We start from the raw sequence: 144,179 nt of genomic DNA on the forward strand, positions 1-144,179 counted from the left end.
TATGAACATTAGAGATTATATGGACCCAGTTTAGAGGTGAAATACTGCTCCCTATTTCTCTGGAGCAGGTGGCTCAGAATTACACACTGAACCTTTAAGATGTTGTGCATTAAATCTCCCTCAGAGAAAATAAGGAATAGGTTAATGAAGGATGAAGACCTAAAGTGCACTGGATATTCACTAGTAAATCTAAGAAGTATGACTATTCTGTTACAAAAGATCTCAACTAAAGGTTCATACGGACTTTGCATGCTGCTTCAACAAAATATGGTGAAAATATTTTCACTTGTGTGGAGTTTGACTAGAGTGACTGATCCCCAATCCGTGCGTCTGTGTTTTCAATCATATCATACAGACCAAGTAGTCTGTCTCTCAGGATCACCAAACACACATTTGCAGACTGGTTATTCCTCTCCTAACTGGAATAAGGCCTTTTTGGACAGTTTGAATTATGTGCGGTGACATGATTTTGTGAGTTAAGACTCTGGGTTTTTTGTCAAGGCCAGATGACATACAACAAAGTGAGCCAGCTTTAGGGTGTGTGTGCTCCAGATTGGAGAGCTTGTAAAAAGAACTCGCCTGGAGGTATTCGTCCCTCTCCAAAAATACAGTATCAGAGGCTTAAGTACAAGGCTAGCTGAAGAGCATTCCTGCTCATCTTAAATGACCTCACTGTGAGGAGAGAAGGGAGGGGAAGTGTAATCGATAAATCTCATATTCTACTTCTCCAATGCTGGGAACAGTTAGAGAAGCACAACATGCAGATACTCTAATGATCTATCCTGGGATTTCCACCAGCTTTATTCTCAGTCAGCAGTCTTCCACATCCATGTTGATATTGACCATATACTGTCCAGCCTGATACATGTGTCTGATGGCGCCTTGAGGTTAGCACATGACTTTTCAAGAGATTTAAGAGATTTCAATCTAAATATTGACCCACATAGTAATTAAGAATCTGAGAACATGTGGCAATACTTAAATATAATCTATTTCAGGACACAACCTGGATAACTCTTCCACTATACTCAAGACTAGAGTCAGAATCGTTTCCTTAAACCAGGAGTGGAAAAGGAGGGAAGGAATAACATGTGATTTACAAGGGACCATCAAAATGATCCAATTAGGGATGTTATTAAATAACTGTTTAATCATTAAGGATATTGACAGATTAATGCTATCAGTTAAACAGTAAAAAAAATAAAAAATAAAATAAAGACTCTTGTCACTCAAAGTAGAACAACTAGTCCACCTTAAAGGTCAGTCCACATTAAGTGAGCCTGAGCCGGAGTTGTTGCTGACTCTGCAGCTAACCTCCTTCACTTAAATCAGCAGGTGGAGCTTGGATTGGGTCTTGAGGAGTTGTAGCATTTATTCACTGACAAATACACTGAACACACACACAGCACTGCTACACACAGCTATAACGATACTGCTGACTTCATACTCACCGGCTCACACGGTGGAAACTCAAACAGACACACAGCAGCTAAACTCAGGGATGTGATGGAGACTCAACGTTGGTGGGAAAGTGGTTGCTAGTGGACTGGGCACTCAGTTTCCTGTGTTGTGCACACACTGCAGCTGCTGGTAAATGATTGATTCAACATGTTTGTGCATCAGTTAAAACTCAAAGTTGTTAAGGTTTTTGGGGGGCTTTTTGCCTTTCATGGTAGAACAGCCGTGGAGAAACTCTTACTAGTCCTTTTTTTCACTTTGCCAACAGTTTGTGCTATGACATTAACAAAAACCACAGGACCTCCTATCCCAGCCCTGTGCCTGGCTGACCGGTCGTACCACCTTCGCTGTGTTTGAGACTGGAGGAAGTTTTCCCTGGCTATGGCTGTGGTGGTCTTCATCAGCTGCAGGACACAGGAGATGATGTTCATGTCACGTGCCTTTCCAGACTCCTCCAACGATTGACGCAGCACATCTGACCTGCAAAAAACAGTCTCACGCTACACAAGATCCAACTCCCGCTTTACACAGATGACCTGGTTCTGCTGTCTCCTACAAAACAGGGCTTACAGCAGTACCTGGTTCTGCTGGAGTAGTACTGCCAGACCTGGGCCCTGGCGGTAAACATGAAAAAGACGAAGACAATGATTTTTTTTAAAAAGATCTCAGATCTCAGATAAATAATAATAATAATAATAATAATAATAATAATAATAATAATAATAATAATAATAATAATAATAAGCTTTATTTGTATAGCACCTTTCATACAAGAATTGCAGCCCAAAGTGCTTCACATCAAACAGTACAAGTACAAGGACAGAATAAGAGCATTTACAGTACAATAATCACAGTGTTGATATAAATGAGTCTGAAGTACCTTTATAAAAATAGCAGAATTAAAATAGTATAAAATATCAGATAAAATATCAGATAAAATAGCAGAATTAAAATAATATAATATAGCAGAATTAAAATTGTAAAAAAGATAGCTGAATTAAAATAGCAGAATTAAAATAGTATAAAATAACATTGGAGATCATGCCTATTTTCCGTATCTGTGCCGTACTTAACAACCCTACTGCCGGGAAATCACATTCATCACACCATTCTTGTAAATGTTTTAAACTGTCAGAGCCATATTTTGAAAGCATGAGATCAACAATGGGCCCCTGTGGCCCTTCAACTGGTTTACTCCCTTCGGTTAAAGCCAGTTTTTCTCCAATACACATTTATCTGAGAAACTTCCTCTTTTTCCCGTTGTATTTGATCTCAGGTTTTTCAAAAATACACACCATGTGATTCATCTCAGTTACCTTTACACATTCAATGTTAAACCAGGCATGGCAAAAATGTATGAAATCATTTAAATTAGTTTAAAGTGGCACCATTAAAAGGCTAAAGTAAAAATATATGTTTTTTGTTTACTTTTGAAGATATTGAGCGAGCTTCCCTCCCTAATGTCTACAGGTAAAGTATTACATAGCGTTGGTGCATAATTGATAAAGGCTGCATCCCCAATTTTCTTTTGGATGTTTCTGGGAACATTTAATAAACCAGTAGTGGATGATCGCAATGTTCTTGGGGGCACATAGTTTATTAGAGATTTGGCAGTGTAACTTGGTGCGGTTCCGTTTAGGGCTTTGTATACAAGAAGGAGGACCTTAAAATCAATTCTAAAAGTTACTGGAAGCCAGTGTAGAGCAGCTAACACTGGACTGATGTGGTCTCTCCTCTTGGTTCTAGTCAGCAGCCTCGCTGCAGCGTTTTGGAATGAGCTGAAGTCTCTCCGTTGTTTTTTTTGGGAGGCCGGTAAAGAGTGCATTACAGTAATCGAGTCGGCTTGGAGCATGGATAAAAGCATGGATTAGTTTTTCAGCATCCTTTTGATTTATAAATTGTCTGATTTTAGCTATATTTCTAAGGTGGAAGAATTATGTTTTTGTCACCTTGTTTATGTGGGATTTAAAGCTTAGATTTGAGTCTATGATAACACCAAGACTTGTAACTTCAGGTTTAATCAAAGGAGTAAGTTTCCCCATGTTATTCAGCATCATCTCTCTTTTTGTTACAGGACCTACTAGTAGGATTTCAGTTTTGTTCTCATTTAATTTTAAGAAATTATTGCTCATCCATTTATTTATTGCTGACAGACAGGTGGTGATGGAGTTAATAGCTGTAGTATCATTTGGTTCAGCAGAGATGTACAGTTGTGTGTCATGCGCGTAGCTATGGAAGCACACATTGTGTTCTCTAATGATGTCCCCCAGTGGTAGCATGTATAGGGAGAACAGTAATGGACCGAGGCAGCTCCCTTGTGGAACTCCAAAGTGGGCATCATGCTTATCTGACACATGATCTCCAAGCCTGAAAAAAAACTTTCTCCCTTTGATATATGTTCTGAACCAGTAATTGGTCAGCGTATTACTGTCTAGGTTAGGTTTCTTTAGCAACGGTTTTATAACGGCTGTTTTGAAGATGTCTGGGAAGATGCCCGTTAGAAGAGACGTGTTTATAATATGTAGGACGTGACTTGAAATGCTGTTGAATATCCGCTTAAAGAATGCTGTAGGTATCGGGTCAACACAAGAGGTGGAGGAGTTACATTCCATCACAGTTTTACGAAGCTCAGTTCATGTGATGCAGGTGAATGTTCCCATGGTTACATCACAATGTTTGCAGATGTTCTCTGTGTCTGCATCATAAGTGATGCTGGCTCTGATTGAAGTTATTTTATTATTGAGGAATAATGCGAGTTCTTCACACTTTGATGCAGTGGACTGCGGAGGGGTGGGGGCAGTGTTCAGTAGTTGGTTAATAGGCGAGAAAAGTATTCTAGAATTTCCAACATTCTCTGTGATAATCTTAGAAAAGTAATCCTTTCTGGATTCATGGATTCTTTGTAGATATCATAGTTAACTGTGAGCTTAGTTTTCCTCCATCTTCGTTCAGCTGCTCTACAAGTCCTCTTAGTCTGAGTAACATTGCTGTTGTTTAACCATGGGGAGATTCTGTCAGTGGATTTCTTTTTTACCTTTAATGGAGCAACAATATCCAGGGTAGATGACAAGGTGTTGTTTAGATTTTCAACCATGAGATTTAAGGAGCAGTCTGAGCATGGCTCACATGATCTGATGATGTTAGAGAATGTTTCCTCTGCTGTGTCATCTAGTATTCTTTTTTTGACCACTGTCTCTCTTTTGGTCTTTGTTAAGAGTAGGTTAGCATCAAAAAACACACAGTGATGGTCAGATATTGGTAATTCGATTACTGAGACCTTATCTATGTCCAGCCTTGTCGTTATCACTAAGTCTAGCGTGTTACCATGCTGATGAGTGGGTTCACTGATATTTTGTTTTAGATCGTAGCTGTCTAGTAACTTTTCAAGTTCAATAGTCTTGGGATCATTCTTCTTATTTAGGTGAATATTTAGGTCTCCATGCAGGATTATTCTTTCACATCTAGTGATGCTGAGTGAAATCAGCTCTGAGAATTCCTCTAGAAATAGTGCTGAATATTTTGGTGGCCTGTACAATGTGATGATGAGCAAAGATAATTCTGCTTTGAGCTCAATAGCAAGATATTCAAATGATGTAAATTCACCCAGGTCAATGTCATTACATACAAGCGGCAATCCCTCCACCTAAAGACATATAACTTCACATTAGGAGCTCACAAATTAGACAACTGTACACTTTACAATTACTAAGGATTAAAACAGAGAGCACAGAACATTCTATTCAATAAAAAGTCAAATTTGAAATTATGCATTTAAAGTCCTGCAAAAGCAACTTGCAGGCGCACAAACAACATCTGCAGAGCTGAATTACATCACAAACTTGTCCACGGTATACTATCAGGGCTCAAGCCTTGCCGCGCCCCCCCTGCAATAGCTCTGCGCCCGCCCCCCACTTTGGGAACCACTGCCTTAACTTAATCAACCCTTAAGAGATGTATGGTCAGAAAACAGTTGGATGGATCAGGTAGGTACTTCAAAGGATGAAGCATGGCCTATTACTGACACATAGCATTACTCTAAGACTATAAGACAATCAGATATACACAAATAACTTATTCCAGCTTTCTGCACCATTATTACCTTTCAAGACTTCCTGTGTTCCCAGTAGACTTAAAGAAGATTCACTTATAAGCAGCCGGCTGTAAATTCATCTGAATTTCACAATACTCTTAAACTCAATGGCAGACGTTGGGGGACGGGGGCCAGAGGATTGGGTTGCATACCCCTCACCCCATTGGCTTGACCTCTGGAGGACAAAGAAAACACATGACTTCACTCTCCAGAGCCACGCTCAAACACTTATCTTATCATTAGCAACTTCTGCTGAATCCAGTGGGAACAATTATAGGCAAAGTAAAGCACAACTGAAGCCTCGACCACTGGATGCTGTTACAGAGTTACTGAGAGTGGAAATGCAGTTTGGATATGCTCAGTGGTGGTGGTGGTGGTGGGGGGGGGGGGGTGATTAATGGTGGCAATTAAACAGATAAAGAGAAGCGGACACCGAATGAATCTATCAGCCTTTAGTCAAGAGTGCAGAAGGAGGCTCTGAAACTGGTCCCAGTGCCCGACGCTCCTAATGTGAAAGCATAAATCACAAAGCTAGGCTTTAGTCCTGTTGAACTCTATTCAGCACTAATGGCCAACGCAGAACGCCATCAGACCTCCACAATTAGCTTAGCCGATGGGAGATACAAATCTGCAATAATGCCATATGTTGACTTAATTGAGCCTGATGAGAACTCAATTTGTAAAGAAAGATCTGTTAAATGGCTGACAATACATACATGATATCATGGAAAAGCACACAATAGATTCAGTGTTCACTGGATTTGTCACTAGCAATAACTCAGTGGCAGCAGGAAAAAAACTGAGCCATATCAGTCTTCAGGGAGGATTAACACTTTCCCCTGGGGCTCGATGCAATGGGAAAATATCCCAACATTAAAAGGACTGTGTCTCAGATAGACATCAGTCATCATGTTGGTCTGCTGCACGTGATCTCTTTCCCAGACAGACTCTGGGCCAGCTACAGGTCACCACACATGGCCTCCGGTGGAGGAAGCAAGATGCCAGAAGTTACCTCAGCTCCTTCTCAATCACTCATCAGGTCCTCAACGTAATTCAACAGTGATGTCATCTACACAGCTACTGGAGTTTACACTTATTACATACACAGTCATATTGTACTCACAGAACATCCAGGCTACTCGTCTTTCTTTTGTTACTCAATGATTTCCATTACACAATAAATATAATTCATTTCATGCTTTATATTCACATTTATACAGCTTCCCACTACAACCTTCTACTCATGGCGCCTAGGGGCAACAGGTAGTGTAGACTAGAGAAGATTAAGTGTTTTCCTAAATGATTGTTCCCTATATTATTGTGCCCCACATATATGTAAACCATTGGTATATCTTATATCAGTATTGGTATCGGTACGCCACAATTGACCGATGTTCCCTTAACCCTTTTTAATGTGGACATAACAATCGTCTATTGCTACCTCATATGTGGCATATGAGGTAGCAATAGACGATTGTTATGTCCACATTGCAGCCTGTAACAAAATAAGGCTGCAGTTTCATAATCAAAGAATACATTTATTATTCAGAGCACTCATAAAAGAGCGTAGCACTATCAGAGCGATAAATATGTTTTGAATTCATGAACGATTCTCTGTCAAAATCATCAGAGGGAGGCTGTAGAAACAGCTGTTGCAGCATGTCATGTGTGGCACACGTCCACGGTTCAACAACAACGTGTTACTGTCTGAACAAGCTGCATCAATATTGTAAATTAGTGTCGCAAGCTGAAAGAATGCTACTTCTGAAGTTCTGTCCTGTGCTGTGTGCCTCGGGCTAACTACGGCTGGCAGGCAGCTGAGCCAGCAGGAGTTTTGTATTCCTGTGTCTACAGTGAAGTAAGATGGCTCTGCGGTAATATATTTAACTGTAACCAGAGAACCGCCGTCTTTTTGGCTCACAAGTATTTTGTAAATCCACAGATACTTTCAGTGGTGACTATGTTTGGATTGTGGTTGTGTGTTCGTGTATGCATTTAATTTGTTCATTCTAAATTCTACATTCACATAATTAATTGTGCTTGTCATATAACGCTTAGTAGCATGCACTTCAAATATGTAAAGTAAGCATATTAACCAAGGATCATTGAATCTCTCTTTTCTGTAAATAGCATAATAATGTTATCTTCTGCGGCCGTTAAACAAAGTTGGTGAAATATTAGCCTTCCCAATCCTCAGCCTCACCCACAGCCTAGCAGTTGAGGGTTAACTTACTTGCTCAAAGGCACCTAAACAGTATTTGTTGAGGAAACAGAAGTCACTACTCTCTTCCCCCATCCATATTTTCCAGTAGGTTTTAGGAGCCTGAAGATTCGCCTACGCAAACCCTCCAGTCTGCCTTTTCATGCCTCCCCACTGAACTGCATACCTCTCTTTGGACAGTTTATTATTATGACTACCCCCCTCACTTCATTTGCAGTGGTGACCTTTGAATGAATGTTTGAATAGATCTCAAAAGGGGCATTGTGTACTCTGTTGTTTCAAAGTTCATGGTAAAAGGCTCCCGTATCAAATGTAACGTCTAGAAAACTGTCTCTCTGAAAGCGTTTAATACAGAGACCCCCAGCAGGGCGGAGCCGGAGGATCCTTGTGCAGCCGGCAGCCAGAGTCTCGGGCCTTTAAAGGATAGAAGATCTCAGAGAACAGAGAGCCTTTGTGCTCAGGCCTCACCGCTGACCTCTTGGTTCTGTGGTGTGCCGCAGAAATGCAGGAAATCATTTAGCATTAACATGAAGTGAGTTCAGCCCCACTGCCACTCACTGCATGTTTATGGAGAGCAATGTGCCATGTCACCACTTTTTAGTTCCACTGTTACCATAAATCATCCATGGACCAATATTTATCTCATCTCTAAAGTTGTCTACATTAAAGCCTATAACGGTGCTGCTGGACTGATGGAGCAAATGTTAGACATTTTCTGCCAATAGCTCCATGTTTTCCATCAGCTGATGTATTCAGAGTTTTTATCCAGTTATAAAGCAGTGTTAGTAGGTTTATGGTTTTTACTTATTTTTAATATCTGTTACTTAATTAGTCTCTCTTTCAAACTCTCAAACCAGAGCTGGTGATTGTTGGACGGTGGAAAGACTAACAAAGATGTTTTGGATTACTTTTATTTAGTTTTCGTGCAGTTTGAATGAAGTGTGTTTCACAATGATCAGACTGCAGTCTTTTGGCTTTGAGGTTTGTTTTGTACATTAATAAATTATGATAATTATCAAAATCTGTTGATTTTATTTATTATTTATTATATATTTCTTTCAATCACATCACATAGCATCACGCAGGAAAAGGGACAAAAATGAGTACATTTCCCCAGGTGTCATGTTTCCATCTCTGCCGATCGGAGTTGGAGCCGAAAAATACAGAGACTACTGCAGAGCCATTTGTCCCGGGAATGAATGCTGATTGTAACCTTTTCCACTGAAGACAAAAGCCAGATGCTAGGGGGTTTATCCAGGGAGAAGGAGGTTTTTGTAAGCTGGAAAAACAGAAATGCTTTTAGGCAATGCTGAAACTGATTTCCATTAAAAAGCGAATTAAATTATTTTATGTAGATCGGAGCTCCTTTAGGCAAGATAAACCACCGAACTGTAGGGAAGATGGATTTATATCTTTAAATAAAGAGTTTATATTATACAAATAGCAGGTGGTGAGAACTGTTTTCATGTAGTTGTAATTAAAGCTGCTATAGTCAGATGAAATCAGTGTGTGCTGCTCCACTCTCAGCGCTCTCATCACTTCTAGCTGCAGCAGGCAGCTGTGTTCAGCAAAAAGCTCTTAAAACGCCATCTACTAAAAAACGACATTTAACTCAGTCCCCTCCCCAAATTCAGTATTAATGCATCACATTAAAGATCCTATCATTTCAGTTCACATTGTGCTTTAGTGGGGCATACAATATTAACAAGCACATTTTAAATGCATCAAATTTCCACACCTTGACCCTGGTGCCTTGTGGCCTGGAGGCTCTGGGGGCCCTCGGGCCCTTTCCTGCCTTGCCTGCTTGGTAATGCAGCCTTGCTGTTATGTGTCTCTGCCGTCACCGTATTGTGTTGTGTTTCTCCTCTCCACCACCGGTGTCGGCCAGTGTCAGGGCCCCTTCTATGGCTCCCCAGGGGATCTCTGGAATGACTGCAATTTACAGGCTCTCACCCCTATAAATTGATTTCACTGATGGGGTCAATGTCAAAGATCTTTTAATTATTGAAATAAACATCTGTGGTGTCTTCCCTGATTGAAATGTTTCTCGGCTAAATGCCATTAGCCTATGTTGCAACGACTTTACAGCAGCAATAAAAAGCATCCGGAGGGGCCGCTCTTACAAAACTGAAACACAGCAGCAGAGTTCAATGGTGGACTCCCTGAATCTGTGCCAGTAAGTTGTTCAACACAACTTCAAATTCATCCGTCTGTTCATCAGTCATGCAGGAAGCCAATGTGGTGCTGCTGTTGCTTTGACTACTGGAGCTGTCAGTATTTGTTTAGTCAGGTGAGTTGCTATGGCCACGGATCTCCCAAATTAATTTTCTGACAGGACTCGTACACACAGTTTGTGTAAATAGCAAAAGGTTTAAAAGTCAATCCTGTCACCACAAGGTCAGAGGTCTGGCAATAGTTACATGTACATCAACAGCCATGCTATGTAAATAAAGCACCTTCTTCTTAACCTCTTGTGAGTCCTCTTCAACATTTCTGTTTTGCAACTTAATGGTCATGTTGAGATGCCTCCATTCCATGAAAACACCCACCTTTCAAACAGCTGTCGATGGAAATAATAACTATTATTATCATTTCTGCCACATAGTTGTACCGTGTAAACCATCAGGAAGATCCAGGTGCTCGTGGTGCACCAGTCTTTGAACGTGAATGATCAAAGCCTCAGGGGAGGGACACAAATGCTCGGACACTTTTCTGCACAAAGACTGGATGTTTGGTCCTCAACATGATCAGAAACAGTAGCTGTGACATTTAGGGGTAAAAGGTCGTTATGTAGTGTCGGCTTGTCTAATGAATGGCTAGTTTAAGCTGGAAGGCCACAGCTCTTTAGTGAAGGTGTTGGAGTCAGGACACTGATTTAGAGGCAGGGCGTTGAAAGTGAACCAGCCTTTCAAATACAGCTCTTGAGTCTGTCATTCACTTTCTTCCACTATATAACACAGCATGTAACCTGTCTCTAAGCATCTGTCAGGAGAACCCTACACAAAATGTTATTATTATCTTTATTTATTTATTCTGAAGGGAGTAGAGACTTTTTGGGAGAGTAAAAGAGGACATTTTATTATTTCTCAACCCAGATTTTTATTTTATTTCAGCTATAAAGATTTTTTATATTTTTTTTATATTATCAAACAAGTGTCTTTCATGTGCGCCACATGATACGACATTCATACAAGTAGGCCGATTTCTGTTTATTTACTGTAAAATAAAATATTTAAAAGCACACGTAGCATCAACACAATTATCACAATAAAAACAGTGAAACATAAGATAATTTATCAGGTATGGAGATAACAGCCTCATACCTTTTTGAAGGATAATGTAGCATATGGCTTTACTTCCACTTGACACCCGTTAGTGTGCCCTGCACTCTTATGGCACCTCCGGGTCAAAAGTGATTAAGTTATTACCTCAGTAAAGATTTTAATAAAATGTTTATGGTCTCAAAACGCTAGTTTCAAGTCTTCTTCATACAGCATGATGTTCATTTTGTAAATGATGGTCCCATTTAGAGTAAAATAGACGATAAAGCAGGGTATGCTTTAGAGCGGGGCTGACTTGTGTTTGACAAGTCGCTACCAGAGTGTTTTTGTCTTAGAACCTAAACCCTTTCACAGCGAGATTTCAGTTAATAAAAGTTAATTGTAACATTTTGGCTTTCGGTTGTACTTTGATCCACCCTCTCGTGTCACTCTGGTTCCAAAATGCCAAACGCGAGGATTCAAAACAGCCTTCCACAAACCAATGAGTAACATCACAGTATACATCCGCTTCTTATACATTGTCTATGAACTCGAAAACTAGAACTACCCAAAATACCCGACACATTTAGAGGCCCAGACCACATACACAACACTCAAACCTCTGGCACCTTAAGTCGCTCACAACTGTAACAAGGTTGTTTTTCTTCAGTTAAATAGCCATCAGTAGAAGGAATGTGTGTGTTGCATCTGCAGCCTCCAGTGTGTTTTTATGCAAGGTTAACACAGCAGGTACCTTCCTTAATTATTTTAACCAGGATGTAACTGACTGAGCATTCTACATGTTTAGACACTCATGGTTTGAAATGTAAGAATGGTAATTTCATCAGTGTGCACAGGGTTTCTTAAATGCACAGCAATCTGAACACACACACTTTATTATCTATTGGTCGGCTGCAGATCGTTATCGACCGAGTCTGCAATCCCTGATAATGCTACATTGTGAAAAACAAATCCATGTAGAAATCAGCAGGATTATAGCTAGTTAAGGTTAGCTGTTAGCTGTTAGCTAACGTTAAGGTAACATATTTAAATCTCTCCGGTCATAATGTCCGGTAAAATAATTCCATTTATGCACAATTAGGATTTTATTCAAAAAGGCTCAAATTAAATTTCTACATATCGTTCTATTTAAAAAATGAAATAAGCATATTGGTTGTATAGAGACGGGGTCCGTGTTTGAGTATGGTTCTGGATCGTGGAGTATTCATAAAAACAACACCTCAATATACTGGTTAACAAAACTGGCTGCAGAAGTCTACTGTGGGACTACATTGCCAACAGAACCGACGCTGATGGCAAACCTACTGACATAATGACATAACAACTGTAACGTTATGCAAAAGGTGTTGTAAAACAATTTCATGCAAAGGGAGGAAATACTTGAAACCTCGCCAACCACCTCAGTGACAGACACCAAGATCGCTCCAAGGAGTACAAAACACGACAGGTTAGCGAACAAGCTAGCTGGTTAGTAGGATTGGGCGACATGTTAACATTTTCCAACCGGCCACCATCAGCCCAACAAACGGCAGAGAGAGGGTTTTTTCTTTAAGTGAAACATAAGGTTCATCTTCCCTCCCCATCCCAATCAATGTCATATCCCTAAATAAATGCAATTCCATGAAAATGCAGTGACAGCCTGAATGGGAGTAAAGCCCGGTAAAAGAAGTCTTGCCTCAAGAAAGACATGCATCTCAATTTTATATATAATAGGTTACTCACATCTGCAGGATCTTAAACACACAGCCGCGCCACTGGGGGGCTACAGTTTGAAGGCAGAGTCTAAATTAAATGACTTAAGCCACTTAATGTGATTCACATCCTTCTACATTACATCCAACAGGCAGTCATCTCACAACAGCAACATCTGTGAAGCAGTCCGCTCAGAGCTAAGCTGGGCTCATAAATTAAGGGTTGAGGACAGAATGTGTGATAGACTAACGAGAACCATACAGGGGTTTTCTTCTCCCATTACTTTTTTTTGTTTTGCTCCACAAATGTCACTCAGTGAGGAAAACTCTTCACCTCATGCTACTGCAGTGCTATCAGTGAGAGCATGAAGCCTCCAAAGAAAATAGTAGCCGTTGACAAGAAAAACACGGCCCCCGACGAGAGCACGGTGCTTCGGAGGATACGTCTTCCAGCAATGAAAATAAAGCCTCCTGTAAGACCATCTAGAGGCACACAGACCCAAACCACAAGGAGATCTGAAAGGGATGAATGTTCTGATGGTTATGAAAGAAGGCTTTATAAGAACATCGTCACCAGCACACAGACCATGAACGTACTGTATCTGTGGAACAGTAATGTGGTTCAGAATGAACAGCCTTTGTCTTTAAAGCACAGAGGACCTGGGTTCAATCAGTAGCAGTTAAGCAGTGCCCGTTCAGAATGTGCTCTTGCTGCTGCTTCTTGGGTTTCAAAGTGAGTCTATGCACGTGTTGATGTTAGCAACGCTACCGTGTACGTATCGTGACTGCAAAAAGCTGCAATGAAAATTTTATGGCCATAACAAAGTCAAAGCCCCATTAAATGTGCATGCCCAGGTTTGATGAACGCTTTGGAGGAAAGTCGAAGTTCAGACTGGCCGACACCATAGACCTATTTAACTTTAATGTTCAGGGGGCCACATTTTCAGAAAGCTAAGGGCGCAGGGGCCGGACATGGACCTGAAGCTATTATTCTTATCCTTAATCTTTCTAACACATTTCCTGCATTTATACACCAACTAACCTTGTGGTTTAACTCAAGAAACAGCCACATTCTGTTAATAACAATTCTGTCAGTATCACATAGTGATAATAGCTGCACCAATCAGTATTTTTACATTAAGTAGTAAATGGACTGCACTTATACAGTGCTTTTCCCAATCTTTGCGATCACTCAAAGCGTTTCACAACATGTCAGTATTCACCATACAAGAGGCTCCATACAAGGTGCACATCAGCTCGTCAGTAGAAATAACCATTCACACATACTCACACACCGTTGGAGCAATTTGGGGTTCAGTATCTTGCCCAAGGCCACTTCTACATGCTGACTGCAGGGGCTGGGGATCGAACCACCGACCCTTCGACCCACTGGACTCCACCTCCTGAGCCACAGCCGCCCAATTTACCCTGAATGTTTTATTGCTGCATGCTATACTAATAAAAAACAATGTTCTCTATGGGTCAGATTTGACTCTTTTTTTATTCATTTATGATTTGGTTTGATGAGATTGTTAATAGCAAGGTAAATACGGCCTGTGGACAACAAGCCATCATGTAGCGAGCTACAGAGACAGAAATATTAATTATTTCAGATATAGGAGTGGAAGGAGAGTCTATAGGACTCACACACAGTTAGTAGTTAAAACAACTGCAGCAGAATCTCCTGAGGACTTTGGCACACATTTTATACAAATGTTTATTTGTGTGTGGGCTCTCTCTTGAAGACCAGCTGCTCCAGCTGCGTCGTATGTGCATAGCGCAGTCAATGAAGACGTTCCTCAATACTGAGAGGGAATATTGCACGGGATGATTATGGCAGCTTCTTCTGTGGCCCCATGGGGCAAACAATTAATCCCACAGAAGCATAAAATTTTAGAAACAACCATTTTAAATCTTGTGCATTTTCTCTCATTCGGTTTCACTTCACTTATCTGTGTATAAAGTATTTTGCTGGTGCTCACCCTTTTTGTTTTACAATTCATCAATCTTTGTTTTAAATGTCTTGAATGGCATTGACCTAAATGTTAAGCCTGCCAAAATAAATGTGGAGCTTTGGACTGTCAGAGGTGTCATTGTGAGTGAAAAGCTTACATCCTGCTTCATTTTGAATCTACAGTTGTTCACTTCCTCTGCAGTGAGGGGCTGGAAAGCTCTTTGGCACAACTTTAGATTCTCTGTCGCTTTTCACAAAAAAGAAAAAAAGGGCCTTTACAAATGCTCTATTCATTTTTTTTGGTGTTGCAAACCATACCTGGAACTTTTCTTTGTGCAAATAGGCAGGCGCTGTTTTTCAAATCCTGCCCTCAGTGTTAGCACATGGCCATCATTTGAAAGTTTTATTAAAGGAGACTTTGAATTTATCCTGAAGATGCATCTATGTATGCAGTTATTCATATAAATGTGCAGGAAATGATAACCCTACCAGGCATATTCTGAAGAAGAAGAGGAAGTGCAAAATGCACAAATAATGATTGTGAATATATGAACTTGCCTGTTATCTTTTATGGAAATGTTTCATTTTTAGGACTCTTGAGTTCTGTGCTTTGGAAAAATAGAAACAATTGAACATGTATTATAATAAGATAAAAGGGTTCTAACTTCAAATAGTTACTATGTCTTTTATCTATTAAATAGTATATTGAATAAACGACATTCAGTATATTGATATTGCCAACATGACTGTAAGAGAAATGTCTTAGAATCTTTCTTCTTGCATGTTTCAATATATCCCTTGATTAATGGAACGATGAATGATCTGTGTGGGTTGGGTGTTTTCAGTAGATATAAGTGTATTTTCCCTCTACTTTTAGTTTCTTTATGCACATATTCTATGTCCTACTTTGGACTCATAAGTAAAAGTTTAGGACCATTAGCACTATTCTTCTAAAAATGACATTCTTCATTCATAGTATGAATACTGTGGAAGAATATATATAATATAATAATACTTGTCCCATCACGTATTTTCATTTAGATAATAACCTTCTGTTTGCTTCATTCAAGACTAATCCCCATTTTAAAGAACTCTCTAACCACAAATCAGAAACATCCGACCCTCCATTTATTTGAATTCTTCCGTCTCAGTTTCCTGACGTAAAGAAAACAGATTGTCTTTTCCGCTCATACTGTGCTCACATTTTTGCATTTATAACAAAATACTGTAAGTTGCAGGCTATCAGTACCAACAGTCTGGAGGACGTTCCTTTTTATAAATGAAAAATTGCTTGTACCCAGCATCTTCAGACAGCTGCTGTATCATCCCATTTCCCGAGAGATAGGACGCCTCTATCAAACTGTAACCAACGTCTACCTCTATAAACTCTTCTCCCATCACAAGCCTGGAGAGACAATGAGTTGTGGAAAGGCCCATTACCTCCTAGATTCTGTACAGTCGTGGAGCCTGGGCGGACTTTTGATAGCTGTGTTCTCTGGGGAGTCACAGATATTTCACACTCCCATGCACCCAAACATGAGAATGGCTTCCATTTTGAGGTGATCACATGCAGACTGTATATGACGCAGGACATTGACATATGAAGTTTTGGTGGACGCTTTTATCTAAAGTAGCTTACAGCATCATGAGTGCATGTATTGTTTCGACAGGGTGGCCCTAATGGTAAAGTCTGGTCTTGGTAGAGCCATGCTGCACCACACTGAGCCACAGAAGAATGCCCGTAGCCAAGAGGGGAATAAGATCTGATAGTTCTCACAACGTGTGGGTGTCATGGAGATATGAGGTAAACCTAAATAAATACAGCATGTTTGTCTCTGACATCCTGCATCCAGATGTTTGACAAACGCTTGTCCGTACACTGTTTATGGAAAAACTCATTCACAAGGGAACGTAGGAAGTTTTCTGCACATTGCTGATGGTGTTGCCATGGCACCAGGAGCAGACGGTTTAGCTAAGCAGATTTTTGAGGTGTGGAAGTCCGACCTCCCGTCATGTGTAGTTTGTTCCATTCCCACTGCGTGCATCTGTTTCAAAGTGTGTGTCTGTGTGTGTTTGCAAGGACTAATGAAGGACATTATGAGAATGTGTGTTTTCACCACATCAGCAGGGGGAAGCAGAACCATGAGATGTGTGGAAGTGAGCTCAAGCCCCCAGAATGTGCGTTACGCTGTTAAAACACCACATGAAAGGGGCTCCTCTGGGTTTTGTGGGAGTCCATGATTTTTTCCCCACTGCAGGAGTTTTCCAGCCAGGGGCCCCATGTTAATCACACTGAGTGATACATGAACATGACTACTGTTCATTTACCTGTGTGCTGAGTGACGTACTTCTGAAGACGTCACGATGACCACATCCAAAAACAGTTTCTGTAATTGAGTGTGAGGTGAGGATGACAATGATGTATGAACTTTGGCACGTTGACCTGATGTGCCTGTGGAGAGTCAGAGCTAGAATGAAGTGAATATTCACAACTTTTCCATCTTAGAAGGGGAAAAAACATGTTACGGTTCAGATAAAAGTAAGAGGGAGTGATCAGAAGCAGCCTTGCCGCTCAGTCGGTAGCTCTTTACCGTAATGATGAACAACACAGCAGGTAAAACTCTGAGAGCCCCTCGCCATCTCCTGAATACCATCCACTGTTTTCCACTGAGTAGTAAAACAGCTGCCGGCCCAAAGACAGACAGAGTAGTAAGTCTTTTACTTCACTAAAAGCAATAACAATAAGTGATTTTCTGATGCAGAGTGATCTAAGACAAACATAAAAGTGAGTGCAGTTTATCTCTGCCAAGAAAGTTACCTTTATTATAAACTTGCTTGGTACATATTTCATAGTAGGTCCATTTATCATTATTGCTGGTGCTAGAATAAAGCTGTTTTCTAGTAATAATGATACTATTTATTCCCCTTTTCTTGATTTTCTTCCAGAGGAGCTAGATTTGAGGTGTTGAAAGGAAAGAGAAGTGGTCTCCTGAAGTGGTTTAATGGCACCAGACTCCAGGGTTAGCCCGTCACCAGCTGTTTGTCCAGCTCCTAATATTCACATAACATCCGTGGATGGAAACTTAATTCCTTTGCATTTTCTTTCGCCATTGTTCTGGAAATGTGTTTAAAAATCAGCGCTAAATTTGGATGTCAGAAGGCGTGAAAATATGTTTACTAACATGTAGCTCATTTGATTTCAGAAGATGGATGACACAGCAGAGGCAATATAATTCCAGTTGGTGCTAATATACTGATGTTCAGGTCGAGACAACATCACATTAAAACTTGGCTTGATTTGGTTAAAAAGCTACACTTTAGACATGTATGTTTCTTATAACCATTGTTCCAAACATATCTTGCTCTCAATGACTAGCTCAGTTACACCTAGCTAAAGGCCCTGTCACACAGTTCCATATGGCAGAAACCTATGCTGACGCATATGAAAATAATCATATACAACGTATATGAATGTATACAGAGCCTATCGATAGCGTATCACGTACTTATCCAAAACGTATCAGAGCGTACGGCCAACGTATTCGACGAATGCCAACAGATGCATAACGTATTCCTAGCGTATTCCTTCGCCGTATGGCAGAAACATATGTCGGTGTATACGGAATATCGGCAGTACGCTGGTGTACGTTGTTGAACGCTGAGGCCGTGAAACGTTTTTGAACATGCACAAAAAAACGTTTCTGCCATACGGAACTGTGTGACAGGGCCTTAAAGCTAATGCAGCATAATACAACAGGCCTGCAATACATCCTGAAGGTTATAGTGTTATACTGAGAGCGCACAATGTGTATCTCTAACTATTGAAGTACAAAGCGCAGCCAAGAAACATTCTGAATTCAAAACCCTGTTGAGTAAAAGTAACAATAATACTAAACAAAGTGTACAAAGAAGCAAGAGTTGTGGCATCTTGCTGGAACTCTTCCCGCAGAGTAAATGAACTCAGCAGGGAGATTCCTCAGTGGCCACCCATTGTTCACCTCTGAGAGAAGAATGGCTGCTTGTGTATCTAACAGAGGAAACACAAACGCTGGGCTCAGAGACAAATGTGGTCTGGAAATGATAGACCCTGAGGGTGAGGGGAAGTGGTTAAAATGATAAGGATGAAGGCTGTTACCCACAATGCCTGCTGGGTTATGGTGGCCATGCTGAGGAGGTGACAGGAGGGAGAGCAGGATGTGTCACGGTGCATCACTATGGACGTTTATATTGGACTTTAATATTTGTAACCCACAGAAGACAGTCCTTAAATGTGTACAAATATTTCACTATCCACAAACATGTATTTCTTTATTTGTGTTGTATAAAGTCATATCTACAAAAACATTACTCTGTAAACATGTATTTAAATTTCACACACACACGTAGGTTTACATGTAAGTGATATTTATTTGTGGATCCATTTGTAAATTACTTTGTACATTACATCTCTGAGGCTATAAATAAACTGTGTAGTGTTTGTTTTCATAATGGACATTTGTGTTGCGATATTTAACAAACCATCTGTAAAGAAAAGCGTCTTGTCTCCAGCGAGCTCCCAGCGAGCTCCCAGCGAGCTCCCAGTGGGGTCTGTGAACGTGACTCGCCGTCTGACTAGGAAGCTCCCTGGAGGCCCAGGCTCTACTGCTGGGCCCGCTGAAAGGTAGGGAGCACGGGAGAACTAGAAACCCTCCAGCGGCATGGTGTCCGTGTTGGCTTCCTGTCTGTAGGAGGAACCACTGCTGCCTGGAGTGAGTCTCTCCACTTCCAGCAGGAAGTCCGAGTACAGGTGAAAGACGTTTCGGTCCATTGGTTTGTGACAACGTGAGCTGGTTGGATCACAGCTAAGACAAAGAATATAGAAGCACCAATGTAAGTTAATGTTAGCGTTTAGCAAACGACCATCGCCTAGGTCTTTCCGCGAGTCTCTGCCCGCCACTTCAACACCTTCTGGTGTAGCTAGTAACTGCATCTCACATTTGTACATTTCTTCTACAGATCTGCTGCGTATGAATTCTGCAAACAAACAGGAGGGAAGTCACAAATGTCACATGGCCCACAAACCGACAGGAAGTGATCAAAAGCAAATTGATCTGTATTTTTGTGGCTATGACTTTACACAACACAAATAAAGAAACACATGTTTGTGAATTGTAAAGTATTTGTGGATCAGGATACACATTATGGATCGTCTTCCCCGGGTGACAAGGCCAATGAAATTGATAACCGATAATAATCCATTAGAAGAACAACATTTATGGTGATCATACATGAAGAAGGATATAGTTTATGAAAATAAATCTATAGTATCATTGCTCATATTTGAGTAAGTGTTTCAGTGAAAACTGAGGCAAGCCTGCCCTCTGCTGAACAACATGATGCAATCCTCTTCCTGACACTCAACACAGAGGCACATCATAAAGATGTTTGCAGGAATTGGGATTTTCCTATCAGTTCAACAAATCAGTCCATTAAACTTTACCGTCTGCCTTCAGTCTTCTCCACTAACTTGGGATTTTGTTCCAACCTGTTTGATCTGAACACTCACGTCTCTTGCCTGGTTTGAATTCTTCACTTGAGTGAGTATAAAACTATTGCTGATGATGGCAGAAACAATGAAAATAAGAACTAAATGGTAATAAACCAGAATTATTCTTAAAATAACAGTAAAATAAAGTACTGCAGCAATGCATTTAAAGGATGATTATATAATTGATATTTTTCTTGAAAAGACCCAAACGACTGTATCCTCGTGCTGTCTAAGCCTGACATGTTCCTTCATTACCATGAACACACACTGCACTTTAATTTCACTCAACACACTCCACACACACACCGTCCTGCTGCCCCAAATACTAGAGCACCAAATGTGAATTAATCCGCTGCTGAAAATATTCCCCAACAAACGCAGTATTTCCTCCTGTTTGAGTGATGTTTAATAAACAGTGACCAGCTGTCCAAGGTGTTATTTAGTCTTTCTTTTTTTAAGGAAGATTGTTTGCTCATTTTTTGCTTATCAATGCTCCGCTCACTGCATCCATAACATATTCCCAGGCAATTCTTGCCCTTGAGCAATTCTTTCACACTAACACTGATAAATGAATGACAGCCCTCAGACTAGACTGCTATAGGGATTTACAGTTAAGCATGTCCCACAATTCCTCTGGGTGTATAGTGGAAATTCTTCCTCTTGGATATCTCCTGTGCTAATCCACATATTAGAGCACATATCCCGGCTCAGCTCGCACAGTCATTAAGATTCTAATCGCATGCACTGTGCGATTACATGGGTAATGGTTAGTGATGCTCCAGCCCACGAGGAACATACCGACACTGCTGGTTATGACGCATTGGACTCCTGGTCTTAACCGCACAACATTACAGTACTCAGTATTATCTCAGCAATGTCAAAGTCAAGACCGAGTCGAGACAAAAAATATTAGAAGTTTGAGGACATTATATATTGGCAGGAATAATTCAAGTTGTTTTTTTAGCACGCTTGCGACACAGCTGTAGGAATGACGGTTGGTTGCTCGGTCCTCCACTCGTTCCAGACTGAAATGTCTCCACAACTGTTGAATGGATTGTGATGAAATAGGGTTCATCATTCATGTTCCTCTCAGGGTGAGTCCTAATCACTTAGATGATCCTCTGACTTATATATAGTGCCACCATCAGGCCAACATTTCAAGTTGTCCAATATTTGTTTTGTTTTTTTGTTTTTTAACCATATACCTCCAACATTAACTACTTTCCCATCAGCCTCAGTGGACTCTGGTTGTGGCTGAGCAGAAGCTCACAGAGCTGCTAGCATGGCTGATGTCTCGTTAGGTGAAGAATAATAGGAGTCAACACAGACACAGACACAAGAACAAGGCCATTCTAAAACCTAGGCTGGGTTGCACCAACACAGATTAATTTAATCTTTTAAAGGTTTAAAATGAGAAAATACGGATTTAAATTGAAGCAGAGCTCTATGGCACAGTTAAACATCTCTGTTTAGCTAATCCAAGTGTATTGATGTAAACAACAATTAAATAAAGTTGAAACAATATGAAGATGATTGCTTACCAAAATGAAATATAATATATATATATTAAATGAATAAATACATTTGCATGTTGTCAGGACCTAGTAATTAAACTATAAAAGAGGGGGGTGTTAACTTTGGTCTATTCTATATTTTGACAAAATGTTACATTATTTGCGAGCTAGCAATAAAGTCAGTTAGTTAGCCTAATGTTACTCCTGACGCCTCGGCAGAGAAGCTTTAATGTCTTCATTAGATGATGCAGCAGAGACATAAACCTGGGTTGAGTCTGTCCCTTAACTTGATTATTTTGCTCAATCCATCTCAAAAAGGTTGCATTTTAAAAGTCAAACCTCCCTAAGGGTAAGTTTAAAGTTAAAACTGGATCACAATTTAAATTGGAGTTTGAAGTTTTGGTGTAACAGAATTCAATTAAATCTAGAAAACCAAAAACTAAATTGACGTTTAAAGAGAGGTTCAAATTTAATATTTCTTAATTTGAAGCTAGTTTTAAAGTTTGGTGCAACATTTTAATTTAAACCCTGATTTAATAAGTTTTAAACATGAATTATTGTTGGTGTAACACAGCCTAAGGATAGTCTGGAAACTGGGAAATACTTGATACAAACTAGCTCATGTGACGTTGTGTGAACACTTCTGCTTCGTACGGACGAACTCACAGGCAGGTCAGAAAGACTTCATGGTGTTAGACTCGTAACGTGATGGAAGACGCTGTGTGACGAATGAAAAGAGACCTTGAGAGAGAGGTTCAAATCCTGCCTTACTTCCACACCTCAGCAGGAGTGGACATGTGTGTCCAATTATATGTTTTGGAAGGTCGAGTGGAATTCTGCCTTTGGAAAGGTGCGGTGAGACGGGGTTTCAGGTGTTCTAATCCCATTGACAATTTTTCTCAGTGATGCAGAGGTATAATTCAGAAGTAAGCTACTTTAAATACCAAGTACAATAAAAACACAGCCACATTGGTATCTGGTGAAGAAGGATCTCTATTCCAGAACTCCACTTAATCCACTTTTTAGCAACTGTGCCTATTTTCCCTTGAAGTGGAGCCTGAGAAGCCCTTTCTTTCATTTCTCTTTCCAGCATGCATAGTTAAAGGCAGCACATTAACCTGGACCAGGGCAGATCTCCCAAAGATCCGTCTGCATGGACAACCATAGCCTCATTCATAGAAATGGCAGGTAATGTTTCTTCAAGGTTAAGACGAACTCAACGTATTCCCAAGTGCCTGTCACTGCTCATTTCCTCCCCTGTCCCAACAGTGCTGGCTGCTCCACATGACCTCTGTCTTTGAAGCTACGCATTCAATACCGCTTCCAGCCTGCCCAAGAAGAAACAGAAATGGCTACTTCCTGCTAAACTACTAAATGAGCACAATCTTTTCTGTGGAGAAAGTTTTACGACCCTAAACCTGCTTTTATTTCTTTAAGATATTGGCATGCAGCAACAATAAGTTTTAAAACATAGAGAACATCCAAATATATAAACTATTCAACATATTTCTTAACGGACATCATCCTTCATGCTCACTGCCACAGGATGATTTACTGCCTGATGTTCCATTAATCCTGCAGGAGACAGTCTGTCAGTGGGACAGATGTGTGGGAAACTTTAGGAGTTCCAGACGACTGAGAAGCACAGCTAGCAGGATGACGTGATGAAGAGACAGGGATGCATGTCAATTACTAACTGATGTTACACCAACAATAGCTTCTTTGTATGTGAATACGTCTGTTACTATTTCTGCTTTTCCATTGAGTGATCAGCAGTAAAACTAACTATTCTATAGTACTATACTACTATATACTGTATGTATATGTACTATATACATCCCATGTGTTTAACGTGACTAACCCTAACCCTAACCCTTACAATTAGAGAAGCTTGAAAAGGTCCTGAGCTGTTGAGGACTTTACGTCTTGGTGTATCTAAAGAACACCGTCCACTGTTACCAACACAAGCCTCCACGATAAGGACAGCGGTCTAGTTCAGAGTGGATAACAAATCAACTGAACAAAAGTGTGTCGAGTCAAACCCTGAAGCTGTCTGTGAAGAGGTTGAATTCTTTTTAAGTGTGCAATACTGTAAGAGTGACGGAAAGCAACTAAGCACATTTATTCAACAGCTTTGGCTACTTGTTACTTTTAATATTAATATTTTCATTAAAACAATTAAATATGACCAGCTTATAAAATACAATCCATTCAGAATTCCCTCTTAATGTAATATAAGACAGACTTTGTTTACATGTGTTATCTGAGAATCTGGTCAGTCTCGCTTTAATAATGAAGAAGGGCTTGTGTGCTTTAATTGATCCACACCCAGGTGTTACTAAAGACCTTTAGAACGGGAGTGTGCCAGGAGCCTAAACCCAAAGCATTCAGCCTGTTTTACTGTGACATGTCAAAATGTTCTGACTGACATGCAGTTGTGTCTTTGCCTTTGCATTGTGCGCCCCCTTGTGGTAAACTTGTGTTAATCAATGCTAAAATGAGCTGGAAGTAGTTTCCCACTTTACAAACTTGATAAACATTGCACTTCTTTGCATAGAGGGAATCTTAAAACCTTTAATAAAACTAAACTAAATACAAATATGGAACAAATTTCCGGTAGTACAAAGAGTTCACGAACACACGAGTTACGATCACACAGCGTAGCAGAGAGAACAACAAGCAGATTGCAGTTTGATGTCATTGCTACAGATGAAAGCTCTTCATCTTAATCTCAACATGGGCCATACACAGAGAAATAGATATGTAAAGAAAAGGTTTCAGTCTGACTGAAATACATACATCACATTGACATATTGTTTATTCTGTTGCAAGAACAGTGAGGCAGTGTGGCATTTCCTACGAGTCAATATCGCTGATACAGCATAACATCAACCGCTCAGATGAGATATGGCTCCCCGGCTGGAGTCTGGAGAAGGTTCATCACGCGTTTGTATGCCTTTAGATGACATTTAGCAGATGGAAATTAAATCTGAAGCCCTTTTGTTATAGTCACCAGCTATGAATAAGAAAGCAGTCCCAGCCCACATCAGGGAACACATTTTACAAGAAAGAGAAAGAGAAACATCCGCACAGTGCTGCTCGGCTGCAGCACACAGCGCCCAACACATGTAGCAGCTCATTTATTGGAGAGCACAGTCGAACATGCACAATGCATTCTCCATAATGTTGACAACATCTTGTTAAGAGGAAAGAAAGGAGGACACATCAGCATGAGGTCAGACGCCATCTTTTTACAAACTCACCAAACATGCTTTTAAACCGTCTCAACACACAGGAGAGCTTACTTCTTCAATAAATACAATCTATATATATATTACTCAGATATGTTTCACTTATTCACAGCAACACATGCCTCAAACTCAACGCGTGTACTAAAAAGATATCACACTATGACAGTATGCTGTATATACCATCATAAAATCACAATATGCATTTGTTCCTGCTGAAACGTCTCATGCACAGAGAGCCTCAGGTATTTGTTGAGACTGAGGTTTAAAAGCCTGGCGGATGTGTTTGGATGAAGATGCTGATCATATTCTGACCTCAGTGATTCTATAAAGGAAAACTGGAACATTCACTACATTCTTAGTCACATAGATTTCATCACATCGATGGGTTCACAAAAGGTGCTTCATAAAGGGATAACAATGAAAATACAAATTAAAGATACACTGTACAAAATCACACGTTTCACATTTTGGTAAGTTTAAACTCACAGGAAAGCACATGGAACATAAAAAGGTACAGGCACTTCTTTTTCTGTAAAAAGTAGGTCAGCTCATATCTGTACGGAAAGCCAAAAATAGGAAAATATTACAATAATATCAAGCACTTCCTCTCTTAATAGCTTCCATCCTGAAGCCTTCACACGTCAGCCACAGGATACACACATGGAAATATAAGTCAGTGTCTTCACAGAGGCAGAGCATCCTTTCTGCATTCACTAATGTTACACACGGCTGACACACTCCAATGATGCACTTATATTCAAATGTGAAAGCTGAAATGTAATCACTTAGTCAGAATGTATTTGGATGTTTGTGGTTATAGAGAGAAACACATGATCTGCCTCAGGCTTCAGTGCATGTCACAACACCTGAGCCCTGAAGGGTTCACGAGAGGAGGACAGACAAATACCCAGCAAATGATCCGCCATCAACATTAATGTACAGCCCCATGCTCTGTGTGTACATTACCAACACGATTAGGCAACAATAGAACTGTAGAAAACTAATTGATCCTTTGTGAAGACACAGGACATATTTGTATACCTCTCATGAAGGTACATATGTACAAAATCACTGCACAAGTATATCCAATAATAAACTGCTACAATGAAACTAATTACATCCTTAAAATGGTCAAATAAAAGTGTTAATATGCAGACAAAAAATATTGCAAAAAACCTAAGTTTAATATCAAAAGATATTTACTGGGTCTGTCACACCTTGTATGCAAATATACGTTTTATTTTTAATAAAATATGACTTATTTCATCAGCTTGACGACCATCGCTGCCCATCACACTGCCTCAGGATGGTCTCCCTCTGCACGCGCACGCGCACGCACACACACACACACACACACACACACACACACACACACACACACACACACAGCGAGGTAAGTAACAGCAGACTGTGTGCAGATGACCGATACACTGAAGGCTACACGGCCGTCACTCTGTTATTAGAACTCCACGTTGTAAATGCAAAAGACACATCAAGCAGAACGGTGAGCACATCTTTCGCTGCCCGTGCAGGCTCTTTAATCTACAAAGCAACTCTGTCACTGCTCTCAGCCTCATTGTTTTCAGTTCTTCATTTCAAAACTAAATTTGGAAATGTATTGGGGTTTGAAATGTCAAACTTTAGCAATACAAAAATACAAAACCCAGGTGGAAATCAGAGAACAAAGATACCGTTTGCATCATTCTGTAGTTCAACTGCTGCTCCGTCAGTGTTTTATATCAACAGTGGGCTGAAGGCCTGCATGCAGCGAGACAGGAGTCTCTCACAGTGACAGACCCACAGAGAGCTCTGCAGCTCCTTCAGCTCCTTGTTCCGATCACTCTCATCCAGCTTGTTGTTAAAGCCGCCTGCAGGCGTTTGCAGTGAGGACGCTCTGATAAGCCAATTGTACACCACTACCTACACACAGATCAGATTAGAGACTAGCTGATGTCCATGGTGGATCATCTACCAAGCTCAAGAGCCAGGTGTGTCCCTCAGGAGCTGCTGGAGCTAAAAAGGAGACAATGTTGAACTTTCATTCATGAGGATGACAGAGACACAACTCACTAAAACAGGAAAACATGTCACCTTCACTTGTGGTTGAGGGAAGCCTGAGTGGCCAAAAAAGATGAATGCAGCATGGATTATTTGGATTTGAGTTATGCTAGTGATGCTAGATACTAGTTAAGGCCCAGTTACTTTGGAACATAACTAGCAACTAGCAGCAATAACTGTTTGGACCGTATGTACCTGCAGCAAGAAACAACAATGTGAATGGACATAAAATCCATGTAAAAATCCTGTAATGTACATGAAGCCGCAGGACTTCACACGCATTACATGGGACACAATGGAAAGCTTGTATCTGTTGGAGGGTCTTCTGCAGGGTGGGACATGAACACCTGTCACCAGACAGATACTGTGTTCCAGTCACTTTGGTACGTAATCAATGTTTAGTCAAATAAAACTAAGTTACAGAGTGTTATGAAGAGCCACTGGCCAAAATAAAGTCAGCTTCCTGCTCAGGTCTTGTGTTTTCCCTCCAACGAGCCACATCCAAACCAACAGAACTAGACAAATGCCAGTTACTGCTGACGGTAACTGGCATTTAGTCGACGGTTAGTCGTGACAAAAAGCCCATGTCCTTTATCTAGAGCCCAGTGAGGTCTACGATGGCCTTGATGAAGATGGTATCGTCGCGTATGTAAGAGTTCTTAGAGTCCAGCTTGGAGAGTGGACAGAAGAGCGGGCAGCCGCTGGCGATGTTCATGTCGCTGACGGGCCTCTGGAAGGACGAGGAGGAGATGTCGGGCCGGAAGGCGTCGATAATGTGCTCCCTGTTGTTCTGGTCGAGCAGCATGAGGGTGACCTGTACACACGGGGGAGCCTTACATTTCCAGCACAATATGAGGAACAGTGTATTCAATGCTGAGTCACAGAAATAGTGTTATTTTACATTTATTTTTGTGTACAGCAGGTTACACAATGAGGTCATTAGTGAGCTGTAGAGGAGCATGTTCAGCTTTAGTGTGTGTGTGTGTGTGTGTGTGTGTGTGTGTGTGTGTGTGTGTGTGTGTGTGTGTGTGTGTGTGTGTGTGTGTGTGTACGCAGAGGTGGAAGAAGTACTCAGATCTATTACTTCAGTAAAAGTACTAATACCACAGTGTAGAAATACTCAGCAAAAGTCCTGCATTCAAATATTTACTTCAGTAAAAGTACAAAAGTATTGACATCAAAATATACTTAAAGTACCAAAAGTAAAATAATAATATATGTTTATATCTTATTGTATTATAATTATTGATGCATTAATGTGCTCATCACTTTAATGGTGCAGCTGGTAAAAGTATAGCAGAATACTGCTGGGGAAGTATTATCTATAATAATACATTATCATTTATCAGTTGATTATATTTAGAATTATGAATCTCAATCTGCAAAGTAACTAGTAACTAAAGTCACCATGTAGTGGAGTGTTTAACTAAATACTATACTCAGCTAATAATAATAATAATAATTACCAGTGTCCGGTGGCATTTTTCTTGTCTGATTAAATTTGTGATACCTTCTGGTTGAAAGGCCACTTGAGGAGTGCGTCGCTGTGTCCCCTCATCACCACGAAGAAGAGAGACAGGTGTGTGCCGCGGCCCGTCCCGTCACCGTTCAGGTAGATCCTCAGGCACATCTTGTAGCCGTATTTACTGGTATAAAAAGCTGGAAAACACAATTACACATTCTTCACTGCGACACGTGGACAGCCTTAATCACACCTATACCTCCTCATTGTGAGGATTAGAGCTCAGATGATTACCAGGGGAGAACATGGCAGGCGCGCGGCCGGCCACGGCGTCCTGCCTCTTCTTGGTGAAGTCCGAGATCTTCCACACAAAGATGCCGTCGTATGTGGCAGCAGACATCTCCCTCATTTTCCCCTCCATCTCCACGATGGACAGGTCCCTCAGACTCACCGTCCTCTCCAGCTGACGGACCTGCAGCACAGGAACACATCGACCATCTTTGAGGATTCACTGAGACCAAAACCCCTGCTCCCTGGAGAGTGTGTGAAGGTGTAAAACAGCTGATAAAGCTTTTAGCAATGATTCTACTCCACAGGTATAATGTAGGTCCATATAGAAGCATAGTGCAATCGTTTACCATCACGGACCCTCTTAGAGAAAAAGCATGATGGAAATAGAAGCACACTGAACTTCATTGCCCCTTTGACTGATGCAGGGATCTGTACATAACGATTAGAACAAGTGACCAAGTTTAAATTCTCTTTTCAGTTCTGCTGCCATGACAACCGAATATCCCTTCAGTACGTTAACTTAATCCAGTTGGACTGCAGACGTCACCTTGTTGTTGAGGATCTCAATCTTGTCCTGGTCCAGTCGGTGTTGGCGGTTGTAGGCCTCCATGGTGGTGCAGGAGCGCTGCATCTCTCGGTTGAGGACGCAGACGATGTTCTCAAACGTGCTCACTTTGAGCTCCAGCTCCTGGCAGCGGCGGCTCAGCTCAGCCACCTTGGTCTTTTCGCTCTGCAGCTGCAGCTCTAGCGCAGCGCCAACGCCGCTGGGCAGCGGGGTGAAGGAGGTGGCCAGGGTCGGGGCGCATGCACCCTGCACGGAAGCCGCAGCCCCTCCCCCACCCAGCTGGTTCATCTTGACCTCCAGCTCCCTGAGGGACTGGTGCAGCTCCTGCAGCTTGTGGCTGGCTGCCTCCAGGCTCTGGGGCTGCAGGCTCTCCAGGCTCACCTTTATGCCCATGATGAAATGCAGGAGCAGGTTGAGATGTTCATACGAACACTGCCGCTCATGGTCATGGATCTTCTCCCTCTCCACCTCCACTCAAAGAAAGACACAAGCAGAAACACATTCAGAGCACAGACCACAGGCCTCGTCCATCACAAGCAAACAAAACAGACATTTTAAATGTGTGAAATATGCCACAGAAGAAGAAAAGAGTAAAAGCATATCGCAAAGAAATAATGGAGCTAATAATGCAAATATACGCTATACAAAGTATTCATCAATGCAATTTTTCACATTTGACACGGAACAACTGAAAAAATGCTCTGAGAGCAAAGTGAGTACAAGTACTTATTCTCTCACACTCACACACACACACACACACACACACACACACACACACACACACACACTCACACACACAGTAATAACTGTTGAATGATGTAATACCTTTGCAAACTAAAGAAAATGACTGTTGTTTCATTAACTTGATGCTAATCGATTAGCCTTAAGTTAAATCATTGATCTGAAAATGTATTTTATAAATGCTTTCTGTCTACTGAGGGGCAGAGTGATGAATTCTGAAGTTATTACATGATCCAGTAGTTGATACATTAGCCATTTTTACACGTATAGCAAATTATGACAAAAATGTCTACTTACAGACGTATCGCAGCCAACAACATGAAATCTGCATGGAGCTTTAAATTTACTGCAGAACTTAATATGGTCCACATACTGCAAAACAAAAAAATGAAAGAAGCTAATGATCTATAGAAAGCGTTGCAGATTTTGATCCCTAGCTAAATGGTAATGAGACCAATCCAACAGAATTATGAGAAATCATTTGAAAAGAAAGATCTGGGATACCTTTTCTCTCGGGATCTTTTTCTTTGCACAACCTTCACAAATCATCGGGTACTTTGGACAGATTTCATCATGAGCCTAAAACAATATGCAAAGTTAGTTCACAATAAGAGAAATATCTCATCCTCGTGCAGTTAGACGTCAATAATTTAATTGAACAATAATATGTTTATGTAGAACGTTTGCACAAACATGTTGTGACTTTTTGTATCTGTGTTCATCTGTTTGTGAAGGCACAAAGGAGAGTGTCAGAGTCTTAGCCATGCCCAAAGAGGGTACAACATGTTGAATAGATTGTGAAACTCCTTTTTGGGGAGTGCCAGCTCTAACTTACTACAAGTAAATAGGTTAGTAAGATTGTGTTTAAATAGCACCTTTTAAATCAAAGTTACAAAGAGCTTCACAGGGAAAACATACATATACAGTTAGAAACAGAGGACACATATAAATGACTATACAGTCTATACAGGGAAGGCAAGAGGTGGGTCGTGAGAAGTTTTTTGAGGTGGTATAAGGATGTAAGAGGTCGGAGATGTATGGAGGGGCAGGGCCATGTAGTTGTGTCTGTACTTTGACCTTTTGCTTGGCCTCCCTGTTACACTGGGCATCCTGCTTTTGCTTTGCTTTGTCTGTCAACTTTAAACTCTGTCTTTAAAAAGGTGCTATATAAATAAAGTTATTATTAATATTCTTCTTCTTCAACAAACCCTAAAGGCAGGAAGTCCCCTTGGTCATTCACCAGGATTTAGTGGATCATTTACAACAACATAATGAAATACGACTAAATAGGGCTGCAGGTGTCGTGTCAGGATGATCAGATGGGAGATGAAATTAAACGCTCAGTGTTCAGTGCTCAGAGGCCTGACCTTGATGTTCTTTAGCAGGAAGGGCTCTTTGCAGTATTTACAGTTGAGCGTCCTCTCTGGACATTCTCTCTCGTTGTGCCGCTCCTGCTCATTGGCTCTCATCAGCTCTTTGCAGGAGGGGCACAGGATGATCATGAAGTCACAGTTGTCCTCATGACTGGCCTGTGGGTGATCAACAAAGAAAACCTCCACATGTTTTATAATCTTCACTTATTGTGTGATGAACTTGCTGATGGAGGTGTATGTACATATCTGACAACAAGTGAGGCGATGATTCAGGCTCTAAATGACTTTTGATTTCATTAATGCTCACACGATGGACAGCTGACTGCCAGTCTGTGTTTTTAATGTACTCTGTGTAGTTTTTCACCACTAGTGCTGCTGCAATGTTTTCTGAGCACAGTTACAGCACTTGTGTTTTTCATTTGGACGGAGGGAGGCATGCGTCTATACTCCAGATTGTTTTCTTTAACATCCCGTAAACACGTGTTAAAATGTCAACTGTTGTTGAATGTTATACATGTCCGAAAGATTTCAGTCATGGTGATTTCGGCGACACAATTTAATACTACAGCAAACACTGTTTAAGCTTTGTGAAAAATACAAGAGAAGAGCAGCTGGTCAGTGTGTTTACAGCGCAGCCACATGAACTCACATTGTTTTACGCAGGAATCAATAATTGTTCCTTTTCCATCATGCAATGAGCCACCATGATGTGAGGAGTAGTTGCAGGGCTGCAGTTGCATAATCAAAAAGACCGATCGTGTCTTTTCCTATCCACTTTTCCTTGACCTCCATGAAAAACGTCATGAGGTCAAGGAAAGATGTGAAGGAGAATTCATAAGGACGTAGGAAAAGACAATCGCGGTGCTCAGAGAACCACTGCACTGGCCGCATATGTTTTTTTAGCAACTTTATTTACAACACATAGAAAATGAGTGCAGTGACAAACTCAATGCTGTACAATTCAAGTAATCTTTTTAATTAAACAGCGACGGCAGGTGTTAGTGATTAGTGCGTTGCTTTAAATGTTGCTGCAACAAGGAATTGTGGGACGGCATTATCTCCTTTCCTTTAGTTAAGGATGGTCCTGTGTACCACATGCTAAAGGAGATAAGAAAGGAAGCATTGAAGCAGCTTTCCTTAGCATTTAGAGAAATCTAAGCTCTTATCATGGCTGACACATGGTGGAGGATGAAACCTGACGCCATCTTCTCTTGGCAGACAGCTGCAGTCATAAGAAAGGTGTGAGCATCTAGATGCATCTAACAGTAAACTTCAACATGTTGGAAATGCTCATATTGTGTACCGGCTGCTCTCACACGCAAATTGTTACAGGAAATCTGTCTTCTGGCTTGTTGAACGTCATGTTGTAAATGTAGAACTTCTATCAGCATGTGATCAGTGGCAGAGACATTCTGCATTATAGGGTTTAGAAATGGACATTTGACTGGGAGCGGGGGTCTGTGTCTCTGCCTGCTTTACCTCAAACTCTTTGATAGTTCCCGTCCACGTGCATCCTTCGTTGGGACAGACAGCTGCCAAGGCCTCCACTTCTCTCCGAGCTGCGTTGTCAGGGAAGGCCTGCGTGGAGAAGCAGAGGTTGTTGTTGTTGGTTTGAGTCTTCTGTTACAGTCTGAGGGCTCGTGTTACAAACGCTCTGCATCACTTTCCCGACGAGCTCACTTTTCTCTCCTGGCTCTAATTCCTCCAGCACATATGGTCATTCTCGGGACACACAGCGATAGCTGCACCATCTACTGTCTACCCTGCTGAGAAAGAATTTTATCAAGTTTCTATTTAGTTGGCTCTACTATGGACCCCATCCCCTCCAGCTTTGTCAAGGCCTGCCTTCCTGCTCTCTCTCCACTTATCACTGCAACAATAAACTCCTCCCTGTCTACTGGCATTGTCCCACCATCCATCCCTTAAAGCAGGGGTGGGGAACCATGTTCCTATCAAGGGCCATTTTATTTTTTACAACATCCTTCGAGGGCCATACTAATTATTGAACTCATAACGACACAGCCCATTCATTTCACCTTTCTTTTATGCTGTGCAAAAAAGAAACTTTTTTATCCATGTATCTTTCTGTTTTATCAGAAATCCTTTATTAGTCCCACAACGGGGAAATGTATCTTGTCACAGCAAAAGAACATATGAAGTAAAAAGGCAGTAAACAATAATTAAATAGAATAAAAAATAATATAAGTACCAAGTGGTTGATAGAAAATAAAGTGAGTATTGTACATGGCAGTGATAATTGCACAGCAGTGGTGGAACAGTCTGATCTTGGTGTGGTGGTCTACCGATCTATCTTTCCATGTTTGTATGTTCCGCTCTGCAGAGAGCTGCTTGTTGGGACAAACTCCACCGAAGAGCGTTAACTTTATCCAAACGCACTCGTCCTTTCAGCTTGTGCAGTTCGGCATGTTGCGTGCTGTAATTGTCATCACCGCAAGCACGTCCTCACAAACTAGGCACACTTTTACTTCCACAAATAATCATTCGTCCATTTCTCCTGGAAAATGCGACATTCCGCATCCAGCTTTCTGTTTTACACTCGCCACGCTGCGTTCACTGATGTCAATGACAGTCTTGTTTAATATTGAAGTTTTTTGACATGACGTGACCACGTGATGACACGTTCCGCTCATGTTGTGTTCAAGGATCCTGACCTTGGCCAGGAAAAACAGTCAGTCACCCCGATTTATTCTATTGCCGTCTAGATTTTTTATTTGTTTTTCTAGTGGATTTTTTTGTGTGCGTTTATGAATTACCTGGAGGGCCGGATCAAATGGTCTCACGGGTCGTATACAGCCCGGAGGCCGGAGGTTCCCCACCCCTGCCTTAAAATCTCTGCTGTCACCCCTATTCAGAAAAATCCTGGACTCATCCCTGATACCCCAAACAACCTCGGACCAATCTCCATCCTACCTTTTCTGTCCAAAGTTCTGGAAGGCGCTGTAGCCTCTCAACTTAAACATCACCTCTCTGCCAACAACCTGTATGAAACATTCCAGTCCGGATTCCGCTCCAACCACAGCACTGAAACTGCACTCCTCAAAATCACCAACGACCTTCGCCTCTCCTCTGACGCTGGTAACCTCAACATTCTCGTCCTCCTCGACCTCAGCGCCGCCTTTGACACCATCAATCACTCCATCCTCCTCACCCGACATGAAACTACCTTCAACATCACCACCACTGCCCTCTCTTGGTTCAAATTCTACCTCTCTGACAGGCACCAGTTCATCTCCATTAATAACTGCAAATCCCCTACCGCTCCCCTCCCCCAAGGTGTCCCCCAAGGATCAGTTCTCGGCCCCCTCCTCTTCATCCTGTACCTGTTCGTCCTTGGTCAAATAATCCGCAGTCATGGTCTCCAATTCCACTGCTTTGCTGATGATATCCAGCTCCTCATCTCCACCAAGTCTATCTCCACCGCTACCTACTGTATCCTGACAAACTGCATCTCTGAAATAAAATCCTGCCTTCAAATCAATTTTCTAAAACTAAACTGTGAAAAATCCGAAATCATCATCATTGGACCAAATCCACCCACAACCTCAACATCCACGTTTCCTCAGTTTCCACCTCCCCTCACATCCGGAATCTTGCCATCATCTTTGATCAAACCCTCTCCTTCCACCAACACACACACCCTCCGCTCTGCTGCTGCTAACCTCCTGTCCCCCCCCATCCGGACCAAGCTCAGATCCTGGGGGGACAGGGCCTTCTCCATCGCTGCTCCACCCTCTGGAACTCTCTACCTCAAACCCTCAGAGACTCCTCCTCACTCTCCAGATTCAAATCATCAGTTAAGACTCACCTGTTCAACACTGCCTTCAGCCACTGACCGTCTCGTCTGCTTATCCTCCCTTTTTTTTTGTCTGTCAAGCGTCTTTGAGTTACTAGAAAAGCGCTATACAAGTCTAATGTATTATTATTATTATTATTATTATTATTATTATTATTATTATTATTATTATTATACTCTAGCACATTGGAAAACAAACCATGACTATGACGTTACAGCGCTGACTCCACAGGGTTTTTACATCCACAAAATGTTGGCTCTCATCACCTGCAACCTATTGTTACCGTAAGGTAACAAGATGCAATGTAGTGTAAAAAAAAATGTACATACACCGCCTTGCTTGAGAATGGAGGTGGGTTCCTCAAACAAGTCTTCTTTGATGCAAGCACTGCATTTCTGTGGTCCAGAACTTGAAGGGAGGAAAAGCAAACATCACATTAGTAACTACCATCTTCACCGTGTCAGACAATATAGATGCTGTAGAATACCATCACCGCTATCTAAAGTCTGTGTCCACTCTTGACCCTGGGATCAGTGATTATGATGGCAAAATCACAACTCAAGGTTTCCCTAATGCTCTAGAAGTGAACGCCCGAACAAAACCTGTCACGGCTCCTTTAGCTGACGAAGACCGTGAGATGAAGGCTCCAATAAAGCTGATAAGTGGACCTTGAGCACATATAGAGCTCAACACATTAGTTGATTAAGTGATTTGTTGATCGACAACAACTATTTTGATAAACAGTTTTTCTGCGCTAGTCAACTAGTCATTTTAATATAAAAAGTTTGGCTTTAGTAAACAGTGATTTTTTACATTTTAGACAAAACAATTATAACCGTTCATTAAAAGAAACATTGGCATATTGATCAGTAATGAAAATAATCATTAGCTGCAGCCCTTCACACATACTATTGTCTACGTTGTCATTTTATTGAAGGTATTTATAGAGGTACCTAAACTTCATTCAAATATACAGTTAAGCAACAAGTTGCCGTATTGTTTATATTTACACACACACACACACACACACACACACACACACACACACACACACACACAGGAAACCAGACTACTGTAAACATTTTTAATAAAGACACAAATAACATGTTTGTATCTGTAACCTGGTCTCTTACCCCTGGTTGGTCAGTAATCAGTTATCTTACTGCATAAACAGATGAGGGGCCCCTATCCACCCCCACCCCATCACAGTACACAGGTGTAGGAGGCAGCCACCACTGTGCGGGCATATTACAACCTGGTGGCAACTAATAGGAATATGGACTATGTAAGCATAATATAAACTAACATAATAAATGTTTAGATTTCAACAGAGGGGCTCTCTACAAGGTGGTAAGATCATAATGCAGGACTTACTTTCGTATTTATATTGGATATAGAGAGTATAGAGAGTCAACACAACTAGATTTACAAGAAGAAGAAGAAGAAGAAGAAGAAGAAGAAGAAGAAGAAGCCTGATTTCAGTTCAGTTCATTTATTTATTTCGTTTGCTGTATGTATTCACTGTAGTCACACACTGTGCTACACTGACACTCATCCCCAATAGTAATTAAATAGAGTCACAAATTGATTTTTGTAACACCAGTTAAAAAAAACTAGTGGAAAGTAGGCTACACGCATTAGGCTATTGGATAGATATTGTCAGGTCACGTTATCTACCATATGGTGTCATAAAGGTCATCCGAAACTCCAATCAGAAAATGTCCAGTTTAATGTTGGCTCGTTTATCGACAAAGATACAAACGGATTGGAATATATTGTAAACGTGATAACATTTTCCGAACCTTCTAGTAAATTCCGCCGACACATGAACCTGATATTAGTTTAACACAATACAAATGTCGAAGAGTTGTCAAGTTCAACTCTTCGACATTTCCACTGCTTGCTCGGGCCAGCCACAACAGAGGTTAGCGGGACGAGACTATGAGGACACTGGCCAACACGTCACACAAACTGAGATTATATTGGGATCAAGGGGTGGTTGGTAAATTGCATGTACGCCGAATTATGCAGTGGGTCTTTGCAATGTATATATTGTTACTTGTCTTTGTAGTCGTATGTAGCGTTACCTATAACAATAAGAGTCTGTATTCAATTGAAGGATATTTGAAGGAGGGTTGGTGACCAGCTCTGATTGCTCATATGGGCTACACATCTAGCTAGCTCCCTAGCACTGACACTACTCACCTCACAATTTTGTTGAAACAGAACGAACAAAAGCGGTGACCACATTGAGCTTGCAGGGGCCTTCTCAAGATTTTCTGGCACGAATTGCACAAATGCTTGTCTTCCAGGTTGTTGGCCAGAATTTTCTTAGGGAAGCCCGGTTTGTTGCCTTCCAGGGAAGATGGTGGAGACGGCTCTTGTGCAGCCATTATTCCCCTTGAACAATATCGAGATACTCAGCGGGGTGTGTTCAAGACAGCAAACACAGCTACATTTAATTTTTAAAATAATCGCCAGCAACGACCCATTTCTCTTTGACAACTTATTACAATGTGTATAACGTTAAGAACGCATAACGATATCGGATCTTCATATGCATTGACAAAGAGACTAGGCGTTTTCATGTGATAAATGTGACAGATGCTGAGGATGCTATGTTCCGTTGTAAATTACTACGTCTACCGCTAGGCGACGCAAGCCCGAGAGAAGAGCATCGTCCAGGCGAGTCCCATCAGGAAGCAGGCTGCGCTGCGCTGGATCATTGGACCAGCAGAGCAGCGCTGCCGCAACCAGCTACATTTAGCCAGGGTAACCTCGGAAGTGTTGTCATTTTGTCTTCAAACTAAAAGCAAGTTATTTGTATTCGTCAGTTTTAGTATATGCAAAATCATAATGTGGGATCTTCAAATTCTAAAGATGTCTGAAACCCAATGCTATAGATTGGTATTGCAGACAAATATGTATGGCCCATATTATAATCAGTCAACAGACCAGTTTCATCTAGTAGTAAAAGTTGAGTGTGAGAATGACAGTGACTTGTGTTCTCCCTCAGTATGGATACTGGATTGGCTACAGTGGATATGTGTAAGAAGACCTTGAGTAGCTCCAGCTGTTGCAGTACAGCAGTGTTACTCATTGCGCGGCTCGCCAAGCTTTAATTGGTGGCAGTGGACTAAATAAAGGGGTGATAGATATGATTATGGAGTCAATACAGATATTTCATAAAAACACTAAAAACAAGCAGGGCTATTACATATAACCCACTAAAACACTGAAAGTGTCTGCTCTATTAGCCTACAAATAATAGATAATAATAATTGATAAAAGATGCAAATATAGACCAGAAACAAGATATTTAAACTTGCTCGGCCGACACTGACTCACTGCGGAGCTGCCAGTTCTGGCGGTCTATCAGCACTACAATGGTGAATGTGCTTTTGGACGGGTAGATACATGGTGGGCTAGTATAGAAATAAATAAACTTAAACTCATTAAAAATATGTTAACATAAGCATGCTTATGAATATGGACATTTGTTAAAAAAAAAAAATCATTTATATCGCTCAATTTGAATATTTAAATTGGAGGATACTACGACCAACCTGGCACTTCATACTTCATATAGTTAGTTTGGCTCCGGTCGACTCGTTTCACCATTTCATGCTAGTTAGCGCGTCTTTCTACAGACGTCAAATGGATTGATTTCTTATTAAAAAGTTGCACACCAGTTAGACAGAAACAAAGTGTGACAAACGAGGAAAATTAAGATTTGTCTTTGGAGCATCAAACCACAACGGAGTCGAGAGGAAGATGCTGGAGATGTGGTTTGTGGACAGACAACAGCTGCTCCGTTAAAAAAGAAAGGCACGAGCCATACAAGACGAGCATAGGACATTTCAAGACAAGTGGACAGGAATGTGTATTTGTCCTCCACGAGTCGAACCCTTCGTGCTTAATATGCAAACAAACCCGCTCTGGTTTCAAGAGAAGTCATTTGGAGCTGCATTTATAAACTATGCATCCAAAATTCAATGAAATTTACGCACCTGGAAGAGAAATTAGTTTTTTTTTTAAATAGAGCAGCTTTCTTCTGTTTCTGGACAACAAAGGCTCATATACAGGACAACTAACACCGCTGAACGATTAATTGAGGCATCTTTTGAGATCGCATGGATTTTGGCTCGGGCAAAAAAAACATTCTCAGACTCAAACATTGTGAAAGACTGCTTTTTGGCTTCAGTAGAAATATTTTTTGCAGAGTTTGACAAGATAATCCTGCTTTTATTGAATGCGTTAGTTGGCTGCATTACATATTGTATGTTCTGGGTGGGATGACAGATTAATAAACAGACATGCTTGTTATGACTGGATGTAGCTTTTCATACTTTGCGGTAAAAGTGGCTCTCCTATTGACTTTGTCCTATCAATGTGGCTCTCACGTAAAAAATAGTGAAGACTCAGCTGTAGACTATTTTGAGGAGTTTCTACTGAAATTATGTTAATAATTAATGAAAGGGACAGCCATCACTTGTTTACATGTATTACACTTACTGTATTTAAATTAACGCTACTTGTATTTATATGTTTCTACTACATTGCATCACATTACATTACAGTTCATTTAAAGCAACTTACAATAAGTGCAAACAATCATGAGGATACAACTCCGAACAGCAAGAATCTTGGAAGTACATAAGCTTCAAATAGGTACAATCCTTTAGAACAATAACTTCAAATAAACTAAACAAAAGTGGAACATACAGAAACAATAGAAGAATTCAACTACTAGAAACAAATAAGCCAAACCAATGGCTTATACTGTTGCAGTACATGTTTGTTATTGAACTATATGATTGCACTTCATCCTGTAACTTGTTATGTACCTGTGTTTGAATCAAATCAAATCAAATTTATTTGTATAACCCAATATCACAAATTCTACATTTGTCTCAGTGTGCTTTACAGACTGTACAGGTTACGACACCCTCTGTCCTTAGACCCTCGCATCGCACAAGGAAAAACTTCCTAAAAGAAACCCCATAATTAAAGGGGGAAAAATGGAAGAGACCTCAAGGAGAGCAACTGAGGAGGGATCCCTCTCCCAGGATGGACAGACGTGCAATAGATGCCGTGTGTACAGGATAAACAACATAGTACAAATACAACATTTGACAGAAATGATGTGTTGAAAAAGAGAAAGTATGGATGAATCCAGGAAAATGTCAAAAAGGCTTCCCGGTGTCCAGTAGGACCAGGGCAGCAGGCGCAGCCACGATTCATGATCCTGACGTAAACTTTATCAGTGGCAACCTGCCACATGAAAAACGCAGAAACTCCGGGGATGATGCCCCGGATGGTGAGTTAGTAACACACATTTACATAAATGCATACAGATAGAGAGGGAGAAGAAGAGAGGGAGGGGAGGAGAGAGGAAGAGAAGGAGGAGTGTAGGGAGGTGTCCCCCATCAGTCTAAGCCTATAGCAGCATAACTAGGGGCTGACAAGGCAAACCTGAGCCAGCCCTAACTATAAGCTTTATCAAAAAGGAAAGTATTTAGCCTGCTCTTAAATATGGAGAGGGTGTCTGCCTCCCGAACACAAACTGGAAGCTGGATCCACTGGAGATGAGCTTGATAGCTGAAGGCTCTGGCTCCCATTGTACTCTTAGAGACTCTAGGAACTACAAGTAACCCTGCAGTCTGGGAGCGCAATGCTCTAGTTGGTTTATAAGGTACTATGAGATCTTTAAGATATGCTGGAGCCTGACCATTAATTGCTTTGTAAGTCAGGAGAAGGATTTGAATTATATTCTGTATTTTACCGAGAGCCAGTGCAGAGCAGCTAATACAGGAGTATTATGATCCCGTTTCCTTGTTCTTGTCAATACACGTGCCGCTGCATTTTGGATCAACTGAAGAGTCTTAAGCGACTTTTTGGGACAACCTGATAACAATGAGTTGCAGTAATCCAGCCTTGAAGTAACAAATGCATGGACTAGTTTGTCTGCATCATTTTGAGACAGGATGCGTCTTATTTTTGCAATGTTATGTAGATGAAAGAAGGCAGTCGTTGAGATTTGTTTTATGTGGGAGTTAAAAGACAGATCCTGATCAAAGATGATGCCAAGATTCCTTACAGTGGTGCTGGAGGCCAAAGCCATCCAGAGCTTTTATGTCATTAGAAAATGCGTTTCTGAGGCGTTTAGGGCCAAGTATAATAACTTCAGTTTTGTCTGTGTTTAACATCAAAAAGTTGCTAGACATCCAAGTTTTTATGTCCTTAAGACATGCTTGAAGTTTAGCCAATTGATTGGTTTCGTCTGGTTTAATTGATAGATATAATTGGGTATCATCCGCAAAGCAATGAACGTTTTTAGAGTGGTTCCTTATAATATTGCCCAAAGGAAGCATATATAAGGTGAATAGAATAGGTCCAAGTACAGAACCCTGCGGAACTCCAAGACTGACTTTTGCTGTCAAGGAGGATTTATCGTTAACACATACAAATTGAGATCGCTCAGATAAATAGGACTTGAACCAGTTTAGTGCGGTTCCTTTTATGCCAACACAATGTTCCAGTCTCTGTAGTAGAATGTCATGATCAACAGTGTCGAAAGCAGCACTGAGGTCTAACAAGACAAGAACAGAGACGAGTCCTTTGTCTGATGCCAATAGAAGGTCATTGGTAACTTTCACCAGTGCCGTCTCTGTGCTATGATGAACTCTAAATCCAGATTGAAAAACCTCAAATAAACTATTATTATGTAAAAAATCACACAACTGTTTTGCAACTGCTTTCTCAAGGATCTTAGCGAGAAAGGGAAGGTTAGATATCGGCCTATTGTTGGCTAAAACCTCTGGATCAAGACTTTTTAAGAAGTGGTTTTATTACAGCTACTTTAAAGGATTTTGGTACGTAGCCAGATAATAGAGACAGGTTGATCATATTTAATAACGAGGTGTTAATTAAGGGTAACACTTCTTTAAACAGTTTAGTTGGAATCGGGTCTAAAAGACAGGTTGATGGCTTAGACGATGAGATTGTTGAAGTTAGTTGGTTAAGGTTGATTGGAGTAAAACTGTCTAGATATATTTCAGGAGTTACAGATGTTTTTGAAATTCCGGAAGTTGAAGTTAAGTCATTACCAATCGAGGTCAGGAGGAGATTAATTTTGTCTCTAATAATGATAATTTTATCGTTAAAGAAGCTCATGAAGTCGTCACTGGTGAGCGATATAGGAATAGAAGGCTCTGTAGAGCTGTGGCTCTCTGTCAGCCTGGCTACAGTGCTGAAAAGAAACCTGGGGTTGTTCCTTTTTTCTTTTATTAAGGAAGAGTAATAAGCTGCTCTGGCATTACGGAGAGCCTTCTTATACGTTTTAAGATGATCTAACCAGACTAAACGAGATTCTTCCAATTTAGTGGAACGCCATTTACTTTCAAGATTTCTCGACTTTTGTTTTAGTTTGCGGATTTGTAAATTAAGCCATGGAGCTTTCTTTTTCTGTTTTATGATCTTCTTTAAAGGAGCGACAGAGTCGAGTGTTATTCGCAGTGAGGCTGCAGCGCTATCAACAAGTTGATCCATTTGGGAGGGACTAAAGTTAGCATTGGAGTCCTCCGTTCTATTGATATTGAGTCCTGGTATTGAATTAAGTGCTGATGGAATCACTTCCTTTTAGTCACAGCACTTTCAGATAGACATCGAGCGTAGGATATTTTGCCTACTGGTTTGTAGTCCAGTAACAGGACTTCAAAAGTTATTTAAATATGGTCTGATAAAAGAGGATTATGTGGACACACTGATAAACTTTCAATTTCAACACCAGAACAAAGTCCAGAGTGTGGTTTAAACAGTGAGTTGGTTCATGTACATTTTGGCTGAACCCAATTGAATCTAATATTGAGATAAATGCATTATTAAGGCTGTCACTATCAACATCCACATGAATATTAAAGTCACCTACAATAATTACTTTATCTGTTTTAAGGACTAAACTTGATAAAAATTCTGAGAATTCAGATAGAAATTCAGAATACGGAGCAGGAGGGCGGTACACAGTAACAAATAAAACTGGCTTTATTGTTTTCCATGTTGGGTTTGAGAGCGTAAGAACAAGGCTTTCAAAAGAGTTATAGTTTAGTTTTGGTTTAGGATTGATCAAGAGGTTTGAGTCAAATATGGCCGCAACTCCACCTCCTCGGCCAGTGCCTTGGGGAATGTCAGTATTAATATGACCAGGTGGAGTGGATTCATTTAGACTGACATATTCTTCATGTCTCAGCCAGGTTTCAGTGAGACAAAATAAATAAATCTTATTATCTGATATTAAATAATTTACCAATCCAGCTTTCGTTGATAAAGATCTGATGTTTAAGAGCCCACATTTAATTTTTCGATTTAGTTGCACATTTGCAGCGGTGGTGTTTATTTTAATTAGGTTTTCATGTATAACTCCTCTTCTGTTAACCATAGATTTGATTAATTTCAGTGGTCGTGGGGCAGACACAGTCACTATGGGGATTTGAGTGGGTGACTGCCCAGAAAGAAGCACAGAGAAGTGTGTAAGACTGCAACTCTGTCTCCTGGTCTCAACTCTGGGTTGTCATGGATTAGGTCCACTCATAAACTTTGTAATATTATTGGATATGAGATCTGCTCCATCCAAAGTAGGATGAATGCCGTCACTCCTAATCAGACCAGGTCTTCCCCAGAAAGTCCGCCAATTGTCTACGAAGCCCACATCATTATCTGGAAACTACCATGAGAGCCAGCGACGGAATGATGACATGCGGCTAAACATGTCATCATTCAAAAGATTTGGCAGAGAAAACTACAGAGTCCGACATTGTTTTGTTTTGACGCAATCGCGTGTCATTACCGCCGACGTGAATAACAATCTTACTGTATTTACGCTTAGCCTTAGCCAGCAGTTTCAAATGTGCTTCTATGTCGCCCGCTCTGGCCCCAGGAATGCACGTGACTGTCGTCGCTGGTGTCTCAAAATGAACGCATCTTAAAATTGAGCTACCGATAACCAGAGTTGGCTTCTCAGCTGGTGTGTCACTGAGTGGGGACAACCCGTTAGAAACAGCAAGCGGTTGGTGGTGAACCTTGGGCTTCTGATAACACTTCTTTCGGACAGTCACCCAGTCTCCCAGCTGCTCGGGCCCCGCCGGGGGACAGCTAACAGGAGATACCCCTGGTCGGCCCGCACCGGCTATAGCGGGCTTGCTAACAGCAACAGTTTCTAAACGCTGACTAACCATGGTGTGGAGCTGCTCATCTATCCCTCTACAACTTGCCTCCAACCCTGCATATAAACTAAATTTAATACACGTACCATTATCACTAAAGGAGGCAGAGCAATAGCTAAACATGAAACACACCGAGCAGAAGAGAGCATAACAGGAAGAGGGAGATGCCATCGCTAGCTGCCGAGCTACAGCAGCTAACGTTAGCAGAGCCGAAAGGAGCGTAAAGAATTGAGGATTTAGCGAGAGTCGCTAAGAGAAGGAGGATAAGGAGAGAGTTGTAAGTGCTTAGGAAGTACAAGTATATGTTTAGATAGATGACAGGTAATTAGCCGATGTGATCAAGAATATAACAACATTAACTGGGTCAAGCTGGAGCTGCCGAAGTATGCTACCAGCAACACAGAAACATTAACAACCGGAAATGACGCGCTTACCGTAAACACAGGAAGTACAGCCTCGACATCTTGTTGTTTGTACATTACATTTTACATTACAGTTCATTTAGCTGACGCTTTTGTCCAAAGCGACGTACAAAAAGTGCAAACAATCATGGAGATACAACTCCGAACAGCAAGAATCTTGTAAGTACAATAGCTTCAAATAGGTGCAATCGTATAAGTAAACACTGTCTTCAAATAGCTAGTTTGAAGTGCAACAACATAAGTGCAACATACAGAAACAATAGAATACAAATTCAACTATTTAGCTATAAATAAGCCAAACCAATACAAGTGCAACATACAAAGTACAGTTATTTAGTTTTCTTCATTCGCCGAGGTGCAGTTGAAACAGGTGAGTTTTCAGTCTGCGCCGGAAGGTGTGAAGACTGTCTGCTGTTCTCACATCAATGGGGAGGTCGTTCCACCATTTTGGAGCCAGGATAGCAAACAGTCGGGTTTTGTCAGTCCTGTGAGGAGGGAGTTGCAGTAGTCAAGGTGGGAGATGACAAGAGCCTGAACAAGAACCTGCGTCGCCTTCTGAGTCAGTAGGGGAAGTGTCCTCCTGATGTTGTACAGAGTGCATCTGCAGGAGCGGGTTGTTGCAGTGATGTTGGGACCGAAGGACAGTTGGTTGTCCAGCGTCACACCCAGATTCCTTGCAGTCAGAGTCGGGGAAACAACAGAGGTGCCGATGTTAATGGTAAGGTCTTGGATGGGAGAGCCTTTACCTGGAAGGAAAAGGAGCTTGGTCTTGTCAAGGTTGAGTTTCAAGTGATATGCGGCCATCCACCGAGAGATATCAGCCAGACAAGCCGAGATCCGTGCCTCCACCTGGGTTTCAGATCTGGGAAAAGACAGAGTCAGTTGAGTGTCATCTGCATAGCTGTGGTAGGAGAAACCATGAGAGTGAATGACAGAGCCAATTGAGTTGGTGTACAGTGAAAAGAGGAGAGGGCCCAGGACAGAGCCCTGAGGTACACCGGTGGTGAGTTGACAGGGGTACGACAGAGACCCTCTCCAAGTTACCCTGTAGGTGCGATCCTTTAGATAGGATTCAAGCAGGGAGAGAGCAGAGCCTGAGACTCCCAGTTCTTGGAGGGTGTGGAGGAGGATCTGGTGGTTCACTGTGTCAAATGCAGCAGAAAAGTCCAGAAGGATGACAACAGAGGAGAGGGAGGCTGCTCTAGCAGCGTGGAGTTCCTCAGTGACAGTGAGGAGGGCCCGCCTTGAAACCAGATTGGTGCGGATCAAGAAGGTTGTTCTGGTGAAGGTAAGACAAGAGTTGATTAAAGACTGCACAATCAAGTGTTTTGGAAAGAAAAGAAAGAAGAGAGACAGGTCTGTAGTTGTTGACTTCAGAAGGATCGTCGAGTGAGGGTTTCTTTAAGAGAGGGTTCACTCTTGCCTCCTTAAGATTGTTAGGAAAGCAACCAGATGTTAAGGAGGTGTTGATGAGATGGGTGAGAAAAGGAAGGAGGTCAGGAGCAATAGACTGGAGAAGGTGAGAGGGGATAGGGTCCAGAGGGCAGGTGGTAGGACGGGCAGAGGTAATGAGAGATAGAACTTCATTTGAAGAGAGAGTGGAGAAAGAAGTAAGAGTGGGGGGAAGTGATGTGGATGGTGAACAAATAATGTTAGTCGGCAAGTCAGAAAATAAAGAGCGTATGTCATCTATCTTTTTTACAAAGTAGTTGACAAAGTGGGATGGTAGGAGGGAAGAAGGAGGTGGGGGACTGGGAGGGTTGAGGAGGTGGAGAAGATAGAGAAAAGTTTTTTGGGATTGGAGAAAGAGGATTGAATTTTTTGTTGGAAGAAAGTGCTTTTCACTTATGAAATTGTACCTTATGTTCATTATTTTGTTTTGCACCGGGACCAGGGAAATCCAATGTTGTTTCTCTATCTACTGTACTGCATTGTATATAGATGGACGACAATAACATCTCTATTATCTATTCATTCAAATTTAACAAAAAGACACATTTTGCATTTACTGCTAGTGATATTTATCACTGCAGATGCCTTTGCTATTATGTGCTATTATTATGTTCAGATATCTCCCTCTGAGCTTTTTGCTGCACCTCCAATTCCATTTCCTCTTGAGTGCTTTTATGATTTATCATCCATGTTGGTGTAACAATAGCTGAGGTTCAACGTTTTGATGAAGACTGTATATAAGGGACAGCGCCAGAATAACTACTGAAGGGACCTTGTGGTAAAATTGCTTTCTCAAATGGTGCTTCCAAGGCCAAGAATGAACTTCTCGTTTGTCAAATGTCATTTAACAAGGCTCTCATTGCACAAATGACAATACAAAAACACAAGCTTTATTTTGGAATTGGTAACGGAAGTTGTCCGTGTGTGTCTCGTGCTTAACTGTGTAGCTGCTCTCTTTGCAAAGGAATGTCGCTGCTGCTATATATCAGCTGGGATGGAGGACTGACAGATGTTTGACCCAAAGATGTGTGGACGGCAATGTCTTATCTTATTAAATAACCGTGAGTATTTGTAGCTGATAGCACCTGAAACAAGACATTCAGTCTATCTGCCGTTTCATGTCACAGAAAGCGGAACAGCTAAGCTAGCTACTATCGGCTGGTTAGCTAGCTAAAACAGAGCCAGAGGATAACATTGCCTTCCAGCCAGGGTGGGTAACAGACCTCCCCGCTGTTTCAACGTCGACATACCATTTAGTATTTGGCTTTAACATTTTTAGCACAATTGCTTCAACATGTCGATAAAGCCCTTACTTAAGCGCTAACAGCCTGGGCAGCTATTGCTAGCTGGATAACGTTAAAGGGAAAATTCACCCACAAAAGAATTGAGTGACTGTGTTATTACGTGCAGTAACTTATTGCATTGCTTCACTTTGAATTTGACCTGAACATAGACACCCACTGCACTGAGGCTGATCCTGATAGTGAATAATGTAATAGCTCCTGGGACTATGTGACACCAGCCATTAGGATTTAATAGGGACACGGAGCAGTTGTAAGGCCTCAGGTATCACTAATATTTTATAATAAACTAGTCGTTGTGGCTCTAAACATCAATATAGACATTTAAACTTACTGATAATAACACTTTTCAATCTTGTTTTACAAATTGAGGCACAGACATGTCATTTCACATTTTTGGATGGATTTGTAAACACTGGCACGACTTTGGAAACCAGTGAAAAATATATATTTTTTATCATACAGCAGATGGAATATTGTTTCAACCAGATGGTCCAAGAGTGATTGAGGTTTCTGGAAATATATTCAGAATCAGACGATCTTCTGGGTTTTTCAGTGATCTTCGTGTAATTATTTTTGTAGAAATATGGATGCTTAGCTCTTGGACTAGAATGTCCTCACAAATCATGAGTCCTAATGTTGTTTTTTCCATCTAAGGGAAATGGTTGTCTGTGTTTCTTGATATTTATCAACCTAAAAACCTGAACATCATATGTACGAGTGCATCTCCTTCTGGCTGCACATTTCTTTCACACCTTTTGATGAAGACATGATTTTGTATTGGCTTTTGTGTTTGACAAACCTGCCTTTGTTTTCATGCTGAAAGGGAATGTCTGTTAATTCCAAACCATAACTCCTGCATTCCTCTGCTTTTTTCTTTAGATGATGCACAAAACAACATAGTAGTTACCTCCACTTCTGACTGGCGACCAAGAACATCCAGTCAGATTTAAGAGAACCGCTGCTAACTTCAGAGTCAATATTTAGTCCTTTGGCATCATATCTGCTTGTAAGCATGGGCCTGTAACTTCCTCAGCCCTGTTACACTTTTCCTTGAGTTGTTGAGTGACAAATTGTCAAGGGACTTCCACTGTACTATCGCGTGTTACTGTACGAGCTTGTGAAGCCTCGTCAAGATGTTTTCAGCGCTTAAGAAGCTGGTTGGATCCGAGCCAGGGCAGCTCAGGGACAAGCACATTCCAGCTGGCCTCCAGTCCATGAACCAAAGTTTGCAGAGACGTTTTGCCAAAGGGGTCCAGTATAATAGTAAGTAATGCAGCCCATCATGTAACAAGGCTTCTGCAGTCAAATAACTGTGTCCTATTTATTAAATAATATGTTTCTTCTTAGTAAAGTTAATGAACAAGTTTTCTGATACAAACTTCATGTACAATCTCTTTCCCACTCAAGTGAAAATAGTCATCCGGGGAGATAGAAACACTGGAAAGAGTACTTTATGGCATCGACTGCAGGGCAAGAAGTTTGTGGAGGAGTACCTACCCACTCAGGAGATCCAAGCCACAAGTATCCATTGGAATTACAAAAGTAAGTCATTGAAACTCATGTTATCTCTGAAGATTACTACTGATTTTATTTGATCACCACTGCATTGGTTAATTTTTCTATTTTGGGGAATATTTGACATCTGCTGTTTGTGCCTCGGTGATTTATTTCAGTGGCTCCATATCAAGGTAAAAATTTGGATCTAGCTTCAGCTAACCCAGTTTTAGAGTATGTATCCTGTATTTTTGTGTTAGACATTCCATACCAACCTTTTCCACCACTACTTCTTCTAGTGTTTGCAGTTATTGGATCCGTATTAGACTCTCTTCACAGCCTGCACATTTAAAGTGTTTTCCTCTGTGGCCCAACAACATGAATATTGAAAAGACCCTTTCTGTTTCTCTCAGCTACTGATGATGTGGTCAAGGTAGAGGTGTGGGACGTGGTAGACAAAGGTAAGTGTTGACACACAGGCCCGTTAAAGAAGCAGACTTTCCACTGAGGCTAACCTCACTCTAAGAAGTTACACTTCTTTCTATCTTCTGCTGTCAATATTTCATGACATCAAATAGACGCACGGTCGCGTGTTTGTTTTTCTGTCCTCAGTGTTGATGTTGTCTTTTTTGCACCTCTCTTGCACTCATCTCAGGCCAAAAATATCCTCTTCCTGAAGGTGTAGGTGAGCGCCACGATAGTGTGTAGACATTGAACTCGCTTGTGTGCTGTGGGTTTGTCCCGCCTCGTTCCACTCTTATCTGAATGTCAATATTCTCAAGGTTTGGCTATTCCCAGGTTTGCTGCGTGGCTACATTTCTGAGTTTGGCTGAGTTTTCTGCTAAGTATAGCTAGAGCCTGAGTATCTGCATCAGTAGTGTGTATTTAAAGGATAGCCTAATCCTAATGTATGTTCTAATGCGGCTGCAAGATGCTTTTCCATAAGAAAAGCGGCTGTGCTGCTCTGCTTGTTTTACTCACCATAATCTAACATAAAGCAAACAACTAACCTGTGGGTTGGGACGTGTTTTCTTTTCAGCTCATCTAAACTTAACACTTATGATTCCTTGTTCTTCCAGGCAAAGGCAAAAGGCGCGGAGAGAATTTGAAAATGGAGAATGAGCCCCAAGAGGTGATTATCACATGACTGTCATGTGTTTGGGAAACATTTATAGTATGTGGGTCAGCGATGGAGTAGGCCAGAGTAGGAGGTATTGTTCTCCTGTATCATGTGATTAATCCATGTGTTTAATGTGTGTGTTGTAGTCAGATGAGGTGGCCCTGGATGCAGAGTTCCTGGATGTGTACAAGAACTGTAATGGGATCATCATGATGTTTGACATTACCAAGCAGTGGTAAGAGTCACATGTCTCATCTAATGCTACAATATACATGGACAGATTATGTTTCAGCTGAGAGCGTGCACTGCTCGATTTTGTTCAGCTTCAAAGACAAAAACTTTCAAACACATTTCCGTGTGGCTATTTCAGGCATCATATCTGAGGGGATAGATAGAGATCTTTTTTTATTAATATTCACATGTCACGAGGGACAGGAGGCACCCATAGGTATTTAAATGTTGTTGTTGTGCCATGGTGAACTGATTGGGACTCATTTCTCTTGTAAAGCACTTTGTATAACTGTTAAGAAAAGTGCTTTGTAATATAAATTAAATATATTTATTGTTTTGTAGTTCAGCACGTGTGTGTGTGTGTGTGTGTGTGTGTTGTGAACTTTCTAGCCTTGAGACCCGTAAAGTCCACCATTTATTTTAAGATCACAACCGCAGCAGGGAATGAAGATATAATCGTATTATGTTTGAACATCTGCACAAAATGTGTAACTGGACTTCTGACATGACTCATTGAAACTGAAGTTTGATTAAAAAAAAATCAAGTAGCTTCATGTTGACATGTGCAGATTTAAACAAACATTAGAGAGAAACCTATTAGATTTAAAGATTGGGATAGTTGGTGATTTCATTATGGGATTGAATGATGTTCTTCCAGTGTATCGTCTCTATAAAGTACCAGGTGTATCAATTTGGTTGTTTTCATTTCTCGCCTGATGAAGATCATGTGAGGTCGAAACTGGGATCTCCTGAGGAGTGTCTGACACCTCAGTAACATGTCAGTAACATGTCCATTGCATATTGCATACAGCATATTGATGGTTTTTTCCCCCTTTAATGCAGCTCTGTACAACTGATGTCTTGGATCAGTTCCACTGAACTGAGCCTTCACTAATTCAGTCTTTTGAAATTTCTTCACCCAAACATCAATGTTTTGATGTGATTTTGTCTATTGCAGGACTTTTAATTACATCCTGAGGGAGCTGCCTAAAGTGCCCACCCATGTGCCGGTGTGTGTGTTGGGGAACCACAGGGACATGGGCGAGCATCGCGTCATCCTCCCAGATGATATCAGAGACCTGATTGCTGGACTCAACAGGTAGATATCAGCGCTTCGCTAAATGGAAGTGATGAGCAGATGAAACCTTCTGAAGCTTCGAGCTTTCTTTCCATTTGTGTCGAAAAAGATTCAAAGCTTCGAGCTTCGAGCTTCAAACGCAGTGAACACAGTGCCACCTGGTGGCTTATGAAGTATAGCAGCCTTTTAAGACCGGAGCTATATCGCTACAACACCTCTGAATTTAATAGTTTTAGTCTCATGTGAGAAATATGAGAGAAAAAGTTCATCAACCCTGCATGTTATTATTTACTCTGTTATACTTTTGTTCAGAAGTGCTGCATTAAATGTAAATGGTATTGAGTAATATGTTACAGTAAAATTATTAATATATTGTCCAAAAAGCCTACATATTAAAAAGATTTGCTGACACAAAATATAAATGTACCGATTACAAAGTTAAACTGTAAAGCTGTTGTTGTTCACTCCCTCAGATTAATAATTATAGATGTTTCTCTGTCAGATGACAGAAAGTCCCTTTTTTAAATTAAAGAAACATCTATCTCTATCTATCTATCTCTATCAAGTGGACACAAACATTACTCCTAATGAATGCTGTGTCTGCTGATGGTTTGCTAAAGTTCTTCTGCCTCCAAGTGGCCAAAAAAACAATTTATACATGTTTACAATCTTAACCTTAATTTAATAAAGAGAATTACCAGGACTGCATATGTTAGAAATAGTAACGAAAAATAACTATTTGTGTTTTACAGACCAATGGGAGCATCTTACATCCACTATGCCGAGTCCTCAATGAAGAATGGATTTGGCTTGAAGTATTTGCACAGGTTTTTCAACATCCCCTTCCTGCAGCTACAGGTGGAACATGTTACTCCTCATTTGTCATTATTATCATAATTAGTTTTTGTATTAAGTGTTTCCATTCTGTACTGGTTTCTAATGATTTTATTTCATGAAGACTTAATGTGTGTGTGTGTGTGTGTGTGTGTGTGTGTGTGTGTGTGTGTGTGTGTGTGTGTGTGTGTGTGTGTGTGTGTGTGTGTGTGTGTGTGTGTGTGTGTGTGTGTGCGCGCGCACACAGAGGGAGACCCTCCTGAGGCAGCTGGAGACAAACCAACTGGACATGGATGCCACCCTGGAGGAACTCTGTGTCCAGCAGGAGACTGAAGATCAAAACTATGAGATGTACTGTCTGCTTTGTTTCTCTGTGTCAGTGTGCTGGTGTACAGAGCGTCTCCAGTGTCATGAGTAAAAGCTTTTCCTCCTGCAGGAGATATTATACTGTGTGCACCAGAAAGTGATATAATAAATATATAGTAAAGTAATATTTGCACTGAGACCCTTCGTAGTGCTGAGGTTAGGAACTATAGACTGTAGCTGTTGAATTTTACACCGATGTGTGAAATTCCCTTCCGCTAAGTTTTTATTCTTACTGTGAGAATATATACTTTTTCTTTTCCTCAAGAATTCATTATTACAGGACAAGTTGCTGTTATTGACTCTCAGCTCATTTTGTCAGTTGTCAATTTATTGCACATTTCTTGTAATAGTAATGAGTTCCTCTTGACACACAGCTTTGTGAAGGGTTTCTTTGTATCCCAGCATATGGTTATAGCACAGAACGTCATAAAGACAATTGAAATGTCAATAGTTACTTCTCCTGAATCATGAGCAGTATTTCCTCTCTACAGTCCCTGCACTGTGTTTCCAGGCTCAGATATTACTACAGGTGAACCACAGTTTATTAACCAGCTCTGTTGTGATTTCTGCAGTTTCCTGGAGAACTTGGAGTCTCGCAGTAAGGGCTTCGGCTCTCCTGGTCCAGCGAACGGTCAGAGTCCCTCCTCGGGCTCCCAGTCCCCCATCGTACCCCCCAGTGGAGCCTCTACAGGCAGCTCTAGCCCCAGCACCCCTCAGCCCCCCTTACCCTCCCAGGTGCTCCCACAGTCCCCGTCTGTGTCCGTTTCCGCCCCTCCACCTCCGTCCCCGGCTTCTCCTGCTGTTGAGTCAAAGCCATCGGCCCAGTCGCCCGAACTCCTTCAGGCCTCAGCTGCATCTGGAGCGTCGGCCACCCAGAAACGCGGCTTCATGTCTCGCTGGTTTGGTTCATCTGCTTCTGCTGAGGCTGCTGCCCCAGGTGAGTCTCTTCTACATATTACTCCAGCTGTTGTGTGCACACTGTCCGCTACCAGTGATGATACTGACATCCTCTAGTCCAGGGGGGGGGAAACATTTTTCCTATCAAGGGCCATTTTATTTTTTACAACATCCTTCGAGGGCCATACTAATTATTGAACTCATGACCTCTGTAAAAATTTAGACACAGCCCATTCATTTCACCTTTCTTATATGCTGTGCAAAAAAGCACATTTTTTATCCATGTATCTTTCTGTTTTATCAGAAAACAATCCTTTATTAGTCCCACAACGGGGAAATGTATCTTGTCACAGCAAAAGAACACATGAAGTAAACATTTTAAAAAACACAATAATTAAATAGAAATAAAAAAATAATATAATAAAAAGTGAATATTGTACATGGCAGTGATAATTGCACAGCAGTGGTGGAACAGTCTGTTCTTGGTGTGGTGGTCTACCGATCTATCTTTCCATGTTTGTATGTTCCGCTCTGCAGAGAGCTGCTTGTTGGGCCAAACTCCGCCGAAGAGCGTTAACTTTATCCAAACGCACTCGTCCTTTCAGCTCGTGCAGTTCGGCATGTTGCGTGCTGTAATTTTCATCACTGCAAGCGCGTCACAAACTAGGCACACTGGGCTTTTACTTCCACAAAGAAACAATCGTTCGTCCATTTCTCCTGGAAAGTGCGACATTCCGCATCCAGCCTTCTCTGTTTTCCACTCGCCACGCTGCGTTCACTGATGTCAAAGACTCATTTAATATTGAAGTTTTTTGACATGACGTGACCACGTGATGACACGTTCCGCTCGTGTTGTGTTCAAGGACCCTGACCTTGGCCAGGAAAAACAGTCAATCGCCCGTCTATTGCTGTCTAGATTTTGTTATTTGTTTTTCTAGTGGATTTCTTTGCATGTGTTTATGAATTACCTCGAGGGCCGGATCAAATGGTCTCGCGGGCCCCCGGAGGCCGGAGGTTCCCCACCCCTGCTCTAGTCCATGTAGGAGTTGCTACTGTACAAATCTATAGAAAGCATATCAGAAAGGTTCATGCAAAGCATGTTTACCCATGGAATAATGTGTACAGTGCTGATTAGTTGATCCCAAGCTAGAGATGAACAGCTGGTGGTGCTGACTCTCCAGTCTGGTGCCATTAAACCACAGCAGAAGAAGAGGGTGCAACGAGATGACGTGATTAAAAGAGCTCTGGTCAAACGGAGGAAAACATGATGGAAATATGACATTCATGTTGCTTTCATGTGTTTCCATCCAGCTGTTTTATGTGCATATTGAGAACGCGCGTAAAAGCAGGTGAATGGAAACTATTGTAAGTCTTTAGTCTTCAGGTAGTAGTATCCAACAGCAGCAGAATATATTGTTCTTCTCGTGTGTGATAGATTTGGAAAATAGCGCCAGTCATTGAGTGGAACCTGCTGTAAAAAGCGCGACGGCCAATAGGGAAACTCCAACACTGAAGCGAACAATGGTGTAACTTTATCTCTCACTCAGTACGCCGTGGAACAATAACCTAACAGACAAAAAGCCATCACTTCAACAGATCAATCAAGACAGCAATGTTATGTTTTCCATGTCTGAAGGTCTTCCAAAGACAACTTTGTGAAAGTTCTCACAGAACGCATCACGTTTCATGATGTGGAAGTGTGTTAGTTCTAAAAGCTTCTGTGGGATGAACATTTTCTTAAATCCACACAGCATGTTGGGATAATTATTCTGTCATTTTTTGCACATTACACTCCTTCATGACTCTGGTTAGAAAGATTGCAGCTATGAAGTTGTTGGTCATTAAAAGAGGCTTCATGGGCAGATATGTTTTATTGTCATTCTGTGAAAACAATAAATATAGCTCGACAGGGTTTCTGTAAATTGTGTACGGTAATCGTGAATAGCAAACTGTATTTATTTTTTAGCTCACCTTTTGAATGGAGTATTCAGCCATAACTGAAACATGACAAGTTAAAAGCAAGTAACTCCAAGACTCAAGAGAAATGCCGAGCTTTTAAATGACCAAAGGACTGGCGGGTGTTGTGTCGTGTGTTTTCACGCTTTCATTGTGTAATTAATAAGTGAAGGAATAGATTAGATATATTGGATGCTTGTCACATACATTTGGCTCTTGTTTCCCTCCAGACGAGCAGACTGCAGCAGTGTGTCCTGCTAAGGTTCACAGTGTGGATGATTTTGTGCCAGATGAGAGGCTGGATAAAAGCTTCCTGGAGGACAGCCTGCCCTCCAAGAACAAGAGGCCTCAGCCTGCTCCGGCAGTGGACAGCGACAGGTCAGATGTTTACTTTGTCATTGTGAGTTAGCTTGTTAATCCACATTTGACCTTTTTTTCATAAACTTTAACATTAAACTCAACATGGATGAGAAACAAAGCTTCATTCATTGTTTTCTTTTAAGAATAAATTGTGTTTACTGAAAACTTTCCTCGGCATTTAAAAAGGTGCGCATGCACATTGGAAGTCACTGAGGCTCTGGTGCTGCGTTCCCTCTCTCGGTGAGTCGAGGTAAAAACACTGTTTTCCTGTCCTGTCTCTGTCCCAGTGATGGTGAAGACAGAGGGAACCCCATGGTGTCTGCTTTCCAGGATGAGCTGGACCCTGACGACACTGAGCCCAGCCTTCCCCAACCTAAGAGCCTGCCCCTCAGTAAGGATTTCACTCTGACCAGTGACGATGAAGCCCCCACTGTCACACAGGACCTGGACCTGGACAGTGAGCCTGAGCTCAAAGCGTAAGTCCTTCCTCAGAATCACATCGACGTGCAGTATGTTGTGGTACTGAGGGGGAATAAGAGCAGGTCTGTCACAGGGAGTTAACCGACCAGGGGATTGTTATTAACTGGCAACATCTTCTAAGAACAACCACAAAGCAACTGATGATGTTGCATGTTGTTTTCTGTGCAATCCATACTTTCATATATAATTCTTAACATTTTGACAGGAAATAAAATGCAGAAAAGATCAATGGACATGCAGCGTTACACAATAGTAGCTTCCTTAGCACGCTAAGCATTTAATGCCATTAGGACCATCACCACAGAGAAGTCCAAAATAAACTGATTACACCAATATTTTAGCGCTGCATGTAAAGGGAACATTCAAAGTGTTTAATCACAATAACAGTGAGGGAATTAGGACGACATCCAACAAGAACAGATGGTGGTGGAGAGACCTGCTACGTCCCATTTAATTAGTTCCCTCCACTTCTCATGTGAAGAACACAAACTCACTTATTCCATTTGAAGGCATCTCTGATATTTCTTCCTTTGTGACTGCATTGTGCCTCCAATATGTGACCGCCAAATCACAGTTTACTGGAAACCTCAGTGTATTAGTTACAATTCAAATACATGAGCTATGAGTCACCTAGATGTAGCCAAGGAGGTTGCTGACTTCCTGTGGTTATTATGTGATTGTTTACATGGAGAAACTTGAATGATCAGCACTGCTGCAGTGACATCACAAGAGCACACAGAAAAGAGCGCTGGCTGCATCGCTTCTTCTCTAGCGGCTGATACGCTCTCTTCTTATTGGGAACAATTGGAAAAAGGACGCTGGTGTTGCTATATGGACACTCAGCTTTGAAAAGAAAATCTAGAGTGGAAGTTAGCAAGTGATGATCATGAAAAAAAGTAGTGAATGAGATGTAAAAATGTATATAATGTATATGGAATAAAATACTATTGTATTGTAAGCTAAATAAATATTCCATTTCACCCTGTTTCAGGCCTGTGATCCACATCACAAAACTCAAGGTGGCATCTAAAGCTCCAGAGGCCATCTCCCTCACTTTAACTCCAGCAGCAGAGCAGCTGCCCCGACACCAGGCCAAGAAGAAGGGAGGCACTCCCAGAGCTGAGGACTCTGACACTGACCACGAGGCTCCGGCAGCCCAGCAGATGCTCTCCTTTGTTATGGATGACCCCGACTTTGAGTCTGAAGCATTAGACACTCCAAAAGTAACAAAGGTACAGTAGAACAGATTTATCCGTTCACTTTTTACTGCAGAAAGCCTGAGCTTTTAACCTAATATATGGTTTTGAGTCAAAACCACAGCATGATACAAATCAGACATTCTGGACACGTCCCACTGTTGCATCAGAAGTCTTATTCTCGCAAGAAAATCTCAAGATTGTTCATTTGCGGCCGCCCCGTTCTTCCCAGGATATATTTCCAGTCAGAGATGAGCTTCTGTCCGACCTCTCTGATGATGACCTGCAGTTATGCAAGGTACCAGAGCCTCTAAAGCCCACTGTGATCTCCTTCAAACATAAGGACGACACCGACCTGTTTGGCCTCGGCATCCAAGAAGAGGCTCCCGCAGCCAAGGACAGCAGCGAGGAGCAGGAAGGCAAGTCATGAAATATCTGTCCATTTGTCTCATGTTTCTCTTTAGAAATCGCTGCTGCTGTTCTGATGACCTCGCATTACATCTGCTTATTTGAGTCAGCATATCTTATGTAGGTGTGGGAACCTTTGAGAATCTCACGATTTGATTTCAATTCCCATCCCTGGTGTCGTGTGTTGGTGTCAGGATTGTTGATTCAACAATAGAAAGTTGACACTCCTAAGATTCTGTTTCCTCGACTCGTTCAAATACTTGATTTGAACATATTTCAAATCTGACTGAATCGCTGCAGTCGTACATCACCATAAGACTACTGTGTGTATCTGCTCCTCTTTCAGAGAAAGAAAGCAAACACTCCTCCAAAGACAAGAAGAAAAAGAAGAAGAAGAGCAAAGAGGTGAAGTTTATGTTGTTCATGTGAAGTATGTCTAAAAGACAGTAATATCATCACAGTAAATTGTGTATTTCTGATTTTAGGAGGATGAAAAAAACAAGAAGAAACACAAACACAAGAAAAAAGACGAAGCTGCTGCAGGAGACGAGAAGGAGAAAGAGAAAAAGAAAAAGCAATCCCGGACCAAGAAAACAGAAGTGGACGAGTTGGAGGACTTTCTGGGCGGAGGAGCAGGGTCCATCAAAAGAGATGACGGAGATTATGAAGAACTATAAAAGCTCCTGTTTTCTAAGGACCAGCAGCGAGGCGCGTGGTCCTTTAAAACCCTCCTGGTTCCTTGACTTAAGAGCATAAAGCATCTCCAAGCTATACGCAATACGCAAGGCTGCCGACAACACCCAGGTACGGAGCGTTACTCTGGAATGTTCCCTCTGATCGATTCCCCATCTGCACTACTGCTGTCACTTCCATTCCAGCCAATAGGAGACGGCGAGGAGACCCACGTGTACTGTAGTGAGGCGTGACGATTGGCTCTTTGTACTTTGACATGATTGAATATGTTGGCTTAATATTTTCTGTAAATAGGTTTATCATTTAGTCTGAATTAGTTTGTGTAATATTGGAGAGCATGCTTAAAGTGACGAGTGACTCCTTCACACTCCAGTTTTACTTTCTTCCCTACGTGTCGCTTCAGTGCTTAATGGCAGGTTTAGTCTTGTGTCTCTAAACAGAAACTCTGAGGAAGAATTCAGAGTGAGTTGATTTCAGAATTTTTAGGAAACTTCCTCTTCTTCACATTTGGAGTGCGTCCACACTACGCTGGCTACATCTGAAAACATTTTTGCTTATGATTTGGCCTCCATCCACACTTAGTCTGACTTTTTAAGTGTCAATATCGCTGATCACACAATACAGAGTGTGTCATTAACATTCTGTATGTACACTACACACTCCCGCATAAGATCGTTCCAGGTCCACTGTGTTTCCAAACATGGGACAGTGAGTGGGTCCTGTGGAGTCTGCCATGTCTCTTGGCCAAGTCATAGCAATGATGTAGGATTGTTAAGACAAACGTATCGTTTATTCTGGTCCAAACGTTGTTTGTTGATGGAGTTCACAAAAAGTGTAATTTTTAAGAAATTAGCCGGCTGAGTGTGGACGTAGTTTTGTTGTGGATCTGAGCCCCATTTTATGATTTGATCCACTCTGCTGCCCTGTCAGCACAAATCAACAATTCACCTTCCTCTGCTTCCCCCTGTAGGCCACATACAAACTCTCCTCATGTTTTCTGCATTTGCCTTAATGGAGGTTACTACAAGGAATGATGTGCCGCTATCTTCATGAACCATTTCAAGTGTTCTTACTGTAAAATGTTGGAATGTTGTCCGAGCCTTTTATCGGTCCAACAGAATCGACATCATGTCTGGAGCCTGTTAGAAGATTGCCGTGAATCCAATGCTTCGGTTTGTTTTTTTGTTTTGGTTTGATCCTCCATCCTTCTAAAGGAATATTCTGGAATGTGTGACTATTTCTTTGTAAGTAACATTTCCTCGTGGTTTTATCCTTGTGTTATTTATTGCTTCTATTCTGTTTGGTCAGGATTTAGTTTGTGCAGAAACACATGCTTTTTATGGATTACAGTTCATATTTCTCACCTGTAATACAGCCTCCAATGGTTTACATGTATCTGGTGATATGAACTACGTGCAGTACAGAATCTTCCATAAATCACCCAAATGTTTCAAATCAGTGAAGCATTTCTGCATCTAAGAGAAACTGTATTTTTAGACTTGTTTACACAACTGACATATTTCATACAGTTTCCATCTCCCATGCATACGTGGTTACAAAGACATGATGTTTGATATTCCAAAGTTGAAACTATGCAGCATTGATCCTGAATACTGTGTGCTCTTTTGTTTTTGTCTTTTGTCATGTGATTGAGGATAAATGCTGAAAGCACAGTTTCAAGCAAGGCATGAGACTTCAGTGTACAGCAAGAAAAGAATGTATAAAGTATAGAAGAAAATACATATATTTGAAGAGCTTTGTTCCAAAATTGATACATACACTGTGTGGAAACAATGCCACTGAAATCCTATCAAATTATTCTGCTGTCCAAAGTAAAAACATTTCTGATGGCTAAAACTTTAGAAATGTTTCCTTTCAGGTATTTTTCCCAAATGGATGTGTGACGTTTTGGAATGAAACCCTTCATTTATTTTTCACCCCATGACATGTTCTATATTTACACTGTGTTTGAGTTTGACTATGTTTGGTTTGTCCAATAAATGCAAACTTATTTCTTCATAAAAAGCATTTCTTGTGTCTTTAAAAAAATTAAAATGGCTTTCACCCTTTGAAACAAATAGAAAAACGCACTGTGTGGATGATTGTGTGCATGATGCATCTTAATGGTGCTGGATGAAGCCAGAGCTCTGCTCACAGTGACGTCATCATGAGGCTCCTCGGCCTCCTGAACAAAGACAACACAAAGATGTTCGGTCAGTTGCACTCAAGCAATCTGTGATGTTAGAATTATATTTTAAACAAAACAAATTGTTGCATGAAAGATAAGAAGTGTTTTACCTAATAAATGTGTTTTGTTATTGCTGTGAAAGATTTGAGAGTTAAGTTAATGTCATCATGTGAATTGGTCATATTTACTATAACCTGCATTAAAGATAAATTGTGTCAGTTTAGCTCTCTAAGGCCTGTATTTTCTCCTCCTGTTTTTTGTAGTGTCCACAATGATGCTAAGGGGGAAACCATGCTGCATGTTTTGCCTGAAATTAAATGTAAATGTGTGTCTTTGTTGACTGGTGGAGTAAAGGTTGGTGAGCATGGTCAGCAGAGGCTGCAGGGGGATGGTAGAGGAACATGCATGTGATTAGAGTAGTTTGAATTAAAGATGCTCTAATAATAATTACATTTTTAATTTAATAATTTTAAACATAAAATGACTATATTGTGGAAGGTGTTGTTACTCAGGGCAAACCCACAAAGAATTATCAGCAGTGCTTCAGTTCCTCTCAGAGTGCTTTAGCCTCTTTTAGCACATGTTTTTTAAATTGAACATCTGGATTGAAGTTCTCTATCAAGGTGAATGTCTACACTCACCTACAGCATAATCCGAGCCCTGAAATTTCTTATACTCAAATTACATTTCAGATGCTTGTCTCCGTCCTAATCTTGACGAAGATTAAATAAATGTCTCCCAACACAGATTGTCATCTGTCTTCATGACTTTATCAGGTAAATAACTGCTTAAATAACGTGCCCCTTATCGTAACTCATTTTAATAATCATCTGTTGTTGTGCCAGTCTGAAGATCATACTGCTCAACACAGTCTGTCAGCAAGGCTGGAGTTTCCTTGAAAATCGGGCTTTTATTTTGAAAATATTAATAGTCAGTATCGAGAGCTCTCATTGGCTCCTTTGTCAGCCAATGAAGCAAGCTCTTGTACGCATGTCCCGCTAACTCCATGTGAGTAGTGCCACTAGCTAAAGAATCATCATGGTAAGTTTAAAGGATTTATAAGCATTAAGTATTTTAATATCTTCGTTTGAAAAGTTTCATTAGAAGTCTCGCTAACGATAGATGTAACGTGACTGATTAATGTGCGCGTGATATCCTAATTGAATGTACACATCATAGTCCTGTCCACAACTTGCACCTTTATATGTAACGTTATGTATATAGCGTTATATAGGTATGTTATATGTATAGTTACATAGCTTCAATATCTAACTTAATAGGCTAGCTATATTTCTCTCAGTATGGAAATAGCCCTTTTTAGGACTGATACCCAGAACTGCGTTTAAAAATGTAGTTAATTACATTAGCTAATCCTTATAAACCCGTATATCTCGTCAAACATGACTAATCGAGTTGTTTCCTTGATGATCAGGCCCAATACTTGTATTCGGCATTAATAACAAGTCCAGTTCGTCAAACAGCTCTTTGTTAAAATGGGTGTCAAATTGTGAAGTGGTCGCTTATCATTAAGGACATTGTTTAGCACGTGTTTATAACTGTAATAAGGTGTTTTAACGTGTAACCATGGTGTCATGTTGAAAATCATTTTTTCAATTGATTTCAGCTTTCGGAAAATACCACTATCCTAAAAGTGTTAAATGAACACAAATGACAAAATATGATTATGTAGTATATAGTTTTTGATCACATTTTTCTATCAAAAGGACATTATTGTATTTAAGGATTTGGTGTAATGTTGTTCCAGCTTCGTCGAGAGGTGAGACTGAGACGAGAGTACTTGTACAGGAAGGCACAGGAGGACAGGCTCCGAACCATTGAGGAGAAGAAACAGAAGCTGAAGGGCGCACTTGAGGGTAGGAAGGCATGATCGTGATAGTTCCATTGTTCTTGCTGCTTTGTATACATGCAAAGCACAGCAGTGTAGCAGTGCAAATGATCCCAGCACAAATCCTGGTATAACACAAGCTGTTTTTGTCCTCTGCAGAAAATCGTCTCCTTCCAACTGAAGTACGCAAAGATGCCCTGCAGCTGCAGAATCTACTGGAGTACGACGATGAAGGGGCAGAAGGCTAGTGTTATTATTTCTTCTTCTTAGCTGCAGCATCCGATCTGATGTATCAGTGTTGTCATCGGTGTATTCATTTGTATTGACTGGCGCTTTTATGTGCAGGTGTCAGCTCACACATGGATGATGAGTATAAATGGGCCGGAGTTGAAGATCCTAAAGTCATGGTCACGACATCCAGAGACCCCAGCTCCAGGCTCAAAATGTTTTCCAAGGTCAGTCTACTTTCTCTGGAATGAATTGCTCAGTTAGAACAGCAGATGGACCCTGAGGTTATATTATAACCCACTTATTTTATGGGTCTGTAATTTCATTCACTCATTCACAACCTCTTCCCATTCCTCCCTCTTTTTACTGAGGGGTGAGGGACAGGAGATGTTCAGGGGGAGATAAGAAGTCAACAGTATATTCCACATATAAGGGTTGTACATCATCTGAAAGCGGGGAACCTGAAGCTCAGCACTGTGTCAAGTTGGTCTAGTGAGTCATATATCGGAAAAAGATAAACTTAATGTTAAATTCAAATAAATTGTGTCTAAGGGCTTTATTCCACAGATTTGGTGCCAAATCTTCAGTGTTTTTGACCACTTGAGAATTCATCAAAATTGGCCATAAATCCCTGGATTAAGACACCGAGACCTTGATGAACATCATAGAACGATTCATGCTGTGATTTGGCATCAAAGACTTTTGACGTTTGGATATTTCTGTTAGAATTGCATTTTCCACAGATTGCATGACGAGCACTTGTTCTGGAAACTGCTCAGAAACCTGCTTATTGTCAATGTAACCAGGAAAGCCAAAGATCCTGTGAATGCTGTCGGTCTGTAGTTTGTGGTTGTGAAGTTTCATGAGGCTGTGATTATCTGAGAGCTCACAACAGCTCATTTTATACAGTGAGGGCACGTTTTAAACAAATGTTCTGAATACAATCAAATGTTTTCTCCACATAGACAAGAGTCTCATCTTTCCAGTCATACCCGATTTATACTGGTATCATGATTTTTTTAAATGATACCCAGTCCTTGTGTAAGAAAAGATAGCGAAGAGTAACTAATGCTGTATGTAAATTGTTCCAGGAGGTAAAGCTGATGTTTCCTGGAGCCCAGCGCATGAACAGAGGAAACCACGAGATCAATGCGCTGGTGAGCGCCTGCAAAGCCAACAACGTCACAGACCTCGTCATCGTGCATGAGACCAGAGGACAGCCAGGTACGCATGTTTACCTCAGGCTTTATGTTTGTCACATTTGATTGGTCCCTGTGGCTTTAAGCAGGTAGTTTGGTTGGATATTTGGTGTGTTTTAAATTGGAAAACTCAAACAGACTGAAAGAGTCGGTGTGCACCAGCTGCTTACAGCTGCACTGTGAATGCTAATGAAACCGTTTTGTGAACTTTAATTGAAGTGGCATCTCAAAGTTGCAGTTGGATTGGCTCCGATCATGTGACTCTGTGTATACCTTAGGCTGTTAACCATATTTTTAGACTCTGTGTATTTAAAGTTGATGTTTTAGCTAACAAATAAATAGTATTTCTGGCACTGTGGAGTACAGTATGAAACACTCATTAGAACAAATGACAGAAAACATAATTGAGCAACTAACTGATTAAATGTAATGATTAAAACTAAGGGTAAGAAAAATAGAGGTTTTAATTTGTGTCCATCTTTTTTCTGATTAACTTATTTCCAGATGGCCTAGTGGTGTGCCATTTGCCGTTTGGACCCACGGCTTACTTCACCCTGTACAGCGTAGTGATGAGGCACGATGTTCCAGACATAGGCACCATGTCCGAGGCCTACCCCCACCTAATCTTTCACAACTTCAGCTCCCGACTCGGCACCAGGGTGAGTGCTGCACCAAGCATCGTGCACATGCCATTGATATTCACCACCTGTTTTATGGCTACAACTAAAACACAACTAACGTGTCTCCACACAGGTATCCAATATCCTCAAGTATCTTTTTCCAGTGCCGAAGGAGGACAGTAGGCGTGTAATCACATTCTCCAACCAAGAGGACTTCATCTCTTTCAGGTCAGTGTCAAATGTTTGCACACCAGATGTGTACTGCTGATATAAATGTGGGATTGGCTGCGTCGATTTCGGCCGGCATTCTCCTCCCCATTCGCTATGTATTTAGCAAGAGCAAGATGATTGTGATTGGTTTAAAGAAATAGTAACAAGCCCGAGTGTTTTATGCCTATTGTGGAAGGATAATGTGTGGAGGCAGACACAGTATTGTGGAGATGTATCTGGCTATGCAAGACTCGTGTGAAAGGACTCCCTCAATGGAAATGCCGTACAAAGTTTGCCTTGTTCACGGTTAACAGTACTGAGTACGCTGTATTTTTATTACAGACATCACACCTACAAGAAAACAGACCACAAGAACATTGTGCTGACAGAAGTCGGACCCAGGTTTGAAATGAAATGTAAGTATGAGTAGAAAAGAGATTTTTCATCCAGTCCAGGGATAGATTGAGAAGCTGAGCACAGACTGGGAGCAGGAGGAAACAAACTACATGTAAATACAACAGCTGCACATGGTTAACAGGAGAATCTTTCCGTGGTTGATGGTGCTTGAAAACAACAGCAGTATCTAATACAATCCAGGAAGTGAAAGGGGGAGATGAGCTGCGTGTTTGCTGGACCCTGACCAATGAATTATCCAGGAACAATATTCCTATAATATAATATCTGTCTTATCACAGATATATATCTATATATATATATATATATATATAGATATATATCACATATATATCTGTATATGCTGATGCAGTACAGAAATGCCAAAGATATGCTTGAGGCCTTTTAGAAACGGTGACGGCGAGTGTGGTTTCTCCACCAGAGAGCAACAAGTGTATTTCATCATCACAGCCTTGATTGTATGCCAGGCTGAATACGCTCGAGACTTATCCCTGCAACAAATACACATGTACATGGATTTTGCTAAGGGACCCCAGTAAAATGTGTTGTGTTGTGTACCACTGCTCTTTTGAGTAAAATGTTAACACCGGTTCTTTTGTTCAGTGTATATGATCAAACTGGGCACCCTGGAGAACGAGAGCACGGCGGATGTGGAGTGGCGTCTTCATGCATTTACACACACAGCCAAGAAAAGGAGGTTCCTCAGTGTGCAATAAGAACTAATAATGCAAGCTGTGTCAAAAATGTTTTGCTTTTTGGACTCGTTTTATAAAATTCTTAAAATGTGGAGTTTATAAAATGACGTGAGTTTATTTTACTGGTCTTCCAAATATGACCAGAAGATTAATCTGATTTTCGAGGGTTTACTATCAAACTGCATCATGAGTCACAAGTAGATGGTTAACAAAGACCAAATGCATACTGTGCTGTATTATAGCTGTCAAATAAAATGTGTATCTTATGATCTATAATGGCTTAATTGTGTTTTTATTGCCTATAGTAGGAAAAACCACTAAGTTCTATTCATATGTAATAACACAACATATATTCAAATATACTGTGTAAGTGTATGAATAGCATTGCAAGTCTTCCTTTACATAGCTTTCACTGTGTATCTCCTTGTTTCAGTGGAAATGCTAGTGGTTCATCCTTGCTGTAAATAAACAAACAGCCTTTAATGTCAAATCTAGGCTTTGCAGCAGCACAAGTTCAGAGATAAGTACAGATACATCGAAAACTAAAAAGAAATAAATCAGAATTACAGAACTAGATCACACCAATACCAGACTGCCAGGGGCGTAAGATGGGGGAGCAAATGACCCCCACCTAGCTACTTCCTGCAACCTGGATCACGCCCATCTTCAAACCTGGAACCTGCATTTTGTCGACAGACAGACAGAAATATAAACAGAAGTACTTAAACCTCTGCTGTGGTAGCGCCTACTACAGATAATACTCATAATACCTATACAAAAGCAATTCAAGTCAAAATTACAAGGCAAGCAATATACGTACACTACACAACACCCAATGCATGTAATGCAACAGGCTACCGTCTCAAGCAAAGTGACGCTGTGGTTAGTCAGCAAAGATCTAATGCGGCTCTCCTATTTGTTTCATTTTTCAGTTCTGATTGTATTTCCCCTGACATTAACCCTTCACCCATAATAAACTAAGACCCAGCTCACCTTCCTGAGTGACTTTTTTAACACTTCAGTTACATCAACTCAAGCATGCTCCATCATAACTACATAACTTTATCTCAATAAATTAGAATATTTTGGAGTCAGTTTATTTCACTAATTCAATTCAAAAAGTGAAACTCATATATTATATGGATTCATTACACACAAAGTGAAATATGTTAAGCCTTGATGATTACGGCTTGCAGTTAATGAAAACCCAAAAATCAGTATCTCAGAAAATTAGAATGTTGTAAGAAAAGTTCAATATTGTAGACTCACGGTGTCACATTGTATCAGCTAATGAACTCAAAACACCTGCACAGGTTTCCTGAGCCTTTAAATAGTCTCAATCTGGTTCAGCAGGCTTCACAATCATGGGGAAGACTGCTGACTTGACAGTTGTCCAGAAGACAGTCTTCTTTTGAAAGCCTCAAAAGGTCATTGCTAAAGAAGCTGGCTGTTCAGAGTGCTGTATCCAAACATATCCATAGAAAGTTGAATGGAAGGAAAAAGTGTGATCGGAAAAGGTCCACAAGCAACAGGGATAACCGCAGCCTTGAGAGGATCGTCAAGAAGAGGCCATTCAAAGATTTGGGGGAGCTTCACAAGGACTGAGGCTGGAGTCAGTGAAGAGCCTCCACGCACAGACGTATCCAGGACATGGGCTACAACTGTCGCATTCCTCATGTCAAGCCACTCCTGAACCAGAGACAACATCAGAAGCATCTTACCTGGGCTAAGGAGAAGAAGAACCGGTCTATTGCTCAGTGGTCCAAAGTCCTCTTTTCAGATGAAAGTAGATTTTGCATTTCATTTGGAAATCAAAGTCCCCGAGTCTGGAGGAAGAGCGGAGAGGCACAGAATCCAAGTTGCTTGAAGTCCAGTGTGAAGTTTCCACAGTCAGTGATGATTTGGGAGCCATGTCATCTGCTGGTGTTGGTCCACTGTGTTATCTCAAGTCCAAAGTGAACGTAGCCGTCTACCAGGAAGCTTTAGAGCACTTCATGCTTCCTTCTTCTGAGAAGCTTTTTGGAGATGCTGATTTAATTTTCCAGCAGGACTTGGCACCTGCCCACACTGCCAAAAGTACTAATACCTGGTTTAATGACCATGGAATCAATGTGCTTGATTGACCTGCAAACTCGCCTGACCTGAACCCTATAGAGAATCTCTGGGGTATTGTCAAGAGGAAGACGAGAGACACGAGACCCAACAATGCAGACGAGCTGAAGGCTTCTATCGAAGCAACCTGGGCTTCCATAACCCCTCAGCAGTGCCACAGGCTGATCGCCTCCATGCCACACCGCATTGAAGCAGTCATTCATGCAAAAGGAGGCATGACCAAGTACTGAGTGCAGACACATGAACATACTTTTCAGAAGGCCGACATTTCTGTATTAAAAATCCTTTTTTTATTGGTCTTATGAAATATTCTAATTTTCTGAGGTACTGATTTTTGTGTTTTCATTAACTGTAAGCCGTAATCATCAAGATTAAAACAAATCAAGGCTTGAAATGTTTCACTTTGTGTGTAACGAATCCATATAATATATGAGTTTCACTTTTTGAATTGAATTAGTGAAATAAACTGACTTTTCCACGATATTCTAATTTATTGAGATGTACCTGTATGACTGCAGCTCTAAAATAGGAGTGTGATTGAGAGATGGAAGAAGATATTACAGACACTCACCACTGCCTAGCCAAAAACACAAGGTTGTGAAATTAGTTTAGAAAAAACATTCAAGCTTTATTCAGAGATTTGATGAGCAGGATAAACATCTCAAAAGGTTTAAACTCCCCCAGAAGTCAACACACAAGCTGTCATTTTTTTTGGACAAAATACAGAAACAAATTGCGTTCCTGAAAAAAGATAGAGAGAAATGGAGCATATCAGATACAAGTGAGATGGGACCTCAGGTTACGTGGTCTGCCCCAGGGAGAAAAACGGAGATATGAGTGAAGCCATAATTAGAATCCTTACAAAGGAGATTCCAGTTACAGCAGTCAGTGAAACTTCGTAAGACACTTTGATTTGTAGACAGGAGGAGCTGGGACTGAAGCAGTGTTAGGAGGAGTGTGATTTAGGTGTAGGCTTACTGTTTATTTGCATTTTTCAGACACACCTGTCCACTATACCCGATGGTGCATGAACACGCATAAAGTCTTCAAGAGTGAAAGTGTGGGTATTTGGACAGACCCCATTTTGATGCCTACTTTTGCATTACCTGTATGTGTGATCTACATTTCCTGAGAAATGACACCATTGGCAACATCATGATGGCAGCAATCTCACCCAAAAACTACATGCTTTGTGTGTGTGTGTGTGTGTTGTTTTTCTTTAACATTGAGTTATTACTAAAGATCTTACATTTCTTGTTCAAGATAAGGTAATCATCAATACAGTGACCTGCTTTCTTGAAATAGAAACAAAACTTTTTTGAAGGAGCACTTCCGGTGCCAGACTTATTTTTTAAATAAAGTCAGTGATCAGTAAACAAACAAACATCTGTGTGGGATTGGGGCAGAGGACAGGACAGGACAGGTGTTATGCCGAGAACTTCCTGTCGCAGTTGTGCGCGCACCCGTGAGTGTAGGCAGTTCTCAACGGGCACGCAGAAGTCTGCATAACACCGCTTCTGTCCTCTGCGCAGGCGCAAAGAGACATTTCCTGGTACGACATGTAATATAAATACGCTGGTGTCCTCCTGTTCAGTCGTCGTTAGAATACACAAAACCAATGATTCCCATATGTCCAGTAGTGTCCTTCACCTATGGTGAGTATCAATAAAGGTGTTAGTATTGTTTTACAAGCTAGAAAGATGTATGGTTAAGTAACTTAATAAATGTAGAAGCAAAATGAGTATATTTGCGATAATGGACAGTCCTTGGGCCGCTCAGCCGAGCCTGCTGCTAACTGTTAGCTTAGCATGATCCTCTATGTCTGTCCTCCGCAGTGCCCAGCCGGCTTGGTGAAGATGCCAAAATGGCTACCGGCAATTACTTTGGATTTACCCATGGCGCTGCCGCCCAGTACAGGTACAGGAACCAAAGTAATTTTCCTCTATTTGGGTTCCCACATGCTGCATATTGTTTCTTATCTCAAACGTGAGCTGCGTTAGTATGTGATGCAGCGATGTACAGCTGTATGGTGCCTACTGCTACCATTGTTCAGGCTGGGGGAGGGGGCGGTTATCTGCTGCAGCTGCATCAAACGGGAGTTCACACTGCGGTGATGGAGGAGAAGATCAGATATTATACTGGAAGTCCAGTCTCAGTATTGCATCCAAAACACAACACAGCGGTCTATAATATTATGAGGAATAAACCTGCCGAAGTTCGCCAGTGATTTTTAATCCACCACCAGGAATGTGCGCACTGACATTTGTTTTGCTGGATACAATTACATTGCGACAAATAAACCAGTGAATTTATTTGACAAGCGCACCGTAGTTTGAATGAACAAGGAAGTGTGTTATTGTAGGTGTGAACATACAGTTTATAAATAAAATAAAACAGGGTTCATATGACGTAATGTTCCACAACAGTATAATTATCCATATATCCGTTTATTTCTTACTATGTGTATGTTGTGCAACAATACACAAACGCAAATTCCTTGTATGTGAAAACCTACTTTGCAAGTGAGGTTATACTAGAAAATAACTAGCTTGAACAACATGTTGTCCGACCATGTTGGAAGGCAAAAGTGTTTAAAATTAATTTAAAACCTAAATATCATTCATTTAATTGTGGGTTACTTAATATCATTAGGCAAAGGTCTTCCTCTATCCTGTCAGTCTCTTCCCACCATCCCAGTCGGTGATTCTATTGTAGAGCTGTCACAGCTGTGTGTGTTTTGTAGAGTATTTTACAACAGGTTTTAATGTGGCTCAGCCGATCATAATTATTTTTTTTCCATTTTAAAATCACTGCCTCAATAGAAGTGACTGGCCAGCTAACCTTTGATATTTTTCTTTTGTGTTGTCCTAACAGTCAGCAGCCAGCTGCCGGGGTAGCATACACACATCCCACCACAGTGGCCAGTTACACTGTTCATCAAGCACCGGTGGCGGCACACACTGTGGCAGCGGCCTATGCTCCCTCTGCAGCCACAGTTGCTGTAGCTAGGCCTGCGCCTGTCTCTGTAGCAGCTGCTACTGCTGCAGCTTATGGAGGCTACCAGCAAACCCACGCTGCGACAGACTACGGCTACCCGCAGCGCCAACCGGAAGTCCCTCCGCCACCACCACCGGTCACCTCACAAAACTACCAGGTACATCACAAGTTTGTTTAAATTCTTTGCCCACCATAAGCTCCGGCTGCTGGCCAAACGGCCAACTACGGTACTCATTTACGTCCAGCTGGCTACTTTATTCTATCATTTAGTTTGATTCTAATAAAGTTTTGATTAACAAGATGCACTTTGCTATGAGAGAGAGAGAGAGAGAGAGAGAGAGAGAGAGAGAGAGAGAGAGAGAGAGAGAGAGAGAGAGAGAGAGAGAGAGAGAGAGAGAGAGAGAGAGAGAGAGAGAGAGAGAGAGAGAGAGAGAGAGAGAGAGAGAGAGAGAGAGAGAGAGAGAGAGAGAGAGAGAGAGAGAGAGAGAGAGAGAGAGAGAGAGAGAGAGAGAGAGAGGCTGCGTCCAGGGGAGCTGCTTTCAGCCATGCTTGTTGTTGCTGTGCATAATGACTTTTTCAATTATCTCAACAAGTCAGACTACTTGACCCAATATGATTTTCTTTTTATCATATTAAAAATGATACTGCATTTCCGTGAACGATATGATGTACCCCTAACCAATCGAACATCTCTAGAAAAAGATAGAAATGGTGTTAGCCGATTGGTTATTGCGCATGACGTACATCCACAATGTCCTGGGTTTGGTTCCTGTCGTGGGACTTTTTGTTGCATGTCATATGGTCTTTCTCTCTGCCCCTAATTCTGCACTGCCTTGTCAATTAAAGGCAAAAATGTCTTTCAAAAAAAAAAATGGCGGTCCACTTCACCTACATTTCAGTGTCCTAGCAAAGGTTCTGAATACTTTGTTTCAGTTTACTTCTTGTTAATACATTTACGTTGAGTTGTAAAATTCTGATTTGTGCTTTTTCATCATGGGGTATTGAATGTTGATTAAGGGAAAACATATTTAAAATTTAAGCAGAAGGCAGCAACATAAGGACGAAATAGAAATAAATGTAATGGTCTGAAACCTTTCTGAATGCACTGTATGTGCCCCCCCCAAAACAAAAAAAAACACTGTACCTGTTGTGTAATAGGTTGGGTAATTGTTTGGGTGGTTTAGAAACCACCAGTACTTTTTCATTTAATATTTTGTATTCACTATCTGTAAATGGACTGAAATCAAACGCTCCTTTATCCAAACCGCTCCTTTACCATCCACGCACCCTGATACATCGAGGGCAGATTGGGGTTTGCAGTCTTCAGCATGTGGACAGGGGGAACCAGGAATTGAACCGCCAACCCTGAAACTCTGTTTTCCTTTGCAGGACTCTTACTCCTATGTCCGGTCCACAGCTCCTGCTATAGCTTATGACAGTAAGCAGTACTACCAACAGGCCACTGCTACAGCGGCAGTCGCTGCTGCACAGTCACAACCCAGCGTGGCAGAGTCCTACTACCAGACAGGTATGCAAATACACACCTGATTTATTTATTTACTTGTACCCCTTTTTTAAAGCAACATATATGACACTGGTTTACTAATTGCGTGATCGACCCGAGTTGTTCCCATTCATATGGGACAGCGTGTCAGCCTGCTTCTCACCACTGGCAGAGATTCCAGTCTGTAGTGTAGTTCCATAAATTTCTGATGATCTACAGAATTATACTGAATTACAAGTTAAGTTATAGTTTCCCCCTCTGTATGCACGCTACCTCTTTCTTGAGAGCCCACTCTTGCCGACCCTAACCACCGTATCATCTGGTCTTCTTCCAGGTGTAGTTTTTTAAGTGTATTAAAATATTGTCTGTGATACAGCAGTGTTCTCCTCCTGTTGCTGTTTCTGCTCTGTGGGTGGCACATGACATGTTTTGTTGTCTTCCAAAACTATTTTTCATATGAGCTATATATCTAGGAGCTAACCCGACTAGCATGGTCTAGCTAACATACAACTGTCCCACAGCCAAAGCTGATCAGGTGGAACTCTCCAACTTAAGAATGTATGCTCCCCATGTCAAGACGTACACATAGTAACAAGTTAATTCAACAGTATCCATTCAACATTTTGCTTTACATTAACAAATGATTTTGAGAGGTATGCATAATATCCACTTTGTGTTTTCTAGCCCCCAAAGCAGGATATAGCCAGGGGGTAACATCATACACCCAGAGCCAGCAGACTCGACAGGTGACTGTGATAAAGCCAGCTGCTCCCAGTCCAGCCTCGTCCACCTTCTCCATCTACCCAGTGACCTCCACTGTCCAGCCTGTGGCCGCTGCTGCCTCTGTGGTCCCTTCTTACTCCCAAAGTCCAACCTACAGCACAAATGCTGTCACCTACTCTGGTAAGCTTTCAATGTTGTTTTAAAGCAGGGGTGGGGAACCTCCGGCCTTCGGGCCGTATGTATCCGGCCTTCGGGCCGTATGTATCCGGCCTCTGGGCCGTATGTATCCGGCCTTCGGGCCGTATGTATCCGGCCTCCGGGCCGTATGTATCCGGCCTCCGGGCCGTATGTATCCGGCCTCCGGGCCGTATGTATATGGCCGCGACACCGTATGTATATGGTCGCGACACCATTTGATCCGGCCCTCGAGGTAATTCGTAAAACGCACGCAAACAAAATCCTCTAGCAAAAAGAACTAGAAGGCAATATCTTAAAAGGGCGACTGATTGTTTTTACTGGCCAAGGTCAGGGTCCCTGAACACAACACGAGCGGAATGTGTCATCACGTGGTCGTGTCAAAAAACTTCAATTTTAAACGACTGTCATTGACATCAGTGAACGCAGCGTGACGGGTGTAAAACAGAGAAATGTGGAATGTCGCACTTTCCAGGAGAAATGGACGAACGATTATTTATATGTGGAAGAAAAAGTTCAGTGTGTCTAGTTTGTGAGGACGCGCTTGCGGTAATGAAAAATAATCTTGAGCGTCATTACTGCACGAAACATGTCGAACTGCACGAGCTGAAAGGACGAGTGCGTTTGGATAAAGTTAACGCTCTTCGGTGGAGTTTGTCCCAACAAGCAGCTCTCTGCAGAGCGGAACATACAAACATGGAAAGATAGATCGGTAGACCACCACACCAAGATCAGACTGTTCCATCACTGCTGTGCAATTATCACTGCCATGTACAATACTCACTTTATTTTCTATCAACCACTTGGTACTTATATTATTTTTTATTCTATTTAATTATTGTTTACTGCCTTTTTACTTCATATGTTCTTTTGCTGTGACAAGATACATTTCCCCGTTGTGGGACTAATAAAGGATTGTTTTCTGATAAAACAGAAAGATACATGGATAAAAAAGTTTCTTTTTTGCACAGCATAAAAGAAAGGTGAAATGAATGGGCTGTGTCGTAAAAACAATTGCAGAGGTTATGAGTTCAATAATTAGTATGGCCCTCGAGGGATGTTGTAAAAAAAAAAAAAAAAAATGGCCCTTGATAGGAACAAGGATTCCCCCCTTTAAAGAGTATAGTAAAGACATTGAAATTTGTAATTGATTGACTTTATTCATAAGGTATCACCAGTAACAACTCTAATAAGACTAATGGTGCGTTCACACTGGACGCATTGCGTTACTTGTGCGAGTTTAACCGCCGCATCATTTGTTTTCTGACGCTATACGGGCTGGGGAGGAGGCGGGGCTTACCTCCATGTAGATCCCAACAACATTTCATCAACCATGGCCAAAATAAGCACTATTGCTTATTGATGTTGTGGAAGTCCCAGATTCATCAGGAAATCAAACTCATAACATCATCTGGCGACAAACTGCATTCAGTGTCTCTAGCAAGTCATAAGTCTGAATTAATATTGTTTACTACAGTGGTATGAAATAAAATGAACAGATTTTGCTGTGATTTTTCTTGCCGTAAGCGTATCAAAGGGATGCCGAATTAACTACATAATGATACCAATTAGTGAAAAGCTTGAATTAATGTGCAGCCAGGGCTGTCAAGCAAAACATTTATTTAAATGCTTGTTTTCTGAATGGAGATCGATTCGATCAGGGCTAGGCTAAGCTAACATTGTAGCTCCGTCAACACTCAAAACAACGTCATTTGGGCATAAGTACAGCGGCAACTTTATTGTTTATACCATAGACAGTCTGGGGTTTATACATTTTTGTCCTGTCTCGGCTACTGCTCCTTCGTTTCGCTTTTAAGTGCTTTATCCTTTTCCAGGAACCTCATACTCGGGATATGAGGCAGCCGTTTACTCTGCAGCCTCCAGCTACTACCAGCAGCAGCAGCAGCAGCAGCAACAGAAGCAGGCAGTGGCAGCTGTAGCAGCAACAGCAGCATGGACAGGGAACACTTTCACCAAGAAACCCCCCTTTCAGAGTAAGCAGCTTCGGCCAAAGCAACCGCCCAAACCTCCTCAGATCCACTATTGTGATGTCTGTAAGATCAGCTGTGCTGGCCCGCAGGTGAGTTCAATATGAGTTAACATCACATTCAAATCAAGTAGGATGCATGTAATGATATAAGTTTATTTTAGGATGCAGTATTGTTGTGGGGAACCTGTCGCAGTGTCCGTCTAATCTTTTCTCATCTCCATGATGATTCACTTGAAGTGATGTACAATGCTTTGAAGTTTTTGAGAGGTGTGCTTTCAACATGTCCATGCAGACAGACTATAAAAAATGAACATACAAACTTCACGTTGCTGTGAGTAATGTATACACATATTTGCAGTCAATGTGTTGTCCTTCTAGTTGTAACTGCTGTGAAAGTAAAGAGGGCCAGAGCCAATCGGCAGGTATTGTATTAGCTATTTCTGTGACAGATGGGTGTTAGAGGGTTATATATACCCTGATCCACTACATCGGCTGTCTGTTAACACACATGAGCAAGTGAACAGTGTGAGCGCTTCAGAGTACATTTGTTAAAACAAAACATCCTTACCTTTTTTTTAGTTTCCTCAGCGTAGTTGAGAGAAATCCTTGAATGAAATAATCAATGTTTTTTTAGGTTACCAAAGTAACAAAATCATTAGTGTCCCAACAAATACTTGTCAACCAGTGTGACTAATGGCTCTGTCTTTCTCCAAACATTGAATGCATAAGACCTACAAGGAACATCTTGAAGGCCAGAAGCACAAGAAGAAGGAGGCGGCACTGAAGGTTTCCCAGAGCAGCACCAGCAGCGGTAGTGGTGGAGGGGTGTTGGCCCGCAATGCTCAAAACCAGCTCCGCTGTGAACTGTGTGATGTTTCCTGCACTGGCGCCGATGCCTATGCTGCACATATCCGTGGAGCCAAACACCAGAAGGTATGAATATGAGTGGGACTTTACATATCAGTGTTTCCTCTACCATTGTCTTGGCAGGGCGCTGCGCCACGCCAACGGAGCCCAGCGCCCTGCCTGAAATTCAAGGTGTTTTTTTTTTGTTTGTTTTTTCTCAAATAAAGAAATGAATATATTTTAATTATTCACAACTCACTTTTCACATTGACAGGTCTCTTTTATTAAATAAACTAAACGCTTATGCTATTGATCTAATTTATGTGCACGTTTCAGTTTGTACTGTCTACTTTGCGCATTCACATTCTCTCCATTTTGCGAAGGGCGGGGCTTCGCAGCTGACACACACACACGTGCGCACACACCTACAGAGCGGAAGAAAGGAGAGGGGATAACTAAATAGAAATCGTGCCGCGCACACAATCTCCCCGCGCAGAGCACGCAATCCCCCCCCGCACGGTGAGCGCCCCTCCAAAGCCATAAACCTAGGGGAAACACTGCATATCTACCCTGAATCAGTCAGCAACGAGTGGGATTAACCTTTGTTAGATGGTAGTAACCGACAGCCCTCTGATGCAGCGCCATCTCTTTGTAATTTGGTATGGAAGAGAAAATGCGTAGACACCTAGAGATCGTGCAACTCCACAGAGAAGGAGATAAAACAGACAGGAGATGAAGTGTATGAACTAGGGGCCAATAACGATAATCAATATATATTGTATAACTTTGTCTAAATGCTTTTAAGCATATGTTTAATTAAAATCCTGCAAAAGAGAACTTTACAACATTATCTATAGTATGAAAAATATAGTATGAAAAATTGCTCTTTGCATGTGAATTTTCACCCTAAATCTTGTGTGTTTTTAAAGTTACTGGTAAATGTATCAATCTTGTGCACTTTAAGAGCAAACTAGAAGAACAATGGTGACAGAGTGGTGGCTGACTCGTGTTATAATAAAACAAACCCAATTCATACATAGGTGAAGAAGCTGTATACTTTGTAAGTTAAATTGAAACCTGAGCCCTTCTGAAAAATACTCTCTTTATTTTTATTTTCTCCAGGTTGTGAAGCTTCATACCAAACTTGGTAAGCCCATTCCTTCCACTGAGCCCAGTATGGTCACTCAGACGTCGTCCTCCACCACAGCTGCTCCCAGCAAGACCAGCACAGCTACCCTGAGCACTTCCAGCAACAGCAGTTCTCTGTGTGTGGCTGCCTCCACCTCCCCTGCCACCAGCTCCAGCACCACCTACCTGAAACCTGTCAACATAGTCAGCAGTGGAATGGCAGGAGTCAAGAACCAATTGGCCAATAACCTCTCCGCTGCCAACTCTGCCTCAGCTGGGAAGAAAGTCAACACTCCCAAGATCAATTTTGTTGGTTAGTAGCACACGTGCAGGACTTGGCTTCTTTCTGTTTCACTTGATCCTTCTCATGAAATCTTGAAATATGATGAACCAATCTTTGCAGTCTTATGCTTTACTGTGTTAGCACGGCTTAAATAGTGTTGTGTTTGCTCACTGTGCAGCACAATTATCGACAGCCAAAAATCCATTACTTTATCGCTAGATGTTTTCTTTCTTCCAGCAATCCAAAACATATTCTGGGTTTCACTTTGTGAAAAGCTCCTCCTGTTTTTGCTCACTATATCACGATGTGATCCCACACATGAGGGCAGGTGTTAACCAGGTTCATAATGCTTTTGTTACAAATAAAATTAGGCTGATTTTCAGTATTTATTTAAAAGGGACCATGAACCGTCACCATTTGATGCCCCGTACCAGATTATAGCATCTGTAGACCCATGGCAAGTCAAAACAAAGAAAGCACAATTACAAACGGTACAGAGTAAAAAGTAATCTGTGATTTTGATGCTCTTTTTAAATACATATTTGTAAGTTATCTTAAAAACCAACTGCACCAGAAATATCTGTTTGATCGAGTCGAGAGCACATGACTCCCTCTGGTGCTCTTTCTAAGTACTCAAAGACACTTTACAACAGAAACATTTCGTACCAGCAACGTACATACAAAATCGTACACGCAAGATGAAAAGGCAAAACAACAAACCCAGAAGAGAGCAGATAAAACTAGCGGAGTGATGAGATGGGGAAAGGAGATCTTGAAGAGGTGTTTTAAGGGCTTGTTTGAAAGATGGTGTTTGACTGTCTGATGTAGTTGGGAAGGCACTCCAGAGGGAGGGTGCATCAACTGAGAAGGTCCTGGTGGGCTTTAGGGTATTTGCCTCTACGGACCTGAGGCGGGGGGTAATGTGGCGGAGAGATAAGGAGGGGTCAGGTTGTTTAAGGCTTTGTAGATCAATCTTGTATTTAACCGTGAGCCAGTGGAGGTTTCGAAGAACTGGTGTGATGTGGTTTTGGCGGCGGGTGGAGGTGAGCCGGGGACCAGCGGAGTTCTGGACGTTTTGCAGTTTATTTGTGATTTTATTAGGGGATTCCCCTTGCCTAAAGTTGTGGAAATGTGTCTGTAGCAGTAGTTAATTAGGGTATGCTTTGAAAAGCAATGTTTGAGATCAAACAGGAAACGCTAAATTTATTTATGTGCTCATTGATCTAAATGACAGCTTTTCTGTACATAATGCTAGAATGTGAACGTTTCAAACTTTCTACTTGCTTATTCTTTAATGGCATTTATTTAAAGTCCTTTTTAGTTTACATGTGTTTCTGTTTTAGGAAGAAAATCCTTTTTGTAAAGCCATTTAATCGAGCCTAAAAATAGAGTTATTAGTTGTTGGCTATATTACAATCTGCGCTGGTTATAATGCTCGTCATGTCCACCAGTGTTTCCCCTACCATTGTCTTGGAGGGGCGCCCCCCCTGAAATTCAAGGTGTTTTTTTACGGACCACAGAGCCCCCCCAAAGAAGTAAACCTAGGGAAAACACTGTCCACTGTATTAACCATTTTGACAACCACGTTAAGAAATCTCTCCCTCAGAATTCCTCCTCGCAGAACCACCTTACCACATGTCACATTGTCTTTTTATGTTTAATTATTATATAGAACTAGTTTAGCAGTAGCACTGTTAATGGTCTATGATTTAACAACATTGTAATCTCTCGAATGCAGGTGGAAATAAATTACAGACCACAGTGAAGATGGACGAGACCAAAGTGGAGGCTTCTAAGCCTGCAACACCTTCTCCTGGTGACTCCAAGAATGAAGTTTCCGATTCTCTGTCCGCATCGGCCTTGGCTGCGCTGCAGAGTGACGTGCAGCCTGTTGGTCATGACTATGTTGAGGAAGTAAGTTTTAACAGACTAATTAATGGGCTACAGCCAACCTACACTGACTGAGCAGAAAAGTGTTTTAAATGTTGAGTGTAATACATGGAACTCTTTTCTAGGTCCGAAATGATGAAGGCAAAGTCATCCGCTTCCATTGCAAGCTGTGTGAATGCAGTTTCAACGATCCAAATGCAAAGGAAATGCATCTTAAAGGTCGTCGGCATCGCCTGCAATACAAGGTGTGTAGCTGACTTGTCTTGCACCACTCCACAGAATATTTCTACACGCTGGTTTATTCATCCGATGTCTCGGCAGGAAATGAAGTTCTCGGGGTGCGCCCAATGTTCAGATGTAGAGCAGACACCTCCTCAAATAGGGATTCAGTCCATGCACATCTGATCTAAAAGCTTATTGGCTGATTTAAAAGAGTAGGCATATTGACTGATTCAGTGCTGGATCAAAGACATAGCCATGCTCTAATTTTATGGTTATGAATTTGGTAAAACTTCCATGTTTATTGATCTCAAAAGAGAACTTGTCCATGCTGAGAGCGAGTGGAAGAAGCTTCATGAATGAACTCTTAATGTTCTGCTCTGAGGTACGAAACCTGATTAAACTTTCTGCCAAATGTCCAGGGATGATGCTTGATCAATATTATTTAAACATGTAATATGTTTAAACCATCACTTTTCCTTTTCTTATTGATTACCCTTGTGAGAGCTGACTGCATTTCCACTTTATATCTGAATGAAGTATTCTATATTACACCCATTAAACAGCTTTTTACATGTGATGTTTTGTAGAAAAAGGTGAACCCGGATCTGCAGGTGGAGGTGAAGCCCAGCATCCGAGCCAGAAAGATTCAGGAAGAAAAGATGAGAAAGCAGATGCAGAAAGAGGAATACTGGAGAAGAAGAGAGGAGGAGGAGCGCTGGAGAATGGAGATGAGGTATGGTTATTACTTATTAATGTTTGTCGAGGGAAGATCTAGTATATCACTAATGATGTATCCACAGTCTTGGGCTGTTAACTGGGCAGATACATTGGTTATCAAAGTCTCCGTTTCTAAAAGGGTTAAGATGAACCTGTCGGCAGTCTTTCTGTACAGATGGGTAATACATTAAAACACAAACGGACAGCTTTCCTCCCGTTGCGTTTCCAAGTGGTATAATTCTTGGTGCCACTGTCGCTAAGACAACCGGATCGCTTTCCATTTCCTCAGAGCTGCCAACAACACAGGCAAACCTGCATTGTCTGTTTCTCAATTTTCATATGAACAAGATCGATCTACTTGGTTAACAACATGTCTAACTGTACCACTGGCAGCCCGGCTAAAGTTAAAGTACTACAGACCCCGATCTCAGTGCTACGATAAAGGAAAGAACTGCATCAATGATGGTGTATATGATGAATGCAGATGGGTCCATACAAGGCACGAGGCACACGGATTTGGATCACATGACACATGATCCTGCTTTAGTTGCCAGAACGCTCTGCATTATCAGCCCCTGCTGCATCTTTAACCTCTGTAGGGTCATTTACATTTACACCAGCATTTTGGATACGAGGAAGGTTTTGGGACAAAAGGCAAAATGTCTTTTAAGAATCTAAAGCAAGTCCAGTTACATTTTGACGGAACACTTGTAGATACACCATGACTGAGATGACAGTCTTAACTGACTTGCCGAATGACGCAAATGCTTTTGGAGGAATGGGGTTCATCACACTAGAATACTAGACATTTAAAACAAGTTTCAACAGTTTTTCACATTTAAAATGTGATGGAGACGAGCTGCGCTTTCATATTTCCAGGCATTATGAAGAAGACATGTACTGGAGACGTATGGAGGAGGAGCAGCACCACTGGGATGACCGTCGACGTATGCCAGACGGGGGGTATCCACAGGGGCCTCCTGGCCCTCCTGGTCTGCTTGGAGTCCGGCCTGGCATGCCTGGCCTGCAGCCTCAGGGGCCTGTGGTAAGGCTTTATCTTAGTGTCCATGTATATTCCTAGGGACCATAAGTTTGTTACACTTCACATTTCACTTTAGTAAATTATTTGGAGTTGGTAATCGTCGCCCCCCTAGTGACAAACTGTTGCTTTAATTCCTGGTTGTTGACATCTAAACACCACATCATCATTAGTTTGCATTAGCTTAGTTTGAACACACACACAGAAAGGGAAGGATATCGTAATATGTTTAACTTTTTCTTTTGCTGCAGAGAGGGTAGCCTGACTTACTTTTTATTTTTTCTTAACCAATTTTTAAATTTTATTTCAGGATTCCCTTTTGAGATTATTTAAAAATGTGTCAATAGATTAAAATAGTAGCAACAAAAGATGTTTTGCCTTATGCAGGACAACAAACCGGTTTTTATCAAGGCTTTATTTTCCATCACCATCAAACCTCCAGCAAATGTCTATTTCTGAGAAACCTAATGCATGTGAATCTTATTATGAGTACAGGCTGGTTCCTCTGGTTTTAAGTAAAACAACCTACACATAAAACAAAAGTATCAAAAGATGATAATCCATCTTAAATGAATATTGGAAACATTCTTGCTGATTTCAACCTTTGTCTTTCAGCCCCCACGTCGGCCCGATTCTTCAGATGACCGCTATGTCATGACCAAGCATGCAGCCATCTACCCCTCAGAAGATGAGCTCCAGTCTATCCAAAAGATCGTGTCAATCACAGAACGTGCCCTCAAACAGGTCTCAGACATAATTACAGACCAGGACAAGTCCAAGGATGAGGAGGAGAAGGAGAAGGAGAAGGAGGAGAAAGAACCCTCTAAAGACAGGTGTGATGTCTGTTTGTCTACTGATGTTTGTTTAAGAACACAGCAAGGCTAACATTTAACCAAGTCCTGCACAGGTCCAGCTTTGCAAACCCATGTTCAGTTGAAGCTTGTTTCCGTTGAAAGCTAACATGCTAGCTTGACAGCTGTGAGTAGTACGAACAATAGCCATGTTTGTTGTTTACGCTCATTATGACGATGTAGGTGTTTTCATACGTGGACTCATGTTTAACATCCTGCAGCAGACTCTAATGATAAACCACCATCTGCTCTAGACTCGAGCTGTATCGCAATATACCAGAGAATTTACAAATCCCGTAGGTATGATTTTTCAATACCGTCAAAAATAGACTCTTCGCTTTCTATTAAACTGATGGGCCTCCCAAGATGCATCGGGCCCGGTGGGACTAAGTTCACTTCCCAATGGGCTCAAGCATCTAAGCAGGGAATTCATTTTATTAAAAAATGTTAGCGGAATAACTGTTCGTAGGTGAGTTATGTCTGTGAATAAATGCTAACACTCCTCCAGACCCAAGCATAGTCCCACCTGCTGATCTAAAGAGAAGGGGGTTAGCCACTACTTTGGCCCAGGCTCACTTAAGGTGGACTTTCCTTTGTTAAGGTGGACCAGCTTTAATCATTTTTAGTAACAAGCCACTCCTTCGAGTTTTGTTTAGCTTTTTTCTTTTCTATTTTAACACATGCGCCGTGTATCGTATATCCTAGTGAAATATCAGGACGTCTAAGCTGCTTTTCTTCACTCTGAGCTTTTCCAGAGGTTCCAGGTTTACGCAGTAAGATCATTTGGGGCACAGCTGCTGACTACTTATGTAATATATCCAATGTACTTGTGCAGTTCCCCATCACCCAGGCTGGTGCTGGACTCTGTGAAACCTTAATTTTGCATTAATCATACAATAAATGTATCTAACGGCAGAAGTGAGTGATGGGTTGTCAGCTCGTCACCTTTCATCCAAACACAGCAATGTGCAAGAGGAAAAAGAATTAGACATTATTAGACGGCTAAATTGAAGAGCTCTAACAGTTTACTCTATAGTGTTGACAAAATGCTGTACTCTGATATGTTTCACTTCTCGGAATGATGACATTTTAAAGTTTGCCGTTTTGCTCCCCCATGTTTTCCTGTGTAACTGTCCAGAGCCCTGAAGGGAGTGATGAGGGTTGGAGTCCTGGCCAAAGGCTTGCTGCTTCGTGGGGACAAGAATGTCAACCTGGTCCTGCTCTGCTCTGAGAAGCCCACACAGAGCCTCCTCACCCGCATTGTGGAGCACCTCCCCAAACAACTAACAGTACTATCTTTACAAATATCACACCACAATCAGTTCCTCCTGTGGCCACTATAATAGGTACCTCTCTGTGCCTTTTGGTTTAGTTGTTAAGTCTTCTGTGTGGAAGAATGAGAGCACTACTCATCTAGAGATGGTTTGGGGAATGCTGGCTTGTTGGAGAAGTAGGTGATGCAACAGGCCTGAATCAAGCTGATGTTCCAACATGGATTAGAAACAAAATTACAGGAACTTGACTCCAGTATTACAAACGGTTCATACACAAGTCACTGGCTGCTCATTTAAATGCAAATGTATTGACACAACTAAAAATAGGAAGCCCTCCCTCCCTGCCACGTGACCTGGTTACATGCATAACGAGTCATGTTTCAACAGTGATTGATTCCACTGAGCAGTCCACGTGCACTAACTGTACCTATAAAAGTGGCCACGGAGTAGTATAGATGACATCAACTAAGTGTCTCGATCTGTTACTTTGAGCAATGACTAGTTGTATGTGCAAGGGACTTTGAAATAATGTTAGCGTATTTGCATCTACGCCATTTCTTTCAGATGGTAACACCAGAAAAATACGAGGTCAATGGATCCACCGAGGAAGGAGCGATCATACTGACATCCTGTACCGAGCCAAAGATGCAAGTGACGATCACCCTGACTTCACCTGTCATCAGAGAGGAAAATGGCCGGGATGGAGGTTGGGAAACCCATCGCAGCCTTTCCCATTGCACCTCCTTTCTTGTCTTTCTGCTGTCTCTCTATGAAATCAGTTTCAATATGTTTGTTGACACCCTGAAGAGCGCTGTGCTGCTGGCACTCCACAAACAGTTTTGTTGGGCTTTAAATCAGATCATCCTGTTAACTTGCTCTTCATATACGATTCATTTGGATATCAGAAATGAACGACAGGGCCACCAACCAAGGAAGCACAAGCTCATCATAGTTGCGAACTGTAGATGTGGTCTCTATACGTCAGGGTTTGTTGTGCACAGTCTATGGCCTGAACACATTTCATTTTTAATACCGCCTTTTGTTTAAACGACAAACCATTAGAATGGATTTCTTTTTTTTTTTTTTTTTTCAATAAAGATGTAGATGATCCGCTTTTACTGGCCTAAGGTGGGAGCCCATCAGAGACCCCCAACTTAGTTATTTTTCTCAATTAATGCTCGAATCATGTGGGACGAATCACTTCTAGTATTAAATGAAAACAAGATGAAAGAGGCAAGTGCCAGCAGTGTTGCTCTTAGGCTTTTTGCTCTTACCTCTCAAATGCTATCTTTATCCTCTTAAACAAAGCATGACCAGTGTTTGCATTGTGTTAAGTCTAGTTAATCCCAGGTGAGATTCTATTTTGTTTCCTGTGTTCCAGGGGATTCTGTTTCCATGTTATTGTTGCTATAATCAATGGGAGACATGCATTACAGTATCTTTTCTCCAAATTTCCTTTGAGATGAGGAGACAAAAAAGACAATTCCTTTTGAAGATGACTAAATAGACAACAGAGGAACTTCTGTCCCTCACGTTTAATTTGGAATTAATTGTGCAAAGATGTCTGAATTTTACAACCCTTTTCTCAAATCAAGATTTGGCAGAGGAAATTGGATGTTATTTTCCCACAGGAAACAAATCTTCCTTTTGTGTACTGGTGAACCGCAGTTCACCATGCTGAGGTCCCCTGTTCTGAAGTGCTCCCCTGAGTTGATTGACATCTTCCTTTTACACACATAGGACTCTAAAATGAAAGCCTAACAAGTTTTGTCATTTTGATTTCGCTGACAATGGAAAGATTAGGACAAATCATTTGAAGATGGACCGCTTATAATTTACAATCACCATATTGTTTTTGAATCTATTTAAAATAACTCTTAGGGGAGTATTGTTAAAAGTTCAGGTACAGAAGGCTATGACAGGAATCTTTGGTAAACACTGATGTGTTGGGGTCTTATTCCAGCCTCCTGATGTTAGGTATGCATGCAGTGATATCCTAACCCCTTTTGTTTGCTGGTAGTTCTCATGTTTTTTTCTCTTCTTCAGCACCCATTGCTTCCTCCTCTTTATATTCATAGAACTATTTACAAGTCCAGCACAAAGAGCCCTTTTAAAAAAACAACAAAATTCCAGTGCGTTGTCTCCCATCAGAGGTTTAGCCCAACAGCTTTCGGAAGGATTTTTGACCAAGGTTTTCTCACATCCCAAAGACGTTGCCACACCTACTATTGCCATGCCACTTTATCAGGTCGCTCCCTATTAGCCATTTTCCCTTTCTTTATCTCTGCACCAAGTTCAGACTAATGATCATGATCCATGGTGTCCCTCCTCTGTCCCAGTGCGTTAGTGAAGAATATCTAGCAAAATAAGACAGTTCCATGGTACTTACTTACCAAGGTGACTGAGCTTTTTTACACACAATTACCTGATCAAATGGATTTGGCTTCAAAACATTTGGGAGTCATGTAATTTAGCTCGATTGGGGCTTAGATATACTAAACGCATCAGTCTATTTGTGGTCTGTCGAGTCAGTAAATGAATTCCCCTAGTACAGAACATAATGACGTAACAATCTATCTCTCCACCTGTATGTTGGTTTGTGTAGTCAGATCTTTAACGTCGCTAACCGTTTTTAAAATGACAAAATCAGCAACCAATTGTCGGTTGTCATGGAAAGAGACATTGGTATGTGTGGCAATGTGTTTGTTCTTTGCCAGCCTCGCTGACCTGGTCAAACACCCATTCCTCATCACCATTTTGACACTTCAAATCCATTTTTAGATGTAACCTCGGGTATGGTGAAAGACCCAGCGGACGTCTTGGACAGGCAAAAATGCCTTGACGCTCTGGCTGCTCTGCGCCACGCTAAGTGGTTCCAGGTTCGGAACATCATTTTACTTTCTTATTGTAGCCTTATGAGATGCATTATTTCTTTGTTTATTCATTTATTTGTGTTTTACACATTTGGTTTTCATTTTATAGTAATGACGAAAAATTAAGCAAAAAACAAATAATAATATTCAAGGATGCCACATATTATAACAACAAAGATCTGGTATGTGTTGATTTTAAATCTAAGTTTATTTGAAACTGATGAAAAAACTACTCTAGCAAATAACCGGCATCCTTGTATTCTCTTTTCAATTTTCCAAATACTGCGTTATAGTTACATGTGATTCCATAAGGCTGCACAATAACTTGCACAGAGTTGTGCCATCAAGAAGTGCTTTCATGTTCAACGTTTGTATTGTTTTTATTCTATATATTTTTGTAGAATAGGGATTGAGAGAAAAAGGAACATCTGAGTAGTTTCCTGTGATTCTGCTAGCTGAGCAAAAGCACAGGCAAAGTAAAGCAGATTTCCTCGGCTCTTTCAGTCCCTATACTCTCCTTCAGGTGAACTCTTGTACTTTGAAGTACCTGTTTGTGAGATACCTGGATAAACCTGGGGTCAGGGTTTAGAAGATGACAAGTTCTCATTTCTTGTGCATCTTGCAAACTTTGAACTCCCTTACTAACTGTGAGGTACAAGACTACTGGGAATGGCAGCTGATTGCAAGCTCTTATGGCTCATACGCACTACAAACCATACTCAAGCTTCCATTATGCTCAGTAGTGTTTGGACCTCTGAGGCAGAACTGATTCACTTGTTTGGTCCATCTCTTGTCACTCCTATCACTCCGTAAACCTAACTTTATTGCATCAAAAGGCTAGAGCAAATGGACTTCAGTCCTGTGTGATCATCATCCGAATCCTGCGAGACCTCTGTCAGCGAGTTCCCACATGGTCGCCCTTCCCAGGATGGGTAAGTGTGTTACTTAAACATGCCGATAAAACATTTCGAAGCACTAAGTTGAATTGAGCTCCTATTTAATTTTTTTATATATATATATATATATATATATTTATTTATTTATTTATATATTTATATATTTATATATATTTATTTATATTTATATTTATATTTATATATATATATATTTATTTATATATATATATATATATATTTATTTATTTATTTATTTATTTATTATCGTCATCTAGCTGCCAAACACCCGTCTCGTCTGAATTTGTCAGAGTATGAAGTCAGATTCTCCTCCTGCACTAATGTTTAGGAGAACAGTACGGTTTGCATTGTGCTTGTTGAGCTTTCTCAGACTGTGATTCTGTAAACATAGAATATCAGCAGCCAAACATTTGCAAAGGCATGTCTGTATGTTAGTTATATTTCACTGCCTCTTGCACTAAATATGAGTTCTCTGTAATTATGTTGTATTCTTGACTATTGTAATGCAAGTGGAGATTGTGTGTTGCCCCTCATGTAAGCATGTTCTGGGTCCACTGTGTTCAGGCCATGGAGCTGCTCGTTGAGAAGGCCATCAGCAGCGCCTCGGCCCCGCTCAGCCCAGGCGATGCTCTGAGACGTATCTTTGAATGTATCTCTTCTGGGATTTTACTCCCTGGTAAGATGTTTACCTTCTTATGCATTGATTATTGCTAAATGGGTTAGGGTTTAGGTTTCTAGTCTTGCGACCCTCACAGCGTGGTTTGTTGTTCAGTATCTTGCAGAAGGACACGTGGATCCAACATCACATGTTGTTGTGTTTTAAGTACCAGTTTGTGTGAAAGTGATGAACTGTACATTCTCATATAGAAGCCAGTATTCAGTTAGTGGCCGGGTCTCACACCAACAAATAAGGGACAGGTAAAGGACGACTACAACATGTCTTACTGCACAATGTCACATCATTTTAGTCAATTATTAAGATAAGGCCATAAAGCTTAAAGACAAAACCTTCTATAGTTGAATATCAATTTTACTATTTACACGTATCACAGACTTCGTTTGAACATTTGGTTCTTCTGCCAATGTTGGCCATGAGAAATCATATTCTGTAAATCAAAAAGCAGATTCAGAAAACTTTCAAATATTGTTTCATTAATTATATTTTTATTTTGACGACAATTCACTAATTGCAATTCGTGTGTGTGTGTGTGTGTACGTACAGTCTCTGCATTGCTTGATCCAGGCTCCCTGTCTGTGAGCTTGTGTGTTTCTCCTCACTTACTACGGTGGCCAAATAAATAAATCAATGAATCATTACATACAAACGCTGTTGATTTAAACCAGTGTGGTTCAGTAAACTTCACTCAGACGGGTGAAGGCAGATAAGCGAGCCACTGCCCCCCCGGCTCCTGGAGAGCTGCTGCTGACAGTCGGGGTGGATTGGATGACTGAGCGCCTGTGTGCCGGTCCTGTCCCGCTCACCTCTCACACACGCGTCTCCTTCACGTCTCGCTCGCGGCTCTTTTCCAGTGCGGATTCCTGGGGATAGCAGTAAGCAGTATAATGGCAGGGAAACCCTGGGAACTTATCGGGAAGGGTTTAGTCTACATTAAATCTGAAATGGGGAATTTTAAAATGAGGTCTGTCCAAAATGGAGGCCTGGTTCTCTCCGCCACAAGGTAGATGAAAGCTACTATTTAAGAATTAGTTTGTTTTTCCTGTGCATATGCATCGTTCATACATCTGGCCCCATAACTAAATGTGACGACAATCGACCGGCGCTGAGCAGTGTTTAAAAAAAGAAAATAAAAGAAAGTGGGGGTCACCTGCTGGCCACTGTGGAGCTACACACGATGTCTCGGTCAGGCGGCCGTCCTCAACTTTGGTCCTGACTGATCTGGATCCCCTGAATGTTACAATAGGCAGTGATGTTCTCAGTGGCCACTCACTATTGGTCGGCCCACAAGGGGTGTAAAGTGTGTGTGAAGGACGGGGTCACCTGTGGAACAACAGTCTAGACTGGTGGACATTTCTTAGAGGACAAGTCCCCTTATTGTGTCCTGACTTCCATAGCTGGACGTTCACCTTATCAGCATCTTTCGCTGTCTGATTGTACACCTTCTTTATTGTCTTTATTTATGATTTAATATTGTTTTCTTCACATAATCTTTAACCAAACAGTAATATGTAATATGTGAGATGTAGATCTTTATGGACACTGTCTCGACTGGTGGGGGAAGGGCCAAATAATCCTCATGTTTACAAAGACTGGGGTCAAAGGCTCCCAAAATGATCCACAAATAGTTTAGCTTCTAAACATTAAATGGTATAAACGCAGTGACGATGTTTAATATGTACTGTACAAATAACATGTGATCCAACTTCATGACAATATCAGGCACCACGTGTGTGTTGATCACAATGTGTGACTTTTATTTCAGCTTTATCTTTACATTTGAGATGTCGTCAGGATTTGTAGACCTGCTGTATTGATCCGGAGGACACGGAGTCGTAATGAAGTGAAACTTCACTAAATGCAGTTGTATTTCTTTAACAGGTGGACCAGGGCTGGTAGATCCTTGTGAAAAGCGGCCTGTGGATACCCTCACGTCTATGGGAGAGCAGCAGAGAGAGGACATTACCTCCAGTGCCCAAGTACACACATTACATTCACTATCGAGCTGATTGAGAACTTTATAAATGATGTTTAGAACAGCTGTGATGATGAATGTCCGTGTTAGAAGTGAAGTGATTGATTGAGACTGTCTAATTAGATTTGAATAATGAATTGGCTTGATCTTCAGTGCCAGCGGAGGATGACTGTTCCTTGTAGAGATGAACCTGCTGACTGCGTTCTGTTTCTCCACAGTTTGCTCTGAGGCTTCTGGCTTTCCGTCAGATCCATAAAGTTTTGGGTATGGACCCTCTGCCACAGGTCAACCCTCGCTTCAACGTCCGCAACAGCCGCAAGCGCCGCCGTGACAACAGTGATGGGACGGACAGCTTCGAGGGTGAAGGCAAAAAGGACAAGAAAGATTATGATGGATTCTAAGCTTCTATTGTACATTTCAAAGTACTAACATGTCGTCTGTACTGGCTAAGGCCCTGTGTTGCTGTTGTTCTTTTCCTTTCTAAGCTACAGATGTATCAGTGGAGCTGCAGCCTCACTGCTCTGTACCACACACACAAGGATGTGATGTTTGTGTGCTGTTCTAGTTTAGATTCTTCAGTCCTCTGTAATATTAAGGCCGTTTTTACCTGATGTGTTGGTGACATCTGCCGCTGCTCCCCTCTGCACTGTGTCCGTTTTGATTTGAAGTGGAGATGTATGATCAACAGCACTAGCACTTAGCAATGCTAAATGTATGCCTTCATTCATCTGTATAGTTGCATTCAGAGGTGGACGGTGTTGTTACGTTGTAAAGCATTCTTTTGGCCAACTAAAAGTTTCAAAGTTTTTCTTTAGAATATGACTTACTGTGTTTTAATGCAGGTGATGTTTGATGCTGTGTCTTGTTCTGTCTCCAGCGGCTACACTGAAGTTTAAAAAGCTATGAGGCATTCCACAAAGATTCAGAAGAACTTTAACTGTTGATAGATCTTTGTTCGTAGTGAAGCTGTCGGCCCTAAATGTGGTTTTATGTCTTTTCATTCTCATATCTATGGAAGTATTTGTATAATCTTTAAATAGATAAAAAGGCTTTGGTTTGTGGAACTCATGACCATGTTCACATTGCGCACTGGCTTTGGCTTTTTAAATGTTTTCCTTGATAATAAGGAACTTTATTGGCTTGCTTGCGTTTTAACTTGGTTAGGTGCTAAATGAAGTTCATTACTGGAACTGAGAATAGAACTCCTGACGGAGTGGGGGGGGGGGGGGGGGCGCTGATGTAACCGCCCCTCAGTGTAGGTCCTGCTGTGAACGCTTGCCGTGCTCTGCATTCTGCTTTATAACCCCAGGGGCAGAATAAATACATTTCCAGATTGAAGGGTTGTGCCTTGCTTTCTCTCATCGTATCGTATCGTATCGGACTCGGATTAGCAACACAGCTACTTTACACACGACTGCTTCCTTCCTGTGGTGCTGCTCAAAGCTTTGGGTTTGGTTTATTGACGCCGGCCAGCAAAAAGAGATAACTAACTTCAAAGATGATTTGCAGGTTTGTTTCAGTTCAGGGAACAATTCAACAGTTCCCTGAACTGAACATATTATTGCACATGTGGTGGTGTCCTGAGACTTTGTCCTGTAAACTTTATGCTGCACAGAGAACAGGCAACTGAAGTATACAAAATATACACGCGTGATTATTAAAACGTTAAAAAAAATATGCTTCTCCACTATGGAGTTAAAAATGGTTATGCAAGTCTTTACCGACTAACAAATAAACAAATCCATATAACAAATTAAAAGCCCTAAATCACTACTGTATCACAAAAATGCAAAATGCCGATTTTGAAAGTTGGAAAAGCTATTAATTCCATTAAATAAGCGAAAATCAAACGCTCTGTTCTATAACCCAACTAGTCTGTAACCACTTAAAACACCATTTATTGGCTTGATTAATTAAATGCATCACAATACTGTACGCCCACAGGCTGCAAGCGCCAGCGACCACATGGTGAAGTCATTCAGTGGTGGAATAGAGGAGAATGGGAGGTTCTGATGTCTCCCAATGAGACACACACACACACACACGTCTGATGGTTTTTGTATAGACAAACCAAAACATATTAAAGTCTGCAGTTTTAGAAAATATAATTTGAGGCCCTGGTTCATTGTTTGACATGTATTCTGTATGAAGCACAGTGAGAAAAAGGGTCCCATGGTTTGTGTTGGACCACGAGGCCATCAGGACGACAGGCTTTTACTTTGATAGTTCTTTATACAGTCGGGAGTTTTATTGGCATCGACTTCAGTGCAGCGGACTTCCTTGCGATGTCAGAGTCTGGAAACATGTCCGCGACACTGCGACTGAAATCAACGCAGAAGCTGAAGGCTACATTATTTTTGCCACAAAGCATCGACATCTTTCCCTCAGCTTCGGTCACTTGGTTTATCTCCGACACAGTTCTTGTCACACATGAAGTCATTGACAGTGGATGTGTTTGTGCCTCTTGGACATGCTTGTGCTTGGACGATTGTTCATGCTGGCGAACATCTCTTATTCCGCCGTGTGCAAAGCTAACATCTGAATGGCACACTTTACAAAAAGCACGAGTTTTCCTGACTCTGCTTTTAATAAATAAGAGAAGGTCTCCTCTCATTGGTACTTACATAAAGTTTTAACTTGTTTGGCAGGTACAGCTGCGTCTCCATCTATCTCCCGTTCACTGTGACTCTCATCCATATGTTTTCGTCTTCTTCTGTGTTATTCTTCCTGTTTTCTTCTTCTGTGTGTTTACTGGCGGATAACGTTTTTCAGCTAACGTTAAACATAATACTGCCACCTGCTCTACCGGAGGCCACTTTACACTTTTTTAAATTAGGCCTATTTTTATTTTTGTTGGAAGGTTAAAAATACGGGATAATCCAGGGAAAAACGGGAGGGTTGACAGGTATCTCAACTATCAATGAAAATATTAATAATAAACTCATGTGTTATCTGACCTCAACCGAAATTCATATTTTGAAGAGATCAAAACAATGTGATCTTCGTGGCTAATAACTGAACATCCAGAATATGAAAAGAAAAGCAGCCAAAGTCCAAATCTACACCCGTTACCCAGAGTTCCCTTCTGAACTCGATCAGTGATCAGAAAAGTAAGTGTGTGTGTCATGATTGAACAATGAAACTCCGTTTATGAAATATTACCTTCAGAAATCTTTATTTGCCACTATTTCATGGAAAAATAAGTTCACAGAGAAATGTCCACACGGGGAAATAAAGAGTTAATGACTTAAAATCTCCTAAAAAGCATAAACACATTTAGGAAGACAGTTTTACATCAGCTAAATACATGTTAGCTTCCAAATGATACAAACAACAAAAGCAACACTTAAACTGACACGATGTATACGTCTGACTAAAGAATACCACATCGTTAAAAACAACACGACCGAGGACATGGACTACATCAGGGGTCGGGAACCTTTTTGGCTGGGAGAGCCATAAAAGCCGAATATTGTTTTATGTATTTCCTTGAGAGCCATATAAATTTGAATGCAACTTTATGCGTGCATTTTTTAATATAACACGTCTCCGAGTACTAATAGAGGTATCAGTGTTTCAGTGAACAGGTGCTCTTTTATTAAATAAACTAAACTGTTACGTTATTTATCTCATATATGAGCACGTTTCAGTGTTTACTGCACGGGTGTCAAACTCAAGGCAATTATATCCGGCCGCAAGTAAATATCATATATCTGTCATAACTGGCCCACCGGTTTTGGTAATTAAATCAATGCATGGCACAACCACGGGGAAAGACATTTGAGGAAGAATCTAAATGTGTAAATGAAATGAAAGTTTTTGGAAAGCAAAGGGAAACACACCACAGATCTCTGGGACGATGTGAGCGGGACTGTTTGTGCGACATAACGAAGCATCTCACTGTTAAACCTCCAGCTTCAGGGCCGTGTGATCACGGACATGTGTGATGCAGTGAGAGCGTTCTAAGCCGAGCTGCCTGTGGGAGACTCGGATGCAGAAGGAAACTTTGGTCACTACGTGTTTCCAAACACTGACAAACATCTCCACCGCTGTGTTCCCGACAGCATTCTGCTGATCAACTGAGCATTTGCAGCTCAGAAATTTAAACTGAACTGCTCAGCAATCCGTCTGCAGTTGACTTAAATATGTTCCATATCTTTTTGCACTTTATGTTTATCCTGTTCAATAAATGTGGACCGTGTTTGGCCCTCTCTGTGATTGAGTTTGACCCCCCCGGTCTACTGCTTGCTTTGTGCAGTTTCTGCTCTGCTCGGTTTCGCGAAGGGCGGGGCTCCGCCCCCTACACACACACACACACACACACACACACACACGTGTGAACACACCTTAACCTACAGCCAGAGACAAAGCGGAGGAAAGGAGAGGGGAGAACTAAAAACAAATCGGCTGCTAAATGTTTTACTTTAAAATGACACAGTGCAATTATTTATTACCTATTAATCATGTTAAAAAATGTCAGCTCAAAATTGTCTGTGAGCCATATCGCGTCATCGAAAGAGCCATAGGTTCCCGACCCCTGGACTACATCATGTCCTCTCTAATGGTTGGAACGCTCCAGTTCACAAAGTAAGTAACGCATGATATAAGATGGATCTCTACATGTGAGATGTATATAAAAACATGTTAATATTAAGACCTGAGTTCTGACAGCTGCAAGAAGCAAGAACATGTTTTGGTAATTTTAGTTTTGTAGTTTTCTTTGGTACACAAAGAACCTGTAAAATGGCTGTTTCCTTTGTAAGTACAAATCTGTTTTAAAAAAGATCAATTCATTTTATTTCACCATCTTTCTAATTGGATCTTGTGGAATGGGGCGTTGTAAAAAATTACCAAAATATAGTTGAGAGATTTGTCGCATTGCACGGTGCAAACTGGACATTTCACATTTTTACAATATAAAAATATTAATTCCCAACTTGTCAGAGCTTTGTGTTAAAAGAAATATGGCTTTTTAAGAAATCCACTGTCCATCAGTTTGTTTATGATCAAACCTGGTGTTTAACTCAACAATGTAATTGATATATATATATATATAAAATTGATGTCTGTGTAGAAAATGAGACATGGTTTAATTAAGGATACATTTGGGAATTGTAGACATAGTCGCTTCAAAGCAAGACAGTAACTCGTATCCTTTGCAGGGCTGGAGCCTTTCCCAGTGCTCCCAGTGCTAGAGGTGGGTCTATCACAGCGTACAGGAACAAGCTAAATGCTGAAACGTGGTGTAACATTTGCAGAAGCAGAGAAGATGAAGAACGTACAGCTGTGTGTCGGCCTACACCGTAGGTCTGCACACTGCAGACGCTTGCATTACAGCTAAAAGTATGAAATTATGTTTGGTTTTTTTGCATTTTCCCAGTTTTGTGACCGTTTGTGTCGCTGTCAATCATTCTACACTCTGCTGAGACGCTTGGATTTGCGAGTTGAAGTAACCTCGGTACCTCTTCTCTTCTTCTCGTCTTCAGACTCCTCTGCTGTTTCAACTTTGGCACTGCAGCGTCTGGATCTAGATGGGGTTGTGATTATTACTGAAGGGACTGACCTCCCTCTTAAAACTCTCTTTCCAGTCACTACATGCTCCACCTCTTCCTCAGACACATTCTGCTCATCTTCCTCTTCCTCTTGACTTATAGCTGCTGTCTCTACCTCTTCATCTGTATCTAATTCTAGATTGAGCTTCCCTGTCGGTTCATCTGCAGAGCTTTCAGCTTCCTTGGTGTCTTTGTCCTTATCCGATTCCTCCTGAACCTTTCGCTCCTTGTCAGTCACACCTCGCTCAGCCTCATCTTCATTTTCCCTGTAATCCACTCTTGGCCTTTTTCGTACGGATCTGCGAGGTGAATCTCCTTGGTCTTTCTGTCTTGTGGGTTTTTGTGATGGTGTAGCATCTAAAGTTTTTTTTTTGCTCCTCAGTGCTCTTGTTACAGCTGAAGCTTCTTCAACTAGAGCCTCTTCTTCAGCGGTGGCATGGTCAGATCCCACTGCTGTAGCAGCAGCAGATTCTCCTATGACTGTGGTTTCCTCTTCCTCAGCTGCATTTGTCTCTTCGACCTCAGCTGATGAAATGGCCATTTCATCCACAGCTTCCACACTGTTGTTGTCCTGTTCAGGCACTGCGGCTTCCTCCTTCACCTGCTCTGCCTCTTCCACTTCTTTGTCTTTCTCCATTTCCATACTCTTTCCTTCTTCCTTCACCTCCTCCTGCCCTGCCTCTTCTTCTTGTTCAGTCTCTTCAAGTGGAGTAGATTCTTCCTCTTTCTGACGCTGTGTGCGGGCTCTTTTGGATGTACGTGCAGGTGTGGCAGCAGCAGACTTCCTTCCCTTCCTCAGAACTCTTGTTTCTACTGCTGGTTCATCTTCTTCTGTGCTTTCCTCTGGAGTTACCTCTTCCTCTTGCTCATCATGTTGTCTTTTTGTGGTTTTGCGTCTTGTTGTGACTCTGACTGTCTTTTCACCGCTTCTCAGATCTCTCTCAATAACTGGTGCTTCCTCCTCCTCAGACACACTTTTTGCCTCGTCGTCCTCTGCTGTCAACGGCTCTTGTGATCTGTCTGCCCCTTCAGACTGTTCTCCCCCTACTGTATCTTGTATTGTAACTGCTTCCACTTTATCCTCAAACCCTTCCTCTTCCACCATCACCTTCTCCAGCTCCGTTGTTTCTATTCCCACAGGAACATTCTCCTGTGCCAATGTTTCTTCCTTCGGCTCCTCTTCTGCCTCAGCAGTCTTTTGGACAGGAAGCCCGTCCTCTGCAGCTGCCATTTCTTCCTGGGCGTCATGAGCCGGTGTCACTTGGAGATCAGAAAGCTGGGCTGCCATTTCCTCACTGTGTTGCTCCTCTGCTGAAGGTGTTGCCTCTTCTTCACTAGGTGGAGATATCCTCCCACGTCTCAGTTTTCGTGTTGTCACTGCTGGTTCTACTTCTTCACAGTTTTCTGCTTCTTGTGAATCCACTTCCTTGCTGCTTCTTTTTGTTGTGCGTTTTGGTGTAGCTGTGCTCGTTTTAGTTCTACGTCTCAGAGCTCTGGTTTCAACAACTGGTACTTCTTCCTCTTCCAAGCTCATTGCCTCATCTACCTCAGCTGGTGGAAGATTCTCTTCAGCATCGTCTCCTACTGGGATGTCTGCCTCTCTATCTGCACATATGCCACAGACTGCAGACTCTACAGGAACTGTTACTGTGACTGCATCCTTTGCCTCAACCTCCATCTCTCCCTCCACCTCCTCAGTGCCTGTTTCTGCTTCCTCCACCTCCTTTGCAATAATGTCCTCACCTAAGTTGTCTTCCTCCTGCTGCTGTTTGCTTCCACTTGTGGATTTGCAGCTTGCTTCAACTGTCTTTTCTTCTCTTGTTTCAATAACCAGTGCTTCCTCTGCTTCACCTTTTTCCTCATCCCAATCTGTAATGTTTTCCTGCTTCCATCCACCCTCCTCTTCCTGTTGCTTTTTTGGAGCAGCCCTCTCTCCATCAACTGGTGCTTCTTCTGCCTCCTTGGCACTAAGATGATGGCAGGTTGTTTTTATGTCCACTAAGATGACAGTGACGTTCTGGAGCTTGGGATTGTTTACCTGAGGCTCTTCAGCCTCACTTGGAACCTTATCAGGTACGACTGTTTCTGAAGCAGCAATCGTATCAGGCTCTTGTGTCATGTCATCTTTCACACCAGTAACACTGACTGCCTCTTCCTCCTTTTCTGCTTCCATCACTGACACAGTCTCTTCTCCATGTACTTCCTTGCTCTCCTCCACATTCACCTCAGTTGAAGGTGTAACGTCCTCTGCTGCTTCCTCTGCCTTTGGAGTAGTTTTTTCTTCCACTACAGTGGATATCTCTTCTTCTGTTTGGTTAGTCTCCTCTTGTTCCTCCATGGGTTTGTCTGTTGCTTGTTCTTCTGCTTTCTGTTCCTCAGCAGAACTTCCTGCTCCTAGGTTTGCGTCATTTGTGTGCTTTCCCTCTGGTTTCTCAAGACTTTGTTTTGTGGGTCTAGGTGAGACTTTATATCTGCCTCTAAAAGCTCTCTTATGTACAACAGGGGGCTCCTCTATCTCATCATCAGAGACATCTTGTTTATTCTGCATCTGTTCTTTCTCACATTCATCTGTTACTTTTTCATCCTCATGTTCCTTTGTCAGTGCAGTGTCTGCTGTATGTGGAAGCTCAGTGGAAGTCCCCTTCACTGCCGGGTCTTCCACCTCCGGCTGCTGTTGTTTCTCTGTCTTCTCTTCATTCGTCACCTGTTCATCTTCCAGCTGTTGCTTTTCTTCTGTCAATTCTTCTACAGCAACTTCATCCTCTTTTATGGAGGTCACTTCCTCTGGTTCTTCTCCCTCAGTTTCAGATAACTCCTCCACTACTTTAGGTGTAGAAACATCATCGACCTCTTCACATACTTTCTGGCTGCTTCGAGTATATTTGCGTTTGGTTTTGGATGCGTTCATTACAGTTCTTCCTCTCAAAATGATCCCTTGATCCTGGGCTGTAGTTTCCTTCTCTACCCTGTTATGCCGTGTAGACTTCCGTCTGGGGGTTTTACTCTGTACAGGTTCTATGGCCTTTGCAGCGGTTCCTCCTGTTTTTCCAGCTTCACCATTCTCTGATGCTGCACATGTTGATAGACTTTCCTCGTGCTGTGTAACTCTTTCTGCCAACTTTTCATCAGTGACTCCAATTTGAGTTCCCTCTCCCACTTTTTCCAGAGTTTCTGCTTCCTTGTGTACTTCTTCATAGACTACCAGAACTGTAGTGTCTTCCTTCTGACACTCTTCCTCTATTCCTGATGCCACATTCTCAACCGCTATCTGCGAGTCACAAGAGCTGTTGTTCAGATCCTGTGAGGCATCTTCTTCTTCTTGTGGCTCCTCAGTCGCAGGTGCTGATGTAACATCAGCTTCTTCGAGCTCTTGTTGATCCAACATCGTAGCTGCAGTATCAATTACATCCTGTTCTTGTTCTTCAGGAGCCACACTGAACATACCCTAAAAATAAACGTAATAAACTGAATCAAATTGCTGTACTGGTCATGTAGACAAACATGCAAGGGAGAGTTTGCATATACACACCTCAATCTGCAGCGATTCAGAGACATGCAGGTCTGTCTTCTGTTGCGAAGAAACTTGCTCCTCTCTGGGGGTTTCTGCTTCAATATCCTCAATTCTAAAGATGTTAGATATCACCTGTTATTTTCAAGCATTATATAGTGACGCCCAAAGAGCAGATTGTTGAAAATGAATCACTCGACATTGAACTCTGACAAGATGCCTTATTTCCAAAGCAGCCACAACAGATAATGAACTGTATTGCTTTCAGGAGTGAATTTGCTGCTTTCCTCTTGATTGTATTTACTAATGAGTCATTAATAAAATCATTCATCATTCAGCCTTTGTGGATTTCCATTTCAATGTATGAATCTATTTTATAGCAACACCGTTTTATTTTCAGTAACCCAAATCAGTGCTGTTCTCCTAAAGCAACATTATGTAACTATTTTATCATAAAGTCATTTCGATGCTACACTGAACTGTAATAAGGAGAATGGTGTCTGTGCACCCCACATCCACCACTTTGCACCGGTCTTACACGTGCACAAATCAAATGTTGACATTTAGTTGTCTTCAGGAAATGTCACAGTGGACCATGAATGCTCTCGGCCGACAGCAAGACTTTGGATTAGTAGCCATGTTTAGTTGAAGACTTTAGATCTCCAGCTATTTGAATGGAGAGGTCATATAATTCGAGCATCTGAAATAGGACTTCCTAATATTCATGCTGTTTTCAGGAGTGACATGGTTTAATTGACACATACCGGATTACTTTTTCTGACATGTCCTCTGCAATCTTTTGTCCTGTCATTCTTCGCTTTGAGCCACTGCTCCTACCCCGGGCTGTAAGGGGCACTTCTGTCTCTGATACAATTGGTACAATGTCCATTATTACATTAAGTGATACATACATTCAAGGCTCTCTATACGGAATTCAGAGCATATCTATGATTGAGGGATTGCTTCCAAACGGCTCTTAACATAACCGGCAGCTAGCAGCTGACATAGCTAACAGCACTAACCTGAAGGGGAACGGGGCCGTGTAGAATAGTTGTTTGCTGCTATGTTAATGCTCTGAATGCCGCATTGAGAACCTTTTATATACAATCTAAGGAAAAGTCTACAGCGTAGATGTGAACTGATGAAGTGCTCACCTTTGGTAGCGCTCAGTACTGTCACTTCCTCCTACAAATTAAAATCACAGGGATTATTTTTATTTGTAGAATTATTTGTTTCTCAAATACACATTTTTCAAATTTGAAGAAAAATTATTATGTACCACAATTTCCACTGTGCATTCCATAGATTCAGATTCTTTTATTTGAGTGCTAATTGCCTCCATCACACATCCTCTTCAGTCATTTCAGTAATCTCAAGTGATTCCTCTGTGAATGACAGACTCTTGGATACTGCTGAAAACACAGGAAGACATGCAGGATAGATTTGACAATTACAAGGTGATAAAATCTTTAGAAATATACTGATTCAAGGTGTAGCTTTATTACCACTCTGATCCATGGCCTGGATCCTGCTGGAAATATTCGTCCTCTGGTTGGGCCCACCTATGCTCTCCACCTCCCACAGCAGCTCAGTGTGTCCTGGGTACTGACACAGGTACTTCCCACACACTACAAACAAAGAGGAGTGAGGTGAAGGTGTTGTGCTTCTATGAAACACCAGCACAAACACTGCTGGCTGTAAGAAAGTAGATTCACACTGTACATATCAATAAGGTGTACTCATGTACCTCTATACATGGGTTTTGTGAGGGGGTACCTCAACCCCAGACAGTCATCTTTGAAACTGAACACAAAGTCCTCCAGCATCTGGAGGCCAAAGCCTTTCCCACGCTGACCTTTTCTAACATATATGGAGTCCATGACAGGGAGCTGATAACTTCTGGTTGAAAAAGAATTAGAAAAGCTACCTACACGGGAAACAAAAAGCATACATTGGCAGAAAGGAATGAATCAATTATCACAACTGGACTAAACCAGGTGTTGTATGGATGCAAACATATTTACTGAACAAACCGCTCACAGAGCGGTATTAGCAGTGAGAAGATCATTTAGAAGGACAGCGCGCACAGTTTAGCTCTAAAACATAGAGAAATTCTTCCTAAATAGATACCAACTGAAAGCAAACTAAAGAGTTGGGGCATATATGTGGAGATACATGCATTTAACATGTCAGACAGTACCTGAGGGTTTGACTGAGTAGAAGCCAACAGCCTCTCCATTACTCCAGAGGATTTTTGCATGGTCTTTTTCTCCATGGCAGAGGAAGGGAAGCTCCTCAGAGCTCATCTCCTTGGTTCTATAGACTACACGGTTAAGGATGTATAAAACTATTCTCTCTCCTATTGTCTCCACCTGAGGGACACACATGGAAAAATATGTTATTCTTTATAGAATAGCACCCTGCCATACCTGTTTGTAATACTGCACATCTAAACAGATGTGCAGTATTACAAACAAAACTTTGGACATTTCCTTTTAAGGTTTACTCAAACTATGTTTCTGTGTGATCATTTTAACATTAGTAAGCAGTGAAACACACAGAAGAACCAACTGTAAGCAACACAGGCTTTTTGGAGGTGATGCTCAACATGAGTATTAAAGGATAGATTAAGATTGTTTCTACTGTTCTCACAAATGATCTTAATTGAAAGTATCCATAAACGTGATTGTCAGAGCCTACTTCTGTTCATCTTTTCTCCCTCTCTCCACCTGGCATCATATTAGAAATAATAATGAGTATATTCAGTACACTGCCACATAAACCTACATGAGATTACCAGTGAGTACACCTTCGATGCAGCTTAGCACTAAAAACACTGTAACGTTGGAAGATCCCCACTTGATTTGTTAAGCATCAGACTGCTGAAGCCTCGGATTAGCTTCAGTATTGCACAGAACAAGGACCGTGGAATTTGTCCTGCGTCTCTTACATTTAAGTGGCAATAAGAAGGGATCCCTTCACATCAGCCAATACCTCTATCAATATACTTATCACATGAGTAGGCCTGCTGTGTTGAGACAGACTTAAAACAAATGTAATCCTCTTCTTTACGATCTGCAGCTTCAGGCTATTCTCACACTACGTTGAACCCAGACAAAGTTAGTCAGCACATCTCCAAAATGTTAATTAGAGCCAAATATTATCTCAACACAGCTCTAAACTGTACTTTAAACAATCTCTTTTTGGTATTTATATTTCAACTCAGGTTGACATTCTCTCTTACTTGCAATAGCATCCCCCTCCAAGTCATGGTATTATGTAATGTCACATAATGTTAAAGTGACACATAATTCAACCTTTGACATTTTTAATGTGACATCATGGTATTGCTCCAGAGTGTACAGTCTAGTGCCGTAATTCCCAAATGGTGCACACTAGTGTGCCGTGAGACAAATCCCGGTGTGCCGTGAGATTTTGAAACAATTAGGCCTATTGCATTTAACTGTACACAAGGTTTGTAATTTACTTCAGTGTTTCCTCTAGGTTAACTGCTCTGGGGGGGATGCTGCCTGGGCTGGATGAGGTCTGTGCGTGGTGCAGATTTTTTAAGATCTCTCCTTACCTTTCCTCCACTCTGTCTCTGACTGTAAGTGTGTGTGCACGCGCGTGTGTGTGTGTGTGTGGGTTCGGAAGCGGATCTCCGCCCTTCGCAAAGCAGAGTAGAGGAGAGAATGTAAATACGCAAAGCAACTGAAACGTGTACATAAATTAGATAAATAACATAAGCGTTTAGTTTATTTAATAAAAGAGCACCTGTTCAATGTGAAAAGTGAGTTGTGAATATAAAAACAAAACAAAACTTGAATTTCAGGGGGGGGGGGGGGGGGGGCGCAGCGCAGGGAAACACTGTACTTTATCGGTACTTTTTCCTACACCCTTATTTCACAATATAGAAACAATAGGTCATTCTTTGGCCATTATCATTAAAAAAAAGGAAATCTGTCAAAGCGAACTCTGTTTTAGTCATTTGCACATGGTGGGAAAATTAGAGTGTGACACATCAAAGGCTCTCTGCTAGTGTGATGGAGAATAGCTATCTTACAAGGACTAGGCTAAATAAATGTTCACAGAGTGATAACAGTGATACTATGTGTTAGAGAGGGTATTTTGTAGTGATGGCGAGATGAAGCTTCATGAAGCATTGAAGCTTTCCATCCAATTGGTTTGCTCATGGGCCGAAGCTTCATGGTGCTTCATTTGCTCTACTGCGCCATCAAGTAGAAAATAAATGTAAAACCGGCAGAGTGATTATAATGGCATGGCTTAGGTGTGTGAAGCACTCAACCACTTCAGCCAATTGTTTTGAAAATGGGTTCATTACTCGAAGCTTCTGGCGAAGTGCAAGGCTCCAGTGGATTTAAAGTATCTTTGCCCTGAAAATTCTTTGAAAATACATATAAGACTGATTATAATGTTCTATTTAAAAATAAAGATTGATGATTGTGTTATTACGTGTTTATGAGAGGAGAGTGCCTGGAAAAAAATGTGGGCTTTTTACGCCTTCAATGATGCAGTTTAAGATTGGACAGAGAGAAGGGGAATGACATGCAGCAAATAGCAGCAGGTCTGTTTTGAACCCCGGGCCACTGCAGCAAGCATTTGAATGTGGGTCGCCTGCTCCACCAGGGATGTGTAATGTACACGTTGGATGTACATAATTTTTTCAACAGATTTAGATTTGATATCTTTACTTGCTCACAAGGAAGATGATGCTGCCGTGCATAACAATTGTTTTGCTAGTTGGCTGGCTCCATAATGATCCAATACAAAGGCAATACCAACAACTCAACAGCAACAATGCATACCACGACAACAACCCACAAATACAGTGTTGATTATGAGGGGGCTCAATTGCGGTTCGCTCCCCCTTATATTTCGAATCGCACGCCAAACCCGCTCGCGAACAGGAACAGGTTCGCGAGGCTTCGAACGTCATCACATATGTCATCAACACAAGCCTTGATATGCGCTTCACAAAAATAATCTGCTGCACAATCAATGATCATTCTCCACTGACTAGTGTTAGTCAGTGGAGAATGATCATTGATTGTTCAGCAGATTTCTCTGATCAGATTGAATGAATTTGAATAGTGATAGTGATATTTCCTAGCTAGAAAACATGTCATCATACCTCCAGAGCTCCATCTCGAGCAGGGTCTGTCGTCTTGAGAATGTCGTCCACTGGCCACCACTGGTCCAGCAGGAACAGAGCCACAGCAGTGAAGGGGTCAGTGGGAGAGAAGAGAGCCAGGATCTTCTGCTTATCACTGGATCCATACAGAGGGACGAAGCCCACACTGGAAATATCTATGGTGACCTGAGAACAGACACACGTCTCAGTATACAAAATCCAATCCCAACCACAGCTCACTCCATGAGTATGATTTGAACGATATATCAATAAATAAAATGCTATTTATTGGTTGTTGTGTGCTAACTACAGTGTGTCTGCACAGTGTTGGACAGTGAGATTGACAGCATTTTGTATCAGTGAAGAGAGTGTTTCGCTCCTCTCTCACTGTAGTGTTGTGCGCTGGTTCTCGTCATGTTTCGTCATTCTTTCCTATAATTTGACTGTTCCATAGTTAGCAGAGTGCTCTCGCTCAGGCTAACAGGAGTTAGCTGATACAGTATACTGTTACTATTTTTTTTATTAGTTAGTGGAGCGCTCTCGCTCAAACTAACTGGTGCATCGGTTAAAGGAGCTAGCTGTCATCTAAACTGTGTGCCGTACAGTATCTTCTATAAATATAACTGTGTTCATAGTTTGCAGAGTGATTTCGCTCACGTTAACCCACAACTGCACCAGTGAAGAGAATGTCCTCGCTCCCCTCTTACTGCATATAGCTACTGCTTCCTGGTCTGGTTTTCTACAGTCAGCAGAGTGCTCTCGTTCAAGACTGACGTAGCAGCCCGCAGCAACTGGTGAGTTTTATCTGCCGCTGTTGCTAAGTTTAGCTCTCCTGGCTGTAACACCTGAATGGCTACTCTTCAACCAGAGGAGGGCCATGACCTTTGCCTCTCTTGCCTTGGCCTTGGCTTATGAGGGAGGACCTCTTGGAGGACCTGTACATGAATTGCACCATCATGCCTCGTGCGGTTAGAGCTGCTAGGCTTCCCGAGGTGGAGCTGATGGATGAAGCTGGCCTCCCCTTGTCTGAGCAGTTGACTCCAGGCAACCTACCCATTCTAGGTGTTTGGCCGTAAAGACTGCAGGTGCACTACCCAAGAAGAAGGCTAAATCTGACAAGCTGTCTGCTAGGGTGGATCTGCTAAGTGGTGAGCTGGCCAAGATGAAGTCACTCCTCCTGACTCTCCATTCTGGTGCTCGTACGTAGAATGCTGCTGCACCCAATCCACCCATGGCGAATTTGGTTCCAGAGGAGGATATTGCCAGCAGCTTCAGCCATTCACTTTAATGAGTATGACTAGGAGGAGCCCTTCAATGCCTCTGGAACTGGCTCCTGCTCCTGTTCTCATTCACATTGGCACTGGCTTGCCTGCATATGGAAGTACGACAGTCAGAATCTACGCCTGCTAGTGCTTTCTGCAGGAACACTCCGGCACCCACCACCTTTTCCGAGTTGCATGTGTGCTGGAGAGACAGGAGTATCTCCTCTCTTACATCTGATGGCCAAACCTTGGCAGCCATGCAGGATGCAGCAAATGTGTCCTAGACCACATGCCAGCTATTGAGCCTACCATCGCTTCCCTCATAGTTTCCCCCGATGAGGCTCTGAGGCAGAATACCAGGTGACCTCGACCTCAATGTTTTGGTCACTGATGACCTGTTTTCTAATGATACAGTGGGCTGTATGGGCTGTGGGCAGTGGGCTGCATGGGCTGTATCGGCAACTTCCTCTCACACCTCATTCTCGCCCTCTCATCTTCCCTGCAGCAGGATGCTTTTGGCGCTTCCTCCACCAGCCTCAGTGATGCTTCATTGCAGGTATTCGCCCTGATGTCAAGGGAACTTGGGCACCAGCAGCCACCTGCTCTCCCCAGTGGCCACCATGGGCCTCAGCTTACCACTGTGAGGCCGGCCCACTACCATCGTGGCCATGCTCACTTTCCCACCAGGCAACCATGGGCGTTGGGATCTAAGTGTCTAAGTGCCATCCCAGTTTCAGCCGAGCCAGGACACAGCGCTCCTTCTCACAGGGCCCAGCTGGGTCTCAAGGTGAACTTAGAGAAGAGTTTACTGGACCCCTTTTAGAGCCTATCCTTCATTGGTGTGGCTCTGGACACTGTCACTGTAAATGCCTGTCTGTCAGCTCAAGGCATGGACAACATCCTCCAACTTCTTCCCCTCTTCCGAGGAGGCAGGTCCTTAACCTACATTGTGTTTCTCCGCCTTTTGGGCAAATTGACAGCTGCCTTAATCATTCCCTTGGCCTTATTGTCACTGTGCCCCCTGCAGAGATGGCTAAACAGCCTCCACTTGGACGTCAAGTGGCACAGACACAGGAAGATCAGGTTGTCACATCAGTGTCTCTTCTCTAGTGTGAACCTAGCACTCAAGCACTTCCTACCATATCTGAGAGGGAGGCATATGTTTGTCCGGTCGGACAACACCACAACTTTTTTTGATATAAACCATCACCAAATCCGTATGGTTGCTAGAGGTGTCCCAAGCTCTTCTGACATGGGTAGCCCTTTGCCTGAGCAGCCTATGGGCAGTGTATCTACCTGGAGAGCGGAACCATGTTGCGGACTTCCTCTCCTGTCCTGTCACAGGGGAGTGGCAGCTTCATCCAGAGGTGGTGCACAGTGTCTGGGGGCTCTTCGGCAGGGCAGAGGTAGATCTTTTTGCCTCGGAGATGTCAACCCACTGTCCCCTATGGTTCTCCTTGACGGAGAGGACCAGTCTTCTGGGTCAGGAAGCTAAGGCACTGACCCTGTGGCCATGTGGCCAGAAGGTCTTCTCTATGCCTTTCAATTCCGGAACGCCCTGGCATCTCTCCGGCAGGAAGGATCTCTTCTCACAGCTGTTATGCTTGCCTCCCTTTGAACTCTTGGCACAGGCAGAGCTGAGGTGGCTGTCGGCCAAAACTGCTTTTCTCCCTGCCATCACTTTGGCAAAGCGTGTAGGCAAGCTACAGGCTTCGTCTGTGAACAATTTATGTTTGAGGTGGAACTCGGATGGCTCAGGTGTCACTTTGTGGCTAAATGCAGCATTTCTCCCTAAGGTGCTAGCACGCTCACATCTGAATCGGCCTATCCAGTTAGCACAGTTTGACCCGCCCTTTGGAGACGAGGAAGAAAACTCTTATCCCTGAGCACTTAGAGCTTATATCAAGGCTACTGCATGCATACGACAGTCTGAACAACTCTTTATCTGTTACCGTGATCCTAGTAAGGGCTGTGCTCTCTTAAAGCAGCGTCTATCCCACTGGATCGTAGATGTAATTACCCATGCATACAGGGTGATTGGCTGTTCTCTGCCGCCAAAGAGTAAAGTGCCACTCCACAAGGAGTGTCTCCACATAATGGGCAAATCTGAGAGGTGTGCCCTTAGATATGTTTTGGGGCCACATGGGCATCACGACCACATTCTACAGGTTCTATAGGGTGAATGTTGCCACCCTTCATCCATTGGGCGTGGATCTTCTACAGAATCCCTCTGCTCCACCTTTATGAGGTGGGTACTCAGGATTCCTCGCAACTCTGTTGTTACGAGTCATCCAGTGTTAAGCACTGCCTCTGGCGGTGAGTAAGGATGAAATTAAATTAAATTTACGGATGTGACTACGGTTCTTTGAATCCTGGATGACCGCCAGAGTTGTTAGTCACTCGAAATCTTGTGATCCTGCGAGTTCTGTAGGACTGAACTCATACATGAACAGGGTCATCCAAAGTCACACGTGACTTTGTTGATATAAATACTCGACCAGCGCATGTGCGAGACAGAATATATTAAGTGTTAAGAAATGGCCCTGGCGGTCATCCCGGATTCATAGAACCGTAGTTACATCCGTAACTTTTGTTTCCAAATGCAAACATTGCCAGCCATAACAGCATATTAATTGATAATGAGTAATTATATTAATATAAATCTATTTTTCATATTTTTCCACATTATACATATATCCACAATATAAATATATCCGCAAATACAATACAGTAGCAACATTCCTCTCTGATGAAATCTATCTAGGATTGTGCTTGAGACAAGCGGGCGCTTCCCCAACATTTTGAGAATGCTGCACTTGCTGACTTTCATGCATAGATGGAAGAATTGCTCAGATCTTTTACCTTAATATAGTAATAATACCATAGTGTAGAAATACTCTGTTACAAGTAAAAGTCCTGCATTCAAATATTTACTTCAGTAAAAGTACAAAAGAATTGGCATCAAAATATACTTAAAGTACCGAAAGTAAAAGTACTCATTATCCATGATAATATATGGTATATTAATTAATTTGTATAGTTATATTATTAATGCATTAATATGTTCATCACTTTCATGGTGCAGCCGGTAAAAGTGGAGCTCATTTTAATGACTTTAAATACTGCTGGGTCTATAACAATGCATCATCATTTATTAGTTGATTATATTGTATTAACAATCTGAATCTGTAAAGTAACTAGTAACTTATTTTGTCAAATAAATGTTGTGGAGTAGAAGTATAAAGTAGCCTAAAATCAAAATACTCAAGTAAAGTACCTCAAAATTATACTTAAGTAATGAACTTTTGTAAATGTACTTAATTAATGTCCACTGCTGCTTTTCTGGCCCTTAATGAGTGGACGTGTGTGGTTGACAGACAGCACTCCGGTCCAGTCAGGAGTGAGAGGTTTTACCTGGGTGGAGTCAGAGAGGCGGAGCTGCTCAGGAAAGTCCGGGTTGCTGTAGAGCAGGTTGTTCATGTAGCTGTGGGCCAACCGCTCCAGCTCCGCCTGGCTAACATCAGCCAGGAGATCCACAGGGAACTTCATAACTACACAACACACAACACACAGCAGTGATAAGAGCAGCCAGCCATTATTGTTGTCACAGAGACAACACTTCAAACTACAGCAGGAAGTTTAGGTTTTTTAACTAATCTCATTATTCAAGCAGTGAAAATGGTATTCCTTCCTTTTTATATCCCCTACAATCTAATACAGATTGAATGAAGCCTTTGAAGAAAGCCATAAAAAACATTTGTATGATCTTCAACATTATTGTGAAAGATTAAAGATGAAGAGTAAACTAGAAGAAACAATGATATCACACTAAAGGGGGGAAGTTAACAGATATATTTTAAGGATAAGGCTGGTGTTTTTACAGATTTTTATATTGTACACAAATCCCATCAAAAGACCAAAACCAACAACAACTCACAAATATGTTGTTTCATTTGGAAAATCGCAAAAGAATTTCCGATAACATCTGGTCACTGTAGTTTTTAATCAAACATTACTCAAACAGGAGGGGAGACGGCCATATTACTCTATATGACGTATTCGGTCTAGAAATGTGAACAGTGACCAAAATATAGTGGAATAACTTCTAGACGAATGATAGAAAACTGATATGGTTGAAAATGGCTGCAGTGCTACTTAAACATACCATTGCAAAAATATTTTCACAATTTGATATATCAAAACCTTTTGCCACTATTAGCTACTCCTGCATGAGAGAAGAGAACGGACACATAATCCACTTAATGTCCACATGGATTTGCATGAAAGAGACATGTTTGTCAATAACAGCAATAATAATAATATTATTATTATTAATAGGGTGCCACTCTGTAATAAGGCTCCCTTTATAAAGGGCTTGTTATAAAGTTATAACTAACGGCTTTATTAATGGTATATCAGTCATGTACAAATGGATTTTGTTCCAGATCATCTGCAGCCCTTTATTAGAAGTGAGTGATCTAACCAGTCAAGGGGAGTCTATACGAGCTCCACTACACAACATTTGTTTTGATCGGTAAATTATTTATTAACCATGAATTAAAAAAACATTACCTTATTTTTATATTTAAAATTAAATATAGCGCTAAACTAACAAATTGTCATCATCCCAAACCAGATAAAACCCCGACCCCTGCAGATGCCTCTGAACCAAGCAGTAGTCTAGGTCTGTGAGACTGATTCACTGTGTAAGTTACTTTATAAAGTTAGCTTTAGTTAGGATAAGAAGACAACTTTTATTTTCTTCTTACTATTTCTTTTGAAAATTACTTTAAAATTATTATTATTATTATTATTATTATTATTATTATTATTATTATTATTATTATTATTATTATTATTATAATAATAATTGTTGATTGATTAAGGTCACTGACAATGAATGAGCACCTGAAGTTAACCTGATATCTCAGACCAGTGGTGTTGAAGTCTGTTTCAGGCCTCTGCTGCACAATCTTAGCATTTGCCAATCAATTTGCACCAACAAGTCATTTATTGTTTTTTGTGAAATTAAATACTTCGAGCAGGGTTTAAGTAGTTGAAGGTCTAAAATCAAACCTGGGATATCTTTTGCATACATGAATAACTGAAATAGCTTGATTTGATTGTTGATAATTTAACATGAATCTGGATTCTTCAATTAATCCAAAGTGTTTTAATAAATGCAACATTTCAGATTACCAGCGGTTTGAGCCTCAGACAGCTATAATGTTCTACTACCAACCCACAAATGCTACAATGAGTAATGTGGAAAAGGCAAACACTAAACCAGTTTGACTAACTTTCCACGCCCCCCCACACACACTCTGCATTCATTAGGCAGGGTAGTGTGGAATTATATAAAACTAGCAGGAGGTTGTAGTCAGAAGCAAACAGGGTAAACAACTGCTATAGCTTCAGGGGCTGCAGGGTGGAGCTGGGGGAACGAGGCGTCAACACATGCACACACACAGGCTCCAACAGCTGCCTGCTCACACAAATGGCAGAAACACATGCATGAACACAGAGCCTTTTTCAAACCTCCCCTCCATGTTTCCTGTTCAGCATTGAACACATGTTCATTATTGTAAGACAAGCATTGCGTTGTGTATGTCAGTAGTCGCCTATATGATGGGAACTTCTATTGGATTTTGATTTACGCTGAAACATAAAGTTTTGAAGTTGTGCTCACACACACACTGCTGGTGATATTGATTTATAGTGAGCTCCCTGCAGGACCAGCATGTAAACTAACCCCACAGGGGCTGTCGATGCCTGCACATGTCTGCCAACAACATCAAAACAACCTGGAGGCAAAACCTCATCAATCTCATTCAGAGATTGGTCGATCAAATGAACTCATTGTTCCCTGTTACTCCACACCTTAGTGTCAAATGGGACTTCCATGTACAATTATAAAGTTATAAGCAACATTATATAAGTGACTTTTAATGAACGATGCAGGGACTCAACAGTAACATGCTCCTTTAACAAACACTATGGTGCTTAACTAAAAGCAGCATCCATCCCAACACATTACACATCCCACTGTACTGTCCCCTATCCCCCCAACAGCACACTCACACTATCATCATGAGCATCACCAGCCAAGCAGAAAGTGTGTGTGTGTGTGTGTGTGTGTGTGTGTGTGTGTGTGTCACTCCCTCGGGGCAGAGAGTTTGAATACCACAGACCCATTCATAAGCCGCTGTTATCTACTACAGAGAGCAGAATTAGTTTCTAAACATTTAAATGCACACTGATGTGTGAAATACAGCTGCTTGTAGCAGGTAGTTATATACATGCCGACTGCAGTCACTGTTTAGACTGTGCTACCCAATTATACAGGCCTCAAATACTGACAGTCCACTAAAGGTATACTATGCAGGACTTGCTGTTTGTAAACAGTTTAATAACCTAATCTTTCAATATTCTATCTAACCCCAAGATTACATAGACAGACTCCTGGACACACATACTGTAGCAGTTGGTGTGATCCCATCACAAGATGGTCTCTCGTTTATTTTTTTGTGATCCTCAATTTACAAAGATGCACTTAGATTGTTGCTCCTTGTACTGCTGACCACGCTGCAACCCCAACTAGACTTCCCTGAGGATTTTCAAAATACTTTAACCCGACTGCTGATAAGATCTTAAATTCATCATCATAACGTTATACTGGAAAAACAAAAATTATCCAATCCAGCCATCTGCACGTCCTCCGGGCTGTTTTAAAGGGATTCAGTTTATGTGCGTGACAGGGTCACATGTACACATCCATATCCATTATATGCTATCATAATGACACACACACACACACACACACACACACACACACACACACACACACACACACACACACACACACACACACACACACACACACACACCATCACCAGCCAAGCAGAAAGTCTAGTCTGTCTTTTGTGAGAGGGAGAAAACACACGTGGCTGCTGCTGACGGTGTGTTTGTGTGTAGAGGCTGAAAGCAGGCCAGTGCTCCCTCCCTCAGGCCAGGGAGGAGACAATACCAAGAATGCACTATAACCCGGACCCTTCCTCTTAAACAGCTTTACTCTGGGCACCACTCTCAAGTTGTTAACAAGACGAGGTGGAAACTTCATATAAGGCAGGGCCGAGTATGGTGAGAGTGTTGAATTCTGCCCAATTTGTTACAGGAATAGTCAGATGTAGCTTGTATAATGTGAATTCATTTATATTAATGGTTCATCTGCAATTTTCTGTAGTGGTGCCAGTAATATTTGTTCATTAAACTATATTTGAGTTAAGTAATTGATCCTCAGGATCGGCGTAATGGGTTAAATAACAGCCAGGTATGTATTGAGGAAGTGGTTCAGATGATTGACCGCAAATGTTTTTTTCTTCTTATATGACTTTTATTTGCTGTGGCTGCAAATATTTTGCCCGCAGATGCACGGTTGCACCTTTAAATTTTGAAAGAGCAACGGCCAATATCCATTTGTCTCCTGTGACTACATGGCTATATTAGAATAATGTGTGAATGAAGATTAACATGACGTTTTACTGTCCCTCCCATTCTGCCAACATAAGCCTCGCTAACACAAAAGTCCCAATTTTTGTTTTCGGTCTGTGTGACATGAACTTTGTCTTCTGCCCATGTCAGGTGTAGACATAGATCCAAATTTTAAAAAGAAGGTATAGATGTGCAACAACAAGGCATTAGAACAGATTGGTGTTTATGCTTCTCAAACACATCACTGACTTTAAATGGAGTGTTAAAAACAATACTCAACTCTTCACTTACATGTCAAGTGTTAAGAGGAACGTTTCCCCCTGACTGGATGTATACGGGGACATTATGCTCGGAGAGGAGGGGGAGGTTGAGGCATGCATTCATTTCAGTGATATCACAGATGAGAGGATCTAGGATCATGATTGTGACGTTTTCCAGTCTAAACTCTTTTAACTGTTTGAGTTGTATTCCAGAGAGGCTTCCTAACAGAGCAGTTTGACTTTAAGCTGTGGGTCTTTAACATCCTGGTTACAATTTAGGCTACAACTGACACTTGTACTGGGAGCTGCTTGTAAAAATAAAAGGTGGACAGAGAGAAAGGTTCGGAGTCTTTGACACACAGAGGGACAAAAAGACACAGATACTCCAAACACAAGATGTTCAGAGAATAATGTGAGCGGGCTCCACTGTGTGGCTCGTTCTTCTCTCGTGAATGTGCACAAAGCTGACTTGCATGTTACTGGCTTGGAGAAAAAGAGGCTCGTTAAAACTGAACACACGAGTCTGCAAAACAAGCTGCACGAAACCAAGTGCGCACTTTTTATTTCATCACCACGCAAAGTCTTCATGGAACAGCCCGACGACCATCTAAAACCGCGCGAAAGTAAAAATGGTACAAGGCGTTCCAAAGGACGATAGTTGGGACGTGTATGTGAGTGTGTGTGTGTGTGTGTGTGTGTGTATGTGTCTGTGTATGTGTAGGGGGTGTGTGCTCTCAGCTCTCAGTGAGTGATGAAGACTCCTCTGTGTCCCAGCAGCACAGTGGAACAAAAATAACTCTCCAGCACTTTTAAACACATGCAGCCACTAAAGTGTTCCGCTCTGCAAGTCTGTTCCAGTTTCCTTCATAACAGTGAAAACTATTAAAATGACGCTAATAATTTCACCAAGTTTGAGGTGTTACTAGTGTTCAAAACTATACAAATAAAATGAGACGGCAACAGAAGTTGTCCAGAAAAAAAAGTATAAAGTATAATTCATAGACAGCATTGTGTAAATTTATAAGGAGCCGTGGAAAGGCATTAAGCAGCAGCTTCAAGTTCGGATAGGAGAACATTTTGTTCCCGATAAAACGACATGATTGTGCTGAGCTCGTCGCCTGTAGCTGGCTCTGTGCAGCGGCAGAGCCCTCCAGTGTTGTGGCTGTGAGCACTGCGTGTACCGATAGTGTGCATTTAATACCGGCCTGCTGCTTTACACCGCAGCTGATACAGCGGCCGTCCTCGTTTCTGTCTCCTAATTCCACTTAAAGCGCACAGAGAACAACCCAGCACGCGCACACACACGCACACACAAACAGAGCTGGGCCGAGCCACGGAAAGACACACAAACTCACCTGGACTCTTCACGGGACGCTTTTCTTTCCTTTGAAACTCTCACAGTTCAGTTTAAATCCTGTAAACACGTTTATGGTTTCTTGTGTTGTGAGGTGAGTGTCGACGCTCTGCGCATGCTCGGCTCCGGCCACCAATCCCCTGCAGCAGCTTTATATAACTAAACTATAATCCAGTCTAACCCCAATAATCCCAGAATCACCCAGCAGCGACTTTAGCACAGCAGCACTGTAACGGTATACAGGAAAATAAAGATGATACATCTATAAAAAGTAAAATTACTGTCCAATCATTGGGATTTTACTTGACTCACACACACAACTCACTCGCACATTATAAATTGAACAGCAAAGAAATAACTCACACTCTTTCCATATTTCAATATGTGTTATGTAATTACTTATTATGAGTGAATTGTGAGTGAGTTGTTAGACTGTGAAGTTTCGCAGATGTTATTTGCGATGCAAAATAATTTACCTACAAACAATAATTGTATCGTAACAATGCCTGATCCCCGCAGCCATAGCCGCCTTAAACAAGAGTGTGTACTGTTGTGTGTCATTGTTTGTTGTTACTGTTCTGCTGTTCTGTGTACGGCACAAATTGTACTGTTCAAATGTCAACGATTTATGTTTCCAAATCTTTGAACTGTGTAAACTGAGTTCATATCTTTCTTTTTTAGATTCTTTCTTCTGTGAATGTTGTGTATTGTATTATACTGTATAGGCTACAGGTCTTTAACTCGTCAGTGTGAACATTAAATACATAATAATATAATAAGGCTTTCTCAAGAACTTTCTCACCTTCTCATCTAAAATTGTCATCCCTCTAAGAGAAGGAGTCATCCCGTGTGGGGTTCAGGTTCAGGTTCAGGGTTAATATAAGGACTTTCTCTGACAATAGCTGAATACATTTTAAGACTCAACAATCATATCAAGCTAACTCAGTGATCTAGGAAGAGGAAGGAGGAAATAGCAGCCTGTTGTTTTACTGCTGAAACAGAATTCAGACGCAGCTCCAGCACCATGTTTCCCTCATCGAGCCGTTGAAAACGTTCTGTCATAGTTGACTTTGATTTGATTTCCCTTTATTGTCAGATTTCTCTGAGATGTGTCTTACAAACATGATGTATAATGATAAATGTGTTGGACAATCTTAATGAGCAGAGTACTGAAAACCAAAGGAGCTGATGTCTTACTTATCTTACTTATTTATTAGATATTGATCAATGGACCATCCATTCTGCCAACCAGCCACTCTCTCTGTCTCTCTCTCTCTCTCTCTCTCTCCCTCTAAAGAGACTCACAGAGAGAGAGCGTAGAGAACAAAAAAAAACGAGAGAGAACAAAGAGAGAAAAAAGAGAGAAAAAAGAGAGAGAGAGAGAGAAGAAAGAAAGAAGCAAAAAAAGCTCGAGAGAGAGAAAAAATCGAAGATAAACTAATAGAAAGAGAGAGAGCGAGCCGAGAAGAGAGAGAGAAGAAGCAGCGGAGAGAGAAATCACGAGTAGATAGCTAGGATATATCGCGAGATATTCTTCTCTCTACTCTATCTCTCTCTCTAGCACTCTATATCTACTCGTAACTCTATAGCTCTCTCTAGCTCTGCTCTACTCTCTGCTCTCTTCGAGACTCTCTCTCTCTATCTCTCTCTCTATCTCTCTCTCTCTCTCTCTCTCTCTCTCTCTCTCTCTTCTCTCTCTCTCTCTCCTCTCTCTATCTCTCTCTCTCTCTCTCTCTCTCTCTCTCTCTCTCTCTCTCTCTCTCTCTCTCTCTCTCTCTCTCTCTCTCTCTCTCTCCGGTTCTGGGAACAGCCTGACCCGAGAAGGTACATTCTGACCTTTGTCCTAAAGATGTAGGTCCTGCCATTGTTGTAGTAAATATTCATCTAGCAAGTACTTTGTATCCAACATATATGATAATAGTGTGAACAATTTCAATGATTTATGATATTCAATACTCACAGTCTGGTTTATGAAACCTCTACAAATGTATATCTACATAGGGACGTGTGGAGGTGTAGATGTGACAGCATAGTGTATTGTAAACAAGGTTTGAAAAACACTGAGCATACAGGAAGAAAAGGCCCCCCCCAAGTTAACCCATAAAAGACAGATTTATGAGGCCTTTAGCATATCGCAAAGGAGAGAAGGGGGTCATGAGCTTGTGAAGAGGACATATGACAGACCTCACTATGCCAGATAACCTAACGATATCCCATTACGAGAGCTAGATAAGCCTTACGTTCAGGGATGTTTTGTGAATGCATAGTCCCTTGATTTATTGTCAGGAGAATAAGACGATGGTACATTAATGACCTTTTAGCCTCAGTATCGTCATAGAGGGGGGGGGGGGAGGCAGAAGAAGAAGAAGAGTACAAAACGTTAGAGTTTAGTGCTTACAGCCGGCTGTAACCTCGGGTGAGTTCTTATTTTCATGTAAGAATAGACTATTGTATCTGACTTTGTTTTTCTCCAGTGAACTTCTTTTGAATATGTTATAACTTTATGACTAAACTAGAGCAGAACTTCAACAGTTTATTGTTCGAGGGAAGAGGTCCAGACTTCACTTCTGGCGCGGAGGAAAGACCTTTTCCCCGACACCATCAGAAAGAGAGTCACATCTCCAAATATGTACAGAGACTGAGGTTTGACCATATCGACATATGTATACTCAGAATATCTATATCACCAGGTCCCGCTATAGGACTAGGTCCAAAATTCCTTAACAAAAATTCTAATAATGTTAACATCTAATGTAAGAGTGAGATTTTTAACAAAAAAGTTGTTTCATGACAACAAATCAGCCCTTCTAAAATCATGAATTGGAGATTGAATATATTTTGTAAACATTCAGTAAGGTTTAATTCTATATAGAGTATGACAGCGGAGGCCTTTACGCTGTAGGATGACAGCCGGACAGCACCATGCAGCCACACATGGTGTTGGCTTATTGCTTAAAGACTCAGTTCATCCAATCCAAACCCCCCTGTAACAGGCCTCTGATAAGACTTAGAAGATCAGGTCACTTCAAGGGGGCATTTTTACATTGTATGATAAGTATGTAATTAATTGACAATAGTGCTCTTTGAACTTTTGTCCCTTTCCTGTTTGAACATCACAACGCCCCGTGCACAAAGCCAGCTCCACAAATAATACTTTCCCCAGTTTGGTGTGGAAGAACTGGACCAACGACTTTGGGATGAAGTGGAATACATAATATTTTAGGGCAAAATATGTAATATTAATATATTCAGTGGTAAATGAATGAGAAACTTGAAGTACAATGATGTAAGTGAGATGCTTCTGTGAGATTTGAAGTTAATAATGTGAATGTCTGCAGTCCCAGTAGGTGGCACTGTCCACTCACACTTCATTCTGCTTGTGGTTCCACAACAACATGTTGCACAATAACAAATAACTAAATCCATATGATGTCCGGAGGACACAGCGATGGATGTAAATCCCTCCGGATCAAGATGTGGAGTACCAGCAACAGTCCAAAAACTTGGTTTGGAGCTCAGTATGTTTCTTAGTAGTCTTACTATATACATGGTGCAAAGCCAGACAAAGAGGGGGTCCCACACACAGCTCCCAGATCAGAGGAGGCGCCTCAAGCACATCTTTCAAGCTGAGATGGAGATGATGATTCATGCACTTATTTCATTTCACAATTAATACTAGTGTTGAAATTAGTCTTCATTTACTGAAAAAACATGCAAACCAACACTGCATATGAATATTTACTGGCATGACAATCTAACTCTGAATCATGCGTGAGGAGGTGGAGCGCAGCGACCCGCTGGAGCACCACCTCCTCCTGAATGTGGCCAAGACCAGGGAGGTGGATTTTTCTAGGGCTCCTAATATGTTCATTGTTTATTGTATGCACCAAACACAAAGGCTATTTCTTTGTAAGTGAAAACCTACTGGGTGATAAATCGGATTCTGATCCTGACATCTAAGAAATGGTCTTAAGAAAGGTCCTAAACTTTGACTTGTGGGTGAAATAAATCTTGTTTGAAAGTAAGACTTACAGGGCCCCAAAGCCTAAAAGTGCTGCATGCAGTGAAGTGTTGTAAACTCAGAATTACAATCCTGTCTCCCCAAAATGTCTTCCCTCGCACTGAATCAGCCAATGGCAGGCCTCCAACAATGATGTGCCACGGCTGCATCACAGCTTCATGCACACCATGTCATGATAAGGCAGCCCATCAATCAATATAACCAATGTTTTATATACTGAAACATGCTAGAGGAAAACATTTCACATACATGTACCGGTATATTGTTAATATCAATATAATTATATATATGCTATAATATATGCAACATTTGGGATATTATTAACAATTATCTTAAACTAATTCAAGAAGGACATAGCGAGCATTATATTATGAGTTGTATGTATGTTCCCACCCCATTTGCACACATGTGGGTTATGGATTCTTAGAAAAGTATTACTACTGCTACAACAACTAATAATAACAACTTTCTTTAACAATCCATGAATTCTTATGATTGTTATGATTTAAAGCGCACATTGTGACTTGTATCAAAAACTTGTTTATAGCCTGAGTCTCCTGCGCTACATTGTTCCCACACGGGGAATCACTCATATGTATTGTTCCTTTATGTGAGCTCCATAATTGATATCCTCACATGGACATTACACATAGTTCACTCAGGATTATTGAATATTGTGTAACATCATATCAGTTCAATACTGTAGTGAACACTTTCCAAGTACATCATAGATTAGGATATATTATGGATTATAATGGTGTAAATCTTCATTATATTGGTATTATATACTGCAGTTTTAGGATGCTACTGCTAGATTCTGGGTGAAAGGTGATAAGGTGTTAATCTTACATAGGTAATGGACTGGAAACATCATGTCATTATGTCACACCAATATTTGTAACACTTTCTATGATGCATGTATCTATAAAATATAGAACAAACCATGTTCCATAAAACAAACTTCACCAAACAGCTCATTTTATACAATAATCCCAGCATGCACTGGGCACATCATCATGTTTGAAAAGATTATTTAATCTGCGTTTTCTTGGTTCTGGCTTGAGATTTTTTGAAGAAAGCTTGCATGGAGGTGTGGGGTTTTAAGACATGGGTATTTAGGAAGCAGGGGGGTCAAATGAAAGCTGAAGTAGCATTATGGCAATAGTAGGATCCAGCAGAGAAAATACAGTAAGTTAGGACATATCAGCCTCTTCTGCTCTGAATTTGTATTTAATCTTTCTCTTTTGAGTCCTCAAACTTGGAAATCCAATTAGCTGGACTTCTATAAAGTTTGCTGGATTCACAAATGAAACAACCCTTTAAAACATTGTCTTTTAGGAGCCAGTCAGCCCCTACAAGTCAAAGGCCATGGGACTCTGTCAAAAAGGGTCTGATGTGAGACGTGATCAAACAATACTTTGTAGCAACCATTTAGATTGAAGCATGCCCCTGAAGCATACTCTGTCCCTGAAGCATACTCTGCCCCTGAAGCATACTCTGTCCCTGAAGAATACTCTGTCCCTGAAGCATACTCTGCCCCTGAAGCATATACTCTGTCCCTGAAGCATACTCTGTCCGTGAACCATACTCTGTCCCTGAAGCATACTCTGTCCCTGAAGCATACTCTGTCCCTGAAGCATACTCTGTCCCTGAAGCATACTCTGTCCTTGAATCATACTCTGTCCCCGAAGCATACTCTGTCCCTAAAGCATACTCTGCCCCTGAAGCATACTCTGTCCCTGAAGCATATACTCTGTCCCTGAAGCATACTCTGTCCCTGAAGCATACTCTGCCCCTGAAGCATACTCTGTCCCTGAAGAATACTCTGTCCCTGAAGCATACTCTGCCCCTGAAGCATATACTCTGTCCCTGAAGCATACTCTGTCCGTGAACCATACTCTGTCCCTGAAGCATACTCTGTCCCTGAAGCATACTCTGTCCCTGAAGCATACTCTGTCCTTGAATCATACTCTGTCCCCGAAGCATACTCTGTCCCTAAAGCATACTCTGCCCCTGAAGCATACTCTGTCCCTGAAGCATATACTCTGTCCCTGAAGCATACTCTGTCCCTGAAGCATACTCTGCCCCTGAAGCATACTCTGTCCGTGAACCATACTCTGTCCCTGAAACATACTCTGCCCCTGAAGCATATACTCTGTCCCTGAAGCATTCTCTGTCCCTGAAGCATACTCTGCCCCTGAAGCATGCTCAGTTCAAAGGTCTAAATATACAAAGGTTCATCCTCCGTGTACCATGAATACCACAGCAGATTTCATGTTGATCTGGAGTCATTCAGCAGTTGTAAAGTTATCTTGCTGTGAGACAAAATGTTGGATGGGTGGAGCAACCAGTCGACTGGCATTTAAATAAAGAAGTTTGCCAAGTTAACATTGGCCTCTCTTAGTGTCTGCTATGAATATTTGATTGTTTTATATTCATTATCATCATTAACTCAATCAATGTTTTTGAGGAACGCTTGTCATTTGTATCCTATAAGTCTCTTATTGCTCAGCAGCCAAGCAAGGAGTGTGTGAGAAAAGTTATCACAAACAGTAGTCTCTGTTGTTCCAGGCAATTACCTCATGTAGTGAGGTGTTGGTTGGAACCAGTGGCTGTCTGCACAGACAAGGTGGCCATTATGCTGAGAGAACTGTGCTCCATGGGCAGTTCTTTCACTGGCCATCAGTTATAAAGCTGGCTTTTCATGCTAATGAAAACATGAGGTCCATATCTGCTGGGACGATTGAGCAACAAGTGACTAGCTTGCAGTGAGTGAAAGAAAAGGAGGCCACTGCAATGTTACTGTGTGATGAGAGCCATTTTCTCAAAGTCAGCACAGTTTCTGTAGTTGACTAATATGATAGAAGAGAATTACACAGAGCGAGGTCCACGCTTGGTGTAGTTTTGAAACTGAACAGCTGTCTGGAACTCCCAAGTGTCATGTGTTTTACACTTGCATGAATATTTGTTTGCTCAGGTTGTATGCTCAAGCAGATATTTGCATTGAGGTAAGCGGGCAACAGAGAGTGAAGGAGAGAAGTGTAAGGCAGCCTGAGGCAGAACGAGAGAAAAAGAGTGGTATTAAAAGTGGAATTACTGGATGCAAGCGGCTTCCTGGGAATGAAAAACACATTTAGTTCTTCTCTGCATAATGCTAGAAGTGTTTTCTTCTAGGAAATGCAGCCAGAAAGTGAGAGAGTCCAAGACCTGCCCCACACCAAATCTGCAGGCAGTCATAAAGTTATAAAGTTATAAAGCCACTAAGACATTTAGCCAATTCATCTATCAGGTTTGTTTCTGAGCCTTATTTTAAATAAACCAAATCAAATGTATTTATTTATATAGCCCAATATCACAAATTATACATTTGTCTCAGTGTGCTTTACAGACTGTACAGGATACGACACCCTCAGTCCTTAGACCCTCGCATCGCACAAGGAAAAACTACCTAAAAGAAACCCCACAATTAAAGGGGGAAACATTGAGGGAACCTCAGGGAGAGGAACTGGGGTCCCAGGACGGACAGACGTGCAATAGATGTCGTGTGTACAGGATAAACAACATAGTACAAATACAACATTTGACAGAAATTATTTTGTGTTGGAAAAGAGAAAGTATGGATGAATCCAGAATAATGTCAAAAAGGTTTCCCGGTGTCCAGCAGGACCAGGGTAGCAGGCGCAGCCACGATTCATGATCCTGACGTAAACTTTATCAGTGGCAACCTGCCACATGAGAGACAGAAACTCCGGGGATGATGCCCTGGATGCTGAGTTAGTAACACACATTTACATAAATGCATACAGATAGATAGGGAGAAGAAGAGAGAGGGAGGGGAGGAGAGAGGAAGAGAAGGAGGAGTACAGGGAGGTCCCCCCCAGCAGTCTAAGCCTATAGCAACCTGAGCCAGCCCTAACTATAAGCTTTATCAAAAAGGAAAGTCTTTAGCCTACTCTTAAATGTGGAGAGTGTGTCTGCCTCCCGAACACAAACTGGAAGCTGGTTCTACTGGAGAGGAGCTTGATAGCTGAAGGCTCTGGCTCCCATTGTAGTCTTAGAGACTCTAGGAACTACAAGTAACCCTGCAGTCTGGGAGCGCAATGCTCTAGTTGGTTTATAAGGTACTATGAGATCTTTAAGATATGCTGGGGCCTGACCATTAATTGCTTTGTCAGGAGAAGGATTTTGAATTATATTCTGTATTTTACCGGGAGCCAGTGCAGAGCAGCTAATACAGGAGTAATATGATCCCGTTTCTTTGTTCTTGTCAATACACGTGCCGCTGCATTTTGGATCAACTGAAGAGTCTTAAGCGACTTTTTGGGACAACCTGATAACAATGAGTTGCAGTAATCCAGCCTTGAAGTAACAAATGCATGGACTAGTTTTTCTGCATCATTTTGAGACAGGATGTGTCTTAGTTTTGTAATGTTACGTAGATGAAAGAAGGCAGTCCGTTGAGATTTGTTTTATGTGGGAGTTAAAAGACAGATCCTGATCAAAGATAACGCCAAGATTCCTTACAGTGGTGCTGGAGGCCAAATTAATGCCATCCAGAGTTACTATGTCATTATAAAATGCGTTTCGGAGGCGTTTAGGGCCAAGTATAATAACTTCAGTTTTGTCCGTGTTTAACATCAAGAAGTTGCTAGACATCCAAGTTTTTATGTCCTTAAGACTTGCTTGAAGTTTAGCCAATTGATTGTTTTCGTCTGGTTTAATTGATAGATATAATTAGGTATCATCCGCATAACAATGAAAGTTTATAGAGTGGTTCCTTATAATATTTCCCAAAGGAAGCATATATAAGGTGAATAGAATCGGTACAGAGCCAGAACCCTGCGGAACTCCAAGACTGACTTTGGCTGTCAGGGAGAATTTATCGTTAACACATACAAATTGAGATCACTCAGATAAATAGGACTTGAACCAGTTTAGTGCGGTTCCTTTTATGCCAACACAATGTTCCAGTCTCTTTAGTAGAATGTCATGATCAACAGTGTCGAAAGCAGCACTGAGGTCTAACAAGACAAGAACAGAGACAAGTCCTTTGTCTGATGCCAATAGAAGGTCATTGGTAACTTTCACCAGTGCCGTCTCTGTGCTATGATGAACTCTAAATCCAGATTGAAAAACCTCAAATAAACTATTATTATGTAAAAAGTCACACAAGTGTTTTGCGACTGCTTTCTCAAGGATTTTAGCGAGAAAGGGTAAGGTTAGATATCGGCCTATAGTTGGCTAAAACCTCTGGATCAAGACTAGGCTTTTTAAGAAGTGGTTTTATTACAGCTACTTTAAAGAATTTTGGTACGTAGCCAGATAATAGAGACAGGTTGATCATATTTAATAACGAGGTGTTAATTAAGGGTAACACTTCTTTAAACAGTTTAGTTGGAATCGGGTCTAAAAGACAGGTTGATGGCTTAGACGATGAGATTGTTGAAGTTAGTTGGTTAAGGTTGATTGGAGTAAAACAGTCTAGATATATTTCAGGAGTTACAGATGTTTTTGAAGTTGAAGTTAAGTCATTACCAATTGAGGTCAGGAGGAGATTAATTTTGTCTCTAACAATTATAATTTTATCGTTAAAGAAACTCATGAAGTCGTCACTGACTGAGAGATATAGGAACAGAAGGCTCTGTAGAGCTGTGACTCTCTGTCAGCCTGGCTACAGTGCTGAAAAGAAACCTGGGGTTGTTCTTATGTTCTTCTATTAAGGAAGAGTAATAAGCTGCTCTGGCATTACGGAGAGCCTTCTTATACGTTTTAAGATGATCTAACCAGACTAAACGAGATTCTTCCAATTTAGTGGAACGCCATTTACTTTCAAGATTTCTCGACTTTTGTTTTAGTTTGTGGATTTGTAAATTAAGTCATGGAGCTTTCTTTTTCTGTTTTATGATCTTCTTTAGAGGAGCGACAGAGTCGAGTGTTATTCGCAAGATCGCCAAGCTTTAATTGGTGGCAGTGGGCTAAATAAAGGGGTGATAGATATGATTATGCAGTCGATACAGATATTTCATAAAAACACTAAAAACAAGCAGGGCTATTACATATAACCCACTAAAACACTGAAAGTGTCTGCTCTATTAGCCTACAAATAATAGATAATAATAATTGATAAAGGATGCAAATATAGACCAGAAACAAGATATTTAAACTTGCTCGGCCGACACTGACTCACTGCGGAGTTGCCCGTTCTGGCGGTCTATCAGCATGTGAATGTGCTCTTGGACGGGTAGATACATGGTGGGCTAGTATAGAAATAAATAAACTTAAGGTAATTAAAAATGTTTTTATCATAAGCATGCTTATGAATATGGACATTTGCTTATTTATATCGCTAAATTGGAGGATACTACGACCAACCTGGCACTTCATACTCACATTAGCTTGGCTCCGGTCGACTCGTTTCACCATTTCATGCTAGTTAGCGCGTCTTTCTACAGGCGTCAAATGGATTGATTTCTTATTAAAAAGTTGCACACCAGTTAGACAGAAACAAAGTGTGACAAACGAGGAAAATTAAGATTTGTCTTTGGAGCATCAAACCACAACGGAGTCGAGAGGAAGATGCTGGAGATGTGGTTTGTGGACAGACAACAGCTGCTCCGTTAAAAAAGAAAGGCACGAGCCATACAAGACGAGCATAGGACATTTCAAGACAAGTGGACAGGAATGTGTATTTGTCCTCCACGAGTCGAACCCTTCGTGCTTAATATGCAAACAAACCCGCTCTGGTTTCAAGAGAAGTCATTTGGAGCTGCATTTATAAACTATGCATCCAAAATTCAATGAAACAACGCACCTGGAAGAGAAATTAGTAAATAAAATAGAGCAGCTTTCTTCTGTTTCTGGACAACAAAGGCTCATATACAGGACAACTAACACCGCTGAACGATTAACTGAGGCAACTTTTGAGATCGCATGGATTTTGACTCGGGCAAAAAAACCTTCTCAGACTCAGATTGTGAAACACTGCTTTGTGGCTTCAGCAGAAATATTGTTTGCAGAGTTTGACAACATCATCCCAGTATTAAGCTAATCCTGCTTTTATTGAATGCGTTGGTTGGCTGCATTGCATTGTATTGTATGTTCTGGGTGAGATGACAGATTAATAAGCAGACGTGCTTTTTATGACTGGATGTAGCTTTTCATACTTTGAGGTAAAAGTGGCTCTCCTATTGACTTTGTCCTATCAATGTGGCTCTCACGTAAAAAATAGTGAAGACCACTGATTTAGACTGACATATTCTTCATGTCTCAGCCAGGTTTCAGTGAGACAAAATAAATCAATCTTATTATCTGATATTAAATCATTTACCAATCCAGCTTTCGTTGATAAAGATCTGATGTTTAAGAGCCCACATTTAATTTTTCGATTTAGTTGCACTTTTGCAGCGGTGGTGTTTATTTTAATTAGGTTTTCATGTATAACTCCTCTTCTGTTAACCATAGACTTGATTAGTTTCAGTGGTCGTGGGGCAGACACAGTCACTATGGGGATTTGAGTGGATGACTGCCCGGAAAGAAGCACAGAGAAGTGTGTAAGACTGCAAACACTTGTGACCTTTGACTATACATTCATAGTTAGATAGGGTGGATTTATTTACCACCTTACCATCCCCCTTACATCCCTGGACTCCTAATCCTGTAGGTAGGGCCGGGTTTACTCCACAGGAACAAAGACAGGTTGTTCGCCCAGAGGTACTCCTGCTCCATCGGGGTACCAGGCATCGTCCCCACAGGAACTGGCCAGGGCTGATGACAGTCTGTATTTGGATACATGCTGAGAGGCCCTTGATTGGGTCTAACAACTGTGAAGGTAGAGCTTTGTGCACTCCAAGAACACACTCTGTATACTGCCAAATATAATGGCCTCCCCATTGAAATGCATACAACTAGCTATGTATATTTTAAAGAAAGAACAACTATCCTTTTCATTGCCTGTTCACTGTTTGGAGGGTCATACCACAGTTCTCCCATAGGCTTCATTACATGCCATGCTGCAGATGTCAGTACAAAATTAAATGGTATTTATCCAGTGCATGGATTGCCAGCTGTTTGTGAAAAAGGATCAATAGTTCCTAATCAATTAGTTTGAACAGAGGGGTGTGAGAAGAGGAAGAGTTGGGGGGCGAGAAGAAGGAAGTTTATCACCACGTTGTGCGGATGATATGAGTGTTTGAAACACACTGAGCATGGAGATGAAGACCAGGTTGCTGTAGTGCTTTGAGAGGTTTCTTTTCATGTTCTTCGGAAGGTAAGGGCAGATTGGACGATATCTACTGTCCAGAGCCATCAGCCTGCCAACTGGCTGGAGTTCACTGGGCGTTTGGCCAATGATTTCATCTTTGCATAATAAACAATCTTGGGACCAGTGAGCCTAATGTAATTACCTCGAGTGGGGAAGGTTGTTCTTGATGTCTTGTGTTTTTTAAGCCAAAAACACTACAAAACAAATCCCAAATTAAATGAGAATGTCCAGAGGGTATGAAGGGGCTGGCCAAAAGTTCTGCTGAAATGGAATCATAAATTCACAGACTTGGAAGATGACACAGCAACTCTTTGGGGAAAGAGGTCTTAATGAGCCAGGGAAAGAAAAAACGGACAGCTCAGCTTGGATCCGGTCCAAAATACCAGAGCACAGAGAAAGAATGATGCTTATTGTTCATTGTATACCTGCAGATAGACACGCACGTAGGAGGGGGCACAGGTTTCTTATTCAAATTTCACCTGTCCTCTACTCTGCAGAGCAGCCATGAATTGAGTGTATTGTGAGGAGCAGGCCGGTATAGCGAGGAGGGCAGACAGGGAGGCCGCTGGTGACCAGCTGCTGCTTACAACCACTATGAAGATGCTAATGAAGCATTAAGAAGATGCACTGTGGAAGGTCAGCAGGGCTTTGTGGTGACACTTTCATTTCAGAAGAGTAGAGGGGACAGAAAACAATCAGTAAGTTGAAAAGCAGTTCTCACCATAAGATCCATTAGTAGCTTTTGTTCATAACACACAATGTTGCTCAGCAGATGGACTTTGCCCATTTTTCATGGAATTGTAGATGATTAACTGTTTCATTATTTTGAGCACTTTAAGGGCTTCTCGCCCATGACCAGTGGAAAAGCTGTTCCCTAAACAGGAAACACTTTGTGGGTGAGTCAAAGGATAACAACACTTCCAACTTGATAGTATATTGCTATTAGACCCTCATTACTGGTGAACACCCACGTCTCTGATCACGCTGTTGATCTTGTAGAAGGCCTGAGAGTCCAGACGTCATCTAAATAAAAGAAGAAATGCATATGGAGCCAGAGTGTGCAACTTTTCCTACTTTCAAACACCCATGTCTGTCAAACTCCACGACTCCACTTTGTAACACAGGCTTTCTGTTTCTGTGGACGTGACACCATGACGAGGGTTTCTTTGGTTGACTTGACAAAGCTCCTGAGTCGCACTCCTCATGGCCAGTAGACTGATCTTCATGTGGAGTGGCCCTTTAACTGTCTCTGCTACCTGTGACCCCATTTCCATTGACAAGGATACAAGGCTGGAGCCTGGAGGGATTACTGCACAATCTGAAGACTGAACAAGACATTGTGTAATGACAGTGGGCTGCACAATAACAGTGTTTGGTTCACTAAATACTAGTTAGTGAGTTATCCTGGTGAAATAAAGTCAAGTGGATTGAAGCTTCTGAAATATATTAGCTGCAGATCTACACAAAAGCCTGAATGTGTAATGTAAACGCAGTTCAGCTTAGCTCAGAGCATTTTAGCCTCTTTCAGCTCATTGTTTTGGTTTGCAGGTGTGAGGGTCTCCCAGCAGGAGAAGTAGTGCAGTTGCAGAGGGTGAAACCTTCAGAGAGATAGGGAAGAATCAGTATTGTGTTTGGGAATGGTGAAGGCTCATGTCACCAGGACAACAGAGGGGTAGTGGCACTGGACTAGACCCAGACAGGACACAGGGCCACATATGATGCTATGACACTGTCATCATCTGAGAGAAAGAGGATGACATCAACATCCAGAGTCTGGGTTTGCTGTTGACGACAGACAGGAAGAAAGTCAGGGTATGACATAAATATGTTGCTAAAACGACTCAGAAATGAATATTGTTATTCTACAATTGCATGAACAATACAAACGTTCAAGAGGTATTGACTTGCATATTTTGGTAGGACCCGACACACTATAGCCCCCAAATCTTTACCTTCACAAAATCTGATGCACCATCTGTCTGAAATGCTCCACATTGTACTGAGATTTTGTTGTTTTGTTTTGTTGTTTGTTGTAATGGGAGACGTAGTTTCTCCAGGTCTCAGTTTCTGAGAGCCAAACACACATTCACATAGCATCTCAGCGCCAGCAAAACAGAGAGGGGGACACGCCCACTTCACCACCAAGGGGACTACGGTGGAGTCAGCAGCTTCAGGTTCCTCGAGGTTCACATCAGTGAGGACCTGACCTGGACTCATCACACAAACACCGTCACAGAGCGAAACAGCTGTGTGGAGGTTCAACATGGACTCCAGGACACTCTGCAACTTCTACAGGTACACCATCCAGAGTCTCCTGAGTGGCTACATCACGGCCTTAACAGTAAGACTCTACAGACACTGCTCAGCACATCACCAGGACGGAGCTGCCGTCCATGGAGGACCTCTCCACCCAGCGGTGCAGGAAGAAGGCACACAGGATCATTAAAGACCCCCCATCACCCCAGCAACAAACTGTACCGCAGACCACCAGACTCAGGGACAGTTTTATCCCACAGACCATACGACTGTTGAACTCCTGAGCTCTGTGAAGTGTCACTGCTGACATATGTTTACAGTTCAGCTCTTTATTCCACATATCCACATATTTATATATTATTATCGTATACAGTATTTAACTCCATTGTACAGTATTTACATTTTTAAAGTCTGTTTTATCTTATTCTATTTTATATGTATATATTCTACTTATTCCTGCATTTTACTTGCACCATTATGTTTCTTGCACTATTGTATTACTTTACTTCACTTGAAGTCTTAAGTATACTGCATGTTGATGGAGGAGCCTGGGACTTAAGATTTTCATTGCCAACAACTACTCTGTAGCTTTTGTGCATCTGACCTTTGAATCCTTTGAATAACAACTAAATGGACGCAGATTATAAATGCTGAAGGCCATAATTAAGGTTGAAGTGCACACATATTTCCATCATAATAAAGTCAAATAAGGAAGAGATCTGACACATCTTCCATTATGTCCTTTAAAATCTTCCTGTGAAAGATTGCAGCCGATTAAAGACGGGAAGTGTTTACCTCCCAGTCGAGCAGAAACATGAGCAGCACATCCTCCTTTGTGCTGTAGTACCTTTGTATAAACATTTCAGCCTGTCTGAGCTCGTCAACACACTATGACTTGAATGCGGTTGATATAAAGAGCTTCAGTAGATATAAAAAGGCGCAAATAATTTGGGATACCAGGAATCTCGAAGGAATTGACCTGGCGGAGAAATTGAACACAAGACGTCTAAAGCTGCCTCTAGAATCATGTTCTCCGTCTGTAATTGTGTTAAAGAGAAACAAAAGGCCACTCTGTCCTCCCTCTTCTCCAACTTTTGTGCTTGAATTTCTTAAGACCTCCACACGCTTGTCAGTACAGCAGTCTGGCCAGGTGGGATGCTGTATTCTGACAGACTGAGTTATGGTGGCTCACACTCATTTCATATACTTTGTATCAGTCCTGTTAAGTCATCAGTATTTGGAGCCAAGTCTGGAGCCAGCCAGAGAGGGAATTAAAACAGCACTTTCGATGCACTGAGGACAAGAGGCAGTCAGAACCATAGCGTCTTATATCTACTTATATCTTATAGCCCATTACATCAGAATACTCAGCTGAAGCTACCCGGTGCACTTTTCATTTTAAACAACCAACAAATTGCACAGTATGCATCCTTAAGTCCGGACAACACGTTAAACACAAAGACTTTCTGTAATTGTGGATAAAGAAACAATAATAATTATGGAGTGGACATTCCAAATAAAGACAAGAATTTCTGTTTCTGACTAATCCAGTCAATTTAATACCTGGAAATGAAGGTATTTAATCCTATTTATGCAAAAATATAATATTGCCATAAAGTAGTCCCTCAGTATGCTTCAAACCAAGTGCTTGTCGTCTAATGGTAGAATCTTGTGGGCTGTGTCAGTCAGGGGTGGGGCCGACAGTTTTAATAACTTTCTGAAACAGACCATCCGACAAGCACGTGAGGCAGTAAAAGTCTGTTCAGAGCACAACTACAGGCCAAACAACCATCACAAGCATCATACTTTATTCAGGAATAAATACATCAGCAGAAATCACAACCTGTCATATCAATCTAAACTTTTCCAAATCAATTTCTATTTTCATGACAAAAAAACCTAGAAATCCAACTTGGTGGAGCATTTGATTTGCAGAATACATGAGGACAACATGAGTCTTTGGTATTCCTACTCTCATTATAAGAGTCGTCTCTGGGATCAACGTGGACACTTTATTTGGATATCAAGTGGCACTTGTTTTTAGGATGGCATTTCCTCAAATAACCCATTAATCTTTTAGACAAAGGCACTTTTTCATTTCCTTCTGTTACTGATTAAATGCCTCGTGTGGTAAGTGAAAGTTACAGACTGAAAATAATTAGAATGAAACAATGTGGAAAGACTCCTGCTGCGACAGGATGGCATCATGTAGAAGAGGTGGAAAAACTATTTGAATCCCTCAGCAATACCATCAGACAAATGTCATACAAGCTCAACGTTTGCAAGGAAAGCTAACAAAATGAAAGTGCCTGCATCTCAAAATTGTGCTTACCTACAAAGATTAAGTTGATTGATGTAATTTTGCAGCTTTGCCTAGTAACATAATAAATACTGGACCTACTCTCTCCTCTCCTGGTCACATTTCCTCTTTCCTTCAGTATCATGTTTGCACGTTTTGACGTTTTTCCATCAGCTTCTCCTCCAAACACTTAATCAGGATCGGGTCCACTTTGGGGTCAAATTTGTTAGCAAACCAGTGGCCATAGTTAAGGAGCCAGCGAAGTTCAGCCGCTCCGTAGATGCAAACACTCCGCATGTGTGTTCCCGTGCAGGCTGGGTAAAGTTTTCCTTCTAAATAGTTCCATTTGACTAGTCGTGTCTTACTCCTCAGATCTGTAATGTCAGCCTCTGACCTGGGAATGTGTCCAGGCACCCCCGGGACCCTGACCAGAGTGGCCCAGAAGTGTTCATCTGGTGAGTATGTGTCAGCAGACCATGCCAGAAAGTCCTTTGCCACCTGGCTGCTGATAATGTAATTCACAAAATCCCGTGACAGGACAAAATATGCACTCCCGATGAACATCTCAATACCGTGAGGAGGGACATCTTTGGGCACTGTGGTTTTGACAGGAAGACTACGGTACTCGTAAGGAACATTTTTCAGCTCATGCTGGAAGCTGAAGCGCTGTTTCTTGAGTTCACTTGGCCGGCTGGACTCCAGCATGTTACTGCCATTCAGCTGCTTCAGCTCCATTACCAGTTCATGGTTTGACTTGAGAGGAAAGTCCTGGCCACACAGGTTGATGACATACTTCCACTTGACCTCTGACCTCAGCAGGTCAGAGAGGCAGTTTAGGTCGGCATTAAGCCTGCTGATGTGGGCATATTGCACAGACTCCACTTTTGAGGCAATGAACACATTTGAAGCACACTGAGCCAGGTTTGTAATGGCCTTTATGAACGCTGGAGAGGACTTCTGATCATAGTGAATGCAGTAGATGTTATGAGGTGCATAGATCGCGTGAAGAATACGCTCCACCATGGGAGCATTCTTATGCACCACCAGGGAGTAAGCCAAAGGGAAGCTCCGCTCTGTATCCGACACTGGAGCCTCATTGTAACCCCTTGTTTTGATAAATGTTTGGCAGTCTGAGGTCAGACTCACGGTGCTATCATCATCCACGTCAACAATGATTTTCCGTTTTATCTCCAGAGCTTTGCCTATCTCCACAGGGTCCAGCTCGTAGATGGCAGTGCAGTTGATGTCATACCTTCTGGATAAGCTGACAGTGATTCCATAGGGCTCAATGTAGACGCTGTCCCTCACTGTCACCTTAATGTAGACCAGCTTGAGCAGACAGACGGCCAGCAGAGACAGAGAAAACAGGAAGCACCTGTGTCTCAATCTATGTGTGTAGTGGGCACATCTTATTTTCATTCTAGGAACAAAGGGATAAAACAGAGGTGAAAAGAAGGACTCAGGCGATATGATGGAGCTAACTACGGTACCTGACTGTGTGAGAAGCGATATGCCAGTTAAATATCTAAATCATTTCTAATAAGTGTTGCTAGCCTATTACTGTACTACCTTTTTAGATAACTTATCTTTACATGTATAATAAGGTGTATGACTTTCTTTGAGCTGATAACTAAAAGGTATCCCAAGTAAAACATCTAATTCAGTCACAGCACTGGAACTTATTTCTCTCAAATAATCCCTTTATAAACACAGCAGCTTAACATAAGACATGCAGTTGTTTTTATTCTGTTTAGGAAGCAAGTCAGATAAAGCAAACAGAATGAAATTCATTGGGTGTAGAACCTGTTGTGGTCTAAATGAGCCTACCTTGCTCTCTAAAGGTGTCTTTGAGCGGCTCTCGTGCCATGCAAACTTCTCCCGCAGTTCCACATAAGAACCTTAATATAATGAGAAACATGTCTTCAGTAAGTGTAAGGGTAAAAACAAGGAAAGGAAAACAATACTGTGATAACGCAACACAAACTGGTTAAACACATTCAATGCAACTGTCTGGAAAACCTACTGCTTTATATAAAAGGAGCGTTTCCACTCGGGAACCACATTTCTTTCTGCATTACGTACCGGACGTCTGAAACATGTCCCTTTTCTCCAAAATGAGGCACATTACTGTACAACCACTACCTATCCTGAAGCCTCTCTACACACATTACGGTTACCAACTGATGAACAGCACAGGACAGGCGAGGCAGCAGACAACTTACCACACGACACGCTCAGAGAAAGTGCCGAGAGTCCCGTCTGCTATGTCCGGGGCTCCATCGCGGACTGGAGCGACAGGGAGGAGAGGAGTGGCAGGGCAGGGGGGAGAGTCCGCCCACTGCCCGGCCACAGGCAGCACATCTCCAGCACCCGATACATTTAGCACCCACTCACTAATGATTAACCCTGTTCAGCACAACCAATGCAAAGCTTCTCATAACTCTAACACAGCTTCACATCATCAATGTATCCGTGTGTACAGCATCTCGGGGTGTGCAGGGCCTCAGCCAGGACTTCATAGCTGACACATCCCACACCTTTATTAAATAGCATCTTTATTGTTTTGGTTTATATTCAAAAGATGACGTTTTTAATGCAAATACACTTGAAGTAAACGGGGTGTTTAGGGCTACAGTGTAAACTACAACATACCATCACATTGACAAATAGAGTTTGCACTTTTTAAAGTGATATAAACAGTTACAGCATGAAAGCTGAAGTACAAACACATGGGAACAACACACCTGTGTAATACGGGAAAGATGAAGAGTTTTAAATCCCATTGGTGATCACTCAGTGGAAGTCATAATGAGTAAAGTGATAATCTCAAAACAAACAGTTATGGACAACATGTGGGGGGAGATAATTAGAATAATTGACCCCCCCAGTCATCAGACTCTTTCTTTAAGAGTTTCTCCCAGCAACAGTCCATTATAGCATTTGGCAGCAGTTCCTCATCATCCACCAGGTGGATGATCTTGATTTCCATTAGACTTCTCAGACTGGCTGCCTCTGCATAAATAGAAAGACATTTAAAACAATGCTTTACATATCAAGTCCCTTTAAAAATAAATGGACAATTCATTTTAATGAGGCTGTCTGAAAGAGTGCTGAGAGAAACGGCAGGTGGGAGATGTATGAGGCGAGTGATTAATTATTGACATAGAAAAAGCCACGCTTCAGTGGCTGTCTGCCTGCCCTCTTTACTTGTTGGAGTTGCTGTGAAGGAAATGTCAAAGGCAGGTTGTTTGTGGAAGTGAGGCTGGAATAGGCAGACACTCATACTGTCAGCAGACAGGAACAACAGACCTGTGGTCAGCACCTCCTGAGAAGAAGCAGCTCTGCAGTGTTGAACATCGTCCTCAGGAAAGGTCTGCGGTGACCCTCCTTCAGCCTCCATGTTCAATAAGTAATAAGACAAAGGTTTGTCTCTGAACGTCACCTGGGCAAACAGTGGGAGGACTTCATCACAAATATCTATTAACACCATTGACATGTCCGTTTATGAATGATGACTTATTAATGAGTGTCAAAGTATCCTGGGTGGGATATGTGAACCCTGAGGGCCGATCAAATGTCTTTCAGCAGCAACCATTTAACAGGCTTTTTTAATTTTCTCAATGGGATGGAAGATATGGAGGAGGAGTGTGTGTGCTGCTGCACAGCTCTACAGCAAACACTCAATAATTTACAGCCTAATGCTGTATCTTGCCCTGTCTCCTCAGACCCCTACTGGCAGGCAGGAAACCGCAGACATGTGAACCAACACATAAGGAAGGAAGCTGATTGTTCACAGTCATCTATAATCCCCCTGGATTCACCACAAACTGAAATTAAACTGAAAATAACTACAAATGCAGCTTTGTAGTACACCACAGTATGTACTGTACGGCCTAATTTCATTGTATTCTTGCTACCTGGGAAAGTGTTTCTGTTCACTTAGTTTATCGTGTTGCCTTTTTTCTTTGCCTTCCATAAAGCATAAAGTGTAATCACTGGTTTTGACAAGTGCTAAACAAATACATTTAATTAGATAATATTTAATATATATATAATTAATATATTATAAACTTTATTATTGATTTATGAAGTGTGTCAGTAGTAAAAGCCCACATTTATTTAGAAGGCAAATGTTCAAATCATGCAAAGATGCATAATTGTATTAAATGACCCCAAACAATGTGTAAGTCAGTCGCTCAATACTTTCTGACTCCATGTCTGTGTCGTTTATTAAATGAGATGCTCAATGATTCATCCACATTTGGTGCTTTAGAGAGAATTTGTGGCAGCAGGACGCTGTATGTGGGATTGAGTAGAAATAAAGTAGCGTGTGTGTGTTCATGGTAATGAAGGAACATGTCAGCCAGTGCAACAGAGTGGCTCATTCATGTGTTTTTAACAACAACAGAGGAAGAAGATATATCAAGCTTTGGCAGCACAGTGTGGCCCGTTGGCTGGAACCTCTGTGTGAAGTTTGCATGTTCGCTTCGTGCCAGCATGACTTTTCTCCAGTTTCCTTTAACTGTCACGATCCGTTTGTACTGTTTCCTGTTTTATCTTTGTACGGTTAACTCCCCTTATGTCGTGTTGATCTGATGGTGGGACTAGAAGGCCAGTTAGATTCACAGCAAAATGATGATCTGGCCTCTAGTTGTCAATACACGGTCTCTTGCTGTGAACCAAAGTGTTGTGCAAATTGACAGTAATTCCAGAGTTTAAAAAAGGTAGGCATCTGGGTGGCCTTGTGGTTAAGATGTATACTAAATACTATGATTGCAATGTCCCTGGGGACCTCTGTTGCATGTTTTACCCATTTTCCTGCATTTGATTAAAGGCAAAATACTGAAAGCCAAGGTGTGAATTGGTGTTTCCATGTTGTTTCAGGTACAGCCAGAAAGGCCCGGCGGTGTAATAGATCCATGAGTTCCAAGGCTTATCAGATGCCCAAAACACTGCACAGCTGTTTAGAATACAATGAGAGGGGACTTTTAACTTTTCATCCAGAAGCCCCCTGTAGCGGTCTCATAGGAATGAATGAAGAGTGCCATTGTCTGTCTGAACATGGCCGTAGGCCTTAGTGTTTGCAAGTAGCAATAAAAAGCAGAAAAACCTTTTTCTGCAGATATTCTCATGTTTTGAGTGCAGTGATAAGATTAGGGCAGCCTGGTGTCTAACCTTGTCCCAGGCGTACGTTGAGCTGACAGGGATGTTGTTACCAAGGATCGACTCCAGCCAGCACTCTGGAGTCAAGTGCATCTTGCCTTTGCTGTCCTTTATCGAGCCATCACCCAGCACACGAGCAAGGTGCCAGTGACCCTGCAGAGACAAACAGGTTGGAAACACATGTGCTGTAGCAATGTGGGATGACAGTAGACTATCATTTATTGCACTTTTAGAACAAATTGCAGAGAAAAGGTTTATCAGAGCCCTGTTTATATGTAAAAGGTAGAATGGCAGCCAGTCATTCTTTTTCGTCGCAGATGGGAGCCTGTGATGCCACAATCAAACAAATGTATGTGTCTGCGGATGAATCCTTTCATGGACTGTTCTAATAATTAAGATGTGTAGGAGTCTGTTAGTAAAAACAACATTTTCCCCACATAATAATTATTACCATGTCATTCGGAAAGATCTTCAGTTTAGTTATTCAGGTTGGTGACAATTTAGTGTTTAGTGACAACTGTGGCGAGAAAAAGCTGTTACACGTGACTAAATAGTTTTTAAGAGGAGAGCTTTGCCTGACCTTCAACAACAGCTGTAGAGCACTCCCGGATGGCAAGGCTCCCCTCTGTATGAGCTGAGAGAGATGTGTGCTGTTGTCTTCAGCTCTTGACTGTATCAGTGCTTTATTTCCTTTCCTCTTAAAGTTGATGTGTTGTAAAGTATTTCCTGGTTGTGGGGCACTGCTCTGACAGCTACTGGCTTTAATATTCAGCACATCAGTGTGTGTGGCAGTAAGTAAGGATGCAGGAAGCCGAGGCACTGTGAGGTCCTTGGCATTGTTTGGAGGTGCTGGTCTGAACAGACCGGTTGGTGTAACTGGTGGACGGCTTTCCTGTCTTTGACTGTTGTGATCACAGCTGTGTGCTTCTGTAGCTTTAGAAGCTGGAGTGGAGTAGTGATCTGGCTGCTGTCTCACTCCTGTACTGCCTTGGTGGTTGGCAGGCTGAGTGGAAAGTTTGGCCTTCATGGTTACATACACCTCTACCAAATGCATTTGCTTCTTGAGGATCTCCACCAACTTCCTCTGACGTGAAGCGAGGGAGACGAGTTGAAGTTTCAACACACGTTGTCGAAGGGAGTCGGACACACTCCTGCAGAGAATCAAACAGTTCTGCTGGTAACTACATAGTGGTGTGCTGGCTCAATGATAATAACACAATTCAGGGTGACAGTTGTGTCTTTAAAAACATGTATAAAGACTGCACACAGGGTCAGAGAAAGACAGCTTCACAGCAGTGGATAACAACAACAATGTTAAAGCATGAAACATAGAATTTCTACCTCTACTATAGAGAGATGACAGTAACAGAGACAGCTAAGACTGAGAAACAGCAAGCAGACTTTATTATCACACCAGATGGCAATAAAGGCAGCTCAAAAAACAATAAAAACACACAAACAACTGTTCGACAATATAAGTCTTTATCGTTTTATTGTGGTTTTATTGTTTTTTAAGTACAAGGATCTTGAGATAAATGTACACCCACCACTGTGAAGCGTGGGTGTTGTTTTTAACTTGGCAATCACACCCATAACCTATTCCAACATGTTACTCACCATTTGTAGAGATCTGATAATGAAGCAACTTTTTACATTTTCTTTTGGCTTTTTTTTAGATACAGCTGAAGACGGACAGGAAATGTGGAGAGTGAGTGTGAATGCACTCAAAACGTCCACATCAGTCTTAACTGTGGAACACTTGGAACTCTACACTCTGCTGTAAAGCTGCCTTTCCCACCATGTCCTCAGATCACAGTAATGACCTTTGAGATTGTGAGTATTGAGAACAGGAATGATGTCTAAAAGTACATTTAAATTTGCTTTAATCTACTAACACTCTTATTCTATATTATATAAGCTTTATAGGGAAACTGTCTAGGGAACATTTTGTACAATTACTTTTATTGTCGGAAGAAAAACAAGGTGTGTCGCTCAAGCTCCAGTTCAGATCTTCTCTAGTTTCCTCCTGCAGTCCAAACATGTGCAGGTTAGGTGAAATGGAAAGTAATTAAGTGTGGATACATTTGTCATGTTGTGTTAGCAGGTGTAGAATACGTGTTTTAGTTTACTGTGAGGTGATATGGCACACAGACTAAAGAGACGCCAGGATTATTTAGAAGGTGATGGTTTCCAATGCTTGTTTTGTTTTGAGACCTTTCTTTAGGCACGCTTCCTAAACTTTCTATTAGTTTTGCTAGTTCAAAAAAAAAGTATTTAAGTTTTCGTTTTATGTGCCCCCTCTCCTCTGCACTGTCTGTAGGTGTGTGTGTGTGTGTGTGTGTGTGTGTGTGTGTGTGTGTGTGTGTGTGTGTGTGTGTGTGTGTGTGTGTGTGTCGGCAGCGTAGACTCCGCAAAACAGAGCAGAGGAGAGAATGTGAGTGCGTAAAGTAGACAGTACACACTGAAACGTGCACATAAATGAAATCAATAACATAAGCGTTTAGCGCAGCGCCCAGACAATGGTAGGGGAAACACTGCATATCATGTACACTTAAAGTAAGTTATGTCAATTTGCCATATTCTGGAAATGAAACCATTGTGTAAAACAATATTATTTTTCTGCTGGCTCACAAAGCTTCACTTAAGTCAAGGATGAAAGAACTTCCTTAACTGACCGGTATTTTTGGGCGAGATCCTTCTCCGAATGCTGTTTGGTGAGCACGTCAATCAGCACATTCTGGATCCGTGATAGAGCAGCATGATGTCTGCCTGGAAAACAGCACAACTGCAGTACAAACACAGCATCTTTCTGCTTGGCCTCTATTTGAAACCAAGCTGAAATGTTTTCTCGTATCATCTCGTGTTCAGTCGTATTGCCAGTGATCCTATTGGTTAATTATGGTGTGTGTGTCCTTCTAACATTGGCATGTAAATGGTGTCAGTGAAGGAGTGATTTGACAGGCTGCACCGTTAGCAGCTGCTCTACCTGCATCCTCCGGACTTGTCAGAGGCCAAGTGGATATTTCTGTCTGTTTCCTGCCCATCTCCTCCAAAACCACTGCTATGGCCTCTGAATGACTCAGCTATGAAAAGATAATCAGTGAGAAATACCCGTCAAAGCTGCAAAACCAATGACTCTTTCAATAAAGGGATGCTGCATGTCTCTTAAAGAGAAGGCAAATGACTGGACTTCCGCCATAATTGGTGTACATTTAATCTAGCCTCAGTTTATACAAATGCACTTTTGAGTCTAAAGGTGTTCGAAGTGTAAAGAGCTCTCACATTTTCCGTGGTGGTGTCTTTCTTCGTTTGCTGAATGTCACCAGGCTCCCTGGCTCCGTCTCTGTCACCTGAGGCTCTTGATCGTACATGTGTCGTGTCACTGCAGCTGGGAGAGAAGCTGCTCTGGCAGGAGAGCTGTGGGTGGCACTGAGCCTCTGAAGATGTGTCACCTGAAAGAAAACTTCAGCTGAAATCACCACTGTAAGAAATCAGAAGTCTTTAGATTTGTTAAACTTGAATTAAGCAATAGATCCAGCACAATTTACACAGATCTTGAAACAAATGTAAGAGTCAACTTGTTGCCTAAAGTCCTATTCTGTAGTTAGGTGATACAACTTTAAATACACAGTTCAAACGGTTTAACCTCATTGAGAATGTGTTCACAGACCAAATTTAAGTGCACACATTGTACATTCTTTAATCCACTGAGGTGAAATCAACTGATGAGTAATTCTTAAACGGCAACATGACAAAACAAGTTTGTTGATTGCAACTTTTGTCAATGCACAACTCTGTGAATTATCACAATCATACTATCATACTGTGAATATTCAACACTCTGCCAGCCTACTAGCATCACATATTTCTTAAAGAGAAACATAAAAACTGCTAAATAAACTTGATTTAAACTTCCTACATCATTTGTCATAACACTATTGGCAAACCTGGTTTTTAATATCCAGTGTTTCCCCTACCATTGTCTTGGCGCGCAGCGTCCTGCCTGAAATTCAAGGTGTTTATTTTCTTTTTTCTCGAATTTCAAAAGAAATAATAGATTTTTTATTCACAACTCACTTTTCACATTGACAGGTCTCTTTTATTAAATAAACTAAACGCTTATGCTATTGATCTAATTAATGTGCACGTTTCAGTTTGTACTGTCTACTTTGCGCTTTCACATTCTCTCCTTCGGCTCCGTTTTGCGAAGGGCGGGGTTTCGCAGCTGACACACATACACACGCACACGCACACACACACACACACACCTACAGAGCGGAAGAAAGGAGAGGGGATAACTAAATAGAAACCGCGCCACGCACGCAATCTCCCCGCGCCATGACACCCCCCCATCGCACGGTGAGCGCCCCTCCAAAGCAGTAAACATAAGGGAAACATTGATATCTTATGAATTTTCTTGACATACAAGCTGGTGTTTGAACTCTCAGGATCTCTGCACTGCTCAAAGTAAAACACATTATTGTCCCAGACTGTTGATGTTGATGGGGTGTGCACAAACGACACACAGGCTTTCTGTATCGAATGCAGACCTCCCTGAGGCCTGAAAGGTGGTGATGTATTTCAAAGTTTTTCTGTAAAAAGGCATCAAAACAGCTCGACAAACTACTCTGCCAACATGATCCACTTCTCCTGTCAATCAGTACGCACAATACTCAACACAAAAATGCATTTGCTGAGCTGCTGTTACACTAAATAAGATATATCATACTTCCTGTATGTCAAATATAAGACTCAGATCACATTTGCTCCACAGAGACTGTGTTGAGAAGTCCAGTATCAATGTGTAAGGTGGTTACCTGGTTGTCTGTAATGTGCAGGCGCCTCATGTATAACAGAAGATACTTGGAGAAAGAGCAGCTCTTTGATATTCTCCTCCTCTGCCATGTCTAGTGCACTGAGGCCACCGGCATGCCTGTCACTGGCGTTTGACCCAAACTCGAGGAGAAGCTTCACTACCTACACAAAACACATGCATTTCAGGAAGTGGATTTTTAATATTGTACAAAAATGCTCCTGTGTTCTCTGGAGGCAGTCTTGTTGAACATCAACGTCCAACAAGGCGGATGAATGGAAGCCCTTTCATTACAAAACACACCAAGTGATTCATGTGATTAAGCGAACAGACTCAAAACCACAGAGGACGTCACGACTGACAACTATCGTGTCATGTTTAAAGTATAAAAGTTATCTTGCCCATTCCAACGCTGCTGTGGCTGATTGATGACACACACACAGTCATGGGATGTGAATGTGAATGTACTGTGAAACTGTCTACCTACGAACCATGGTGGGTACCAGCCTTACACAATATAACACATGCATCATAAGAATTGCTCTAAGCTTTCACAGTGAATTAACATGTAACATTTCACACATTCTCCATCTGTCTAAGTCATTGAATATGTTCACTGGATATCAGGCCAATTAGTAATGTCTCTGTCCTCTTAAACATCTTGAAATCATTAGTCACTACTGAAATCTAATTAGGACTCAATACAATATATTAAATGCAACCCGGTTTACATTCAGGACTTTGAAAGTCATGGATGATATCAAAGGTTATGAACAGCAGACTCATGTGTCATCTTGCTGAGAGCCCTCATTGGATGCTAAACATGCAACTAATCGTTGGCAGATTGTTAAACATGCTAATGTCCTGTCTGACCCAATCATTGCAAAGAGGAGTATTCTACAAGGCTTTGGGACCCTTGCTTTTTCTAGTTTATTTTAAAAGCATTTGTGATAAGTTGACAGACCTGTTGTATAGCATTACAGTCATATTCATGTTGTTATAAGACAATATTATGAGTTATGAAAGTTTAAAGCAACTCTCAGGATGCATTATGCATGCAATAATCATATATTCATATAGATATATATACACACAGTATGTATGTAAAAACTGTCATTTCTGTAAGAAAACACAAATCTATTACCAGTCACATTTGTTACACAAACGTTATACTGTAAAACCCAAACGACTAAAGCAAAATGATCATGTTGGATCTTCATTGCATGTCTGAACAGCTGGTAATGTCAGTATGTCTCGTCCAGACAGAACAATAGCACATCTAACCTGTCGATCCCAAAAGAAAAGAGGCAAAGATAAGGATCCGGAAAGGGGACAGTTACATTAGGGTTCATATTCTTTCACCAAGTGTCGTAGTAAATATTCATCTTTCTTTGTAAACCCCAGGGATATCTTTTTTACAAAGACAAGAGATAACACCAAGTTGCCAAAGCCTGTGAGCAACAGGACTACTCTGGAAGTGATGCCAGGACTTTGTGGAAAGGGTTACTGAAAGCTGTACTCTACATCTTAAAAGTCTCATTCAGACTTTCTACATCACCTGATAGTGTCCAGCGTGAACGGCATCATGTAGTGGCGTGACACCGTCAGAGCTTCTAGCGTTTACATTAGCTCCAGCCTTTAACAGCTCCTCAACCACCACAGCATCACCAACAGCTGAAGCCTCATGGAGAGCTGTCCAGCCTGACAATTCAGTGGGTTTCATGAGTAACACACATGTCAGAATATAGAAGTGATCAAGTGTCTAAACTGTGACAAACCTGCATAATCCTCCATGTTGACGCTGAACCCAGCTTGAATGAGCGCTCTGACTTGTTCCAGATCTTTTCTCTTGCATACTTTGTGCAGAAGAGTCTCTCCCTTTGCATTTCTCTTGTTAATATTGTTGGGGATTTTCACACAGTGTGAGACCTTTGCTGCTTTGAAGACGAATACATAAAATAAATCAAGATAAAACATGGCAAATCAGAGGGAAAAATACTTTCAATTACTGTGGTCACGTGTTATTAGGACATCTTTTATCATTATTGCTAGATGCCACATTGTTCAGTTTTACCTTGATATTAAAGGACAATACCCACACCAGCTACAGCCTGTTCACCCTGCTGCTGTCTGGCCAGCAATACAGAAGTATCTGCGAGAGAGAGACTCTCAACTCTTCCTCCATAAATAAATAAATTGAACTTTCTGTTAAGCTGGTTTTGTACATTACTATACCAAACGCTCATTCCCACTAAAACAAAAGTTTCCCATTTCCATTTATTTTAAATATTACATTAATACTACACATATTGTATATTTTTTTTATGTATATGTCTGTAGTATATACACACACACACATATATATTTATATATAT

At 41.5% G+C, this 144,179-nt stretch overlaps 7 protein-coding genes across 10 annotated transcripts; 3 read left to right on the top strand and 4 right to left on the bottom strand.

The window, feature by feature from the left end:
• Positions 1–24,290: 24,290 nt before the first annotated feature.
• Positions 24,291–37,918, bottom strand: LOC115013664 (TNF receptor-associated factor 2-like). 2 transcript variants are annotated; one of them, XM_029440115.1, is made up of 10 exons: positions 37,498–37,918; positions 35,622–35,700; positions 32,957–33,055; positions 31,472–31,633; positions 30,609–30,683; positions 30,402–30,476; positions 29,346–29,831; positions 28,802–28,979; positions 28,556–28,704; positions 24,291–27,859 (listed from the first exon to the last, which is right to left on the bottom strand). In XM_029440115.1, the coding sequence occupies exons 1-10, from the start codon at positions 37,683–37,685 to the stop codon at positions 27,641–27,643; spliced, it is 1,710 nt and encodes a 569-aa protein (XP_029295975.1). In that variant the 5' UTR covers positions 37,686–37,918; the 3' UTR covers positions 24,291–27,640. The 2 variants fall into 2 exon arrangements, with proteins under 2 accessions (XP_029295975.1, XP_029295976.1); XM_029440116.1 differs by lacking the exon at positions 30,402–30,476.
• A 9,394-nt stretch (positions 37,919–47,312) lies between these two features.
• Positions 47,313–60,832, top strand: LOC115013467 (rab-like protein 6). Of its 2 annotated transcripts, XM_029439797.1 has the most exons (17): positions 47,313–47,448; positions 48,571–48,954; positions 49,099–49,233; positions 49,599–49,646; positions 49,841–49,870; positions 50,265–50,317; positions 50,452–50,540; positions 51,495–51,635; positions 52,367–52,472; positions 52,696–52,799; positions 53,387–53,751; positions 55,898–56,045; positions 56,315–56,503; positions 57,499–57,739; positions 57,936–58,122; positions 58,458–58,516; positions 58,597–60,832. In XM_029439797.1, exons 2-17 carry the CDS (start codon positions 48,825–48,827, stop codon positions 58,786–58,788), a joined length of 2,217 nt encoding a protein of 738 aa, XP_029295657.1. In that variant the 5' UTR covers positions 47,313–47,448; positions 48,571–48,824; the 3' UTR covers positions 58,789–60,832. The 2 variants fall into 2 exon arrangements, with proteins under 2 accessions (XP_029295657.1, XP_029295658.1); XM_029439798.1 differs by lacking the exon at positions 49,841–49,870.
• Positions 60,833–61,928: 1,096 nt separating this feature from the next.
• imp4 (IMP U3 small nucleolar ribonucleoprotein 4) lies at positions 61,929–66,477 on the top strand. Its single transcript, XM_029439935.1, has 9 exons — positions 61,929–62,033; positions 62,758–62,866; positions 62,998–63,081; positions 63,184–63,293; positions 64,158–64,290; positions 64,770–64,924; positions 65,019–65,113; positions 65,438–65,511; positions 66,113–66,477. Exons 1-9 carry the CDS (start codon positions 62,031–62,033, stop codon positions 66,223–66,225), a joined length of 876 nt encoding a protein of 291 aa, XP_029295795.1. The 5' UTR covers positions 61,929–62,030; the 3' UTR covers positions 66,226–66,477.
• A 3,351-nt stretch (positions 66,478–69,828) lies between these two features.
• zfr (zinc finger RNA binding protein) lies at positions 69,829–91,493 on the top strand. Of its 2 annotated transcripts, XM_029439244.1 has the most exons (20): positions 69,829–69,971; positions 70,152–70,233; positions 71,191–71,470; positions 72,703–72,841; positions 73,502–73,720; positions 75,571–75,815; positions 76,455–76,658; positions 77,694–78,012; positions 79,721–79,896; positions 79,998–80,117; positions 80,682–80,827; positions 81,691–81,856; positions 82,466–82,683; positions 83,840–83,990; positions 84,540–84,681; positions 86,757–86,854; positions 87,685–87,780; positions 88,327–88,438; positions 90,320–90,417; positions 90,632–91,493. In XM_029439244.1, the coding sequence occupies exons 1-20, from the start codon at positions 69,935–69,937 to the stop codon at positions 90,812–90,814; spliced, it is 3,231 nt and encodes a 1,076-aa protein (XP_029295104.1). In that variant the 5' UTR covers positions 69,829–69,934; the 3' UTR covers positions 90,815–91,493. The 2 variants fall into 2 exon arrangements, 1 of the variants encoding a protein (XP_029295104.1); XR_003832773.1 differs by lacking the exons at positions 86,757–86,854; positions 90,320–90,417; positions 90,632–91,493 and having other exon boundaries at positions 88,327–88,361.
• Positions 91,494–94,836: 3,343 nt separating this feature from the next.
• LOC115013956 (titin-like) lies at positions 94,837–115,116 on the bottom strand. Its single transcript, XM_029440538.1, has 11 exons — positions 114,994–115,116; positions 109,302–109,438; positions 104,626–104,811; positions 101,674–101,845; positions 101,221–101,400; positions 100,979–101,101; positions 100,821–100,885; positions 100,628–100,658; positions 100,238–100,337; positions 99,495–99,588; positions 94,837–99,410 (listed from the first exon to the last, which is right to left on the bottom strand). The coding sequence occupies exons 2-11, from the start codon at positions 109,434–109,436 to the stop codon at positions 95,826–95,828; spliced, it is 4,671 nt and encodes a 1,556-aa protein (XP_029296398.1). The 5' UTR covers positions 109,437–109,438; positions 114,994–115,116; the 3' UTR covers positions 94,837–95,825.
• Positions 115,117–131,320: 16,204 nt separating this feature from the next.
• On the bottom strand, positions 131,321–134,135 carry gcnt4a (glucosaminyl (N-acetyl) transferase 4a). The gene is made up of 3 exons (XM_029440086.1): positions 134,051–134,135; positions 133,656–133,726; positions 131,321–133,248 (listed from the first exon to the last, which is right to left on the bottom strand). The coding sequence occupies exon 3, from the start codon at positions 133,245–133,247 to the stop codon at positions 131,970–131,972; it is 1,278 nt and encodes a 425-aa protein (XP_029295946.1). The 5' UTR covers position 133,248; positions 133,656–133,726; positions 134,051–134,135; the 3' UTR covers positions 131,321–131,969.
• A 2,270-nt stretch (positions 134,136–136,405) lies between these two features.
• LOC115013957 (uncharacterized) lies at positions 136,406–140,362 on the bottom strand. The gene is made up of 6 exons (XM_029440539.1): positions 140,315–140,362; positions 139,978–140,074; positions 139,667–139,760; positions 137,812–138,142; positions 137,004–137,144; positions 136,406–136,432 (listed from the first exon to the last, which is right to left on the bottom strand). The coding sequence occupies exons 1-6, from the start codon at positions 140,360–140,362 to the stop codon at positions 136,406–136,408; spliced, it is 738 nt and encodes a 245-aa protein (XP_029296399.1).
• Between the last annotated feature and the right edge of the window lie 3,817 nt (positions 140,363–144,179).

Source organism: Cottoperca gobio, chromosome 9 (assembly GCF_900634415.1).
Source record: "Cottoperca gobio chromosome 9, fCotGob3.1, whole genome shotgun sequence".
Lineage (NCBI taxonomy): Eukaryota > Metazoa > Chordata > Actinopteri > Perciformes > Bovichtidae > Cottoperca > Cottoperca gobio.

What these genes read in the sequence shown, in the direction of transcription:
- LOC115013664 (XM_029440115.1), bottom strand. Translation starts at nt 37,685, where the DNA reads ATGGCTGCACAAGAGCCGTCTCCACCATCTTCCCTGGAAGGCAACAAA. An exon ending in CCATTCTCAAGCAAGGCGGT is followed by an intron (nt 33,056 to 35,621) that starts GTATGTACATTT and finishes TTCTCCACGCAG; the next exon opens with GCCTTCCCTGACAACGCAGC. An exon ending in TTGTTGGCTGCGATACGTCT is followed by an intron (nt 29,832 to 30,401) that starts GTAAGTAGACAT and finishes CTTTGAGTGGAG; the next exon opens with GTGGAGAGGGAGAAGATCCA.
- LOC115013467 (XM_029439797.1), top strand. Translation starts at nt 48,825, where the DNA reads ATGTTTTCAGCGCTTAAGAAGCTGGTTGGATCCGAGCCAGGGCAGCTC. An exon ending in CAAAGGGGTCCAGTATAATA is followed by an intron (nt 48,955 to 49,098) that starts GTAAGTAATGCA and finishes TTCCCACTCAAG; the next exon opens with TGAAAATAGTCATCCGGGGA. An exon ending in TTTGACATTACCAAGCAGTG is followed by an intron (nt 50,541 to 51,494) that starts GTAAGAGTCACA and finishes TGTCTATTGCAG; the next exon opens with GACTTTTAATTACATCCTGA.
- imp4 (XM_029439935.1), top strand. An exon ending in GGCTCAAAATGTTTTCCAAG is followed by an intron (nt 63,294 to 64,157) that starts GTCAGTCTACTT and finishes AAATTGTTCCAG; the next exon opens with GAGGTAAAGCTGATGTTTCC. An exon ending in GAGGACTTCATCTCTTTCAG is followed by an intron (nt 65,114 to 65,437) that starts GTCAGTGTCAAA and finishes TTTTTATTACAG; the next exon opens with ACATCACACCTACAAGAAAA.
- zfr (XM_029439244.1), top strand. Translation starts at nt 69,935, where the DNA reads ATGATTCCCATATGTCCAGTAGTGTCCTTCACCTATG. An exon ending in AGAGTCCTACTACCAGACAG is followed by an intron (nt 72,842 to 73,501) that starts GTATGCAAATAC and finishes TGTGTTTTCTAG; the next exon opens with CCCCCAAAGCAGGATATAGC. An exon ending in TGCAGCCTCAGGGGCCTGTG is followed by an intron (nt 81,857 to 82,465) that starts GTAAGGCTTTAT and finishes TTTGTCTTTCAG; the next exon opens with CCCCCACGTCGGCCCGATTC.
- LOC115013956 (XM_029440538.1), bottom strand. Translation starts at nt 109,436, where the DNA reads ATGAAGTTCCCTGTGGATCTCCTGGCTGATGTTAGCCAGGCGGAGCTG. An exon ending in GCCTCTCTGACTCCACCCAG is followed by an intron (nt 104,812 to 109,301) that starts GTAAAACCTCTC and finishes GTCTGTTCTCAG; the next exon opens with GTCACCATAGATATTTCCAG. An exon ending in CACAAAACCCATGTATAGAG is followed by an intron (nt 101,102 to 101,220) that starts GTACATGAGTAC and finishes CTTTGTTTGTAG; the next exon opens with TGTGTGGGAAGTACCTGTGT.
- gcnt4a (XM_029440086.1), bottom strand. Translation starts at nt 133,247, where the DNA reads ATGAAAATAAGATGTGCCCACTACACACATAGATTGAGACACAGGTGC.
- LOC115013957 (XM_029440539.1), bottom strand. Translation starts at nt 140,362, where the DNA reads ATGTACGATCAAGAGCCTCAGGTGACAGAGACGGAGCCAGGGAGCCTG. An exon ending in GACAAGTCCGGAGGATGCAG is followed by an intron (nt 139,761 to 139,977) that starts GTAGAGCAGCTG and finishes GCTGTTTTCCAG; the next exon opens with GCAGACATCATGCTGCTCTA. An exon ending in ACAATGCCAAGGACCTCACA is followed by an intron (nt 137,145 to 137,811) that starts GTGCCTCGGCTT and finishes TTGTCTCTGCAG; the next exon opens with GGTCACTGGCACCTTGCTCG.